Source organism: Carcharhinus amblyrhynchos, chromosome 24, assembly GCF_965287045.1.
Source record: "Carcharhinus amblyrhynchos chromosome 24, sCarAmb.v2.hapA, whole genome shotgun sequence".
NCBI lineage: Eukaryota > Metazoa > Chordata > Chondrichthyes > Carcharhiniformes > Carcharhinidae > Carcharhinus > Carcharhinus amblyrhynchos.
Window position 1 is genome coordinate 36,054,628 of NC_137347.1, and position 127,680 is coordinate 36,182,307.

Below are 127,680 nucleotides of genomic sequence, written 5' to 3' on the forward strand. Positions count from 1 at the left end.
GCAGAGAGCAAACTAAGACTGTGTTAATCTGTTCACCTCAGTAAATCAGACCATGTTAAGTCCAGCAAACCAATTCAAACAAAACAAACTTGGAATAAACAACCTACCTATCTTCCTCAGGCACCTTATAAACAATCTCAGAATTGTCACAATGCAGGAGGCCATTCAGCCCATTGTGTCAGCACTGGCTCTTCAAATGAGCATTATGACTTTGTGCCATTCCCCTGCCTTTTCCCCATTGCCCTGCACATTTATTCTATTCAAATAATCATCTAACGTCCTCTTAAATGCCCCAATTGAACCTGCCTTCACCATAGTTCCAGGCAGAGCATTTGCAGGCCTTAGCCACTTGTGTGAGAAAGCTTTTCCTCACATCACATTTGCTTCTTTCGCAAGTAACTTGAAATTTGTGCCCTTTCATTCCTGATCCTTTTACAAGTGGGGAGTTTCTTCTAATCTACACTGTACAGTCCCCTTAATGATTTTGAACATCTGTATCAAAACTCTTCTCAGCTAGCTTCTCTCCAAGGAGAACAGTCCCAACCTCTCCAATCTATCCTCAGAGTTTCCCATCCCTGGAACCATCTTTGTGAACCTCATCTGTAGTCTTTATCCTACACAGTGCCTAGAACTGTACACTTCAGCTGAGGTCTAACTAATGTCTTGTACAAGCTCATTGCACAAGTTCCACAAAACCTCCTTGCTCTCGTACTCTACACCCCTTTTAGTAAATCCCAGGATTCTGTATGCACGATGACAGTGTTTAGCAATGCTGCCTCACATCGCCAGGGACCCACCTTCAATTCCCAACTTGGATCAGTGTGTGGAGTCTGCACATTCTCCCCGTGGGTTTCCTACAGGTGTCCAAACGATGTGCTGGTTAGGTGCATTGGCGATGCTAAATTCTCCCTCAGCGTACCCAAACAGGCGCCGGAGTTTGGCAACTAGGGGATTTTCACAGTAACTTCATTGCAGTGTTAATGTAAGCCTAGTTGTGACACTAGTAAAATAAACTTGCTTATTAACTGCTCTCTCCACCTTTCCTGCTACCTTCAATGATTTATACACATATACACCCAGGTTCCTCTGTCCTGCACACCTTTACGAGGCAATAAAGAGGCAATACGGTGGAGACTCTTCCCACTCAGAAAGGACAGTAGGACTAGGGGGCACAGCCTCAAAATAAAGGGGGGGCGGTTTAGAATGGAGTTGAGGAGGAACTTCTTCACTCAAAGGGTGGTGAATCTCTGGAATTCTCTGCCCGTTGAAGTGGTGGAGGCTGCCTCGCTAAATATTTTTAAGACGCGGGTTGATGGGTTTTTGATGAGAGGGGATTAAGGGTTATGGGAAGAGGGCGGGAATGTGGAGCTGAGCCACAACAGATCAGCCATGATCTTATTGAATGGCGGGGCAGGCTTGAGGGGCCAGATGGCCTACTCCTGCTCCTATTTCTTATGTTCTTATGTTCAATACTAAGCAGAAACAGGACAATACTCCCCCCAACTGAAGAACATACTGTTCCTCCCAAACTGCATCGCCTCATACTTCTCTGCATTGAACTTCATCTGTCGCCTATCTGCCCACTCCACCAACTTTTCTACGTCCTTTTGAAGTACTACACGCTCCTCTTCAATACTTACAGATCTTGTGTCATCTACAGACTTTGCACACCAAGGTCTAGCTCATTCGTATAAAAGCAAGGATCCCAATGCCGACCCCTGGAGAACTCCACTACAAACCTTCCTCCAGCCTGAAAAGTATCCATTGACCATTTCTGTTTTTCAGCCAATTTTGTATCCATGTTGCAACTGTGCCTGTTAGTCCATGAACCATAACTTTACTCTCTAGTCTGTTGTGTGGCACTGTATTGAATGCCTTCTGAAAGTTCTTGTACACCACATCACCTGCATTGCCCTCATTGACCCTAACTCCTCAAAGAACTCCAACAAGTTAGTTACTTCCCCTTTAAAAACCCATGCTGGCTCTTCTTCATCAACCCACATTTTTCCATGTGACTACTAATTCACAGAATCATAGAAACCCTACAGTGCAGAAAGAGGCCATTTGGCCCATCGAGTCTGCACCAACCATAGTCCCAGCCAGACCTTACCCCCATTTCCCTACATATTTACCCGCTAATCCCTCTAACCTACACATCCCAGGACACTAAGGGGCAATCTTAGCATGGCCAATCAACCTAACCTGCACATCTTTGGACTGTGGGAGGAAAGCAGAGCACCCGCAGGAAACCCACGCAAACACAGGGAAAATGTGCAAACTCCACACAGACAGTAACCCAAGCCGGGAATCGAACCTGGGTCCCTAGAGCTATGAAGCAGCAGTGCTAACTACTGTGCTACCATGCCGCCCCCAATCCTGAATGATTGTTTCTAGAAACTTGCCTACCACTGACATTAAACTGACTGCCCTGTAATTGGTGGGGCTTTATTTGCAACTTTTTCCCGAACAAAACACCAAATGGTTCATTTTCCAAAAAAAATCATGACGCAAGAACTCATATCTTCGACTTTTTATTTAAAATATATTTGTGGCGTTACACAAGGTGTAATCGTAGCACACCGATGACAAAAAGTGCAAAATCTTCTAGAATTTAGCAAATAAGGTGCCTTTTTTTTAAAAAGCACCTTTCTTTGCATGCCAAAATATAAATCTGACAAGCCAATAAAAATTACACTGCTTTTCCACTGCTTAATTTGTGTATAAAATGAAAAGTCCAATTGGTATTTCATGCATCTGTGGACTAGCTGTTAGTTCTAATGGAAAGTCAATCAGTGTACTTCCAATTCAGAAACTATCCTTGTAATTCAATCAATCTACACCATCATTTTCACAACCAATAAAAAGCGTAACATAATTTGCTTTGACTGTAGACACTAGGGTTGACAACATTAAATTCACAGTAAAAATCTTGGCACGCTAAAGAGGTACAATAAAAGAAACCATTGGAGGAGTGGTTAAAATGAAAGCTCTAGGTACTAACGTGAACTAATCTCCACCTACGTTACCAAGTGTGGCGCAGTGCACCACCGCCTCAGGGAATAAGGACTTGCACAATTACATAGCACCTTTCACAACCATAGGAAGTCCCAAAGCATTTTACAGCCAATGAAGTACTTTTGAAGTGTAATCTTTGGATGCACATTACTAAAACCATCACAATTAAGAGTCTTTAGACTCTTGAGAGAATGGGAATGCAGGGAAATTATTTTCAAAAACCTAGAGGATACAGCGTAATGAATTTAGTGATTGATTTGCCAGTTGCTTAAACTATCCTTGAAATCAGTGCAGATGTGCCCTTGCTGCTTTAGAAAACTGCTCAATCTCACCTCCCCGTGCACTGCTCATGATTTTAGCACTCTTAATGGTGGTGGTCCATTCACTTGTATTCTCATTATTCATTCATGGAATACGAGCTTCGCTGAGGGGGGAACATTTATTGCCCATCCCCAACTGCCCTTGGCAGCAGTTAAGAGCCACATTGCGGCAGGGCTGAAGGTCTTTATGGCAATCGATGACAGTTTCATGATCACCATTACGAAGGCCAGCTTTCAATTCTAGATTTTGTTTAAATCGACTTCATTAATTAACTGAATTTAAATGTGATGGGATTTGAACCCAGGTACCCAGAGCACTAGTTCGGTGAAATTACCACCATGACAATGTCTCCCCAATTCATTTTCGGTCCAAAGGCACTCCATGTGAGACTTTATTCGACTTGTAGTTGCATGAGCATTGCAAGTGCTGTACTAGACTAGCAATGATGTAGAGATGCCAGAGTTGGACTGGGGTAAACCCTGGTGTTGAGACTTCTTACTAGACTAGCAACCCAGAGGTCGAGTTCAAATACCAACTGAGCAATAAATCTGAAGAAAAAATGCAGGAATAAGTGGGTCAGGTAGTATCTGACATTATGAGTATTTCCAAGCATCTTCAGTTTATTTTTCAAATTTCCAGCATTTTGCATTGTCTCTAAGTTAAAGCAGCAAAGCTGGTAACTTTAACTACGAAATTTGCTGGATTGTTGTATGAAACTAACTGTTTCATTAATGTCCTTTGGCCCTACTCAGCTTGGCTTATGCTGGATTCTAGTCTAATGCTATGCAGACAGTTGTAACTGACCTCTGAGGTGGCCTAATAACTAACTCAGTTATAAAAACGATCGCTGGGAGATTTAACATCACTTTCCGAGGAGCAATAGATGTGGTTTTTCTGATGTTGCTCACATTCCGAAAACAAAGCAAAGAGCATTGGCTTTGGACAGAAAACAGTTGGAATGAAAAGAGGGGTGAACATTAAGAGTGCCAAGATCACAAGCTGTGTAAAACATCACATCAGCTCTAATTCATCTGTTCATCATTGAGCATCCCAGTAAAGACTTGATCAAAACCAATGGAAAATCCTGCAAGTTCACAGGAATGGGTTCGGCAAGTTCTATTTGCTCATTTCATCCACAAGATCACCACAAGTGCTGATCGTTAGAAGTGGATGTCACTGAATAGTGTGTGAAAAGATCTGTTGGTAAGGTTGAAGGTGAGAAGGAAACAGATGTCCCCTTTGAGGGGCAAGAATTAAGTAGAAGGACAACAGGAGTTTGTAACAAAACCTTTTGTCCAGACGGCCAGTTGGAACTCAGGTCCCCCTCCCTTCCTTGTGGCATCACTGAGGGATCCTACGTTCCACTACACTTCTACATGTGTTGCAGCATTCCTTAAGTCAGACACTGGTGGGGATTCTGGCCCTTTACAGATAGCTTGATGCTACTCCATAGCATGTGGGCACTAAATGTCAGTTGGACGCAGTAGGCAATTTTTAATACGCTCCAAGTAATACCTTTATCATTTTTAACCACATTTCTAGGTAGCATTTAAGACAACAAGATGGCAGTTGTGACACATGCAAAGATCATTTGACATTTCCAATACTTGAGTGCAAAGTAACCAGAGTTAATTAGGGAACGTGGTTACAGTGAAATTCATCAAAACAAGTAAGAATGGTCCAAAAGAATCTCCCCTCAAACCTAGATATTGCAGTGTAAGCATTTTTAAAATGATACGATTTGAACTAACTTCAATTTGAGTTACCTTGTTCCATTAATAGCCCTAGTGTTTACAGTAACTACGCATTAAAACAAATGCCAATTTTATGAAAAAGTTTGACCATTACATCAAAAAGTTTTATTTCTGTAAATTCACTCAAAATGTCCTAAAGCACATACTAGTATGGCTGGGGGAAAAAAAAACACTATCAATAATACAATCACTCACACTCTTGCTCTCTCAAACAAAATGTCTGATGCATTTACACAGGAGTTAATGCTACAGAGCACCCAAGGCATTAGATTGGGCTGTCACATAATTTGGTCAGAAGTACCCCCTCCCTCCCCAAAGTGAGTTGCTCCACTTGGCTCAGTCTCATGGTCAATGGTGCCCCAAAAACTTGGCAGTAATGGGGTGGAAAAAATAAAGGAGGTTTGAAATCAGTGCGTCAAGTCTACACAGTAAACCTACTGTAGGGCTGCAGTAGCTTTTTGTTCTTTCTTTTTTAAACCCCACCCCCGGATGAAATCTAAAAATGACAATTTCCAGCAATATGAACCTTTCTCTCTTATAAATTACATGCTACTGGGTTGCTGGGTCGGGATGCCAGGCGTTCCCTGTCGTTGAAGAGTGTACATTGCACCCAGAAATTGATCAGCGATTCGACCGGCCTCCCTTAATCCACTCAATAAAGCGCCATGAACTGTGGCAGGATAGTTGCGAATAGTGTGTTCCCCAGCAAAAAAGAGGCGAGGAACTGGCTGCAATGAAAGAAATAAAATGATATCAGTTTTGTAGACAGCATATCAAAATAGAAACACTAACGTCAGTGGTTTATATTTAATAGGGTTACAGCAATCCATGATTCAAAGATTAAACAAAAACTTCAATTAAGCAGTAACTTTATCTCTTCCTCTGGAGGTGCAAAGGCTTGTTAGGAAATAATTGTACCTGCATTACACAACACCAGGGTTTACCCCAGTCCAACGCCAGCATCTCTACATCATTGCTAGTCTAGTACAGCACTTGCAATGCTCATACAACTACAGGTCGAATAAAGTCTCACATGGAGTGCCTTTGGACTGAAAATGAATTGGGGAGACGTCGTCATGGTGATAATCTTTCATATTCTGTACTACCAGCTATAAAAGCCAGCTTTTTGAATGGAACTTTATCATATTCCTTCTGGAAATCTCAACATGCTGCAGGGTTTATCCACTTTTGGGGGTTAAAATTGAGGAAGCTGGTCAGAAAGGGAGTTATATTGACTGATATTTACTCTGCCATTGTTGTGTAAATAATCAAATTAACAATCGTTTACATTATTTTAGTCAGGATTGATGCAAGACTGGTAGGTATATAGTCACCAATGTAATATTTATTTTAAACACCATGTTTACCTGTTGTCAAATTTAGTGGCACTTCACCATAGTCCAAAGTTTCTCTAATTAATGCTGTCAATGCCTCCTTCCATTAATGTCCTTCTTAGTGGGACATGTGGATTATTGGTTGATGGAAACAGCTGCCTTGACTAATTCAGCACTGGTTGGGAATCAAACCTGGTATTTTCTGCACTTTACAGCCAAAGAAATGAAGGCTTTCATTTATGTAGCATGAGCCACAACTTCCCAGTGCCACAGAGCACTTTTTAGCCAGTGAATTATTTTTAAAATGTAGTCACTAGTGTAATATCGGAAACGTGGAAGCTGACAAATGCCCAGATAATCTGTTTCTGTGATGGCGCCTGATACCAAGGGAAAGTTGCTATAACGAAGGGCGATAGCGAGAAGCACCTCTATCACAAAACCATCCGATGTACTGACCTGCAGTTAACCTTAAATCCAGTGAATTTACTAACTATATTAGGAGTCCAGTTGCTTGCACTTAAGCTTCTACGCGCACTACAACATATCAGAGCAAAGTCCTCAAACAGAGTTATGAATCTGCCCAGGGCAAGAACTGGTACGCAATTTAATCTTTTAATCTTGTGCAATCCAGTTCTCTTTATTTCATTCCAGATACATCAAAAGATTTGCCAGGTGAAAGCATTGGACAGAATCAGTCAGGATGGTTGATTCATGGACTTATATAACCATCACTCTCATAATCCAACAAAAGTCTGCTAGGGCATGTGTGTTTAATCAGTGTTTTGCAACTGAGGAAAGTTTATAGCTAATCAGTCATAATGTGCCTCTTCCAGCCCCATATCCCGCCTGCCACATGTCCTCATGCCAATTTCCAACTTTACTCAAGTAGCCAGGACTCCATATTTCCTGCAGTCTCCTCACACAGCTGAGCAAATGCAACATGCAAAAAGAGGAAACATGTTGTAGAGAGGGAAAAACAGGAGAACGAGGAGGGAAAGACGGTCAAAGTAAGTAGAGACAGGAAGGAAAAAAACATATATAAAAATAATAGAAGTGACAGAAGGTGAGGAAGAATGAGAGTGGAAGTAAAAAGAGCGTGTGGGAGACAAGACAATTAGTGCATGCAGCACTGCTACGGACAGAAGAGAGGCAGTGATCATAATGCAGATTTTGCAAACATTTGTGTTATTGTGAAGAAAAACATTAAATATATTTCTCTTGCTTCTTAGTAAGATCTGGAGAGCTGTCATAAATTTTCTTAAACTATCACTGATGGGGTCAGACACCTGTAACAATTTTTGAGAATACCCCTAACATTAAATCATTCTTTCTGCGCTGTTCGCACCAACTGGACAGTCAGGATGTGACCGGAGGGGGGCTGACAGCTCCCCAACAAAAATAATACAAGGTTGTGGATTCTGACAAAAAAAAATTCCAATTGTACGAAATGGCTTTTCATTTGGAATACCAGCACACACATTTCATTAATTCCACCCCGATTTCCAAGAATGGCTTTCATTTAAAAAAGTGAACTATATTTAAAAATAGAAAAGCTCAAGATAAATGGCAGATTCCTAATATAGAAAGGAATGAAACAGCAAGAGAAGGTGCAGAGAACTGAGAAAGGAAATAAGATAGGAAGGCAAAGAGAGCATGAGAAAACATTAATGGATATCTTAAGAGGGATCATTAAAATATTTTATAAAACTATAAACACTAAAAGTGGGGTCAAGAAATGAGGTGGGGAATAAAGACCAAAGGAGATCTTCTTGTAGAGACAGAGGACATGACTGAGGTATTAAACCTTGTACTTTGCTGGCAAGACCAATATCTCTTACATAGAATCCTACAGTGCAGAAAGAGGCCGTTCAGCCCATCGCGTCTGCACCACCCAGGTCCTAACCCCATATCCCTACATATTTTACCCACTAATCCCTCTAACCTATGCATCTCAGGACACTGAGGGCAATTTTAGTACAGCCAATCAACCTAACCCGCACATCTTTGGACTGTGGGAAGAAACCCACGCAGACAGGAGGAGAATGTGCAAACTCCACACAGACAGTGACCCAACCAGGAATCAAACCCAGATCCCTGGAGCTGTGAAGCAGCAGCGCTAACCACCGTGCTGCTAATCCCTAATTGCTCTGGAGAAGGTGACGATTTGACATTTTTTTTGAACCATCTGGTACAGGTTCACTCAAACTGCCTGAAAGGCGGTTCCAAGTCATTTGACCCTGTGACAGTGAAAGAACAGTGATATAGTTCAAAGTCAGGATGATTTGTGCAATGGAGAGGAACTTGCAAATGGTGCTGTTCCCATGCATCTGCTGCCCTTGCCCTTCTAGGTATTGGAGGTCACAGGATTGGAAGGTGATGTTGGAGTATCCTTGATCAATTGTTGCAGTGCCACTGTGGACCAGCGATGCAGGGGCTAAAAATTTAAGGTGGTAGATGAGTGTTGATCAAATGAGCTGCTTTGTCCTGGAGTACTGAATTTCTTGATTGTTTTTGAAACCACACAGATAGAGGAAAGTAGAGAGTATTGCATCACACTCCTGATTGTGCCTTGTAGATGATGAACAGCCTTTGGGGAGTCAGCAGGCAAGTTACTCACCACACAAGTCCCAGTCTTTGATCTGCTCTTGTAACTCTTGTGGGAATTCAGGCTTGAATTCTACCACAGCAGATGGTGAAATGTGAATTCAAGAAAAATCTAGAATTAAAAGGTCTAATGCTGATCATAAAACCATTGTTGTAGAAACCCACCTGGTTCACTAATGTCCTTTAGGGAAGGCAATCTGCCATCCTTATCTGGTCTACATGTGACTCCAGATTCACAACATTGTGGTTGACTCCAGACAAATGTGAGCTAATGCATTTTGGAAGGTCTAATACAGATGGAAAGTATACAATAAATGGCAGAACCCTCTAGAGTACTGATATGCAGAGGGATCTGGGTTAACAGATATGTAGATCACTGAAAGTGGCAATGCAGGTGGAGAAGGTAGTCAAGGCGGCATACGGCAATCTTGCCTTCATCGGCCAGGCACTGAGGTTAAAAACTGGCAAGTCATGTTGCAACCTTATAGAACCTTAGTTAGGCCGCACTTGGAACAGTGTTCAATTCTGGCCACCACACTACTAGAAGGATGTGGAGGCTTTGGAGAGGGTACAGAAAAGATTTACCACGATGTTGCCTGGTATGGAGGGCATTAGCTATGAGGAGAGGTTGGAGAAACTTGGTTTGATCTCACTGGAACGATGGAGGTTGATAGAAAGACCTGATAGAAGTCTGCAAGACAGGAGAACCTGATAAAAGTCTACAAGATTACGAGGGGCTTGGAGAGAATGGACAGTCAGAAGCTTTTTCCCTAGGGTGGAAGAGTCAATTACTAGAGGGCATAGATTTAAGGTGAGAGGGGCAAGGTTTAAAGTATGAGGAAAGCTTTTTTTTTTACACAGAAGGTGGTGGGTGCCTGTAACTTGCTGCCGGGGGAGGTAGTGGAAGTGGATACGGTAGTGACTTTTAAGGGATGTCTTGACAAATACATGAATAGGATGGGAATAGAGGAATATGGTCCCCGGAAGGGTAGGGGGTTTTAGTTCAGTCAGGTAGCATGGCCGATGCAGGCTTGGAGGGCCAAAGGGCCTGTTCCTGTGCTGTAATTTTCTTTGTTCTATGTTCTAACTACAGGCCAGTTAGCTAAACATATACATTCTTTATATATATCTAATTTTGACTGGATTCTTTACCTGACATCAGTCATAACCCTCTTTCTCTACTTAATTTTAATCTCTATTTTCTTAATTATCCAAGTAGCTCCTGGTACAGATTTTGTTAGCACAATTGAAGCCCAAGGGATTAAAAGGTGAAGACAGAAATTGGTTAAGAGACAGAAATTGGTTAAGAGACAGAAATTGGTTAAGAGACAGAAATTGGTTAAGAGACAGAAATTGGTTAAGAGACAGAAATTGGTTAAGAGACAGAAATTGGTTAAGAGACAGAAAGCAACGGCAAATAGCTGCTTTTGCAGACTGGTGCGATGGACACGTTGTGCCAGTGATGTCCCCCAGGGTCAACATTAGGATTAAGTTCTTTTTGTTATATAGAGCATAATCTCAAACTGTGCCAAAGACACAAAACTCAGAAATCAGTAAACAATGAGGAAGATGGTGACAGACTACTACAAGAGGACATAAACCAACATGGCAGATGAATTTTAATGCAGAGAAGTGTGAAGCGATGAACTTTAAAAAGAACAATGAAGAGGGGAAATATAAACTAAATGGCATAATTTTGCAGCAGGTTAGCATAATATGCAAATTCTTGACAAAACATTATGTGGAGTTGCCTGCGTTGGACTGGGGTAGGCATAACAAGTAATCTCACAATACCAGGTTAATGTCCAACAGGTTTATTTGGTAGCACGAGCATTTGGAGCACTGCCCCTCCACCAGACTCACCTGATGAAGGCGCAGCGTCCCAAAAGCTTGTGCTACCTAATAAACCTGTTGGATTTCAACCTGATGTCTTGACAAAGCACACCTCCATCTCTTGTCAAAATAATATAAAAGCAAATTACTGCAGATGCTGAAATCTGAAACAAGAAAAGAAAATGCTAGAAAATCTCAGCAGGTCTGGCAGCATCTGTAAGGAGAGAAAAGAGCTGACGGTTTGAGTTCAAATGGCCCTTTGTCAAAGCTCTCATTTCCTTTTTAACTTGCTTCAGCCCTTTAAGCATGCAGGCGCAACAGGCAGTAAAGAAGTCATGCCTTGTTGCAATTATACAGGGCATTGGTGAGGCCACACATTGGTGAGGTCTGACAAATTTACTGGAGTTCTATGAGGATGTGTCTAGGGCAGTGGATAGAGGAGAGCCGGTGGATGTGGTCTTTCTGGATTTTCAGAAGGCGTTTGACAAGGTACCTCACAAGAGGTTATTGCAGAAGGTCAGGGGACATGGAGTTGGGGGTAGGGTGTTAGCGTGGATAGAGGATTGGTTGTCAAATAGGAGGCAGAGAGTGGGGGTCAATGGGTGCTATTCGGATTGGCGGTTGGTGACTAGTGGGGTGCCCCAGGGGTCGGTGCTGGGGCCTCAGCTATTTACCATTTATATAGATGATCTGGAGGAGGGAACCGAGTGCAGGGTGTCGAAATTTGCTGATGACACCAAGATTGGGGGAAAGGCAAATTGTGCGGAGGGTGTGGAGAGTCTGCAGAAGGATCTAGATAGGCTGGGCGAATGGGCCAGGAAATGGCAAATGGAATTTAATGTTGGCAAGTGTAAGGTGGTCCACTTTGGTAGGAAGAATGGTAGGAAGGACTATTACTTACGTGGCGAAAAACTGCAGCAGGCGACGGTGCAGAGGGACCTCGGGGTCCTTGTGCATGAGTCGCAAAAACCCAGCTTGCAGGTGCAGCAGGTGGTCAGGAAGGCAAATGGGATGCTGGCCTTCATAGCGAGGGGGATTGAATATAAAAGTAGGGAGGTCTTGCTGCAGCTGTATAGGGCATTGGTGAGGCCGCAGCTGGAGTACTGTGTGCAGTTTTGGGCGCCGCACCTGCGCAAGGATATTTTGGCCCTGGAGGGAGTGCAGAGGAGGTTTACTAGGCTGATACCGGAGTTGAGGGGGTTGAGCTATAAGGAGAGGCTGAATAAACTAGGCTTGTACTCGTTAGAGTTTAGAAGAATGAGGGGAGATCTCATTGAGACGTATAAGATGATGAATGGGATGGATAGGATAGAGGTGGAGAGACTCTTCCCGCTCAAAAAAGACAGTAGGACTAGGGGGCACAGCCTCAAGATAAAGGGGAGGCGGTTTAGAACGGAGTTGAGGAGGAACTTCTTCACTCAAAGGGTGGTGAATCTCTGGAATTCTCTGCCCGTTGAAGTGGCGGAGGCTACCTCGCTAAATATTTTTAAGAAGCGGGTTGATGGGTTGTTGATAAGAGAGGGGATTAAGGGTTATGGGGAGAGGGTGGGAAAGTGGAACTGAGCCACAACAGATCAGCCATGATCTTATTGAATGGCGGGGCAGGCTCGAAGGGCTAGATGGCCTACTCCTGCTCCTATTTCTTATGTTCTTATGTTCACACCTAGAATAGTGCATGCAGTTTTAGTCTCCTTATCTAAGGAAGGATTTTCTTGCTCTAAAGGAGCACACAGGTTTACCAGACTGATTCCTGGATTGCCAGGACTGGCATATGAGGAGAGATTGAGTCGATTAGGATTACATTCGCTGGAGTTTAAAAGAACAAGGGGGGATTTCATAGAAACCTATAAAATTCTAACTAGACGGGTAGATGCAAGAAGGGGGTTCTCGATGCTAGGGGTGTTCAGAGACAGGGGTTACAGTCTAAGGATACGGGATAATCCTTTCAGGACTGAGAAGAGCAGAAACTTCTTCACCCAGAGACAGGCAAGTGTGTGGAATTTGCTACTACAGACAGCAGTTGAGGACAAAACATTCTATGTTTTCAAGGAGGAGTTAGATATAGCCCGTAGGATCAAAGGATATGGGGAAAAGGAGGATCAGGCTATTGAATTGGAGGATCAGCCATGATCAGAATGAATGGTGGAGCAGGCTCAAATGGCCGAATGGCCTACATCTGCTCCTATTTTCTATGCTTCATAGCCACTCGGTTCCATACTATCCTCCTACTCGTCAGGGCTCATGTATGCAGATGTTAAAGTGACACATTGGTATGACTGAAAAAAGCATGTGGGGCCCCTGGTTTTATAAACAGATGTAATACATAAGACAAGGAAGATAGAACCACTTGTTTTTATGCAATGAGCCATCAATGAATTAAAATGCACTGCTTGAAAGGGTGGTGGAAGCAGGTTTATAAGCAACTTTCAAAACTCTGCAGGACTATGGGGAGATTTCAGGGAAGTGGGACCACTGAATAGCTCTTTCCAAAGCGCAATGGATCAAATGGCCCCCTTCCGAGCTCAATGATTTAGATTAAGCACTCACAGCATATCCTTCGACGTTTGCCTGCTCACTGAATATTCCTTCTGAAATAGCTGTACACCTCGACATTAGTGCTTTCCTGGACACATGTGCAGCATATTTATCAATTCAGCTGCAAACTCTTGACAAAACACATTTCCATCTCTTGGTGGTTTTCTTTTCAACTTGCCTCACCCCTTTCATAAGCACTCAGTTCCACACCAGCCTCCTACTTGTCAAAGAAGTAGGTCACAAACAGCTCTCCACAGCTTCTGCCATAAACTATGCTTGTTCTAGCATCAAACTGGCATTACTGCTTTCCATAGTACATGATGCAAGAGCTGAATACAAGTTGGATCTCATCACAAACTGAAAAACACTGTCACAACTGACTGAAGTCATACACTTTGTAGTTGACTGCAGAAATTAACTTTCCATTTATTGTAATAAATTATATTTTCTAACTTAAAATAGGGTCTGGGTTCACTAGGTTGATCCTGAGAATGGACTGATTTCCTTATGAGGTTGAGTGGGTTGGCAGAATCTGAGCAAGTGATCACCATTTAAGACAGAGACGAGGAGGTTAGTTCTTCTCTCAAAGGGTAGTGAATCTGTGGAGATCTTTACCACGGAGGGCTGTAGAGGCTGGATCATCAAATATGTTCAAGGCTGAGATAGATTTTTAATTAGTAAGGGAATCGAGGGTTATGGGGTTAAGATGGGAAAGTGGAGTTGAGGGTTATCATGCTAGTCATGATTTCATTAAATGGCAGATCAGGCATGATAGGCCAAATGGCCTACTTCTGCTTCTATGTCTAATGCGTTTCATTTAAGAGTTCTTACAGAAGCAGATTTGAGTTAGGCCAATATATTTGACTTGTGTCAGAAATATCATCATAACATTGTATGTCAACATGTCCAGTATTGCAAACTGCAAAATATGCTACAACAAACCTAAGTTTTGTCAAGTGCACACTCCCAAGGCTTTAATTCACAGACCCAAATATGCTTCCCTATCAACAGTGATAAACTTGGTACTTCTCCAGTTATGTTTTTATTGTGGATGGACATTTATAAGTAGACCACTGACAGCTTTCCATTGGAAAGAACAATGACAATTTCATTCCTCCATCCAATATTCTTTACTGAAATTCTATTAACATTGAGATACTACAATAGATGCAGTAAGTTCATGTCTCTGATTCTGATACTTGGCAAATAAAAAAGTCTACAATATTATGAGCAAAAATTGAATACCTCCAGTAATCAAAAAGCACATCTCTTCTCGAGCTAATTACTTCACAGTAAAACTGAAGATTTTTACCTGAGGAGCCCCAGGGATGCTGGGGCCTGGGGTCACTGGTTGTGCCATTAAGTCATAGTCATTCCCAGAAGAACCAGCAGCTACGTAGGAATAGGAGCCACGTGCCCATGGGTCAGCACGCCAGCGAGTGACAACAGTTTCCTTCGGCTGCAAGGATAAAGAAAAGTATTCAATTGATAATGTGACAAACCACCTTTCTACCTCAGAGCGAAGGATTATTCAGTCGCTGAGTCCTATGGATATTGCTTAGGTACAATAATTGAAGCTTTCTTCAGAAATTCAGTCTTCAAAAACTCCCGACCGATGAAAGAGATGAAAGAGAAGTCAACTTCTTGCAAACACAATAAATATGTACTGGGAAAAAAAGGTTTTATTTCTTTGGGACTTCATCTTGTATATTTTTGTCCCCCCTTTGGGACAGGTTTGCCCCACCAAAATGGCAGCCTCATATATTTAAGGCTCAATCTTGTCTTCCAAATATTGCCAATCACGATCCCACCAGCCCACGCCACACTGTCAAGGATCACAAAAGGAGAGAGAATTTTTCCACATGCTTGCACAAAGTTTGTTTAATTATAAACCAGGCTAAAGCAGACTGAGTGTGGCCCAGCAAATACTTGCCGCTGTACATCTGTTATTAAGGTCAGTAAGTGTGTAGGGCAGCTCAAGGTCAGGTATTCACATGTAATGAGCTGTCCGCATGAATCCGGTGGCACAGTGATTAGCATTGCTGCCTCTCAGCAATAGGGACCTGGGTTCAATTCCAGCCTCATTTGTGTGGAGTTTGCACATTCTCCCCAAGGATTTCCTCCGGGTGTTCCGGTTTCCTCCCACAGTCCAAAGATGCGTGGGGCAGGCTGATTGGCCATGCTAAATTGACCCTAGTATCAGGGGATTAGTAGAGTAAATATGTGGAGTTACAAGAATAGGGCCTGGGTGGGATTGTGGTCGGTGTTGACTCGATGGACCAAATGGCCTCCTTCTACACTGTAGGGGTTCTACAGATTCTATGAATCAGTCAATACATCAGGTTGATCTGGTTACAGGAATCAGAGGATAACGGCAACATATGCTACAAAATGATAACCATGGATAAATCCTATTTCTAATATTCAGGACTGTGGAGGGTGAATTTCACTGAGTAATTCAGAAAGCAGAAAAAAAATCAGCCAGGGAATTTCTTACAGAAGTTTAATTGAAAGCTTTAAAAATAACACTCATAAATATCAATAAGTGGTGCCATGATGACATTATTCTAAAACACTTTTAAATAAAACTTAAAACTACAATTTAAGAATGACATGTTTTACACACTATTCAAAGTCCCAGTGAAGTGCTTTTCATACACATCATTAAGATGTTTTCTGTATTGCTTCAACACAGCTGAAAATGTTAGGATGGGGAGAAAAATGCTCTACTTAAAGTTTATTTATTAGTCACAAGTAAGGTTTACATTAACACTGCAACAAAGTTACTGTGAAATTCCCCTAATCATCACACTCCAGCGGCTATTTGGGTCAATGCACCTAGCCAGCATGTCTTTCAGACTGTGGGTGGAAACCGTAGCACTCAAAGGAAACCCACGCAGACACTGGCTAGCATCAGTGCTAACCATTTGTATTAGTCTAGAGAATTAAATATTGTGTGAAAAGATCCATGGTTGTATAACTATTGGGAGGTGGATGAGAGGAGATTAACTGAATAGGTCATTCCTGAGATCTGCAAGGAGAGTTGTGTTCGACAGCAGGAGATAAGGACATTGGCTATCTTTCCCAACGGATGTTGATGGTCAGTGGATGTGACAATACTGTAATGAAAGGATGGTCTCAGGGGAACAGGGTCCCATGCTACAGTTGCACTACATCAACCATGTCTCAGCACTCTCAGCCCAGTCAAAAAGATTACTGATTCAGGCATAGCACTGCAACCTCACATCACCAGGGACTCAGGTTCAATTCTCGGCATGGGTCACTGTCTGTGTGGAGTCTGCACATTCTCCCACGTCTGCATGGGTTCCTCCAGGTGCTCCGGTTTCCTCCCTCAATCCAAAGATGTGCGGGTTAGGTGGATTGGCCATGCTAAATTCTCCCACAGTGTACCCAAACAGGCACCAGAGTGTGGCAACTAGGGGATTTTCACAGTAACTTCATTGCAGTGTTAAAGTAAGCCTACTCTTGACACTATAAATGAAGTTGAAAGTTAATTGTGGAGTCATTTTAAAAAAATGAATGACTGGAAACAGAAAAGGAAGTCAATGCAAAACCTGCAGAATGTAGTAAATGCAAAATTGTTAGGAGATATAGAACATAGAACATTACAGCGCAGAACAGGCCCTTCGGCCCACGATGTTGCGCCGACCAATTAAAAAGCAATGACCTTCTAACCTAAACCAATCCCTTTCCATCCATAAACCTATCCACGGATCTCTTAAACGCCCCCAAACTAGGCGCATCTACAACTGCAGCAGGCAGGGCATTCCAATCCCTCACCACCCTCTGAGTAAAGAACCTACCTCTGACATCCGTCCTATAACTACCACCCCTTAATTTAAAGCTATGCCCCCTCATGCTAGCTTTCTCCATCCGAGGAAAAAGGCTATCACTGTCCACCCTATCTAAACCTCTAATCATCTTATATGTTTCAATAAGGTCCCCCCTTAGCCGCCTTCTTTCTAACGAAAACAACCTCAAATCCCTCAGTCTCTCCTCATAGGACCTCCCCTCCATACCAGGCAACATCCTCATAAACCTCCTCTGCACCCTCTCCAAAACCTCCACATCCTTCCTATAATGTGGGGACCAGAACTGCACACAATACTCCAAGTGCGGCCGCACCAGAGTTTTGTACAATTGCAACATGACGCTGCAGCTCCTAAATTCAATCCCCCTACCAATAAACGCCAAGACACCATATGCCTTCCTAACAACCTTATCCACTTGATTCCCAACTTTCAGGGATCTATGTACATATACACCTAGACCCCTCTGTTCATCCACACTATTCAGAGTCCTACCGTTAGCCCTATACTCTACACATCAGTGTCACTATGTGCACCCATTATCAACCAAATTCTGCTTTTGTATGTCATGCACACTTTTGTATCGTCAATCTTGTCCGCAATTGTGTATTATATGCGTGGCTGTACATTTTGCATATTTTTTTAACTTCACGTTAACGGGACCTAGTCAGTTCTCCACATTCTACGTAGGGCATTTCTATGAAACATAAATCAGTCTTTGCAGAACTTCTGGAACTGGGCAGCAAAAAACTTACTCCTTGAAAAACATACAGCCCTAATTACAAACAGCAACTTCTGAAATGAGGACGACCCCCTTACAGAAAAGCTGTTCGAATATTGCTTGATTTAAACAAAAGCAAAATTATTCTAGATGCTGGAATCTGAAATATAAACAAAATGCTGGAAAATCTCAGCAGGTCGGCCAGCATCCGTGGAGAGAGAAACACAGCCAACGTTCTGAGTTTGGGTGACCTTTGTCAGAGCTCTGACAAAGATGTTGTCAGATCTGCTGAGATTTTCTAGCATTTGTTGTTTTTGTTGGTTGATTTAAATCTTAAACAACCAGGAGTAATACATATTGTTTCTGAAAGAAGACATACACCCTAATGCACGAGAGATGTCACTAATTGTAACACCCCACACCAATGAATAACTTGGTTCAGAAGTGCTGACATTTTGCGATAATGATAGACCACATTCTTTTCACATAAGTTCAAAGAGCAGTAAAATTTTGACGTACATGGATTAACAGAAACAATTAATCTAATTACTAGGGTGTGGGTAAATTTTAACCCGGTTTAACCAGTGATTACGAAATCATAACATGGTCGATTTACCCGAATTTCATGTCAAAGGCTGAATTTAATGCTGGTTAGCACAATGACAATTAATTGGTTTTACCATTGCAACGGAAACATGGTACAGGGAGCAAATCATGCATCAGTATAAAGAACTTCAAACATGCTTCAAATGTACGTAATGCCCCCACTCACATTAAAACGAGCATATTATTCTAAAAGATACAAAGTAGCAGCATTAACACAATCTTCTCTGTAAGCTGTGTAGCAACCCAAAAGTCCCCCATACAGGCTAGTTATAAGTTATTGTACATATGCACAATAAAAGGAAAGAAGCTCCACAGTTAAATAATGAATTATAAACACACACAAGAAAAAATGCGAAGGAAGGTTGGGTGGCACAATGGTAGCACTGCTGCCTCACAGTGTCAGGGACCCAGGTTCAATTCCCAGCTTGGGTCAATGTCTGTGTGGAGTTTGCACATTCTCCCCGTATCCGCGTGGGTTTCCTCCAGGTGTGCCAGTTTCCTCTCTCAGTCCAAAGAAGTGCAGGTTAGGTTGATTGACCACGCTAAATTGACCCTTAGTGTCAGGGGAACTAGCTAGGTTAAATGCATGGAGTTATAGGGATACAGCCTGGGTGGGACTGTGGTGATGCAGACTCGATGGCTTCCATCTGCACTGTGGGATTCAATGATATGCAGGAGGGCAGGTGGAATTAAAGCATTAATTGCAGTTCCACCTGAATAGGGCAAGAAGCCACCAATGGGCGGGGACAGAGGCGGGGGTTGGTGCATTAATTGCAGTTCCACCCAATTAGGAATAGATATAGGCAACATTGCAGACACAGCGAGAATATATGTTTCTTCTTGTGACTTGAAATAAGTGACAAAATACTTTACAGTACAGTAAATAATAATTAGTCCATAATCCAGGGCATTGTCATTGCAATATGTCAACGGTACACAACATCTAAATGTGCTTTGGTGCAGTGTTTACCATCATGTTTATTAAACAAAAGCAAAGTTAATCAGAGTACCTGTAATAACTCTGCTTTAATGGTAGAGGATGCTGGCAGGCATGAAACCATGATCAGGAGGTGGGGTTAGCTCATTACGCTGGGGGTGCGCTGACACCTGCTATGGTGGTTTGCCCAGGCTCGGGTAAAGTAAATGATCAGGATAGCCAATGAGGTTAAACCAAGGCTTTACCTGCTGTAATTTTTCAAAGCCCTCTCGGCCTTTTGGCAAAGATGAAGCGTTAGATCAAGCCTGGGAGGGGGTGCAATGCCTCATCCTGTCAGCTTGGATTGTGTTTGATCGAGTCCAAGACGGGATGCAATATCCTTGTCTTGTCAGCTTGGATCTGGTTTGTCCCTAGTGTGGGGATCATGATTGGACTTAATTTGAATTGTATTTTTTAATTAGAAGTAGAACTCCGAAAGGCACCAATAAAAATTAAAAAAATGGCCTTTAGGGAAAGTGACCCTTCTTTGGTTTAAGAAAAAGTGGCAACAAAGCCTGGGAGGAGCCACCTTACAAATGATAATCTAGAGGGTGGAACCTGGAAGTGGGAAGAGGGGAGAAAGAGCTAACCTAGTGACAGATCTTTACCCTACACGCTGTACGAACATTTTCAGTTCAGAAATTCCCACATTGGTGAAGAGCGAGTTGCTGAACGTTTGAGGGGTATCCTTACAGTTAGACATTGGAGTATCTGACAATAAGCAATGGATCTTTATGTCACTGTTCAGCGTACTTTGAAATCCCACTCCTGAACAGGAGTTTTTTTTCCTTGAGTTGAAACAACGAAGGAATTCCTCACCGCGTGATAGATTTTCTATCTTGTCCAAAATGTTGATAACTTCCACAGTGGGAGACAGCAATAGACCTGATGATAAAAATATATATTATGCTGTGAAAAGGCATACAGACGGAATTTTAACAGAATTATCAAAGTGGATGTAACAGTTAACTACTATACAGAGAGCTATTTATAAATTTATGTCCACTCACCAGTGATCTGGACCCTGAGGTAGATGTGAGAGCTTCAGGAATCTTTTCCAATCTGTTCCTCCTGTCATAATTGATTCATCTTCATGCCAAAATGAAATGTTTTAGCCAAAACATTTTGCTTTATTTTGGCTTGCCCTATAACCGTGTGTGGTTTGATAAGCTTGAACACTTCACTTGTGCATCGTAAGTTATCCATGCATTTGTCCTTCTTTCCGGCAGCGATGCAGCTATTGCCAACAAAGAAACTTAATGCCTTGCTGAATGGTTGACACGATGCAGGAACTTTGTTTATTCTAATGCATGACAACCAAACACAAAGAACCTTATTGGAACTGCTAGGTTTAAATACAGCAACCAGCTTTTAATGGGGCGACTTAGGGCACCATGTGCTGACATGTCTCAGGATGCAGATTATTGCTAAAGAGTTCTTAACAATTGCAACTGGAATTATCAGCCCAGCTCATTTACTTAATCCTTCCACAAAAATCAGCTTTCATACATTTCCTCGGAAATTACCACCGGAATTAATAAACCACTAAAATACTTACACTGCAGTATGTTTGTAACAAAGTCTGAAATTACGTTTAAAAACAGTGAACATTTCAAAGCATTAGCCTTCTCACCCTCCTTTCCATTTTTGCAGCTGCCCACCATTTTCCCACCAAGAAAGACATAGATTATAATCAAGCAATCTTAACATTCTCATACCTGTGGTACTGCACTGCTGCCAAATATTCCTTTTAAGATGGCTAGACAGCGACCGACAATGACATCATCACTAATGTTCTCCATTATTCCGGCAGCCTCTCCAGCCACTAGAGCCAAAAGGATTGGAGCTGGTAATGGACAAATCAAGAGTGAATGGAATTGCAACCACATGCTTATGATTACCCAAAGCAAGTTCCATATTTTGTGCAACTACAGAGCAACCGCAGCATTTGTGGATTTAAAAGGTGTCCAAATATTTTAGATACTTTACTCGAACTAACTATATACATTTCCATGAAAAGGAAACCTGAAGGCAAAATATAGCCAGAAAGCATAAGATGGACCCAAATGTGTCGAAAAATGTTGAACATTCAGAAAAGCACATTTTATTACAAATGGTGTTGATTTAGAATGTAAATAAGCTCAGACAATGTGTCACTTTGGGATATGAAGCCCTTACTGCTGTTGGAACTGTAGCTACAGCTGTTTAACATTTGCAAGCTTTCTTTTATATTAATTCAAGCTCTGCCACAACACACTATGTTGAACATGAATCACAAAACCATTTATAAAATCCAGCATCTAGTTGGATATTCAGAGAACTATAGAAGTATTGAACCACATATTTCAATAGCATCGCATTGAAACGATCGCTGCACTGTATCAAAAGAAACAACTAAAGGGTGCAGTTGCTTAATAATTCCTAAAGTCTAAATTAGAGCCCAGATCAAGCAAAATTAGGTACTGTGACAAACACATCATAGAGTAAATAATTACTGGGAGGGTATGAAGAATGAAAATTGTGACTACAAAGTGCAGGCATGTCTTATCTTGATCAGCGGAACATAACCTTTATCAGCAAATTTGAGCATGGATCCCATTCTCTGTGGGGCCACCTTTGAAGTTTTACATTAATCGTTCCTGCAACAGCCTAACCCCGTTGCACACCCTCCCCACACCAAAAGAAATCAGGAGTTGTGAAGTTATGCACAAGTTGTTTTGGATCAAAGAAAATGTTAAAACTCCTACTCATGAACTGAGATTGCTCAATAGAAATAAAATGACTGCACAGTATCAAAGAAGGATAACTGCGGTCAAGAAAAGACATTAAAAGATCAACAATTATTTCAAATTAAACATCAGCAAAGGGAGCTGATTTTAATCGGCTCACCCCTGGAACTGGTGTCTGATGTCCAGTTAGAACCATAGAACATTACAACACAGAAACAAGCCTTTGGCCCTTCTTGCCTGTGCCGAACCATTTTTCTACCTAATCCCACTGACCCGCAACCTGGACCATAGCCCTCCACACCCCTCTCATCCATGTACCTGTCCAAGTTTTTCTTAAATGTTAAAAGTGAGCCCGCATTTACCACTTCATCTGGCAGCTCATTCCACACTGCCACCACTCTCTGTGTGAAGAATCCCCCTCTAATATTCCCTTTAAACTTTTCCCCCTTCACCTTTAACCCATGTCCTCTGGTTTTTTTTCTTCCCCTAGCCTCAGTGGAAAAAGCCTGCTTGCAATCACTATCTATACCCACCATAATTTTATACACCTCTATCAAATCTCCCCTCATTCTCTTATGGTCCAGGGAATAAAGTCCTAACCTATTCCATTTTTCTCTGTAACTCAATTTCTCAAGTCCTGGCAACATCCTTGTAAACCTTCTCTGCACTCTTTCAATCTTATTAATATCCTTCTTGTAATTACATAAGAACATAAGAAATAGGAGCAGGAGTAGGCCATCCAGCCCTTCGAGCCTGCCCCGCCATTCAGTAAGATCATGGCTGATCTGTCGTGGCCCCCCCCTTTATCTTGAGGCTGTGCCCCCTAGTCCTACTGTCCTTTCTGAGCGGGAAGAGCCTCTCCACCTCTATCCTATCCATCCCATTCATCATCATATACGTCTCAATGAGATCTCCCCTCATTCTTCTAAACTCTAACGAGTACAAGCCTAGTTTATTCAGCCTCTCCTCATAGCTTAACCCCCTCAACTCCGGTATCAGCCTAGTAAACCTCCTCTGCACGCCCTCCAAGGCCAAAATATCCTTGCGTAAGTAGGGCGCCCAAAACTGCACACAGTACTCCAGCTGTGGCCTCACCAATGCCTATACAGCTGCAGCAAGACCTCCCTACTTTTATATTCAATCCCCCTCGCTATGAAGGCCAGCATCCCATTAGCCTTCCTGACCACCTGCTGCACCTGCAGGCTGGGTTTTTGCGACTCATGCACAAGGACCCCGAGGTCCCTCTGCACCGTCGCCTGCTGCAGTTTTTCGCCCCGTAAGTAATAGTCCTTCCTACCATTATTCCTAACAAAGTGGACCACCTCGCACTTGCCAACATTAAATTCCATTTGCCATTTCCTGGCCCATTCAACCAAAACTGCACACAATACTCTAAATTTGGCCTCACCAATGTCTTATACAACCTCACCATAACATTTCAACTCTTATACTGTACCAAACGTACCAAAAGCACTCTTTACGACCCTATCTGCCTGTGATGCCACTTTTAGGGAACTATATATCTGTATTTCCAGATCCCTCTGTTCTACTGCACTCGTCAGCGTCCTGAATTGACTAAAGACAATCAAAGTCTGCTAAAACTGTGATTCCATTCATTTTTACTGTGCATGAAGTGCAAGAACCAGAAATATACAGAAAGATCATTTTTTAAAAATACTTCACATCACCGCATAGAAGATTCTTTTATGTCTGAGGGGGAAAAAAAGTAGCAAAACAAAAGCTTTTATCAGTCTTAACTGGACATTTGGCCAATTTGCTTTTGAGATTCAAATCATTTTGTGATTCTTAAATGAAAATAAATTACCAAAGGTCGGACTGAATTTTTACCCCTTGAGAACATTTAACGATACAAAATACTTATACCAAAAAAAATTTAAAAGACTCTTGCACTTGCCTAGATTACTTAGAGGAGGTACATGCCATACACTAATTGTTATTTAACTTGTTGCAGGAAAAATCATAGAAACCCTACAGTGTACCAGGAGGCCACTCGACCCATTGAGCCAGCACCAACAACAATCACACCCAGGCCTTATCCTCGTAACCCCACATATTTACCCTGCTAACCCCTCTAATCTATGCATCCCGGGACACTAAGGGGCAATTTAGCATGGCCAATGCACCTAATCTGCTCACATCTTTGCACTGGAAATCTAGAATCCAAAAGTCTACTTTGACAGCAAATACAGCAAACTCTAGGTGCAATAATACATTTATTACAGCTTCAATTAAGGTTTGGCGGTTTGATTTAATTTAAACAGGAGATTGGTGCTAACTGGCTGCTAACATGCAGACCAGTACCTTGTCGTGCAAAAGGTACTTATAACAGAGGCTCTGTGTAATGAGAAACATAAAATTTATGTAATTTGATCTCACAGTTGAGAACATTTTTACTGACTCTACCTCTGTCCAGCATTGGCAGAAGCATTATTTTGGATCACGACTTCAAACAACAAGCATTTGACACGGAGCTGCACGAACCCTATCCCCTAAAAATATTTATTCACAATGATGCTTAAAATGGATATAGCTGGTGGGTGAATTGCCATGGGGTGAACATTTCAATAATTCTTTTAAATAGGCTGCAGGTCTGTTGGGTATGAAACCTTAAGGACTGAGCTATAAATGTCAGATTTTGCAATCCTCAATGTTTAATTTAGACAGCAAAGCTCTACACAGATTCTCAGGCACAAAAAAAACAAGGTTAACTCAGAAAATACGTGCATAATGCAACACATCATCCAAATTACAATTTTGACAGTTCCGCAAATGCCTACGGTCTGTATGCTGACTGCAGCCTAAGGTTTGCGTAGTTATCTGAATGAAAAAGAGATGACAAAGATTACAACTGTTCAAGTGCAAAATAAATTTTCATCCTCACCAGGAAGTAAATTAGTACTGCTAAAGTTATATCATGTTTAATTGTTCTTTCTTCCTTGTCAAAAGAAGTGTCATTGCTTTAGTCCACAGAAAGCCATTTCTGGTGTAGATACCTTTGTATAGATTCCAAAAAAGGAATAATTCTCCCCTACTGGCAGTAGTGCTTCCAACATGACCAAAGAGATTTACACTGGGGTCCCAGAATACACGATCAAAACATAATACAACCTGCAGGGAATACAAAGTGAGCATTAGCAGATGCTAAATTATTTATTCTATACATGTTTCAGTCAATTATGGTACATCAGCAGTTATCCAACTTTCACACTCATGGAGTAATTGGATTCACTGCAATTTTCCACGGAAATGCATCAGTGAGACAAAATAACTCAGAAAGGATAACCAAGCAGCAACGCTGTCACTCCACACGGACAAGTCTAAAACCCTTCCTACTCGCATTTTCGATTATTCGATTCACGGGTTCGATTCCCAGCTCGCGACACTGTTATGTGGAGTCTGCACGTTCTCCCCATGTCTGTTTGGGTTTCCTCTGGGTGCTCCACTTTCCTCCCACAGTCCAAAGATGTGCAGGTTAGGTGCACTGGCCACGCTAAAATTCTCCCTCAGTGTACCCAAACAGACGCCGGAGTGTGGTGACTAGGGGATTTTCACAGTAACTTCATTGCTGTGTTAATGTAAGCCTACTTGTGACACTAATAAATAAACTAATAACTAAATAAATAAAGCTTTTACAAGGACCGTGGCTGGTCTCACGATTCCAAAAGGGCCAGCTTAGCAGGGTCTCTCTCACCTTGTTTAGGTTTCCGAAGCCCATACGCTGAATAGCAGAAGTTTTCCACTCAGGAAGGGGAGGCACAAACTGCACCGCTGGCGGCTGCTGTTTTAACACTCCCAGTGGGAGGGTGCATAAAACTGCATCACACTTGTAAATGAACGTCTGGCTGTTTGAACGAGTATTCTGAGCAATGACTTCACATCCTGAAAAATATTTATGCAATAAATAGCTGTGAAGAACTTGGGGAGCAACAAAACCAGAAAGGTTAATAGAAATAATTCCGCTCAGGTTAATCACAACGGCAGTCAGAAGTGGAATAAATCTTCTAAAACTAATACCACAACTTTATTTCTGCGTGCAGTCAACTGCAAAACATCCCACTGTACGCTTGAGGCACAGAAACTGCGATGTCCCTGCTCTTGTCACAAAAGTTTATTTTACCTCAGTTCACAGAAGGACTTCCATTTGCTTTCAATGAATAATTTACTTCAGAGCACTAGCCCAAGAATGGGGTTATAGTAAATTAGAAAGCTACAAGTAAAACAAAAATAGAACTTTTGATTTTTAAAAAATTAACTTTTTAAAGCAAGAAACGACAGTAAATTAAGTTAACAACATTACAGGCTAATGGCTTTCAATTCAGTGAATAAAATTTCAAATCCAGTTTTAGTGACTTCTCTCCGTGATCAACATGCTGGAGACATTGGTCGGAATTTTCCCATCCCGTCTGCCATGGGAATTGTGGGACATGGGCTATGCAAAGGTCCACTGACCTCAGGCGGGATTTTCCTGCTCTGGGGTGAGCGTGCTAAGAAAATCCTGCCCATCAAGTCTGCTTTCCATTTGACCCTTCAGTCTGAAAAAGGTGCAGAAATATGAAAAGTTTCTTTCCTCAAGCACAAATATATAAAGTGATTCTGACGCCATTAAAATAACACATGGCTACACAAGTTTTAGATTTTTTTTGGAAGATGGACATGAAGATAACTGGAAAAGCTGATCCAACCGTAAAGCAGAAATCTGGCCTGTTTCAAATGGTAAAAGACTACATATTTTCATGATTTACTTGTGAAATTCTGACAGCTAGCCAGCTTGGCACTGCAGAATTGGTTACTGCTTGCAGAAAGCAGAACAGATTTTCATGCAATCTATTGTGAAAGGTAGATTAAAGTTATCTTTCTAGATGCACTACTTCACCTGTGCTAACCTTAATGAACAGTCAGGTATTATGAACAATTTCATGGGTACAGACATCACCGGAAAAGTCTGGCAGGTCAACTGTGCACCTGCGGGATGATGGCACAGTGGTTAGCCTCAGAGCGCCAGGGACCCAGGTTCAATTCCCGGCTTGGGTCACTGTCTATGTGGAGTTTGCACGTTCTTCCCATGTCTGCGTGGGTTTCCTCCCACAGTCCAAAAAGATGTGGTTAGGTGAATTGGCCATGCTAAATTCTCCCTCAGTGTTCCCGAACAGGCGCCGGCGTGTGAGACTACAGGATTTTCACAGTAACTTCAATGTAAGCCTATTTGTGACTAATAAATAAACTTTAACTCTACCTTTAGAACACTCTAGGTGTTGGCAGAATAAATTTTGAAAGATACCCTTTTAATTCTCCCTCGTCTAGGCTTACATTTCAAATTAAGAGGAAGAGAGGAACATAGCTGAATCTGATGACATCGATTCTTCAGCTCCCATTTTGTGCTTCTGAGGAGGAGGGGGAGGAGGAGGAAACTTAAGAATTGAGCTTTCCAATTAAAGTATTTCACGAAGGACACAAATCTATTTAAAGTACTACAAGACTCCGAACTTTCATGCTTTGACTAGATTACACTACCTGTTAACACCTGCGCTGTTTGATCTGATCCTTGTTTAATTTAATAATAAGTATGATTCTTAATTTGTAGCCTGAAGCACAAGATCTATTTCATCTGCCTTCAGTCACACCAATTCAGGATTACAGTGCAAGTCTTTTTACTTCTCGTAGGTAATCATCATTAATTCTGCAGCACAGCAACCGAGATTGATTCCTTTCTAAAGGTTACATTTCAGTTTTTAGTTTGTACAAACTATAAGGAACGTCTAAAAAGAAATATTATAGTACAAGGTATTCCTAAAATATTTTAACTACCAGCAGAAGCTTCAGATTTAGTTTTTTCTTCTTAATGACACAGACTAAGCTCTCCATGAGGAGTACATACAGCCCTGACTGTTGCCTAGTCTCAAGGGTGTTGACTTTGAGGAGAGATTGAATAAACTAGGATTGTTTTCACTGGAAAGACAGAGGCTAAGGGGAGACCTGATAAAGGTTTACAAAATTATGAGAGGCACAGACAGGGTGGAAGTGTCAATTACAAGGAGTCACAGGTTCAAGGTGAGAGGAGGAAAGTTTGAGATGTGCGGGTAAGTTTTTCCACGCTGAGAGTGCTGGGTGCCTGGAACGCATTGCCAGAGGAGGTGGTGGAAGCAGGCACATTAGCAACATTTAAGAGGCATCTGGATGGGTACATAAATAGGACTATTCCTGTGCTGTACTTTTCTTTGTTCTCTTCTTTACAGTAGCAATCAGCTGCAGATTGCCACTCCATAACAACTTAGCTGCGCTTAAATTCTTAAGCGCTGTCTCACTCGACCTTCCTGACTCAGGTGGGGGAAGACTCAAGCGATGAAACTCATTTCTGGCTCCAGTGCCAAAACGCAAAAGAAGCAGTGCAAATGAGGACACCTCTCCCCTTTTTACAGCATTCACTGCCACAAAGCAAGTGAGTTCAAAAGTCCCACTGAAAATAATAAGCCAGGGCGAAACGTCTAAAGTAAGTGAATAGGGTGTGGGGTCTGAGTCTTTAAAATAGTTAAGCTGAAGGTTGAAATACTTGAGTAATTAGGAGTATAAAACTGACAGAACCATCCAAAGTTAGCAACTTAAGTCACTCAGTCAAATGGTTCCCAATGCAGTGTAATCGTCTGAGGAAATTAGCATTTCTGGACAATTGCCAGGTAAACCCTTACCTGGGAACTTCCAAGAGGGATTCCCCAGCCCATCTTTGGGGTATCCCCCAAATCCAATACTGGTCAGTCAAGAAGTAACGGGCCACAGTATACACAGCACATAGAGAGGTGATTTGACCCAAAAAAGTTATAAACTAAGATTGTTTATGCCCCAATCAAGCTTCCTTATTTCATCTCATCCCAACAATTCAGAATCTAAATATTTTGGATCACACATTGTGTACCATCTATCCAACGTAAGCAAATAAAAGCAAGAGTAATCCCAGGAATTAAGTATAACGTGCAACACAACTTATTCAATATAGTTTCGGTCTCATTGACTTCACCAGTTTCAAAAGTTTCACAATAAATCCACAGGATGCTAATTTTTCAACACTAGAATTTGTATCACTAATTAACTGACACAGAATTCACACCAACTGACCTGAGGCAGTATAGCGGACTTGTCGAACAGCTGTATTTAATTTAATGTCAAGACCTTCTGCAAGTGCTACAGGAACACAAGAATAACCATTTCGTACTGTTAGGTGGCTTCCTGTGAATTCAAAGTCGTCATCCTGAAGAGAAAACAAATGGGAAACAATACCATAAGATATAATGAGCATAAGAGCTGTAACATTTAATTTTATTTGCTTCAATCGATTCACAAGTAACAGCAAATCAAAATTTCAAGCCTACCAATTGTTGCTCTTCATCATCCATTCAAAATTTTCACTTGCAATTGTACAGTAATAACACAGCACACTAGTATACAAATTCGAAATAGAAAGCAACAAATGGCCTCCTTCTGAACTGTAGGGATTCTATGATTCTGGAATTATACAATGCCTTAAATATAGAAAATGTTTCTCAACACTCCACTGAAAAATAATCAGCTCAAAACTGCCACGGTTACCATTTACTTATCACATTTTATTGGAAAATATAGGCAAAGGGCAGTTGAAATAGAGGAAGAGAGTGTTAAGCTGGGATTATATAGAAATTGGCAAGCGGTACTTTGCTTAATGATTGCAAAAGAAGACTTGCAAAATTAGGTCCTTTTTTTTGGAAGAGTTTCTGTAGTGATTTGATAGAGGTGTTCAAAATCCTGAAGGGGTCAGGCAGAGGAGGTAGAAACAGATGGTTCTTAGTGGTTGAGGAGTCAATGTAAAGGGAACAGTTCAGAAATTTTTTTTTAAAATCCCTACAGTGTAGGAGGCTGCCATTTGGCCCATCGAATGGAGCATCTTATTCAAGCCCTACCCCCAAAACTCCACCAATTAACGCCATTAATCTAAACATCGTGGGGACACTAAGAGGCAATTTAGTGTGGCCAATCAACCTAACCTGCATATCTTTGGAGTGTGGGAGGAAACCAGAGCACCCAGAGAAAACCCACACAGACACAGGGAGAATGTACAAACTCCACACAGACAGTCACCCAAGGCCAGAATCAAACCCGGATCCTTGGTGCTGTGAGGCAGCAGTGCTAACCACTGTGCCACCCATTGATGCAAGATTATTTACAAGACAGTCAAAATAAAATGGGAATTTACTTATATATAAACACAGAAGGTGAAGAGAACACGTTAACATGTAAGGCTGGACTTTACAGGCGGATGAAGAAAGGGGAAACAGTGCTCACATGGAGAACAAACATCAACATAAACTGATCATTTCTATTTAACCTGCCTGTTGAGGAGTTTGCAAAATATTGCGTACATTATTCAAGGAGTTCTCCCAGCCTCCTGGGCAATGTTCTTCCCTAAAGTTATAAACTGTTCAGCTGCAGCACAGACACTGAGCAGCCACGTACTCCCCTGAAGGTCTTCAATTAATTCCAATGCAGCCAGTGACTTCAGGCCAGCTCTGAAATCATCTGACTCAGGGAAACACGACTGATTCAATATGTAGTTACTGCAAATGGACAAAGATTATATGGCATGTATACACAAATCACACTCTGGAGATAACATTCATACATCAACAGATTCGTACACAGTCCACGATGCATTGGTCATAGTTAATGCCTGACATGCAGTGTATATTAATTAGCTATTCACCTGGTCCCAATGCTTCAATGAAAGTGTGGAGAGAGGTGTAGCATTAGCAAATTCCAAGTTGGCAAAATGCCAATCCAGGATCTGTCGGTCCCTCGATGACAGGTAAACATCACTGAAACATGCAAAACACATACTTCAAAAATAATTCAAGACCTTTGTCTTCATGTTCTCCAGAGTATTACAAGTTATAGGACACCAGACCAGAGATTCTACAAATGTGGGCCACGAGAGCCCTTCAAGTAGTCCGAGGCATGGTCAAAAATGCAAGTTACTGCTGCACAATGGCACGGCTGAGCCCATACAAGAGGACAGGCCAGAACCCTCAACCTCATGAAAAAGTAGCGAGATATTTAGTTTCCATAAATCTTCATTAATTCTCATGTTTTGTTCAGTGGTAAGTGAAAGTGGTTAGGGTAGGACCAGTAGGTAGTCTGCGAGGTTTTTTTGCTCTGCCTTAGTAGTCTGAAGGTGAATAAATCTGAGAACTCCTGCACTGGGCCATCAGTACTTTACAGTGTTTACAACTTGCAATTTCAGATTCATCCTCCAAAAAAAAAGGGTATGTCGTGCATTGTTAACAGCTGTGTACAAAATACAATTCCCCAAATGCAGCAGAATGATAAAAGCTACCGGATCAGACTGTGAAACAATCTGAGCAACAATCAACATGACGCTGGTAGGTTACTAGCATTTAATTTTAAATAAATAAAGTGTGCTCATGAATAGGCGAGTTACCTGGGTGGGTTAGCTTCTAATTCCTGCAGCTTCTCCTCAAGCTTCACTTGAGCTTCTGCAAGCTCATCATACTCCTGTTAGAATTGAAATCAAATGAATTTGTCAAGTGATGATCTCGTAAAAAATAATCATTATAAAATTCTATCTCTTCACCTTTGGAACTGGGTTGGAATCAGGTCAGGATGGACTTTGCTGACAGTCGGGATTGAACTTTTTCAATCTCGAATCTATTAGCTACAAATAACATGAAGCTCTGTCCAGGCAGCTGGTCACCAATCAGTGAAATAGGCCTCAGTTCACCGGTGGTAATTTCATTTTCCATGCCAGAGACCAACACAGCAATGTGTGTGTGGAGCCAGAGGAGGTTTTAAATGAGTACCATGCATCTGCATTCATGATAGAGAGAAAGATGATACAGGTATAGAAATAAGGGAGGGGTATTGTCATTTACTTGAACAACTCAGCATTGAGAGGCAGGTGGCATTAACTGTTTTAATGGGCCTAAAAGTGGATAAACCCTCTGGCCCATGTGAGATATATGCCAGGCTGCTGTGAGAAGCAAGGTAGGAGATTGCAGCAGCTCTGATGGTAATTGTCAAAGCTTGATATGGCTCCTGCTGTGCCTAAGACCGCAAGAAACTACAAAAGGTCGTGAATGTAGCCCAATCCATCACACAAACCAGCCTCCCATCCATTAACTCTATCTATACTTCCTGCTGCTTCGGCAAAGCAGCCGGCATAATTAAGGACCCTACGCATCCCGGACATTCTCTCTTCCACCTTCTTCCGTCAGCAAACAAACACAAAAAAGTCTGAGGTCATGTACCAACTGACACAAGAAGAACTTCTTTCCTGCTGCCATCAGACTTGAATGGACCTACCTCGCATTAAATTGATTTTTCTCTACATCCTAGCTATAACTCTGACACTACATTCTGCACCCTTTCCTTTCCTTCTCTATAAACAGTATGCTTTGTCTGTATAGGGCACAAGAAACAAAACTTTTTACTCCAAACTAATACATGTGACAATAATAAATCAAATCAAAATTAAATCTTCTCTGGCCACAGGAAGCAGCAGAGGATTGAAGGACAGCTAATGCGGTACCATTATTCAAGAAGGGAATAGGGAAAAAAAAACAAGAAATTACAGACAAGTTGGTCTCACTTCAGTGTTAGGGAAAGGGATTGAATTAATCTCCATTCGGGGAGGCAAGGATTAATCAAGGATAGTCTGCATGGTTATGTCGAAGGGAGATCATGTCTCACAAATTGGATTGAATTTTTTTGAGGAGGTGACTAGGTCTGTAGAGGAGGGTATTGCAGTTGATGTAGTTTACATGGACTTCAGTAAGGCTTTTGACAAGGTTCCACATGGGAGGCTGATGAAGCAGTTAAGAGCCCGCAGTCCAAAGACGTCGGGTTGGGTGGATTAGCCATGCTAAATTGCCCCTCAGCGTCAGGGGGATTAGCTCGGGTAAATGCACGGGGTTATGGGGATAGGGCCTGGACGGGATTGTGGTTGGTGCAGACCCAATGGGCCGAATGGCCTCCTTCAGCACTGTAGGATTTTATTATATGATATGCAAACAGTCACCAACAAATGTTTAATACAGTATAAAACTATGCTTCTGCCATCACCTTCTCACAGCTTTCTATACAGCATGGGGTGAAAAAAATCATTTTAAAAATAGTATAACATTCAAGCCCGATTATTACACCTCCTCTTCACATTACACCAAATTCTAGGCTTTTACAGCCTTCAAGAGAAGAGGTGTAAACAAAACGGATGCTTCCAGATTCTCTCCCCTCCGCCCCAAGTATGTACGAAAGGAATCAAAATCCCCGCACAGTAAAAACAAAACTCACCTTGCATAATGCAGTCAGATCTCTCAATTTACTTTTCACCAAAAATTCTGCGGTAATGTCACGAGGGGGCTTCACCTCAGAGGCTTCTTTATACTGCTGATGCAACTCTTTTATTTTTTCTTTTAGCGATACCATCTGAGTATTAAAAAAGACAAAAATAGACAAACAGGTACCGACGAGTACAAGGTAACCTAGCGGCACATCCTTTCAAATGTCACTGCTATAAACAACCTTAAACTGATGAAGACAAAAACAAAATACTGTTAGCAATCAGGCAGTGTTTGTGGAGAGAACAGAACTAACATTCCTGGGTGATATTAGAGAAATTTCAATTCTTTTCTGCACACTTCATCGTCCACAGAGGATTTAGAATTATGCATTTTGTGATTTGGAAAAACTTAAGATCATAAGATATAGGAGCAAAATTAGGCCATTTGGCCCATCGCGTCTGTTCCGCTAGTCAATCGTGGCTGATATTTTTCTCATCCCCATAACCCTTGATCCCCTTATTAATCAAGAACCTATCTATCTCTGTCTTAAATACACTCAACGTCTTGGCGTCCACAGCCTTCTCTGGCAATGAGTTCCACAGATTCACCACTCTCTGGCTGAAGAAATTTCTCATCTCAGTTTTAAAGAATTGTCCATTCTCTCTGAGGTTGTGCCCGCAAGTTCTAGTCTCTCTCACTAGTGGAAACATCCTCTCCATGCCACTCGATCTAAGCTGCACTGTAGGGATTCTATGATTCTAAATTACAAAACAAGTTTGAAATGGCACAACATTCCACAAATCTAAAACAGAAAATGTATCAGCACCTGATAAAAAAAGACAGGAATATCTGATGCAGACCTTTACTCAGGGTAACCTATATTGAAAAGTGGACTACATTCAAAGTATTAACATTTTCTCGTTACAAACGTCAAAAAAGGATCTGCCGTGGATTCCTTATTTTGTTTGCATTTTATATATCCTGAAATGGGGTTACAAATGATAGTGACTGAAAGTCAATCAATTTTAACAATGACATATCCAAGTGTTCTAGCTGCAATGGTTGCTTGTATGTACTGTGTGAAATGTTATTGTCCTCTGCAGTTAAAATATAATCAAAAAACAGTCTCCAACCGATTTTCTGAACAATACACTTCAAAACTTGTCCCATTACAGTTCACAAATCACAAGAAACTTGGCAGGCTAAATATAGGACAAAGTATTTATACACTGCAGTAATTTACAATCAGAACATCAGGTCTGTAATACTAATGACCATCAGCAGCACCATCACATGGTAGGAGATGGTACTGCAGCCTAACAAAATGTAACCACAAAGTCAAAGTATGTGCAAAGACCGGGACTGACTTCTCTCTCAACGTGATAAGATTTTTTAAGAATATTTAAATTTCTACACTCAGTACAGAGCATATCTGCAGTGTGTTACAATCATGGATGAGAATAAATAGCATTTTTTTACTTAGATTACAGATTGGGGGTGGAATTCTCCCAAATAAATCCTAAGTGCTGAACTTGCATGAAAACTGGAGTAATTCACACTAGTTTTTTTTCAGCAGGTGTTCAGAGCAGCATGAATATCATTAAGTTTCAGGGGCAGAGCCTATTTCCACTGGAAAAGCTGAAATCAGTGTGCTGAGCAGGCCACTGCGCGTGCTGAGATCTGTCAGTGCCAAGAGCAGTGCATGCACATTTGCCCGCACTGCGGTCTCCCAATTGCTGGCCAGCAGCCAGCTCAATCACTGGCCCTATGACCATTCTCAGTCCCTGCCCTGCCCACCTGTCCCAAGCCCACCGCAATTTCCAGCTCCATCTCCCCCTCCCTTCCCCATAGTGCCAACACCCTCTCCCACACCACCAGGTTGGCAAACCTGACACCCCCTCCCCCCATCAAAGATCGCTGGCCTCTCTTCTTCCCCTACCGTTCCAAACTGTAGAATAGCAGCAGGACCCCCTACCAATTGTCCTCCAAGTCCCACCCCCATGCACTGCCCCACGGGCATTGGAACTTTGCCCCATAGACAGTGCCAGGGGGCACAGGCTGGCTGCCAGCATGCCAATGTCCAAGGGGCACCATCTCTCTTGCCACCTGACCACCTGTAGGGAACTGATTATCCCATCTTCACTCCAGCGGGGTTGGGCCGCTAGCCCCCTGAAATTGGGAGCTAGTGAAATCCCCGCAGGAGTGAAATACTCTGGCAGAATGGGAGACGCTAATGGGTCTGGAGACTTAAGGCCCAGGCCCACTTATTACATTCAAATAATATTGAAATGACCATTTAAATTGTCTGTGTGTCCCTCCGCCAATATCTGATGTGAGACAAACACTGCTGGGTGACTCAAGCAGGGTGCAAATGCTCGCGCAAACCCACAAATCGGCCACCACGGGATTCTCTCAGCCCACTGCAGTGAGCTGGGAGACTCACAGCTTGGATTTAAAGGAGGACTTTTCATCAAGGTCAAGCGGTACAGACATCTGCAGTGGTTCAGTTTGTAGGACTGTCACCAAAATCTAAATGTTGAGGGTCCAAATCTCACTCCAAAACTTGGATCAACATGCCACAGCCTTCGATTAAATCACAGAATCATGGACACCCCTACAATTCAGAGGGAGGCCATCTGGCCCATCGACTCTGTACTGACCACAATCCCACCCAGGCCCTACCCCACCGTATCCCTACATATTTACCCGCTAATCCCTCTAACCTACGCATCTCAGGACACTAAGGGGCAATTTTAGCATGGCCAATCAACCTACCCACATATCTTTGGACTGTGGGAGGAAACTGGAGCACCTGGAGGAAACCCATGCAGACACGATGAGAACGTGCAAACTGCACACAGACAGTGACCCAAGCCAGGTATCGAACCCAGGTCCCTGGAGCTGTGAAGCAGCAGTGCTAACCACTGTGCTGCCCTTACATTGCTAGATTGCTACATTGTTGGAGATTCCAGTTTTCAACGAGATATTTGAGGCCCAAGAACTCACTCAAACAGAAGGACAAGGTTCCTCAACACAATTTTGCAGAAAAGCAGGCGTTCTCCTCACCACCCTAGCCAATATTTATCCCTCAATCAACACCATCATCTTGCTTCTTGCTGCTCATAGACATTATTGTATACAAATTACTTGTTGTGTTTCCAACAGCCCAACAGTGATTACACTGTGGTTAGCACTGTCGCGTCACAGTGCCAGGGAACAGGATTCAATTCCTGGCTTGGGTCATGGTCTGTGCAGAGCCTGCACATGCACCCGTGTCTCCACATGGGTTTCCTCCGAAGGACGTGGTGCACTGACCGTACAAAATTCTTCCTCAGAATACCCACACAGGTGCCAGCGTGTGGCGACTAGGGGATTTTTACAGTAACTTCATTGCAATGTTAATGTAAGCCTTCTTGTGACACAAATAAATAAGCTTTAAATCTTATTTAACTGGTTGCAAAGTGCTGAGAACAACGTGAGGCTGTGAAGCATGCTATATAAATATGATAACTCCTTCAATCTTTAAAATAATTTTTCAACATATTCAATGTTGAATATCCAAACAGATATTTTCTGGTTAAGGTCACAATACTAATAACAATACTGAAAATAACATCACAGGACCAACTAACTCCTAAAAAACAAATCCGCTGCAAAGGGGAACAGTTAAGTGGATTTTGGGTCGAGTGCATTTTTATTTGCAGATCTTTGGTCTGTTAGCTCAGCTGGCTGGACAACTGGTTCACAATGCATAGCGACACCAACAGTTCCTGTACTGGCTGAAGTTTTCCACAAAGACCCCGCCTCCAACCTCACCCTGAGGTGCGATGACCCTAAGGTTAAATCACCACCAGTCAGTTCTCTCTTTCTCTGAAAGGGGAAAGTAGCCTCTGGTCCTCTGGGACTAGAGTGACATTTACATTTTTATTCATTCTGAAGCCAGCATGTTAAATTTAAACAAAGGAAATCATGTAGGTATGAGAGATGGATTGGTAAAAGGCACTAAAAGGTGCGATGGCACACAGGCAATGGACAATCTTTAAAGAATTTTTACACAGTTTACAGCAATTCTACATTCCAGTCAAACCTTGGCTAACAAAGGCAGTTAAAAATTGTATAACATTAAAAGGAAACTTTCGTTATTCGTGTCACAATTAGGCTTACCTTAATACTGCTTACTGCGAAAATCTCCTAATTGCCACACTCCGGTGCCTGTTTGGGTACACTGAGGGAAAATTTAGCAAGGCCAATGTACCTAACCAGCACGTCTTTCGAACTGTGGGAGAAAACTGGAGCACCCGGAGGAAACCCAAGCAGACAGAGGGAAAACATGCAGACTCCGCAGACAGTAACCCAGGCCAGGAATTGAACCCAGGTCCCTGACACTGTGAGGCAGCAGCGCTAACCTGTGTGCCACCACAGGATACTTGGATTTTTGGAAGGTTTTTGATAAAATCCCCCATTTAGTTAGCAAAATTAAGGCATATCGGATAGGAGGTAATATCCTTGCATGGATTGGTTAATCTGATGGAAAACTGAGCAGGAATAAACCTGCAAACTTGCATTGGCAGGCTGTGACTAGTGGGGTACTGCTAGGATCTATACTTGGGTCCAAGCAGTTCACAATGTATATCAATGATTTGAGTGTGGAGACCAAATGCAGCATTTCCATGTTCGCAGGTGACAAAGCTAGGTGGGAATGTGTTGCGAGGAAGATGCAAAGTGGCTTCAAGGAGATTTAGACAGTATTAGTGTATAGACAAAAACATAGCCTGGAAAAATGAGAGATTATCCACTTTGGTAGGAGGAACAGATGTGCAGAGTATTTCCTAAATGGTGAGAGATTAGAAAGTGTAGATGTACAAAGGGACCTGAATGTTCTTATCATAAGGCACTGAAAGCTAACAATGCAGGCACAGCAAGCAATTAGGAAGGCAAATGGTACATTAATCTTTATTGCAAGAGGATTTGAGTACAGGAATAGTTAAGTCTTGCATCATTTGTACAGAACCTCAATTAGACAGCACCTGGAGTACTGTGTGTATTTTTCGGTCCCCTAACATTAGGGAGGGTATTATTGCCATAGAAGGGAGTGCAAGAAAGGTTCACCAGACTCGTTCCCAACATGGTGGGACTGTCCTTTGAAGAGAGTTTGGGAAACTGGGGCTGTATTCGCTGGAGTTTCAAAGAAGAAGAGGGATCTCATTGCAAAGTGCAAAATACTTAAAAGGGATAGATAGGGTAGATGCAGGTAAGACGTTCCTCCTAGCTGGGGAATTCAGAACCAGGGGACACAATTTCAAAATAAGGGGGAAGCCACTTTGGGCCGAGATGAGGTGAATCTTTGGAATTTGTTACTCCAGAGGGCTGCGAAAGCTCAGTCATTGAGTAAGTACAAAGCAGAGATTGACAGATTTCTAAATACCAATGACATAATGGGATATAGGATTGTGCGGGGAAAAATGGTGGATGATCAGCCATGATCAAATTGAATGGTACAGCAGGCTAGATGGACTGAATGGCCTACTCCTGCTCCTATGTTCCTCTCAATCGCCCTTTCACAGCAAGATATAAAATATTTGCGGGTGGTGTGGGGATGCATTAAAGTTGTATATCTGAGGAAGTCCAACCTTCTCATCTAGAGCAGACATGAAGTATCTTCAAACTTTAGACAAATCAAAATACAAGACAAGGCTACAACCACTCATTGTTTATCAAGTGCAAGTTTCTGAAAGATGAAATTTAATGGTAAAATGTCAAAGAAAAAACAATTTATTTTCCCTATTCCTAGATTCTATATAAAATTTAAACCAAGTTCAAATTACCTTATTAAGCAACTCTTTCAGGTCCTCTTGCGTTTTCACAATTTTCTTCCAGTGTTCAATCTGTTCATCCTTCACGTGTTTCTCTTGCAGTCTGACAAGGTTTCCAATTATTGTTATAATACAAATAATGCTTTGGGGATTATTGCTGTTACAAATTCTATATTACCTTAATAATTACAACAATGACATACTTCAAAATTACTTCATTGGCTATAAAGCCAATTGAGACATCCAGGCATTGTGAAAGAGGCTGTATAAAACACTTTCTTTAATAACTAGTGTGTTATGTTTAATATCTATTATGTTTCTTTGCATCTTGACAAATATCTGAATAGGATGGGAATAGAGGGATATAGTCCCTGGAAATTTAGGGGGTTTTAGTTCAATCGGACAGCATGGTCGGTACAGGCTTGGAGGGCCGAACGGCCTGTTCCTGTGCTGTAATTTTCTTTGTTCTTTGTTAGCCTCACCACATTGAATGCCGTACAATTAGTGAAAAGTACTTGGGGCAAAAAGCAGGCTCTAGAAGTCTAGATGTTTTTAAGAACATCTTTTTCTTGGCGCAAAAACATGTCAACAAAATAAGATGCACATTATAAATGAAGCCTTGCTTGCTGAAGAAACCAATAAATAGTGATGACTTGAAAATACAGTTGACAAAAATTAGACTGGTGACTGACTTGTGGTAATGCATGCAAGAGTGTTAAATTTATCAAAAGACCAAATACTCACTGTATGACAACTTCCAACGCCTGTCCTAATGATACAGGTTTGTTGTTCAGGTAGTTGAAGTCTAGCTGATGACTGAGGTAAGATGTAGCCTCTAGCAACCGATTGAATTCCTGCTCTACCATCTCATCTTTCTCTTTGGGGACCTGAAAAGCAGGAGAAACATAGTTGTTGCCTAAAACACAGACAGGATCATATATTCTTGCAAAAATACACAACAGCCGCATCAGTGTCACCAATATCTCTATTCAGATTAGGGTTTAGCCGTGCTTTGTGCTTAGGGGGTGTCACACCAGGAAAAAAAAGGGGCTACAAATGTAGTATGTGTTAGCAGAGATCCAGGATTTCACAACCAATTCCACCCTAAGCAAAGACTTTTTAAAGTCCCTGAAACATCAAAGGAAGATCTTCACATACCTGAGTGGGTGGTGATCAGTAAGTAGTGAAGGTGAAACAATAAATACGAAGCCCAGCAACATACATTGGCAGTGCTTGTGTTTTGGATGTATTTTGGAGTATTGCGAGTGGTTTCAGGCCCCGTATCGAGGGAAGGATGTGTTGGCCTTGGAAAGGATCCAGAGGAGGTTCACAAGAATGATCCCTGGAATGAAGAGCTTGTCGCATGAGGTTCGGTTGAGGACTCTGGGTCTGTATTCGTTGGAGTTTAGAAGGATGAGGGGGGCACCTTATTGAAACTTACAGGACACTGCAGGGCCTGGATAGAGCGGAGAGGATGTTTCCATAGTAGGAAAAATTGGATCCAGAGGGCACAACTTTAAACTAAAGGGACGATTCTTTAAAACAGAGATGAAAAGGAATTTCTTCAGCCATAGAGTGATGAATCTGTGGAACTCTTTGCCACAGAAGGTTGTGGAGGCCACATCATTGAGTGTCTTTAAGACAGAGGTAGATAGGTTCTTGATTAATAAGCAGGTCAGGGATTAAGAGGAAAAGTCAGGAGAATGGGGATGAGAAAAAAAATCAGCCACGATTAAATGGTGGAGAAGGGCTGAGAGGCCTAATTCTGCTCCTATGCCTTACGATGTTTTATCATTGTCTTTTGCTTGGCCACTTTCATGGCATCTTAAAAGAGACTTACTTGTATGTAGCCTGCACTTGGACTTGTGTTGTTCTGCAACCAGAGGGAACACTGGTCCTCACCGCTTACAGTGGGTGTTTTGGTATCAACATAATTTGCCCCCACACAGATGATGTATATTACCATCAAATTCATTGGTTTCATTGAATTTGCCACACATGGAAGTTGAACCGTTAACCATGCGAGAATGTCAAAGCCACTGTCCTTAAGCCAGTGCGCATATCTCATCGAAAGGAAAGATCCAGGAATGTGCTGAACTTGTTGTTGTTCTATTTTTGTCTGGGCACAGAAAAAAATCTTCAGCCGCTATTTAAGTTTACCACAAAGTTTATGTCAATGGCAAATGATTAGCACAATTCCTAGCTTATAAAGCATCTAGGGTTTTTGCCTCCACTATCCTAACCCAGAAGAGATGTGCTCATCAGTTTGTCTAAGGTGCACGTTAGACATTAAAGCCTGAAATAAAAGCAAAACCAATTCACACTAAGAATAACACTAGCCACCTTATGCTTGATGCATTCCACGTTAGTTTGTTGAGCTTGATTCCTAGCAATTAATGTGCATCAGGCTAAATCTTTGAGGGACAGTAAAATATTGCAAATGGATAATCTTAATTCAAAATTATAAAAGGGTTCTGGCAGAATAGACGGTGACAAACCGTTTTCACCAACAGGAAATTCAGTAACCAGAGGACGCAGATAGAAGGTCGCCAGCAAAAGAACCAATGATGGCAAATGAGGAGATTTATTTATGTAGTGAGCTGATGTGATCTGGGATATATTCCTTTCAGATACAACAGGGAACCTGATAAATACATTAAAAGGAAAGATTTTCAGGGTTCTGGGGAAGCAGCAGTGAGATTAATTAAATAATTCTTTAACAGGAACACCGGGCTGAATAGTCTCCTTTTGTACTGTATGCAACTATGAGAATTTCTGTGTTTGCATAAATTTGCTAAGCTGCAATTCCCTCCTCCTTCCACTTGTGACAGCATAGTTCGTTAGCCACGTCTTCCCTAGCTCATAGCGAAACCATTGAGATTACAGCTACATTCAAAATCAAAACTAAATATGACCTTCAGTCACAAGTTCTGATATTTAGCTAAATCATGCAAGTAAAAATAAGGACAGAATGCATGGCCCTAATCACATTATAACTTGCTTCACCTCAAGACGACAGCTGGCCTTCAACCCTTCATGTACCATTCAACAGGAGATTGCGGTAAGCATGTTGTTAATGTTGGTAAATGAGAAGAGGTTGCTGCAATCTGAGGATTGTGATGCCGCAAACCGTATTTACACTGATGGGTCTGTGGAGCTGGCAGCTGCTACGTGACCAGCAAACGCTGGTTCAAAAGGAGCAACTGAGCATTTCCAAAAATTACAGTAATAAAACAAGTTAATCAGAACAAGTCATCGGGGAGGCAGACCTAAAACACGAGAGAGAGAGAGGGGACATGTCCCCTTTCCTTTGTGCTCTGCCACTTTTCTTTCCACTCACATCCAACTCTTGTTGCTCCGTGGTGCCTTGCCTTTATCTTGTGGCTTGTTGTCTTCTTGCCACCTGGGCGTTTTTCTTCTTATATGTTATTATCCGTGTTAGTTTTGTCCTTGTGTGAGATGGTGCTTGCGGGGTACCGCAGTGTGGCAGAAGAAAAGGGGACATGGATGGAGGGGGAAGAATGAACAAAGGAAAACAGGCTGATGGTCTGCTTCTGTCGTACTTTAGGTAGTTGGGGGGTTGCTGAGCTGGTGTGTGGTAGGAGGAGGGGGCTGCCAGGTAGATGTTTAAGTGAGGGGGGTACAAGCCCACAAGGCACTGTGTGCCTTTGTGGGCAGTACAGTGACACAGTGGTTAGCACTGCTGCCTCACAGTGCCAGAGACCCGGATTCAACACCGGCATGGGTCATTGTTTATGTGGAGTTTGCACATTCTCCCATGTCAGCGAGGGTTTCCTCCCAAAGACGTGTGGGTTAGGTGCACTGGCCATACTAAATTGCAAGTATTTCGGAACGCGTAGATGAGAGGGATTAGTAGGGTAAACGTGTGGGATTATGGGGATGGGGCCTGGATGCGGACTCGATGGGCTGAATGGCCTCCTTCTCCACTGTAGGGATTCTATGGTTTCTATACATAGATATGGCTAGAAAAAAACTTGCTTGCATTTGATTTTTGTGTTCGAAATTTCGCAGCAAAACAAAAAGTGTCAACATGATGAAAATACTTGCTGTTCCCCAATATTCTTGGGTGGTCACAAGGAGTTGCGTGACTTAAAATGTTTGGAAACCCCACGTTAACATTTTTCAAACGACTGAACTGATTTTTCTTCCCCAGCACCCCCCACCCCGCAACACAATCACTGCCTCTTTGCAATGAGATTTCATAACATATGCCCAAAAGCAGAAGTAAAAATACGTACATTGGTGCATCTTTCTCCCTGCATTAGGATCAGATTCCAAGCATTAGGAAACGACATAGAAAAAAAAGAGGAGAAAAGTTATTAACACCTTGACCCAGTGACCACAATTTTGAAGTGTTCAACTTTTAAAGAAACAAACTTGCAGTAATACAATGCCTTCTTGTGACTCTCAAAGTGTCTCAAAACACTTTGCATACAATGAATTACTCGGAATCGAAGAACAGCACAGCACAGGAAACAGGCCCTTCGGCCCTACAAGCCCACGCCGCCCATTTTAACACTCAGTGAGTGCCTTATTCAAGTCTTTCGTTGATCGTCAACGTTTTTGTCTACTTCTAGTAGAACTCCACAATAAAGGGGGAGCAAATTTAGGGAATTATATGTGCGCCAGATTAAGGGAGATCCAATTCAGGGACAATTTATTGACACCAATCAGCCTAAAAAGCACGTTTTTGGGATGTGGGAGGAAACAGAAGCATCCGGAGAAAACCCACGCAAGCACGGGGAGAATGTGCAAACTCCCACAGACATCGACCCAAGCCAGAGATCCGACCCGGGTCCCTGCAACTGTACAGCTGACAGTGATAGTCACTGAGCTGATGTGTTGCCCATCAATTAGTCCAGATTAAGCGTACACTAACGGACATGAAGCATGAGGCAACTCTCGAAGCAACATCCAAGAGCAACCCTCGCATGACCCACCGCGTGTATGCACCTTGTTGGCCAACAAGGCGGACCGAATCGCCTGTGGATGTAAAGGGAAACATCAATAAACATAAACAGGCTATACAGACAGTAATGGAAGATCCCCAGTAGCTCCAACATAAGTGACAAGGTGAGTTTTGAAATTTGTTGGATGACTGATAGGAATTTATTAATTCCCAGCAACGTCCTGAGGCTCTTGATCTTCAACTAGAACATTCTTTTGTATGCCTCCATCTCCAGTCTGCTCATGTGCCTATCCAGGTAAGTCTTAAACAACCCTAGCGTGTCTGCCTCCTCCACCCTACTTGGCAGTGCATTCCAGGCCCCCACCACTCTCTGTGTAAAAACGTCCCTCTGACATCTGAGTTATACCTCGCACCTCTCACCTTGAGCCTGTGACCCCTCATGATCGCCGCCTCCAACCTGGGAAAAAGCTTCCCACTGTTCACCATATCTGTACACTTCATAATCTTATACACCTCTACTCCACTGGAAGCAGTACTCTAAATGTGGTCTAACCAACGTTCTATACAACTGCAACATGAGATTCCAGCTTTTATACTCTATACCCCTTCCTATAAAGGCAAGCATACCATATGCCTTCTTCACCACCTTCTCCACCTGTGCCGCCACCTTCAAGGACTTGTGAACTTGCACACCTAGGTCCCTCTGTGTTTCTATACACTTAATGGTCCTACCATTTATTGTATAACCCCCCCCTACATTAGTTCTTCCAAAATGCATCACCTCGCATTTATCTGGATTAAATTCCATCTGCCATTTCTCTGCCCAATTTACCAGCCTATCCATATCCTGCTGTATTGTCCAACACTGTTCATCACTATCAGCAATTCCAGCCACCTTCATGTCATCCGCAAACTTGCTGATCTAACCAGTTACTCCTTCTCCCAAATCATTTATATATATCACAAATAGCAGAGGTCCCAGTACGGAGCCCTGCGGAACACCACTAGTCACAGACCTCCAGCTAGAAAAAGACCCTTCCACTGCTACCCTCTGTCTCCTGTGACCAAGCCAGTTCTCAACCCATCTAGTCACCTGTCCTTGTATCCCATGAGCCTTAACCTTTTTCACCAACTTGTCATGAGGGACTTTGTCAAATGCCTTACTGAAATCCATATAGACTACATCCACAGCCCTTCCTTCGTCAACCGTTTTTGTCACCTCCTCAAAAAATTCCACCAGATTTGTAAGGCACGACCTCCCTCTTACAAAACCATGCTGTCACTAATAACATTGTTCCATTCTAAATGTGCATACATCCTTTCTCTAAGAATCCTCTCCAACAACTTCCCTACCATAAACGTCAAGCTCACCAGCCTGTAATTACCCAGGTTATCCCTGCTACCCTTTTTAAACAACGGTACCACATTTGCTATCCTCCAATCCTCTGGGACCTCACCTGCGTCCAAAAAAGAGACAAAGATTTCCGTCAGAGGCCCAGCAATTTCATCTCTTGTCTCCCTGAGCAGTCTAGGATAAATGCCATCAGGCCCCGGGGATTTGTCAGTTTTAATGTTCCCTAAAAAACCTAACACTTCCTCCCTTGTAATGGAGGTTTTCTCCAACAGGTCAACAACTCCCTCTCAGACACTCCCAGACAACAAGTCCCTCTCCTTTGTGAATACTGACATGAAGTATTCATTCAGGATCTCCCCAATTCCCTTGGGCTCTAAACATAATTCCCCTCCTTTGTCCCTAAGAGGTCCGATTTTTTCCCTAACAACTCTTTTGTTCCTAACTCGTCAGTAAATGAAGTAGCCACTTTGCTTACAAAACAGTGATGAAAAATAATGAGCAGTTGATCTATTTTTAGTGACCTCCATTGAGAGAAGAACGCTCAGCAAACACATTGGAAGAACTCATTGCTCTTCCTTGAATCATGCTAGTGGATTTTTTACGTCAACATGAACATCTAAAAGATGGCATCCCTAACAAAGTAACAATCCTTCAGCACTGCACCAAAATATCAACCTACAGAGTTCTGGGCCTGGTTAAAATCCACCACCTTATGATTCAGAGGTAAGAGTGGTACTGAATGAGCCATGATCAAAGTCCATTTATAAGATAAAGAGTTCTCATTCTTTCAAAGACTATGCACAGTGCACTGCAAGCCAGGAGAAGCAGCACAAGATTAACATGTTGTTTTCTGTCCAAGTCAGATATTATAGTAACTCTGAAGAAATCTAGAACTCTCCAATGTCCATTGCAACTGCACTATCAAAAGAACACTAGCTATACCAAAATTAGGACATATTTGCTCAAAAATATCAATCCCTCTGGCTCTAAGCAAATGTTTTGACAATGAATCAATGTATACTAAAGAGATATAGTATAGAACTCAGTGTTACAGAAATTCCAGTTGTTATTGTCTTTGATCAATTCATTATCCTGAAAGATTTTGCTCACTGTTCCACCTCAGGGCCCTAGATTCCTTCCCAAAATTCAGAGCAAACCCAATGCAGAAATTCTTGAGGTAGTTTAAACATTTTTTATAATCAAATATCAGAAAGTCCAAAGCTTTTAATACAATGCATAGCAAGTAGTCTCACAACACCAGGTTAAAATCCATCAGGTTTATTTGGTAGCACAAGCTTTCAGAGCGCTGCTCCTTCATCAGGTGAGTGTTCCAAAACCTCGTCCTACCAAATAAACCTGTTGGACTTTAACCTGGTGTTGTGAGACTACTTACTGTGTCTACCCCAGTCCAACGCCAGCAACTCCACAATATAATGCATGTTAGGTTTTCTATCCAGACAACCTGAATATAGTTTCTGGCTGCCATATCAGCAAGCCCGAAAACACCCTGTGGAAAATAAAAAAGCAGCAGAATGTTTCAACCTACATGGAATATTGCTTCTTAGATTCTGCTAAATCGAGGCAAATACATTCTGCCAGACACACTCAAATTTTAGGTCTACAAATTGTACAACATAAACGACAATACAGCAATAGAATTAGCCAATGGGCAGGAATAGCTTCATTTCAATGCTATTAACTTGACCTACACTAGCAAACACAAATTTAAACTTTGATCTTACTTGCTTTACTTCCCAGAAGTAAAATGAAAACAAATAGAATGGGAAAAGTGAGCAATGGTAAAATTTAAATTTATTTAAAATTGATGTTTTCTGTTGTAGACTTAACCAAATCTTTTCCTACACAAAAACTAATCTACTTCACCTACTAGTCAGCCTCTACCACCCTCTAAGGTAAAGCAGCCCACCTGATTGGCATCACATTCACTAGTTCAAACATTTGTTCTCTCCAACATCCATGCGGAGTGGGAGCACAACGCACCATCTAAAAGATGCATTGCAGCAACTCACCAAGGCTTCTCTGACAGCACTTCCCAAACACACAATCTCTTCCACCTAAAAGAACAAGGGCAGCAGACACATGGCAACATCACCACCTGCAAGTATCCCTTCAAGCCACACACTATCCTGACTTTGAGTTATATCACCATTCATCCACTGCTACTGGGTCAAAAACCTTGCACTCCAAACAGCGCGGTGGGTGTACTACACTACTGACTACAGCAGTTCGAGGAGGCAGTTTCCTACCACCTTCTCAAGGGCTAGGAATAGCCAATATATGCTTGCATACCTAGCGATGCCCAAATCCTGTGAACAAATAAAAACTCCCACATCACATTGTGGATTAACAATTTTTAACATTTGGTAATAAAGGCCAGAATTCTCCCATCCTGCCCGCCACTGGAATTTTCACGGATAGGTCGCGTCCAACGTGAAATGCCATCAACACTTGGGTGGGAATTTCCAGTTTTTAGGCCAGCACGGCTGGAGAATTCTGCCCAAAATGTTTCATTAACCGATCAAATGGCAAAAACTGACATTTACAAACACAACCAGGTCAACCTCAAGTGAAAACGCATACACTGAAGATGAATAAAATAATTTATAAATTTAGTCACCTTGCTAAAGGAAAATGATAGGAATTACAAGATTTCATACAGGAAATAGTATGTTTACTTTTTAAACTAAGAATACAAATATGCAAAAAAAACTCAAAAGCAACTATGCAAGTGAGGTTTAAATAAAGTTCAAGAGCCTGCATACTCATCGTTTTATTTTCATAAGTGTTAATTTGGGGCATTTTGAATGTCAGGCTGATATTTGAGGAGCATGAGCTGTATCATTGCCTGCCTCAACAAATGGACAAACCACATGAACACCAGTATTCCTGCTATAAATGGTGGAGACTGGACACTCATTCCATCAACATAACAACAACTCTGAATTACAGAAAAAGTAGAGCACTCTGGATCCAGGCATATGCTAAAATGTGAATGTTCTTTAAAGTAGAAGACTACAACTTGAGTTATTTGAAGCCATATGTACCAAAATCATCCCTCATTCTTTCCCTACAACATCACATAATTCAGATGACAGATAGGATCCACTTCTTTTGACCTATCAACTTGACTCTTTACCCAAATCACCACGAAATGTGTGATTGTGGTCCGAAGTACCTAGCTGCCAACTTTCCCAATTCCCACTAGGGAAGCAATTGTCATTATTCAAATTCTTCGCCAGTAGCATGGTTGGGATTTGGAACTCTTTGGATAAACAAACATCCTATCACTCCTCAGTGTATTGTTCACAAGATCATTAATCTTTTCCTCTGGCGTGTAGGAGGCTGAGGGGTGATCTTATAGAGGTCTATAAAATAACGAGGGGCACAGATCAGCTAGATAGTCAATATCTTTTCCCAAACGTAGGGACGTCTAAAATTAGAGGGCATAGGTTTAAGGTGAGAGGGGAGAGATACAAAAGTGTCCAGAGGGGCAATTTTTTCACACAGAGGCTGGTGAGTGCCTGGAACGAGCTGCCAGAAGTAGTAGTAGAGGCAGGTACAACTTTGTCTTTTAAAAAGCATTTAGATAGTTACATAGGTACAATGGGTATAGAGGGATATGGGCCAAATGCGGGCAACTGGGATTAAATTACGGGTTTTAAAAAAGAAAGTGCGGCATGGACAAGTTGGGCCAAAGGGCCTGTTTCCATGCTGTAAATATCTATGACTCTAATCAAGGAGACATTCACTGTAGCTACATGGAGTGAAGCCTAACTATTACATTAACTGCAACCTATTATGGTAAGACTTACAGCCTGCCCATTTGCTTCATATAGGGGACACTTTTGTTTGATTTTGGCCAGCTCCATGTTCACTTGCTTGCTGACCACTGCCATTGGGTTTCCACCTGCAGAATAAAAGGATGAATAGTTATAAAGCCTAGGTATTTGCCAAAAACATTGCACTGAAACAGAGAAAAATAAAAACACCCTACAACATTTCCAACATAAACTTTACACAAATGATAAAGTTTAAGCTTTATTTATTAGTCACAAGTAAGACTTACATTAACACTGCAATGAAGTTACTGTGAAATTCCTCTAGTTGCCGCACCCCGGCACCTGTTCGGGTCAATGTACCTAACCAGCACATCTTTCAAGCTGTGGGAGGAAACCGAAACACCCAGAGGAAACCCACGTAGACATGGGGAGAACGTGCAGACTCCACACTACAGTGACTCAAGCCATGAATGAACCAGCTGGCGCTGTGAGGCAACAGTGCTAACCACTGAGTCATTGTGCCACCCATACCATGCCGATGTGGCTAAGTGTCCAAAACTCTCCCTTCTAAAATAACCAATTCAGTCAAGGTTCTCATTCAAAATGATGATCTTGTCACCCCTACTCAAAAGCACGCATGGGCCCACCAGGACCAAATAAGATAGTAGCATTCAAACATGAAGAATGATCACACAGAGAAAGTATTGGAAATATCCATGGTTCACCAAGAGACAACATCTTTGTATTAGCTATTTTCACAGGGTGGGAGAAAGAGGGAGTAAGAGAAGAGCAAAGTAGAGACAAACAAAAGTGTGTGAGATTTTCTTTGGCTGGATTCCGTTTGGAGTACTGTGTCTATTTTATGTCACTGTTGCTCAAGAAGGATATGCTGGTCACGGGAAAGGTACAGTGCAGATTCAGCAGAAAACACCAAAGCTAAAAGGGTCAAATTTGGAGGGCAAATTGTATAAGTTTGGTTGTTATTCCCATAAATTGAGAATGTTGAAGGGAGATTATTATAGAGATATTTAAGATGATGAAAGTTGATTCAATACAGAGAAAGTTATTTCCTGCAATGGGGAAAACCAGCAAAAATAATTGAGAGATTACTGCTAGGCCATTTCAAATGAGATCAGAAAGCTTGCTCTACCTCACAGAAAATATCATTGGAATCTGGAATTACCTCTCCCAAAAGGCTATGACTCTGTGAATTGATTTTTCTAAGATTAATACAGGGATGTGGAACAATAGGGATATGGAACAAAGGCAAGGGAACGGATTGAGGCATATGTCAGTCAGGTTCTAAGGGAATCTGATGGTAAAGCCGCAACCAAATTTCTGAAAAGCTAATTTCTTTCCCATTTCTTCTCTCTTTGTCTCCTCCCAAAAATAAAAAACAATAATTTTGAAGCTATGCAAAACTTACCAAGTCCTGTCACAACCATGGCCCCCAAGTCAGCTACATAGTTTCCCTTTCGGAATGTTGCTACTCTTCCTCCAACACGGTCCTGCAATATAAGTGATTATGAAGTGATAGCATAGTTATATGTATGAAACATAGTAAAACTGTTGGTTACAGCTAACACTCTTAATTTGGGTTTATCATTGTGAGCATTTTTTTGGAATTCTCTACCCCAGAAGGCTGTTGAAGCTCAGTTATCAAGTCAGAGATTGATAAATTTCTATATACTAATAATGTCATAGGGATTATATGGGAAATGATCAGCCTTAGCCTAGCTGAGAGGCAGAGCAGGCTCAAGGGGCTGAAGGCTTACCCCTACTTCCACATTCCTATGTGTCACACCTGCACATTATCACCACTGGAGAGAGAGATCCATAAACTCCATCTCATCCTGCAACATTACTAATACATGCAGGGTTAGCTTTGTCCACATTTTCCATGGCCAAAAGAGCAGGAAATTTCTGGAATCATTGGGTGAAATTTACAATGACAGAGGCCTTGATGGGAGGAGCTCCACGTCATGTCCGTTCGGAAAGGCTGCCGATATCCTGCCTCCAAAAACTGCCAGTCAGAGGCCAGCAGCTTTCCACTGTCATCAGTGCTGTTGGGCTCCTAACAATGCACTCATCAGAAACTCAGGATCAACAAGGGTGATTAAGGACTGGTGGGGGTCAAAGCATAGGGAGCCACAGAAGGGCCAAGGGCAACTTTCAGCAAGTTTCTCCCTTCCCATTGCTGGGTCCCTCAAATCAGGCATTTAAGTGCCTTTGAATTAGGAACTCCTCCAGAACTAACAAGCAAGGTTTGCTTTTGATTTGATTTATTATTGTCACATGTATTGGTATACAGTGAAAAGTACTGTTTCTTGCGCAATGTACAGGCAAAGCATATCGCTCATCGAGAAGGAGAGTGCAGAACGTAGTGTTACAGTCATAGCTACAGTGTAGAGAAAGATCAACTTAGTGCGAGATAGGTCCATTCAAAAATCTGATGGCAACAGGGAAGAGGCTTTTCAGACTTCCCACGTGGTGACTTCTCTGCTGTCATTGGTTGAACAGCATTAGTGGTGGGATGAGGCCCTCAAGTGGCTTCCAATTAGAAAAGCTGCCTACAAGCTTTCCCATCCCAGAGTTAACCTGGCAGAGAAAGAAAGTAGCAGGGGTCCTCACTCTGCACCTTCTCGCCCAATTAAATGCCCCCCACTTTCATTCTCACTTCAAGGAGGGGCATTATATTCCACCCATTAATTCCATTTCTGTCTCCACAGATGATATTTGACCTGAATGTTTCTAATATTTCTCACCTTTATTTCAGATTTCCAGCAAATCACAGTATTTTGCTTTTCTTTTATGTATTAAACATCAAAGAATTGTCTGGTGAACACCAGACATTTAGGTTTCAGGTCTTCAATATCTTGGGTAGATTAATTCCAAAGGCTAGCCAAGTAGACATATTCACTTGTTTTATTTACAAGTCTGCCAGCTAAAATATGGACAGAAGTCCCACCTGCAGCACACCTCCACCAGTGACTGATTCATTAAATAATTGTCCACCTTGCAGATAAAAAAACAGCTATTCAAAGAATACTATAGGCTCACTGGCACCCAGGTGATTTTGTCCTTAGTAATTAAATGTGAGTAAACAAATTTTAAAATATCTTCTTTGAAAGTTATGAATTTCATTTTGCTACATAAATTGTTGGTGTTGTTTCATCTGTCGCATACGCTGCTTTGATTTCACAAACATTTCTTGCTAGGTTTTCTGCATTAGCGAACAAAAATTGGACTTACTCTTGCCTCCAGGACTGTGACATCCATTCCAAAGCTCTGTAATTGGCGAGCTGCTGCCAGACCTGACACTCCTGCACCAATGATTATCACTTTGCCCGTTTTCTTTGCTGTGAATCATAATTTGTCTCCAGTTACTGGATAAACGATCAACAGAATGGCCTCAAAATCATTCAAATTAGAATCACAGAATCTCTACAGTGCAGAGGAGGCCATTCGGCCCCTCGAGTCGGCACCAACCACAGTCCCCTCCAGGCCCCATCCTCTTAACCCTATGCATTTACCCTGCTAATCCCCCTGATTCTCGGGTCAATTTAGCATGGCCAATCCAACTGGCCTGCACATCTTTGGACAATGGGAGGAAACCAGAGCACCCGGAGGAAACGCCACACAGACACAAGGAGAATGTGCAAACTGCAAACAGTCAATGACCCGAGCCAGGAATCGAATCCAGGTCCTTGGCATCGTGAGGCAGCAGTGCTTACTGCTGTGCCACCAAGCCATTCTACTATGTGCCCGAATTTTATTTAGATATTCAAAATAATTTGAAGGTCACAGGTATAGGTTGAGAGGCGATAGATTAGAAACTAAGGAGGAATTACTACTTGCTGAGGGTGGTGAATTTGTGGAACTCGCTGCCCAATAGTGCAGCAGAGTCTGAATCATTGACTGGTTTCAAGGAGGAGATAGATATATTTCTAATTAAAAAAGGGATAAAGGGATATGGGGAACAAGGGGGAGGGGGATGGATTTGAGACCAGGAGAGATCAGCCATGATCTGATCAAGCTTTCTCTGCAATCAAAGGGTTGAATTTGCTTCCTTCTGCTCCTAATTTCTGTTTCTCACATCTCTCCACAGTCTTCCCCTCCATTCCTATAACCTCTGCCAGCTCTACAACCAAAAAGCAATCTACATCAATGCTGTTCATCCAGCTGAAGGGAGTCTTCAGTTGCAAGCAATAAAACAAAGCAAAAACTTACTTCAACAAAAAAAAAGTTTAATAAAGAAATTTCATTATTCCAACACATTAGGCCACACCCTGGGCATCCAAGCTCCCCACAATTCCAAACTGCTACTTATTTATATTGAGTCAGCTATACATCACATTATTTTGTCACTGGCGAAATAATATACCCCGTTGTTATATGTTACCATTGGTCACATTATAACAAGTCCAATGCTATCTTTGGTTACATTCCAACAAACGTAATTAGGATTATTTTCAGAATAAACATACATATTGCAAAAATTGTTATGGCATTAGGCAATTGCTTACTTGGAAGTGGTTTCACCCGTTTGTAGATACCAAAGTTAATTAGCCCATGGCGCTCTAAGTAGCTGTGAATCCGGTGAACTAGTACTGGGTCACCTAAGACAAAGAGGAATTAACAGTGTGTAGCTGGACAAACTGGATTATTGAAATATATCACACACACACAAACTAATATGGTTTTTCCATAAAGAAAACTGTACACATGCTTTAAAAATAATCCAGGAAAGCACTTTATATCTGTTTCACCTGAGTTTATTACTTTTCGGGAAATTTTCAGCTCTAATTGTGCCCTACACAATCCCACACACTATTGAAAATAATCTGAAAAATAAATTATTTTACTTCCGTACTTGAATTTTGTAATAAAGTACTCCCACATCATCTTATATTGTAAATGAGCAATGCATTTCCATTATTCACAGACTGATACCCATTTGGATATCACTCTAAATTCAGGAAAAGCTTTGTATGCAACCACTTGTAAACTCGCTTCCAGTAACTCCACTTACTGTTGTATGGAGACTCCAGTTGCTGATGAGTTACCTCAAAGGTCAACTGCACTTTAGGGTTGTCCAGCCAGGCCTGCAACTGTTTAAATAGGGAAAAACAGATGATGAATAATTGCACTTCAAATTAACTTATGGATATGTATGCTAGGTTGTCGAGGGGACATTGCCAACAGCTGCCGACAAGAGTTTTTGTAGGTTTCTATATGGAGCTGCTGTGAGTGGGCTTCTGATGCTCTGTAGAGGGCAACATGCTGTATCTTTTGTGTCTGCAAGTAGGGCAAGCAACAGGGGGCCTCCGCAACCAGTCAGACCGAAGAATCCTTGCAGACACACTGTCTAAGCCAGAAAGTGCAAATTAGATTTAAATCATGGACTGAAAGTGAAATAGAGGGGTGGGGATGAAAAATGGGATTGAGAAAAATAAAAGGGGCAAAAAAAGTAAATTATAAAATTGAGTAACCGTTGTAGATTTTAAAGGAATATGATTCCACACTTGTAAAATTATATTTTCAGAGATAGAGGTTGTTTGATAGTACAGTGGCACAGTGGTTAGCACTGCTGCCTCGCAGCGCCAGGGACCTGGGTTCGATTCCCAGCTTGGGTCACTGTCTGTGTGGAATTTGCACATTCTCCCCATGTCTGTGTGGCTTTCCTCCCACAGTCCAAAGATGTGCAAGTTAGGTGCATTGGCCATGCTAAATTGGCCTTTAATGTCAGGGGGGCTAGCTAGGGTAAGTGCACGGGGTTATGGCCTAGGTGGGATTGTGGTCAGTGCAGAATTGATGGGCTGAATGGCCTCCTTCTGCACTGTAGGATTCTATGATTCCAAAAACTTAGCATGCAGTTTAAAATTAATTTACATTTGAATGGCCCAACTCTAACTTTTCCTGCTGTATTTAATTTGTAACTATTGAGAAAGCACCACAAAGTCACTTTGATTGCAACGTTGAGTCTATTGGCAAGATTCCAATACAGCTTAGACCGTGAAAGAATGGGGTAACTCTAAACACAAAATGTCCAGATTTTAGCATTTAACTGTGCGGGTCCATACTCCAGGAACTGCTGTCCACTGTACTCCATAACAATGGTGAGCTTCATTGTCAATACAGAAACACATCATTAATACATTCAGCCTGACGAAGGGACTAACCCGAAAGCTTGTGCGTTTACTATCAAATAAATCGGTTGGACTAAAACCTGGTGTTGTCAGACTTTTTACTGTGTAATCCATTTTCCTACCATTAATTGTATTAAGGGTGACAAATTTCAATGGCAATCGGATTTACGAAAGCAAGGGTTGAAAAGCAGCGTGCCAGAATTGTATTAATTGGAAATGAAAATGAATTTTTTTTTACAAAGATCAATAAAATGTTATAAGCTACCTATGGACTGGAAATTATTCAGTGTAAATTCATGAATTCAGTTCCTTCTATTCTATTGAAAACTTTTCACATAAATAAAGAATAAAGTGTCGCTAAGAATTACTCATTCCATAAATTACTGTTAACAAATCTGCATTCACTGGAATTCAACAACCCATGGACGCTGTGTTTTCCAGGTTTAGGGAGGAAATGAATGGACATATTTATGGTACATGGAGAAGACTATAATGAGTGGGAATCAATGGCCCGGAGTAATATAAAAATAGAGAATTAACAACACTAGGCATTATTGGTTCCTACAGATTTAGCTATTTGTGATGAAAAGATACAACATTCAATTTTCCAAAAACTGATCAATTTGTGCCACTTCATCATTAGCCTCGATGAAACCAAAAGAAATACAAGCCTGCCATGAGTGTTCCGACTGAAAAGTCAACAAAATGCTGAATTTACTCTGTAAATGCAAATCAATCCTATTACAGCCATTTAAGGCTGGTAACTCATGTTGCGAAGAACCTGTTAATGACCTAATGTATTGGCCAGTCATGACACTCGCCTCAGAGACCCAGAAATCGAATAATGAAATTCTGGAATAGAAACAAAAAAGCTGAAGAAAAGTCACACGGACTCAAAAGGTTAACTTTTTTTCTCTTTTCATGGATGCTTTTATCCAGCATTTTATGTTTTTATTTCAGATTTCTAGCATCCACAGTAGTTTGCTTTTACTTTAACGAAACTGTGGAGTTGCACTCCAGCAGGTTGTGAATTGTTCCTAGAAATTTTATATGTTTTTAAAATCTGTCTTAGCTGTAAACAAAATGGTGATTTTGGGCCAATGGTTCCCAAGGTTCTTGTCCATTAGAGGTTTTTCCCCATTTCCATCTGTTGTAGACCAATTGATGGAGATTGATTGCTCTGATTGGTTAGCACAATTATCGTAAACTACACATCTTGGTCTTCATGCATTGAAATGATTCCTAAGTTCTAGGAAAACAGTTCCATGATAGACAGACATCAAATCATAGTCTTTGGTAGAGATTAAGATCATCGCAATAAGCATTTTTCACTTTATTCTTTCATGAGATGTGAACATTACTGACAATTGCTACCAGCCCCGATCAGCCTTGAACCGAGATCAGTTAACAGTCAGCCACATTGTGTAGGTTTTGGAGTCACATGTTGGCCAGGCTACGCAAGGATGGGAGATTTCCTTCCCCAGAGGTTATGACTGAACTAAGTGGATTTTTACAGCAATTGCTGACAGTTGTCAAAGTCACCAACACTGAGACTAGCTTACATATCCCAGATTTATTAACTGAATTTAAATTCCACCATCTGGCAGGGTAGGATTTAAACCCATGTCCCGAAGAGCACAGTCTGGCCCTCTGGATTACTACTCCAGTGTCAACCGAACAACAGAATGGCAACTCCCTTTAGGAGACACCATAAAATGATTTTGTGGGCAGTCACACCAAGACATTGCAAGATACTCAGGAGTAGATTGCTGCTGAGCTGCCCTTTCTCCTTCCTTCTTCACCCTACCAAGGCAGATACTTATACAATGACAGACGGGAGATAAATGCAGTGGCAACACAAAGTTAACCTTTGCTTTGGTAGCAAGAAGTCTGTGCAAATATATTTTGAATCGTCAAGTATCACCTGCAACACCCTTTTATTCTCTCCACCTGTCAATCATCATCCTCTGATAAGGCCAGATTAATCAAACACAACATACGTATGCTGCAGTGTATACCACATCTCAAAATATTGTTTAGGATGAATTTTAAAGTTAAATGATCTGTTGTGAAGCCTAAAATCTAAATTAATTATTTGACTAATATGTCCCATTATGTTGCTCGTGTTCATGTTTGGGGAGTTGGCATTGTTGTAAACCATGTGCTAGTACTTTGGGTTACACCTGTTGAGATGACACCAGTACTCTTAATTATTTAAAACGTGCAACAATGATAAATTTTATGACTTATACAAACCATATAGGCAGAGTGTACAGTTACCTATTGACAGTTTCTGCACTGTATAAAAGGTTACTGCAATTGCTGATGGGGAGGTTACTGATATGTCATTCAGTAGAGTTACTCACATAGATGCACCCAAGTTACGATGGACAATGGGTACACCTGAGCTGACAGGAAATTCGTTGCAGCAAAAGTCAGTCTAAGTGGTTGCCATTTGCTGCAGGCGAATTCACAAGGAACAGATGGAATGGTTAACCCTCAACAGAGCAGCAATGAGCTGAGAAATTCAGTCTGTCACAGCTCCAGTCTGAAATGCATGCAATGGCAGAACGTGGGTGGTCATCCGCCCTCACTGAAACTTTAAGCCGGTTTGCAGTTTTTCAAATAGGTCTTGCAACATATGATTCAGAATCAATCCCTTCAGATGTTGCCTTCTGTTGAAGATGAATAACAAATGATCCCAACCGACCTGTTTATGTGAGAACATGAAAAAAAGGAACGGAAGACCAAATGGCCCTCTAGCGTTTGAGCTGACTGGTCTGTATCTGTGCTACAAGTACTTGGTAAGAATCTCAAGAATCAAACCAGTATGAGGAGTTATTTGTTGTGTGTCATTAAATACAACTGAAAACAATATGTTAACAGAATGAGTGATTGACCATCAATACCTCATAATTGATCACAATCCAATTTTTCTTCCAACAATCTACCAAACTCTGCTCACAGCATCAATTCAGTGTCCATAACTATACCTGCACTTTCAGTAAACCTAATCTTCAGTGGGGTGAATAAGTTAAAGTGCCATCAGTTAACAACTACATTTTCTAACCACAACTGAAGTGCTCTAGGATAGCCACTGCATTTTCCTGACCTCTTTGATGGGCAAGGTAACAATGTGCTGCGAGACTATATTATACAGACAAGGCTTAAAATTAGAGGTCTACAAGATTATGAGAGGCATAGAAAGGGTACACAATCAGAAACGTTTTCTCGGGGTGGAAGAGTCAATTACAAGCAGGCACAGGTTTAAGGTACAAGGGACAAGGTTTAAAGGAAATGTACGATGCAAGTTTTTTTTTACACAGAGGGTGGTGGGAGCCTGGAACTCGTTGCCAGAGGAGGTAGTGGAAGTGGGCACATTAGTGACTTTCAAGGGGTGTCTTGACAAATACATGAATAGGTTGGGAAGAGGGGGATATGGTCCCCTGAAGGGTAGAGGGTTCTAGTTGAGTCGGGTAGCATGGTCGTTGCAGGCCTGAAGGGCCGAAGTCAATCCAACTTGGGGCTGACTGGTTAGTCAATTTAAATGGCAATTTTTTTGCTGGCTGCTATAACAGAACTCCTCCTATTCCTGTGTTGTAATTTTCTTTGTAGAAGTCAGGTTTATTATAAGAATAAAATTATGTGCAATACTTTTTGCTTCTAAATAAATGTTTAAATTGTTAATTTTTTTAGCAAACATTTTGATGGTTTATATGCAGAACACATTCTCGCTACATAAAATATAAACTTGAGTAAATTGAGTATACAAGACATACTGCTCAGATTTGCCCTATACTTAATTTAAAGAAATCAGCTCCTTCAAAGGTCAGTTCTTGATCAAATTTATTGATTTGGGTGACATGCATTCACTAATGGGAGTACTTTCCCAAAGAGGTTACCACTGAAGAGTCACCCATTAGTGATCATTCAGGGGCCAACTTGGACCACATTTTCATTTCAGAAGTACTAACTGTTTTGAAGTACCAATAGAAAAATTTAGCAGAAAAGTCACAAAGATGGATAGAATTGTCTTTTAACACAACTGATTACTTGGCAATTAGTAGCAGCTAATGGAGTTACATAGGAATTAGGAGCAGGAGGCAAATTCAGCCCTTCAAGCCTGCTCTGCCATTCAATCAGATCATGGCTAACCTCTCCCTAGGGTTAATAATCACAAGTCTAAAAAAATCACATAAGCTGCAGGGAGGAAAAAAGGTCTTAAGTCTTCACAGATAAGCAACAAGACATTTATTCTGAGGGACTGCATTAAATTAGACATCTGGAACCAAAAGAAGGGGGTGATGTCCACAGACAGACACACTCTTGGATATCCATGACAACTGTAACACTGATGAAGTAGGTCAGCTAACATGATTAAGTCTTCATGCTGACTGGATATTATAACGAAGCAAGCATGAGGTAATTGTGATTGGTTTTAATATATGTACCTCATGAATGATGTAACCTTACTCAATAACTGAGTGGATAGAAATAACTCCTATACCATGATTGGTATATGCTAATTACTTGTAATCAAATTTGAAACTACAATTACTTGCGTATTCCTGAATTCTGGGCTCTGGCTAGTTGCCGGCACTGACTATGACTTTCCAGGGACCTTGCTACATAGCTTGCATTAAAACAGCTGTTTAAGAGAACTCCATTACTTGAAGGGTAAAGTTGTGATCAACTGAAAGGCTGAATATCAAAGCCTACAACAATACTCAAGACACAATATTATGATCTGAAAATAAAAACCCAGAGGATTCTGATTCCCTTCAGCAAAGAAAAATGACTATTATACCCATCTTAAATCTTTATTTTAAATGATTTAAGAAATTATGTTTCTAATATATAAACTTACTGTGCGGTTTCTGATGTATAGAAACACCTTCTGGGTCTGTGCAGGACCACTGATAATGTCTGGGAAACAGGCTGCTTCCTGTGAGGTCATGCGATCGTGAGGTAGACGACTCTGGAAAGCAGCACCCTCAACACCTGATAAGAATGAACTCACAAAATTAGTGCAATAAAACTTTTAACCTAGGGTTGTGAAGAAACACGAGATGAACCACGATAGCCTCCAATTAAAAACAAAATGTCATCTGCCAGGTAGCACCATGTCAGGGTCAATAACTCCTCCCATGAATGTGACTGCTGACCCTAACCAAACTCGTCCAAGAACCCCCTCCATGCGCTGTTCCCCACCTCTGCCCCTGGACAGCATCCTAAACAATCGCAAAAGATTGAACCCTGATCACCAGGACCCCACCCACAGATCAAATCTTAGCTGGAGATGCTTCAGATCCCACACCCCAATAGCCGCTCACCACCTTCCTTCCTCACAAATACCTGCGACATAAAAAAAATTAAACACAAAATTAAAACTAAACCAGCGCACAGAATAAAAAATAAAAAAAAAGTAATTTTAAAAAAATACATACCTGCGATCGACCCTGCCAGATTGATGTTGCTCCAATGCACTGCGGGAACGAACGTAAAAACATTCACACGCATGCGCACACTACTAGTTTCCCTAATTTCCGCGGTCTTGTATTAAAACAATATCTTAAATTTAACATTAATATATTTTCTTATAGATATTTAACGTCTGGCAGATATATACAACATTAAAAGCATTGAAAGGGTTGCCAGGGCAGTTACCTCAAACAACTATTGACTATTACGAGCAACGTTTCCACCCACTGGGACTATTGTATGATAACTGCCCCAGTAACTCTTCCAGTACACTAATTATATTACTGTATCTTTAAATTTTTAGTCCCTTTTTCTACAAATAGCGCCTTCCACTGCCCCCCAAAAGTCAACATAGACTATTTAAATTACTGGAGACCAATGAATTGTCAGATTCAATCCAACTTGGGGTTGACTGTCTGGTTAGTCAATCTAAATCACAATTTTTTTGCTGACTGCTATAACAAAACTCCTATGTTGACGTAAGAAAAGAACTCGATAATTTAGAATTTAAATCCAGTGTGAAATTTTAGCACAATATTTAGTGAAACGGATTACAGAATAGGATTGCTTACTTGAAACTAATATTTTTTATACGAATATGTACATACAGTTAGAAAAATTTTTTAGATTGATTTAAAATTAACAAATTAGAATAGCTTACACATTAATAGATATTTAAACATCACAATAAAGTAGGATGTCTCAATTCTACAGTATGTAATATCAGGAGACATCAGAAAGATTCAATGGGTCTGCCCTCCCCAAATGTAGTTGACCTCAACTGAAGTAACAGTAAGGGTACTAGAATAGGCCTCAGCATTCCCCAGGCTAGGAAATAGTCAAACGGGAGTGCAAAAGTCAACCGTAATTTCCCCTGCTAAACAATATTCAATGATCCCCAAAAGAAAGCAGGCACATGTAAACATCAGGTGATGCTTACATCAGGTTAAGGCACAATAATTATACCCCTTACATTCAAACAATCTGCTAGTGCTCACCATCTATCTAAGCTCATAAAGAATGGCTGATTGGCCAAGTTACACACTGGTGACTGTTAAACTGTACACCAACAAGAAGCAGTATTAGCAAAGAAATATGCAGGGGGAAATTAAACCCTATGAAAACAAAATGGCAAATGGTCCAAATGTGGTTCAAATCAGGACCACATTACATCAATGCATACTTCTGAAGTTTGACTGAGTCTTTCATTATATCGAAGAAATTAGTATCATATATTATGGACATTTCAAATGCTTCCTAATATACACAATTTTTTTTTAAGAACTCCCTCATTAGCAAGTTTCACAATCTGTGTACATGTTCTTTCCCCATCTTGAGCACCAACAGATTTCTTTTTATTGTCAAGGTTTAAAATCTGCACTACTCCACCTTCTTCTCGAATCCCAAATGACATTCCCACATCCTAATTTCTATGGTGCCTCAAAGGTATCTATGTTCATAAATCACAAAGTCGGTATGCATGTGATTAAAGAAGGCAGATGGGATGTTGGTATTTATTGCAAAAGGACTGGAGTTTCAAAGTAGAGAAGTGTTGTTGCAATTTTATAGAATATTGTGAGATAGCTCCAGTTGTAGTCCCCTTATTCAAGGAAGGATGTAGTGGCACTGGAGGCAGTTCAGAGGACATTCACCAGATTGATCCTGGGAATGAAGGAGTTGACGTGCGAGGAGAGGTTAAACTGTTTGGGCTTGTACTTGCTGGAGTTTAGAATAAGCGAGGAAATCTGATTGAGGTATATAAAATTTTAAAAGGGATTGATAAAGTAAGTGCAGACCAAATGTTTCCTCTTATGGGGAAATCTAAAACAAGGGATCACAAGTACAGATTGAGAGTTGGTAGATTTAAAACTGAGATGAGAAGGAACTACTTCTCATAGAGGGTGATGAATTTATGGAAATCGCTGCCCTATAGTGCAGTGGAGTCTGAATATTTTGAGTGTTTCAAGAAGGAGATGGATATATTTCTAAGATAAAGGGATATGGGAAATAGGCAGGTTTGAGACCAAGAAAAGATCAGCCATGATCTGGTTGAATAGCAGAGCAGGCTCGAAAGGCTGAATTTGCCTACTTCTGATGTCTCTAAGCTTGCTTTTCTTTTCATGCCAATTTTCCCTCTATCATTGTTACCACTTCTCAACAAACCCTCACCGCCACCCCCCCACCTCCCAACTTCCACAAACCCAAGCCAAAGCATCTCTAGCAGAATGATCACAATCCTGAACAGGAAGCTATATCTGCAATTCTTCACTTGCTTTCTAACCTTTATCATGTTAATGCATATCCACACTCATTCTTCTGATCGACCTGCTTCCTCCTAAATGCCAAAAAGTGTTGTGCCAAATGGTTTTTCTACTCCCAAAATTTCTTGTTGAAATCAAGATTCATTACACCAGATTCTACTCTTGCTTTCCCAGTACCTCAAAGCTTTTTACCATTTTACCATATTCAATCCTCCCTTCTTCCAACAATTTTACCTGTTGCACATAACATGACACCCAAATGTAAAACAGTGGTTAAATCAAGATACTGTGAAGAACAACAATGCTCGAGCAAGATTAACATCATCATCTTAATCTCAAGATTGGACAACAGAATGAAATCAAAACCAAGTACTTCTTTTTTCTCTCTTCTATATTCTGGTTACATAGTTTAGAAGCAACCAACAGTTAATAGTGGCAGTCAATTTTAATCCTTCACTGTGGACATCAAACTTCAATAGAAGGAAATTCAATGGTGACCTGCCAGTAAAGCTGATGCTGGCAAAACCAAGAAGCCAGAGGAAGCAGATACACTGGGATCATTTGAAGGTTGTGAAGAGAAGAATCATTGGAAAACTATAGATTGCTTAGTGATTCAAGCAGAAATCGAAGGAAATGGCTTCTGGCATAAGCAACTTCCAAACAGAGTCAACTACCCAATTTTGTTTGAATTGTAGGTTTGCCAATCAGACTGATGGGGGTCTTAGCAACTCAGAGACATTCTCAGATACCAGAGGCAAAAATTCCCCAAAAAAATAGCAGCTGGAACTTCAACAAGCCTTGCTTCCAAAACATTCTGGACATCTGTTGCAAATCAATTTTAAACAGACAGAAACCCTCAAGAAAGACACTGTTGTGAGGAGAAATCAGGTGCTGGATAGGTGCTTCAGAAAAGATCAATCCAAGATAACTATATTTCTTGGATACCTTGAAAGAACCAAGTCTGACCAATGGCTTTGTTGGGCGAGGGGGAGCAGGGGCTTACACTACAGAACAGGAGCGTCATACAGCCCAGTTTGTGTTCAGCGGATACACTGCTGAACCTTGCAAGGAGCAAGGTGGGAAACTGAATGTCACATAACTTGACATTGGATGAACAGACCACTGGAGATAGATCCTTGTGTTTTCATTAACTTTAACCATCACTGAATTGTTCCGTAATCACTGATGACTAATACACATTTTAATTTGCAACTCAATTTATCCAACATTCCAATTTAGAGCAAAAAATGGACAGTTATTAGGTAATAGAAATCAGCTCACATAAATTATACTCTTATTTGAGTCTAAAAACAAAATTCAGAATTTATTATTTCTTGCTAGTTTGGGGATATTTGACATCCAGTGCATATTGAAGGCCTTTAGCTTGTTGGGAGTTTCCTTGCTGCTCCCCCACCCCATTATAAACTCCCTACTCTTAGTAAATGTCACTTACCAGATGGTTCTTCTGGGTCACTTTCAATCTCCTCCTCAGGTGGAGGTGGCAGTGGTGGCGGCACCTGCTTTTTTTCTTTTTCAGCCTTTGCATTGCGTTCCTCTTCCGAATAATATTCATCTTCTGATAGGTTTGCCAGGCTCTCATCCATCTCTCTATACTCAACCTACAAAGAGTATTGCAGAGGTCAATCTCCCACACTGTGGCAGTGACCATTTAAAAATACAAACTAGATATTTAATGCCAGCATTAGTTCTATGAACACAGATCTCTCTTTGGTAGTAGAATCATAGAAACCCCTACAGTGCAGAAAGAGGCTATTTGGCCCATCGAGTCTGCACCGACCACAATCCCACCCAGGCCCTACCCCCATATCCCTACATATTTACCTGCTAACCCCTCTAATTAATGCATCTCAGGACACTAAGGGGCAATTTTAGTATGACCAATCAACCTAACCTGCACATCTTTGGACTAATGAGGCTTAAGCCTTCTTTATAACAATACTTAACAAAATATTTTGACTTGTGTAAGTGATCCACAATAATGAGTCATTTTGCTGCACACCAGAAGCATAGAATTAGAATTAGAATTATAAAGTGCAGTCGGAGACCATTTTACCCATTGTGCTATCAGCTCTTTGAAAGAACCTTCAAATAATTGCACTCTTCTGCTCTTTCCCCACACCCCACCTCAATTCCAGTAATCATTCAATTCCCTTTTGAAAATTGCCATTAAATTTACTTCCACATCCTTTTCAGGCAGTGCCTGCCAGATCATAACAACTCACAAAAAAAAATGCTGGCAACGAATTCAATGATATCAGAAGCATCTATAAAGGCAACATACTTTAATGTTGCACCAATATGGTCCTCATGGACTACTCAAAGTTTATTAGTATCACAGTGGACTTATATTAACACTGCAATGAAGTGAATGTGAAAATCCCCTGGTCGCCACACTCCGGCACCTATTCGGGTACACCAGGGAGAATTTAGTATGGTCAATCTGCCTAACCAACACATTTTTTGGACTGTGGGAGAAAACCAAAGCACCTGGAGGAAACCCACACAGACACGGGGGAACATGCCCCCACAGACAATGACCCAAGCTGGGAATTGAACCCGGGTCCCTGACGCTGTGAGGCAGCAGTACTAAACACTGTGCCACCCTAATGCTCAGACTGACAATTGCTGGGATCTCACTTGAAACAAAAAAGCTGTAATCACCCTGAGCAATTATGATTGTGCAAGGCAACCAGCAATTTGAGGAAGTAACAACTACACCTTGAGTTGAAAATCTCAAGAATCTGATTGATTGCTGCCACACACCATTTGTCTTTTGTTGAAACTCACTGGATTTTCAAATTAACTGCCTAGTAAACTCACCAAGAACAAAGAAAATTACAGCACAGGAAAAGGCCTTTCGGCCCTCGAAGCCTGTACTGACCATGCTGCCCAACTGAACTAAAACCCCCTACCCTTCCGGGGACCATATCTCTCCATTCCCATCCTATTCATGTATTTGTCAAGACACCCCTTAAAAGTTACTATTGTATCTGCTTCCACTATCTCCCCTGGCAGCGAGTTCCAGGCACCCACCACCCTCTCTGTAAAAAACTTCCCTCATACATCTCCTTTAAACCTTGCCCCTCGCACCTTAAACCTGTGCCCCCTAGTAAATGACTCTTCCACCCTGGGAAAAAGCTTCTGACCGTCCACTCTGTCCATGACCCTCAATCTTTTTGATTTTATAAAGTCGCCCCTCAATCACTGTCATTCTAGCGAGAACAAACCAAGTTTCTCCAATCTCCCCTCATGGCTAATGCCCTCCATACCAGTCATCATCCTGGTAAATCTTTTCTGTATCCTCTCCAAAGCCTCCACATCCTTCTGGTAGTGTAGCGACTAGAATTGAGCACTATATTCCAAGTGTGGTCTACTTAAGGTTCTATAAAGCTGCAATATGACTTGTAAAGCTGCAATATGATGTGCCAATTTTTAAACTCAGTACCCTGGCCAATGAAGGCAAGCATGCTATATGCCTTCCTGACTACCTTCCCCATCTGTGTTGCCACTTTCAGGGACCTGTGTACCTGTACACCCAGATCTCTCTGCCTATCAATACGCTTAAGGATTCTGCAATTTACTGTATATTTCCTAACTGTATTAGACCTTCCAAAATGCACAAAAGGTTTGGGTTGGAATGCAATGATACAAGTATCTTTTCAATGACATGCTAAGAGTTAATGCAATCAATCAATTGGGCACTAAAAATGAACAATTTATATTGATCAATCTCATTCTTGCACATAATAAATAATTGTTGGAAATCTAAAAAGTCCATTTTTAATCTCGCTCCTAAGTTTTCCTCCTTCCATCATCTTGATTTCTGTACCAGGTTTAACCCTAATTTGTCCTTCTCCTTCCATTATTTCTTTCTCAGTTCTTAAATCTCATTGGTTATGGGGATCCACTTGTTGGTTCCACTATTCATAAAGATCACAGATGCCCTATTTTCTGAGCCACAATACCAGCCTGCAGTTCCAACAAGGTATTACAAAAAAAATTGTGCTGAAGGGCGCAAGAAAAAAATCTCCTGCAAGACGCCCACTTAAAACCAGTGATAAAACTTATCACCACCATTACTTCACCCTCGCATTAAATAGCCATAAATGTCTTTTTCAGAGACAATCAAATTTGGAAAAGTAATAGATTCCTGAGCATTAACAATTTCAATGAACACAGACATGTGACTGTTTCTGTAGTAACATTTATGCTTTTTAGAATAGAATCCCTACAGTGCAGAAGGGGGCCAGAAGGAGACAACAATCCCCATAACCTTACTAACCCCCTGACACTAAGGGGCAATTTATCATGACCAATCAACCTAATCTGCACATCTCTGTGCTGTGGGAGGAAACCAGAGCACCCAGAGGAAACACACGCAGACATGGGGAGAACGTGCAAACTCTACACAGACATCACCTGAGATCAGAATTGAACCCAGGTCCTAGGTGCTGTGAAGCAGCAGTGCTAACCACTGTGCCATTTCTAAAGTCTGAGCAACAATAGCTGCGATGCCAGTGTTGTTTCATTTGCCACTGTCAAGCAGCCCCTTGTCTTTTGATTTTGAAGCAATGGTCTTTTATCATGAAGTGAAAAGGGTTTTTTTGCTGCTATTGAAACCAAATGATCCTCTATAACGCATCAGTTGAGAAGTATGAAACTATGTATATAGGATGACTGAATCATCACTTTGCAGCATTGTAATTCTGGATACATTGTACAACGCACAATTTAGTACACTGCCTGCACTGGTTCAAAATTGTATCGCTACAGGCCTCATGTTATACTGGCGAGACTCCTGAAACTGCGCCCATAGAAAGTCAGGACAAAGCAAATTTACTTCAGATGCACTTTCGATAAGGAAATCCAGTTTCTGGACTTGGATAGTTCCAGTAACAGCACTGGTGGAGGACAGCCAGAGGAAATGGTGTGGATCATCCATGCCAAAGGCACAGAACGTGCAGCACCCATAACAAATTATAAATATTGAAATCTTTTTGTATTTTAGGTCATGCAACAAGAATTCATTTTCATTCTATTTATGCACACCAACCTCAAAGTATCAGCAGATCTTTTTTAAAAATGAAAATCAGGATGGAGGGTACGTTGTATAACGCAAACAGCCAGAGAATCATCAATGACAAAAGATACTTTCCAAAAACAACCTGTGCACTAATAGAGATCTAATCCATAGCTACTGTTTCATATGCTGGGGAGAAACAGAATGCTGTAACATTTACCCTGCTATCCATTATGATTCACAAATATTCTGAAGTCATCTTTAAAAGTCACATTTGTGAGTAAACTCAGGAATCCCATTAGACATTTCATAAACAGTGTTCAAATGCATTTTGGAGGTAACTCAATTAATGCAAAATGAGATCTCACGAAAGTCCTAAAAACAGCCCTGCGCAAATATTTACAAAATAGTGTAAAATTTGCAAGAGTCTAGGTCCACATATACTTACCAGAACCAAAATAGGCAAATGCACTATATTGGATTTATATCAGATGCATGTAAGAGGTCTGGATAAGTTTATTTGAAATAATGCTAGCATAAACTACTAAAAAAGAACTGTAATGATCTGAACATGGAAGACCAAAGGGCAGTCACTATTCTTCACCTAATTTTAATATTAAGTAATCGTCCATTCTCTAAATATGGTAATACTGTCAATTCTTAACACAGAACAAAGACTCCTGTCATAAACATCATTTTCAAACATCTTTGTGAAGCTACCGCCCCACAATCTAATTAAAGAATATAAATAGCTACAAATCACGTATGAATCATGTATTCACCCTTGCCACTAAAAAAAATGCTCGTGAGTTTTTTTAAGTACGTGTCTTTTGTATTGCTTTCAATTTTCACTAAAAAGTGTTCAAGGTCTGCAGGGAAATAAAAAAGGCAGCTAGCCCCCATGTAGAAATCTATTTAAAAGGAAGCAATCCACCAATCCTGTACCTCTTCCTCTTTTCCCAAAAAAGTAAGGGGAATCCCTAAAATTGTTTCTGTTGCAATGTTGTTTCAATCCCTTCTTTTTTTGTTTAAAATAGGCAGAGCAGGGGAACAAAAGCCTTAACCAAAGACACCCTTGAAGTGCCAGCTTCAGACGTGAAAGCTAAAACAAAGGAGTGTGTGTGCATGTGTGTGGCATGTCCCTGAGCTCTCAATTCCTACTTGCCAACCCCCCACAAAATGCCTTCCAACAATAGAAAGGAGACATTCTACAGCAAAATAATGGAGGGGGGGGTCCTAAATGCCTTCCAAAAATTAAAAAAAAGAGACATTCAACAGTAAAATAATAGGGGAGGAAAGAGATTGTAATAATAGAATAATGCAAAATTGCAATTAACCATGTGGAGAGGAAGAGGAACAAACCAGACACAAAAGAAAGATGATGCATGCTCCTCCTGCACCCACAAAAATTACACTGGGGAGACACCCAAGCTTTTCTGTGTCCCTGAGTCACTTGTTGGGGGGGGGGGGTGTCATCCCAGGCCATTGTATTCATGGGGGGGATCCCTGGGCCATTGTACTGGGGAGGGGATCCCTGGGACATTAGATTTGGTGGTGGTGGTGGTGGTGGGGGGTGGGGGGTGGGGGGTGGGGGGAAAAGAGTCCTTGGACCATTGTACTGGGTGGGTGGGGAATCCTTGGACAATTGTATTGGGGGGGAAATCCTTGGACCATTGTATTGGGGGGGGAATCCTTGGACCATTGTATTGGGGGGGGAATCCTTGGACCATTGTATTGGGGGGGGAATCCTTGGACCATTGTATTGGGGGGGGAATCCTTGGACCATTGTATTGGGGGGGGGAATCCTTGGACCATTGTATTGGGGGGGGAATCCTTGGACCATTGTATTGGGGGGGGAATCCTTGGACCATTGTATCGGGGGGGGAATCCTTGGACCATTGTATTGGGGGGTGAAATCCTTGGACCATTGTATTGGGGGGTGAAATCCTTGGGCCATTATATTGGGGGGGGGTCCCTGGGCCATTGTATTGGGGGGGTCCCTGGGCCATTGTATTGGGGGGGGGTCCCTGGGCCATTGTATTGGGGGGGGGTCCCTGGGCCATTGTATTGGGGGGGGGGTCCCTGGGCCATTGTATTGGGGGGGGGGTCCCTGGGCCATTGTATTGGGGGGGGGTCCCTGGGCCATTGTATTGGGGGGGGTCCCTGGGCCATTGTATTGGGGGGGGGTCCCTGGGCCATTGTATTGGGGGGGGGTCCCTGGGCCATTGTATTGGGGGGGGGTCCCTGGGCCATTGTATTGGGGGGGGTCCCTGGGCCATTGTATTGGGGGGGGGGTCCCTGGGCCATTGTATTGGGGGGGGTCCCTGGGCCATTGTATTGGGGGGGGGGTCCCTGGGCCATTGTATGGGGTCTCACTCCCTCCCTCCCCGCTATCTCTTTCTCTCTCCCCCCCTTTCAGAGCCTTACTTTAGCTCGCTTGCGTTTGCTGGTTCTCCGGCCGTCCGGGGTTTCTGCCGTGCCTCCCTCCATGGTGCCCTCGTTGCTGCTGCTGCTGTGGGGCGACGCTCGCTCCTTCTTCTTGGGGGTCCGCTCGTTGCCGGCGGCCGAGGCCAAGGCCAGGCCCCCATCGGCCGGCGCCTCCAGGCCCTCGGGGCCGCCCGCCGGCCTCTCCTCGCTCTTCTTCGCCGTCGCCGCTGCCGCCGACAACATCATCGCCGCCGCTTTCGGCCTGTGGCTCTCCCTCTGTGTGTGCGTGTGTGTGAGAGTGTGTGTGTGTGTGTGTGTGTCTCCCCCTCTCTCCCTCCTTCCCCACCCCCGGGGAGGGCCTGAGCCTCTCACTCACAACAACAACAACCCTCACCCCCCCCTCACAACACAAACCCCCCCCCCCAAAATCAAATCAAACCCACCGCTCCCCCACTCTTTACAAAACAAAAAACACCAAGTACATGTGTGCTGGGGGGGGGGGGAAGAGGGTAAAGGTGGCGAGGGGGGGTAAATTATTTAATAGATAAATAAACACAAACCCCAATACAATCGATAGAACGCCGAACCAAAACCTAGCTTGATGGGCGGAAGCGCCCGCCCTCCTGGGTACCCCGGTTCGGCTCCCGATTGGTCCAGACGGCTGTCCATCATGTTGATTGACGGCGAGCCTCAGCAGGTTAGGTTGAGGGCTGGGCGAGGGACAAAAGGGAGGAAGAAAGATGGCCGCCACGCACGGAGGACGCAGCCCTACGTCAGCGCGTCCGCCGGCACGCACAGGTTATGGCAAGAGACCCCCCCGGTTCCAGGTTAAAGTCCAACAGGTTTATTGAGTAGCGCAAGCCACTAGCTTTCGGAGCGCTGGATCAAATCAAATCAAACCAATCACCCCCGAGCAAAAACTTATATTTGACATACATTAAGATGTAGGACACAGGATGAGCCTTTCCCAACTGTGGTCAGCAACTCCAGCAATGGCCAGGGAGCTGAGACCCCACAGAGGAAAGACAGTTTGGACTAGTGTTCAGTTTTAAAATATACAAGATCAGTTCAGAGCAATGCTCCATTTCCCCATTTTACTGGTGTTCCATTTCAAAGGATACAAGACCAGTTCAAACCAGCATTCTTACTTCCCTGTTTCACTAATTTATTCCTTCTGGGACTGAGTGCAAACAGCTGAAGGCCTCTCCAAATCCTGGTGTTTCTTTTCTCAATGGTGGTTGCGGGCCTGAGTTATCTATCTTTCAGACCTAATGCCAGAGAGCCTCATCCCATCGCATTCCGCGCAGCAGGAGTCATGGTGCCAGCACTGATCTCTGTGCCACTACACTACTTTACAGTAAGCCAACCTAAAAGGTGACCCCCTAGTCCTGTTAGTTAGTCAATCTTCTATCCCTGTTGAAGTATTAGCCCAATACAATGAGTTGTTATCTTGTGTAGTTTGGAAAACCAAATGCACTACGTCAACTGTACCATTTTATCCTCCCTGCTTGTTACATCCTCAAAGGACACAAAAAATGTTCTGAACTCAGTGTCTCTTTCACAAACTATGTTCACACTGCCTGATTGTTTATTGATTTTCTAAATGATTTGAATAACACTGCATTAATAATGGATTCCAGCATTTTCCCAATGAGAGATATTAGACTGACTGGTATATGGTTTCGTGCTTTCTGTCTCCACCTTTTCTTGAACACTGTTGTTATATTTTGGGCTTTCCCATCTGCTAGGGTCTTTCCAGAACCTGGGGAGTAAGGATGGCACGGTGGCACGGTGACACGGTGGTTAGCAGTGCTGCCTCAGAGGCACCTGGGTTTTATTCCTGGGTTGGGTCACTTTGTGTGGAGTTTGCACATTCTCCCTGTGTCTGCATGGGTTTCCTCAGGGTGCCCCGTTTTCCTCACACAATCCAAAGATGTGTAGGTTAGGTGAATTGGTCATATTGAATTCTTCCTCAGTGTACCTGAACAGGTGCCAGAGTATGGCAACTCAGGGAGTTTTACAGTAACTTCATTGCAGTAAGCCTACTTTGTGACTAATAAATAAACTTTAGTCAATAGGCCATGGAAATAGGCCTGCTCCACCAGTCAATATGATCATGGCTGATGGACTTACAGACTGGACTCCACTTTCCTGCCATGCCCCCCCTTTTTCAACCCTTCCGCCCCCGGCCCCCAATATCTCTTGACACCTCACTACCAAAAATCTATCTAACTCTACCTTGAATAAGTTCAGTGACTACATTCATTTTGATGAATCAGCAGTTGCAAATTACTTCATAAAGATATTTACTTCCAGGAACCAGAAAGTGGTGCAAGCAAACCAGTGTGTATTGGTGCTTGTCCCCAGTCTGGATAAATGGGAGAGTTCATAGAATTTTAGAATCCCTACAATGCAGAAGGAGGCCATTTGGTCCATCGAGTCCGCACCGACACAATCCCACCCAGGCCCTATTCGCATAACCTCACACATCTACCCTGCCATTCCCGCTGACACTAGGGTCAATTTAGCATGGCCAATCAACCTAACCCGCACATCTTTGGATGTTGGCAACAGGAAGGGCATCCAACTGCAAAATCAGCCATCAAATTCAAATATCCTGGTTAACGTAAATGAAATAAGGTGATCAATCAGGATTATGGTATACCCATGTAACTTGAGAATAGCCAAAAGGGAGAAGGGAGAAGAAGCATCGACTTCCAGAAACAGAGTGAATGGTCTGAGTCCAATATGACTCTACTTTAGAATATATTGAGCTCAAAATGTTAATTCTGTTCTTCTTCCCAGCGATGCAGCCAACCTGCTGAGTTTTTTTGACACTCTTTTTAGTTCATATCTCCAGTCACTGAGGTTTTTTTTATATTAGTCTGGGTGGTGCTTCTTTGGGCTGGCATGGGCATAATGGGCCAAATGGTCTCTTTCTGGGCCGTAAATCAATGTTTCTCTGGTTTTCAGCTTCCCTGTAAATGTATCAGTGCTATTCACCCCAGCTAATCCCGGTGGCAGTAATTTCCACATTCCAACCATTCTCTGGGTAAAGACATTGCTTCTAAATTCCCAATTGGATTGAATGGTGATTAGTCCATATTCACTGCCTTTAGTTCTTGTTTCATCTGCCAATGGAGCAGCGCAGTAGCACAGTGGTTAGCACTGCTGCCTCACAGCGCCAAGGACCCAGTCACTGTCTCTGAGGAGTTTGCATGTTCTCCCTGTGTCTGCGTGGGTTTCCTCTGGTTGCCTCCCACAGTCCAAAAGATGTGCTGGTTAGATGCATTGGCCTTGCTAAATTCTCCCTCAGTGTATCCAAATAGTGCCAGCCAGAGTGTGGTGACTCAGGGATTAATGTAAACCTACTTGTAATGCTAATAAATAAACTTTGTAAACAATGGTGTTGTAGGTAAAATAATACCACAGACTGTTAGTGAGTCAAAATACAGTGGTTTTTATTTCAAAACTCTGGGGTTTATTCCAGAATTTTGGGAGAAGTAGGACTACCAGACTTCTCATAGAACGCAAACACAAGTGGGTATTTATACATTTTGAGCTCCAGCAGGAATCACGATTCAAAGTTCCAATTCCTGCCAGACCTCCAGTTCTTCCTTCCTGGGTCGTGAGGCAGCCGCAGAGTTAATCAGGAATTACAGTCCTGCAGACAGGACATAGGAAACCCCTTCTGCAGCAATACCAGTATCCTTGCCTTTGAAGTTACTTGTGTGATCGTGGCTGTTCCAGCAGGACTCTTCCTGTTAACAGCTGGTATTGTGATCTGCCATCAGCAGCTGTTCAAAGCCGGTATCATAAACTACCATCTGTGTAATGATGTCCAATGTCCAACTAATACAATTAGGTAAAATTTGTAAAGTCTACAAAATAACTGTCACATTAAACTCTCTGTCTTTATAAAAATGAGAGTTAAAGCATGTAATACATGAACAAATAATTTATGTTAATGCCAGGAGCAGTATAAGCTAAAGGAGGTCAGCCATGAGGAAGGGTTATGTTTGTCACATATTCTAGGTACAAAATCCATTAGCCCTTTCCCTTCAGGTACAAAATGCATTCACCTTTCCCCTACTTCAATTGAAACAAAATAAACTCAACCATCTACAATATGTGTGTTTACATCTGACACACAATTTTCACATGCTCTATAATTCTGACCTTTTTGACCAAGTTTCAGGCCATACACATCCTAAAATGCCTAATGTGACTCAATATCAAATGTTGCTTCCACAGAATCCCTTAGAATGCTTTGCTATGTTAAAGGTTATATATAAATATAAATTGTTTATTCTTTTCACCTACATGTTCTTTTCCAGCTTCCCCTTCAATATATCTCAGATAGTTGCCTTACCTTGTGGAAGAGAGTTTCACATTTCAACCACTCTCTCGGTAGAGAACTTTCTTTTGAGCTCCCTATTGAATTTCTTAGTGGCCATCTTATATTTGTGGCCCAGTTCGAGTCTAACCCACAGTAGGAAAAAATAACACCGCCAGCTAAACACAACAGTTTTAAATTATCTTTTAAGCCTCTCTCAGCAGTGGGATTTCCAATTTGTTGGCTTTATTGGCAGTTCCAAAAGCCACTAGAGATCATATTGACTTTAAATATGATCCGTAAAACATTGGAGATTTTATGTAAAAGTCCTTGCAGGATTTCCTGATCTTGGGATTTAAAACAGATTTCTAGACTTAAATTTTTGGGAAGAGGGAGTGTGGGGTTATCACTGATGTATTAGAATTACGCCAGTGATGTAACTGAGGATGGCACAGTGGTTAGCACCAGTGCCTCACAGCACCAGGGGCCCGGGTTCAGTACTGCCCTCAGGTCGCTGTCTGTTCTTCCCGTGTCATAGAAGCCTACAGTGCAGAAGAAGGCCATTTGGCCCATCGGGTCTGCACTGACCACAATCCCACCCAGGATCTACCTACATAACCCCATGCATTTACCCTAGCTAATCCCCTGACACTAGAAGGAAATTTAGCACCACCCATGCACCTAACCTGCACATCTTTGGACTTGGGAGGAAACCCACACAGACACAGGAAGAATGTGCAAACTCCACACTGACAGTGACCCAAGTTGGGAATCGAACCCAGATCCCTAGTGCTGTGAGACAGCAGTGCTAACCACTGTGCCACTGTGACACACCATCATGTCTGCGTGGGTTTCTTCCGGGTGCTCTGGTTTCCTCCCACAGTCCAAAAACATGCAGGTTATGTGGATTGGCTATGCTAAATTGTGCCCTTAGTGTCAGGGTGATTAGCAGTGTAAATATGTGGGGTTACAGGGAGACAGCCTAGGTGGAATTGTTGTTGGTGGAGGCTCAATGGGCTGAATGGCCTCTTTTTGCACTGTAGTGATTCTATGATATTAGGTGCATTAGGCATGCTAAATTCTCTCTGTGTACCCAAACGGTTACAGCAACCAGGGAATTTTTACAGTAATCATGGAAATGTTAATGTAAGCCTACTTGTGACACTAATAAATAAACTTTTGAAATTTTAAACTATGAAATAAGTTCAGTTACAAGAACAATTTTAAATGTCTGGAATAAGCCTTTTCAAGATTAATTTCAATTGTAACTGGCGATGGGTTTTCTCCCACAGTGGGAAAGATGTGCAAGTTAGGTGCATTGGCCATGCTAAATTCTCTCTCATTGTATCCAAACAGGTGCTGGAGTGCGGCGACTGGGGGGTTTTCACAGTACCTTCATTGCAGTGTTAATATAAGCCTACTTGTGACACTAATAAATAAAATTTAAACAAACAAAACGAACATGGGCAGGCAAGCAATAGCTGTACTGATCTTTGATGGTGGAGACGGTAGAACCGGTTTGATAAATGATAACCATGTGACGCTGTCTGAACTGGGTGGAGAACTATCTCTGACAGGGAGCGATCAAAGGACAATTGGGATTGGAGTTTATTTCCTCGTTCTCCAGCAGCTCTGCTTGGTGAGTGTGGAAGCGGTAACTTCTCCCCAAACCTGTTGATATATTTTTTTAAAAACCCAGGCTGGGTGATGTCCCGGGGTTTAACTTTTTTTCTTTACCCCAGGAATTGGCTGGGGAAGCAGCGCTGGAGATGTCGCGGCTCCCGGGACCGTCGCGGTTGGGAGACGGGGCCGCTTCCAAGAACAAGCCTGATAACACCGCTTTCACCCAGCAGAGACTACCGGCTTGGCAGCCCCTCCTCTCCGCGGGTTATGTCCTTCCCACGTTCTTCCTGCTGGGTTTGATATTTATTGCCATCGGCCTGGGATTGTACTTTACCTCCAACAGTGTCATTGAGATCGAGGTAAGTGAATGGCCCTATCTCTTCCCCCCTCCTGGCTCATTCCAAACTTTCTTGTGAACTGTGTACTGGGCTCTCCATTTCCTTCCTGACAGGTTGTCCAACTAGTTATTAGAGTCATTGTTGTATCAACTCCGTGTAATATAGCCAGCATATGTTCCAGCACTTTTAATTCTTACTTACTATGCTTTAAAGTTTATTTATTAGTGTCACAAATAGGCTGAGGATTCGGAATAGATCATTAAGGAAGGAGATGAGGAGACCTTTCTTCACCCAAAGAGTGGTGAGCCTGTGGAATTCAAAACAGACGGCTGGATATAGCACCTTGTGGAGAATGGGATGAAAGGTTATGGGGAGAAAGCAGGATTAGGCTATTGAATCGGACGATCAGCCGTGACCGTAATGAATGATGGAGCAGACTCAAAGGGCCAAATGGCCTCCTCCTGTTCCTATCTCCCATGTTTCTATGCTTACGTTAACATTGCAATGAAGTTACCGTGAAAATCCCCTGGTTGCCACACTCTGGCGCCAGTTTGTGTACACTGAGGAGAATTTAGCATGGCCAATGCAGCTGACCAGCACGTCTTTCGGACACACAAGTCTGCGTGGGTTTCCTCCGGGTGCTCTGGTTTCATCCCACAGTCCAAAGATGTGCGGGTTAGGTCGATTGACCATGCTAAAAATTACCCCTTAGTGTCAGAACAGCGTAGGTTAGAGGGATTAGCCGGTAAATATTTAGGGATATGGGGGTAGGGCCTGGGTGGGATTGTGATCGGTGCAGACTTGATGGGCCAGATGCCCTCTTTCTGCACTGTAGGGTTTCTATGATTCTATGAACGTACAGACTCTACATAGACAGTGACCCAAACCGGGCATCAAACCCAGGTTCCTGGTGCTGTGAGGCAGCAGTGCTAACCACTACTGCTTAGTTACTGATAGAGGGTTGTTGAGAGTGTGAAAAGCTTCAATCAATGTTCCTTCTCCAGCATGGACCCCAGTGCTATACAGAATGTTCCATCAGACCTGAATAATAAGGTTCTATGTAGGCTATCATTGCCTCATGGATTTGGTTACAATCTCCATAGAGATTATTAACAATTAAAGAGGAATTTGAACACCAGTGATTAACTGAAAGAGCTACAGTGCAATATTTCACATTCCAAACAAACTTTATTTTCTATGTATAAAAATAGTTAAAGCAAGCACTATTCACTTAACAATAATGTGGAAATGTTGGCATTGGACTGGGGTAAGCACAGTAATAAGTCTCACAACACCAGGTTAAACTCCAACAGGTTTATTTGGTAGCACAAGCCAAAAGCTTTCAGAGCGCTGCTCCTTCATCAGGTGGGTGGGAGTTCTGTTCACAAACAGGGCACATAAAGACACAAACTCAATTTACAAAATAATGGTTGGAATGCGAGTCTTTGTTGCTTGGCCAGTTTTTGTGATGTGTAGTGATAATGCAAATGGTGATTTTTTTTTCCCCTTGCTAATGAGCCAATCCTGACTTTATAATCAGCACAGGATTTCTAACTCCTGACTTATTTCCCTTTGCCTGATCTCTTAATTCTGATCTGACTTTAAACTTTCTTGCAATAATTTGGCTGCCTTTCCAGTGACACTCTGGGTATATACTGTGTAACGCAGTAGTGAATGATGCAGAGCAGAAAAGCCCCTGTTTTGACATTTGGTCTGTATTGAATTAATAAGTCTCACCAGGGCAGTAGTTGCAGTGTTGCAATTATCCTCCCATTTCTCTGGATTGTGGAATGAGATAGCGGGAGACAAAAAAATAAGTTATGGTTCCCACTCCAAATTGTTATCCAGTGTTTTGTGGAAACAAAATGAACTCAATTTCAGTGCACCCCCTGAATTAATAGCCTATCAAAATTTATTGATTTCCAACCTCCATAAATCAGAGCTTATCAAAAATTCTACTGTCCAAGTCCTAACCTCTGCCAAGTTCCAATCGTCTATCATCGCAGTTCTCTCTGATGTATATTAGCTCCTGGACCACCAATATCTTGGCATATCAAAAAAAAATCCTTGTGTCCAGATACCTCCATGGTCCCTCACCCTCTCTGTCTCTGCAAACCTCCTCCAAACCACCTCAGTCCTGTGTTTGATTCTGATCTCTTGTGCACCCCTGTTTCCTTCACCACCTTCCTGTAAGCTTCTTCATCCCTTATTCCTTTTAAGACACTTCTTAATGTCTATCTCTTTAATAAAAATTTTAGTCACCTGTCCAATATCTCTTCCTTTGGCTTGTTGTCAGTTTTAATCTAACTATGCTCCTGAGAATTATATTGAGGCATTTTATTGCTTCCATTGGGGCTGTTGATGTTGTGGCTAGGAGGGAGAAATGCAAAGCAGTCTCTAAGGCTCCAGATTGAGGGAAGGCTGACTTCGGTGTAAACTGGGAAATATTTTACTGGGTAAATGGAAGGAAGATCAGTTGGAAGTGTTGAGAAAAAGCATTTGTGACACCAGAACCCGTCAGGCAAGAGTTCTCCTTCCCAAAAAAAGTCATGAACTATTGAAGAGGTGGCAGGCAACATTAAACTAAAAAGGTAAACAGGAGTGTGGGGGATGGGGGGAGGGAAAAAAAGAATAAATCATGGCAAATGGGAAGGAAAGCCAACAGCAGGGGATGAAAAAGTAGATGGTATAAGTTATGAAAGAGAGGGTGGCATGGTGGCACAGTGGTTAGCACTGCTGCTTCACAGTGCCAGGGACCTGGATTCACTTCCTGGCTTGGGTTACTGTGGAGTTTGCACATTCTCCCCATGTCTGCGTGGGTTTCCTCCAGGTGCTCCGGTTTCCTCCCACAGTCCAAAGATGTGCGGGTTAGGTTGATTGGCCTTGCTAAAATTGCCCCTTAGTGTCCTGGGATGTGTAGGTTAGAGGGATTAGCGGGTAAATGTGTAGGGATATGGGGATAGGGCCTGGGTGGGATTGTGGTCAGTGCAGACTCAATGGGCTGAAGGGCCTGTTTCTGCACTGTAGGGTTCTATATTCTATGTTCTATTTGGCCTGGGCTTGCAAAATTTTACTAACTTCTGGCTTGAGACAATTCACACCTCTTTGATTATCCCCCTGTCTCCACTTGCACTGTCTGTGCCTGTAAAGGCTTGATTACCTGTAAAGATTAGCATTGCAATTGTCTTTGCCTATCTATGCTGTGTTTGTGAAACCTACTCATCTGAGGAAGGAGCAGTACTCTAAAAGCTCATGATTCCAAATAAACCAGTTGGACTTTAACCTGGCGTTGTGAGACTTCTTACTGAACTCGTATGAGGACTACACATGCGTAAGGAATAAGGAAATTCCTTCAGATTCACATCAGAACACTAAACTAAAGCTGGACTCTCAAGTAGAACATTTTTGACAGAAGTCCTTTATTCAGTGTAAGCAAATCTGATAAACAGCCAGGATTGGCATGAAATGTTTGTGGCTGGTCTAAAAGTTTTACGTGAGGTTTTATTTCTTTCCAGCTTGACTATACAGGCATCAATTCAAACAGTACATGCCACCACTGCGCCAAGAACGGTACCAAGAACTGCAAGTGCAAACTATATTTCGAGGTGGACAAGGCATTGCCGGTAAGAACAGTAGGAGTTCTGGCCAACAAAAGTTCAATATTTGGCTCAGATTGAACATTGTATTTTTTTAAACTTTTTTTGGTGTTTTTGAAGTATCTCTAAGTTCATAGTATTTCCAAAATTCAATAAAATGGGAACTGTGTGGAACTAGTGTATGTTATTAAAACCAAGATGGATTAGCCATGGTAAATGTACTGGGTTAGGGCAGGGGTATGGCTTTGGGTAAGATACTTTTTCAGAGAGTCAGTGCAGACTTGATGGACTGAATGGCCTCCCTCTGCACTTCTTGGGATTCTATGATTTAACCCATCTGGGGAAATCTTACCAAAAAAATGTCAATTTCCAGTCAGTAAATCAATCGGCTTTCTCTCCAGATCTTAAATAGTGCCAAAAAAAATCACACAATCATACAAAGGAGTAGAGCTTCAACACACCAGCAAAATCCTGCCATCTTTAAAGGGTGCCCTGATCAGAACCTGAGTAACCTAACTTGCACATCTTTGGGACTGTGGAAGGAAACCCATGCAGACATGGGGAGAACGTGCAAACTCCATACAGGCAGTCACCCAAGCTGGGAAACAAACCAGGGTCCCTGGCACTGAGGCAGCAGTGCTAATCGCTGTGCCATCATCTTTAAGATGGACACGTGTTAAACCTCAAACTGCCAATTGGTGGAGGGAGATTTACAGAAATCAATCTTTATTCAGTTTAGGTTTATTCACAAAATGTGCACTATTGACCACCCCAGTGTCAGTAAGTGCATCCTCATGTGAGCTCAAATAATGAATGCCCTTCCACCTGTTTATCCTTTCCCTTTATTAATAATGAACAGCCTGATCCTGAGTTAGCTGATCTAAACTGAATGGATATTAGAGGCGGTGATATTAGGTCTGATGATTTGGTAGAATTAGTCAGGATCTGAAAGTGGAAGATTTATACATCGGTAAGGGTGATATTTGTCTCAATTATTATGTTCTCTCTCACTTCTCTACTACAAATGCCTTGGGGACATGGAGTCAAATCCTGCTATGGCATCTGGTAGAATTTAAATTTGATGAATAAAAGCTAGTTTCAATAATGGTGAGCCTAAAGCTATCATTGGCTATTGTGAAAAACCTATCTGGTTCATTAATGTCCTTTTGTAGGATCCCTGTGGTGCAGAAGGAGGCCATTCGGCCCATGGATCTGCACCAACAACACTCCCACCCAGGCCCTATCCCCATCATCCCACTTATCCCCCTAGCCTACACATTCCAGGGCACTAAGGGGCAATTCAGTGTGGCGAATCAATCTATCATGCACATCTTTGGAACATGGGAAGAAACTGGAGCATCTGGAAGAAACCCACACAGACATGGGGAGAATGTGCAAACTCCGCACAGACAGTGACCCAGGCTGGGAATTGAACCCAGGTCCTTGAACCTGTGAGGCAGCAGTGCTAACCACAGTGCTGGCCCTTTAGGGAAGGAAATCTGCTGCCCTTACCTGGTCTTGCCTACATGCGTGTAGACCCACGGCAATGTGGCTGAATTTTAATCACCGTCTGATATGGCCCAGCGAGTTCAGGAGCAATGATCAGACTGGCAACAAACGTCACTCTTACCTGTGACACTCTGACATGTCATGGAAGAATAAGGACAAACAAAATCCTCCAAATGGGGATTGGATAAATCCTTTGAAAGATGAAATTAGATATGCAGAAAGAGTGCCAAGAGGGACTAACTGCTCTCCAAAAGAGCTGGTACAGACTTGATGGGTCGAGTGGCCTCCCTCTCCGCTGTCCTGTTCTGATTCTCTGCTGAGTCTCATGAATGAGAAATAATGTCCTGGATGAGATATCAGTGCTTGTTTCAGCCTTTGGGGCTAGAGCCTAGCGTAAGATGTTGCCTGGAGGAGAAAACTGAGATGAATAGACTAATTATCTTATTTTTAACAAAAGGGAGAACGACCATTCCACACACACTGGAGAATTTTGCATCACTTTTCCCTTTGCCCTTTAATGAATCATTCAAATGTAGAGTTGATGCATTTTTTTTAAAAAACTGAAATTATTGAAAAACATCTATATTTCTTTTAAAATTGTTGATCAGAGTCAAGTAGATTTTATACTTCCTATTCTGTTCCATAATCCTGGATTCAATCCGGCTCACCTCACTGGGGAAGGTCTCCTCTTCTACTGGTTCCCAGTGTTGCTGAATAACATGAGTTTGAGATGCCGTGCCCACCTCCTGTTGGGAGAGAAAAAGAGCCCACAAAGTGAGAGTATCCATAATCTGGCATCTGAATTAGAGAAAGTATGTAGAAGAACTATAAGAAAAGGTCATCTTAAACTGGGAGCTGAGAAGCTGTGATTTAGGAAATTTGGAGCAATGATGGATGGCATAGTGGTCAGCACTGCTGCCTCATGGCGGCAGGGATCAGTGTTCGATTCCGGCCCTTGGGGGACTGTGCAAACTCCATTCTTCATGTATCTGCATGGGTTTCCTCCAGATGATCTCTCAGTCCAAAGATGAGCAGGTTAGGTGGATTGGCCATGCTAAATTTCCCCACCTTTTGTCCCAAGATATGTAAGTTAGACGGATTAGCTGTAGTAAATGTATGGGGTTATGGGGATAGGGCAGGGGAGAGGACCTGGGTAAGACACTCAGAATCAGTGCAGACTCACTGGCCTCCTTCTGCACTGTGAGGATTCTATGATTTTTCATGGCTGCTATATTCATGACTCCTGGAACTATAGATTTATACCAAGAGGACCCCCAATTGTAACTTCCAAAATAAAATGTCAGTTGGACAAAGAAAAATGTTGTTAGATAAATATACGTGGTAATGGAAATTATATCTACATCAAAGTTCTGCATCCATAATATTGTACACAATACAAAATATGTTCAGCTTGAGGTGGACATTGTGGATAATGTGGCCTACAGATCCAATAACTCCATTTTGAAAGCCCATTATAGATAGAACATCTGCTGAGAGAGTACCTGGGAACATTACAAACCAGCATGGGGTGGTAGTCCCCCTGTTATATGGTGCCATTCCTCCCAATTGGTGAGAGTATCAAGAAGAAGTCATCCGACAGTTCAGAGAAGGTTCACTTGATCCATTCCTGGGATTAAGGGCTTATCTCTTGAAGGAAGATTGAACAGGTTGGACCTTTCCAATTGAAGTTTAGAAGAATGAGAGGTGATCGCGGAAAAATATAAGGGGCTTGCCAGTTACTGGTATGTTCCCACTTGTCGGGGAGACGAGATCTAGGGAGCACAGAAGTCTCCTTTTTAAGGTGGAAATGTGCATGATGATTTTTCTGAGGGTCTTTAACATGTTCAGTTCTCTTCCCCAGAAAGGGAGGTTGGGTGATTGAATATATTCAAGGCTGAGTTAGATAGATTTTCGACACTCGAGGGTTAGGTGTGGCAGATGGAAATGAGTTCTGACCACAACCAGATCAGCCATAATCTTTTCAAATGGTGGAACTGGCTCGAAGGGCTGAATGGCCTTCTCCCTACTCGGGAAGGATTGTGTAAGAGTTTGATGCTGGATCTAACAAATGGAACATGTTGTGTTTCTGTTTAGGGCCCTGTTTTCATGTACTACGAGTTATCAAACTTCTTTCAGAATAATAGGAAATATGGAGTCTCTCGAGACGACGATCAGCTGAATGGAGATTCACACTATTTAAAGGTAAAACGTTAACCCGATAAATGGCTGAAGAGATTCATAGTGCTTTCGGTATCCTTCGATAATTGTCTTGCATTCTATTCGTCAAAGGTGAGCTCAACCTTTTGGACTCCAGCCAGACCCACCCAAGTCAGGCTAGAACACATTGTTCTCAAAAATACAAATACTGGAAATCCACGACAGATAAGTCAGCGCTGATTAAAGAGAAAGATTGGTTAAAATATCTCGGGTACGTGGCCTTCGTTAGAAGTTAAGGTTGGCATGGTGGTTAGCACTGCTACCTCACAGTGCCAGGAACCCGGGTTCAGTTCCCGGCTTGTCTGTGTGAAGTTTGCACGTTCTCCCTGTGTCTGCGTGGGTTTTCCGGGTGCTCCGGTTTCCTCCCACAGTCCAAAGATCTGCAGTTTAGGTGGATTGGCCATGCTAAATTGCCCCTAGTTAAATTGATCCAGCTGTCAAGGGATTAACAGGGCAAATATGTGGGGTTAAGGGAACAGGGCTTGGGTGGGATTGTGGTCAGTGCAGGCTCGATGGGCCAAATGGCCTCCTCTTGCACTGTAGGGATCCTATGATTCTGTAATTAACTGTTACAACTGTCTTTTCTCATAGCGGATCCTGACTTGAGCTGTTTTCCATTTCAAGTACTTGTTTTACTCCAAATAATCCTGTACCTAACTTTTACAAAATTGTAATCTTGCTCAGAATATTGAGTAATAAATGCCTAAAGAATAAGGGATATGTATTAAATATACATATATTAATGTCAAATGCAGGTTTGTATAGAGCCAAAGTTCACCTCAATAATCAGGCAGAATATCAAGGGAAAGAAGATTTTTTTTTTAAACACAAGAACTACGATGATCTGGAATGCCTGCCCTGAAATGCTGATGGAGACAGATCCAATAGTAACATCCAAAAGAGAAACAGGCCAGAAAATCAGTGGGATTAATTGAATAACTCTAGCAAAGAGCTAGCACTAGCTCAATGGCCTGAATAGTCTCCTTCAGTGCTGTACAAATCTGTCGTTTTTGCCTCTGTACAATTTGTATATCTAAACTTAATTACTCCAAGAGGAACATTCTAAACCTGTGGCGGTCGACCTATGACTCTGGAGTCTACGTGCAGCCCACCTGGGTTTTAAGTGCAGGCTATGAGACGGTTGCCCATGTTCACGGCTGCCACATTCTGCTGTTTCCCATCTGCAGAGGTATTTTCCTACTGGTACGTTCAAAAAGCAAGGGCAAGTGAAGTGAGGTGCTTGCTGATTGCTCACAACATTGACTGTGAGAGCTGTGCGCTCCCTCTGCGTCCAAAGTGTCAATATTTCTTTTGTTTTCACCATTTGAAGCTGATACTTCTATTAAACATTTTCTAGGAACATAGAACACTATAGCGTAGTACAAGCCCTTCGGCCCTTGATGTTGCGCCGACCTGTGAAACTGATCTAAAGCCCATCTAACCTGCACTATTCCAATATCATCCATATGTTTATCCAATGACCATTTAAATGCTCTTAATGTTGGCGAGTCCACTACTGTTGCAGGCAGGGCATTCCACGCCCTTGCTGAGTAAAGAACCTACCTCTGACATCTGTCCTATATCTATCACCCCTCATTTTAAAACTATGTCCCCTCGTGCCAGCCATTGTGAAATATTTGGTGTGTATTAAATGTATTTAATTTTATTCACGGAGTCATGGTTAGCGAACAGGTCAAATTTTAATCTAACGCCCCACTGAGACAAAGGACAGCCACTCGTGCAGTCCACTGAGGTTGTCCATTACTGTTCTAGACACTTGCTGAGGTTTCCACCATTTCCATTTTTAGAATTTCTTTTCAACCTAGGCACACAAATGTTACATGTAATGCAGTGCAAAGTCAAGAGTCCTATTGTCCAAAGGTACTCATAAAATAAACTTTTAATTTCCATCTCTTTTCATTTAAAGGTCTGGTTTCTATTGGCTGCCACACGTGCACACATGGGGGAGACAATAGCCTAGTGGTATTATCGCTAGATGATTAATCCAGCAACTCAGCTAACATTCTGGGAACCCAGGTTCAAATCCCGCCGCAGCAGATGGAGGAATTTGAATTCAATAACAAATATCTGGAATTAAGAATCTACTGATGACCATGGAACCATTGTCAGAAAAATCCATCTGGTTCACGAATGTACTCTTGGGAAGGAAATCTGCTGCCCTTAACTGGTCTGGCCCACAGGTGACTCCAGAGCCACAGCAATGTGGTTGACTCTCAACTGTGGGAGATCCATGTCCCACAAATGAATAAAAACACAAGCGGATATTATCTTTAAAAGCCTAGAATGAGTGTCTGCAACCTGGGGAGGGATGTAGTCCCTTGATATCCACATCCATGCTCATCCCAGTAACAAATCAGGAGCAGAATCCTGAATGAGTTTGGGGTGGCGGAGTGGCCTCAATTCCAGCCTTGGGTCACTCACTGTCTGTGTGGAGTTTGCACATTCCTCCAGATGCTCTGGTTTCCTCCTACACTCCAAAGATGTGCAGGTTAGGTGGATTGGTCATTGCTAAATGCGAGGCGTTATGGTGAGAGGGTTTGGGTAAGATGCTCAGTCAGACCGTCAGTGCGGAATAGATGGGCCAAATGGCCTTCTGCACTGTCAGGATTCTATGATTCTCATACTGAACCCTGAAAAACAGTTTAGTGGTATTGATGTGAGGCAATCTGTGTGCACTATAACTGTAGCTGTGTGCACAATGGCAATGTATTCCGTTCTCCTTTATAGCTTGCTGCCTGTTACACTGCCATTCTATTTACTTCTGATTGTCGAGAGCAATCTGAGGAAGGTAGTGGCTGGATTTGGTCACAATATGAATTTCAAGTCTGTGTGTGTCTGGAGTTCTTTATCCCTTCACCTAGAAAGCAGCCAATACAAACTCCCAACCCTGATAAGCTACTTCAATTCATACCAGGCCATCTCTCACCGACAGCTCATTACAGTGTATAAAGAGCGCTCAACAATGCCCCAAAAACCCTCAGGGCCCCAGGAGCAGAAGTCAAGGTGTTGGTCTTGCATAAGCGCACTAAGAACAAAACATGAAAGCTGGCGCGTATTAGTAACTTGCAATGACCCCAACTAGGGGCCATTGACTCTGTTTCCCTGCTGATAGCTGCTGCCGGACCTGCTGAGTTCTTCCCCAGCATCCTCTGTTCTTGTTTCAGATTCCAGCACCCGCGGTATTTTGCTCATCGTAATAAACCTCACGTTGAGACAGTGAAACTCTGCCACGTTGACCTTGTTAATATTCTCTCGTTGCATGCACACCGTTTTCCCAGAACCCTTCGGAATACTGTTTCCCATTTCAGCGGGACCAAGACAAACCTATCGCTCCGTGTGGAGCCATTGCAAACAGTTTGTTTAACGGTGAGTTCCTATAGATGAGAGTCCCGATGCAATTGAATTGACATTGACACGTATTTGGGGGTGAATGTGTACAACCACAGGAGGGGGGACGCTGGAAATTGCAGCAAGTGGTTCAAACATTCATCGACTTTGGAGGGTTGTATAATCCGGTTGATGGGAGGGGCTGTAAAACCCTGCATCAGGTGCTGACTGCTTGAACTTTGCGTGGTCGGATGCACCGGGTCAGGGACCTGGGTTCGATTCCCGGCTTGGTTCACTGTCTGAGTGGAGTTTGCACGTTCTCCCCGTGTCTGTGTGGGTTTCCTCCAGGTGCTCCGGTTTCCTCCCAACTCCAAAGATGTGCGGGTTAGGTGGATAGGCCATGCTAAATTGACTCTTGGTGTCAGTGGGACTAGCAAGGGTAAATACATGGGGCTATGGGAATAGGGCAGGAGTGGGATTGTGGTTGGTGCAGACTTGATGGGCTGAATGGCCACCTTCTGCACTCTAAGATTCCACCGTTCAACACCACCACCTTGGCATCTGGGAGGTACTGGATCACTTTGCCTCTATACTTTTGTAAAACCTTAAGACTTAACGTAGAAACTAGAAGCAGGAGTAGGCCATTCGGCCCTTTGAGTCTGTACCGCCATTCATTTTGATCATGGCTTATTTCCATACCTCCCCCACCCCCAAATCCCATGATCCCTTTAGCTCCAAAAGCAATATCAAATTTCTTCTTGAAATTTGACAACGTTTTGGCCTCAACTACTTCCTGTAGTAGTGAATTCTACACATTCATCACCAGAAATTTCTCCTCGCCTCAGTTCTAAAAGGTTGACCCCTTATCCTCAAACTATGACCCTTAGTTCTGGACTCTCCCTCCCGCCATTGGAAACATTCTTTGAATCTACCCTGTCTAACCCCATTAGAATTTTATAAGTTTCTATGAGATCCCCTCTCACTCTGCTAAATTCCAGACTTCTGTAAAACCTTAAGCAGTAGCAGCATTTACAAAATTAGAATTGTCGAATTTTGCAGCCGACAAGAGGCCATTTGGCCTACCTGTTCCATGCTAGCTCTCAGATACTTGTACCCACTTTGCCCTGTCCTTCTTTCAAGATCTTTTTCTATTAAATCATGTATTTATTCACAGCTCTTTTGTTAGTAAAGCTATCATGGACTTTCCCTCAGTGTTTCTGATAAGATTTTTTGACTCTTTCTGATAAGATATTCCTTTAAGTCAAATATTTATTCATCCTCCTTTTCTAAACTATTATGAATTCTGCTTCACTGTTTCTGATGATATTCTTCATTTTCTCATAACATATGTTATATCCAAATCTCTCTCTCTCTCTTTATGGAATACACTAGAATGGATATTTGACCAAACTTGGTAATTTCAGATTGAATAGTGGCCCAGTGGTTAGCACTGCTGCCTCACAGTGCCAAGGACCTGAGTTCGATCCCAACTTGGGTCACTGTCTGTGTGGAGTTTGTACATTCTTCCCATGCCTGCGTGGGTTTTCCTCTGGGTGCTCCAGTTTCCTCCCACAGTCCGAAGATGTGCAGTTTAAGTGGATTCACCATGCTAAATTGCCCCTTAATGCCACAAGATGTGTAGGTTGGGGGGATTAACGGGGTAAATGGGATTACAAGGATAGGGTGGGGTGTGGGCCTAGGTTAGGTGTTCTGTCAGAGAGTCCTAGGAACATAGGAGCAGAAGTGGGCAAATTTAGCCCTTCGAGCCTGCTCCACCATTCAATCAGATCATGGCTGATCTCTCCCTGGTCTCAAATCCACCTGTTCCCCATATCCCTTTATCCATTTTTAATTAGAAATATATCTACCTCCTTCTTGAAACCATTCAATGATTCAGATTTCACCTATGGGGCAGTGAGTTCCACAAATTCACTATCCTCTGCGAGAAGTAGTTCCTCCTCATCTCAATTTTCAATCTATCGCCTCTCAACCTGTACCTGTGACCTCTTGATTGCCCCATAAGCAGAAACATTTGGTCTACATTTACTTTATCAATCCCTTTTAAAATTTTTATATACCTCGATCAGATCCCCCCCCCCCCCCCCCCATCCTTCTAAACTCAAACAGTTTAATCTCAAACAGTTTAATCTCTCCTCATATGTCGACCCTTTCATTCCTGGAATCAATCTGGTGAACCTCCTGAACTGCCTCCAATGCCACCACATCCATGCTCAAATAAGGAGACCAAAACTGGACAAACTACTCCAGATGTGGTCTCAATAACACTTCTCTGCTTTTATACTCCAGTTCCTTTGCAATACGGAACTCCTGGGGAGAAGCGTGGCCTAGTGGTACTTTCGCTAGCCTATTAATCCAGAAACTCAGCTAATGTCCTGGGAACCCAGGCTCGAATCCCGCCATGGCAGATGGTGGAATTTGGATTCAATAAAAAAAATCTGTAATTAGGAATCTACTGATGACCATGAAACTATTGTCGATTGTCAGAAAAACCCATGTGGTTCGCTAATGTCCTTTAGGGAAGGAAATCTGCTGTCCTTACCTGGTCTGGTCTACATATGATTCCAGAGCCACAGCAACGTGGTTGACTCTCAACGGTCCTCGGGCAACTAGGGATGGACAATAAATGCTGGCCAGCCAGCAACGCCCATGTCCGACGAATGAATAAAAAAAAGCCAACATCCCATTTGCCTTTTTTTATTACGTGCTGCACCTGCATACTGACTTTCTGTTATTCATGAACACAGACACCCAGGTCCCTCTGCCTGGACACATCTTGAATCTGCTTTCCGTTTAGGTAATAATTTGCCTTTCTGTTTTTTTTGCCAAAATGGACAACCTCACACTTATTCACATTAAACTTCACCTGCCAAATTTTGGCCCATTCTAGCCTATCTATATCCATCCACAGAGTCTTTATCCCCTCTTCACTGCCTGTTTTTCCATCTATTTTAGTATTATCGGCAATTTTGCCATGTTACATCTGTCCCTACGTACAGATCATTTAGATTGTAAACAGTTGAAGTCTGAGGACTGACCCCTGTGTTACCCCACTAGTTGTGTTTCACAACGTAAAAGGACTCATATTTCCTGACCCTCTGCTTTCTGTCAGTCAGACAATCCTCAGTCCAATCCACTACTCTACCTCCAACCCCCTGCAATCTTACCTTCTGGACCAGTCTCTAATGTGGCACCTTGTCAAACGCCTTCTGGAAGTCCAAATATATCACATCCACAGGTTCCCCCTATACACCTTGCTGGTTATGTCCTCAAAGAACTGGAGCAAGTTTGTCAAGCATGACTTGCCCTTTGTAAAACCATGCTGATGATGCTGGATTGACCTTATGATTCATGAACGCCAACATAATCAGTGCAGACTCAATGGATCGATTGGCCTCCTTCTGTACAGTAGGGATTCTATGTTCACAAAATGCTCTGATGGTGTTTTCCAAGAGGGAATAATATCCAGAACAGGATGCAGCGGTTGGTGGGAGGGAGAGAGTGAGTGCACACTCTAGGCAGCAGGTTCTGAGGAGGCTTTCAAAGGTGGAAGAATAACCTGAAGACCTCTCCCAAGACGTGGCAAAGTCATGAAAGCATTTGTGAAGACTGATTCCGTTCAATATTTCCAGTGAACCCCTGTGTTGAACAAATTGCCCTAGAAGGAGGTCACGTTAGCACAGTTGGATGGATGGCTGATTCAGTGATGCCAACAGCATGGGTTCAAGGGATAGAAATAGTCTGAGTGGGCGAGGGTCTGGCAGATGGAATACAATGTTGGTAAATGTGAGATCATCCATTTTGGTAGGAATAACAGCAAAATGGACTATTATTTAAATGGTAAAAAATTGCAGCTTGCTGCTGTGCAGAGGGACCTGGGTGTCCTTGTGCATGAATCTCAAAATGTTGGTTTGCAGGTGCAGTAGGTAATTAAGAAGGCAAATGGAATTTTGTCCTTCATTGCTGGAGGGATGGCGTTTAAAAACAGGGAGGTTATGTTGCAGCTGTAGAAGGTGCTGGTGAGGCTACACCTAAAGTATGATGTACAGTTTTGGCCTTACTGAGAAGAAGTATACTGGCACTGGAGGGGACACAGAGGAGACTCACTAGGTTGATTCTGGAGTTGACGGGGTTGGCTTATGAGGAGAGACTGAGTAGACTGGGACTATACTCATTGGAATTAAGAAGAATGAGGGGAGATCTTGTCGAAACATATAAGATTATGAAGGGAATAGATAAGATAGAAGCAGGGAAGTTGTTTCCACTGGCAGGTGAAATTAGAACACGGGACAGGACCTCAGAATAAGGGGGAACAGATTTAGGACTGAGTTGAGGAAGAATTTCTTCACACAAAGGGTTGTGAATCTGTGGAATTCCCTGCTTAGTGAAGCAGTTGAGGCTACCTCATTGAATGTTTTTAAGGCAAGTGTTGGAAAAAACTCGAAATTAAAAGATATAAGATGGTTACCTGGCACGAAATGGCTCTGTGAAAAACATTCAGATGTGCTGACTTAGGCACAGACATTGCACAACGAGTTAAATCCTGTTAGTGTCTAATTACTGCAGGAAATAAATCAGAACTTGAAGCCCAGATGATCACCTTAGTTTGAGATAAGGCAAAACCAAAACAATGAGTCTTGTTAACAAGATCAGTCGTTGAAAGAAGGACATAAATGTACTCAGACTATCTCTATCCCTTGAACCCATGCTGTTGGCATCACTGAATCAGCCATCCATCCAACTGTGCTGATGTGACCTCCCTCTGGGGCAATGTGTTCAACACAGGGGTTCACTGGAAATATTGAACGGAATCAGTCTTCACAAATGCTTTCATGACTTTGCCACGTCTTGGGAGAGGTCTTCAGGTTATTCTGTATAACGATGTGCTAACTGCTAATGTCTATACTTGTCCACTATTTGAAACTGTATAAAAGAAGCTCAGCTGCCATTTTAAAGTTGAGAAGGTGACTCTGAGCACTGCAGAGAGCCCAGCACTTCTCCCAAAGCTTTGTCTGATAAACTGCATGTTGAATCTTTAAATCTGACTCCGAGTGGTGATTTTCCCACAACAGCAAAAATAGATAAATTTTTGAACAGTAAAGGAATTAAGGATTATGGTGAGTGGGCGGGTGAGTGGAGCTGAGTCCACAAAAAGATCAGTCATGCTCTTAGTGAATGGCGGAGCAGGCTCGAGGGATCAGATGACTCTTTGTTCCTGTGTTCAATTCCCGTACCAGCTGAGGTTATTCATGAAGGCCCCACCTCCTCAACCTTGCTCCTCACCTGAGGTGTGGTGATCCTCAGGTTAAAATCACCACCAGTCAACTACCCCCCCCCCCCACAACCCCCCAGAGGGGAGAGCATCCTCTGATCATCTGGGTCTATGGTGAATTTACATTTTTGCTCTCTCTCTCTTTGCCCCCATTACAAAGTGACACACAAATTCTGCTAAGTTGTAAAATAAACTTGACGATGCATTTGTATCTTTCAGATTCCTTTGTGGTTTATAAGGTAAACAGCAGTGGAAACTCCAAGGTGCCTCTAAATAGCAAAGGAATATCTTGGTGGACGGACTACAATGTCAAATTCAAAAATCCTAAATTAGAGAATGGAACTGATCTCAAACAGGCATTTGCGGGTAAATTAACCTGTTTTCACTGAACGTTTCTAACAATTTTCATTTTTATAAAATCCTTTTTGAGGGATTAGAAGTAGAAAGTAGTGCAGAAAGAGGCCATTTGGCCCACTAAGTCTGCACCAACAACAATCCCACCTGGACCCTATCCCCATAGCCCTACGTATTTACCCTGCAAATCCCCTGACACTAAGGGGGCAATTTTAGCATGGCCAATCAACCTAACCCACACATCATTGGACTGTGGGAGGAAACCAGAGCACCAGGGGGAAACCCACGCAGACACGGGGAGAACATGCAGACTCTGCACAGACAGTGCCTCAAGGCCGGAATTGAACCCAGGTTCTTGGTGCTGTGAGGCAGAACCACTGTGCCACCGTGCTGCTCATAATTAATAATGGTGATTGGAAGTTTTTGGATCAGGCAGCACTCATTGGATTCTCCCTGTGAGCTTTAGAACCCCCTGCCTGACACCAATGCGGATCAGCAATCTGCACTGTAGAGAGAACAGTATCTCGCTGTGATTTTCTTTCCCCTGATTTGTGCAATTAATGATCAATGGGTCATTCCTCATCTAATCCACTCCCTCGCTGCCCACTTAATGATAATGGGTAATTTCTGGAGACCCCTGCCCAGCACTGACTTACAGATGAGTGAGGAAGGACACCTCAAAATGGAGATGCCTTCTCCCCAACTTCTTCACATTTTAACATTGCGACGGTGTGGTGGTTAGCACTGCTGCCTCACAGCGCCAGGGACTTGGCTTCGATTTCTGGCCTTGGGTCATGTGGAGTCTGCACATTTTCCCCATGTCTGCATGGGTTACCTCCGGCTGCTCTGGTTTCCTCCCACAGTCTGAAAGACGTGCTGGTTGGTGCATAGACCATGTTAAATTCTCCCTCAATGTACCTGAATAGGCGCTGAAGGGTGGTGACTAGGGGATTTTCACAGTAACTTCATTGCAGTGTTAATGTAAGTCTATTTGTGACACTAATAAAATAAACTTTAAAAATAGCCTCTGAAGCTGGGCCCCCTCGGTCTTGAGGTCGGCCTGGAACGCTAGCTTCCTGATCTGTCCCCGGGAGGCCATCTCCAGAGGTTGACTGAAAAACCCATTGGTCTTCACTGGCCTGAGTTGGCTGCTTACCAGTTGCAGGCTGGTAGCCCTGCTATGCTCTACCCATTCTTCTGCTGGGAGGATGGGCTGGAATATAATTAGGGGAACCTGAAATTCTGTGCCCACCCATCTCTGTTCCTGCCCCAGCGTCCTTCTGCTGAAAATCAAGTTGAACCCTTCAAGTCCATTCTAACAAAGAAAGGAAGAATAGTCATGTTGTCCAGCTGCTAAGGTTTTTGTGCTTTGATCTTTAACTAAAGTTTTTAAAAGTTTATTTCGTGTCACAAGTAGGCTTACATTAACATTGCAATGAAGTTATTGTGAAAATCCCCTCGTCGCCACACTCCGGTGCCTGTTCGGGTACACTGAGGCAGAATTTAACAGGGCCATTGAGCTTAACCAGCACATTTTTCAGACTGTGGGAACACCCAGAGGAAACCCATGCAGACACAGGGAGAATGTGCAAACTCCACACACAGTGACCCAAGCTGGGAATCGAACCCGGTTCCCTGGAGCTTCTAACCACTGCGCCCCATGTATAATCAGTGCAAAGGCTTGTCCATACAAATCAGCAAGGATTTTGTACCTGAGTGAATCTATAGTTGATTGCTCGCTCTGTGTAGTACAATAACTCACGATGTAACCAATTGGCTCATGGTTGCATCCATCACAAAAGCATTTCAGTCATACTTCATTGGCTGTAAAGAGCTTGAGATATCTGATGGTCGTGAAAAGTGCTATCTCTTCTTCCTCTCCTACTGGGGATTAAGTTTTGTTTTTGCAATATCATTGAGTAAAATTCTCATTAAAGTCATGGCCACAATTATTGCCCTGTAAAATTGAGACAATGATATTGCTGCACAATAACTAGACTGGTCAGAAAGCGATTCCACTTAATTGCGAATAATTAATGTCATTTGCTTTTATCACTTTATTGGTGTTGGGTGACCTTTCTCTTCACTGTATTTTCTTTTCGGGCACCAAATCCTATACACTGAATTCCAGGCACAGTGAAGCCTCGCAATTGGCCCAGACCTGCCTACGAGCTGGACACAAACCCAGCAAACAATGGCTTCGTCAACGAGGACTTCATTGTGTGGATGAGGACTGCAGCCTTGCCGACATTTCGCAAACTTTATCGCCGTATTGATGACGGCCTCCAGCCAGGAAATTATTTCGTGGAAATAAGTTACAGTATCCTTGCATTTTTCATCAGGCAATGGTGGCAGGATTAGCATGACCAATATATTTAATACAATAAGCCTCCTTCTGCACTGTAGGGATTCTTTGTGACCCATTGAGCCTGCACTGACAACAATCCCACCCAGGCCCTATCCCTGTAACCCCACAGATTTAAAGTTTTATTTATTGGAACATAGAACATTACAGCGCAGTACAGGCCCTTCGGCCCTCGACGTTGTGCCAACCAGTGGAACCAATCTAATGACCCTCTAACCTAAACTGTTCCAGTGTTATCCATATGCCTATCCACTGACCATTTGAATGCCCTTAAAGTTGGTGTCACAAGTAGGTTTTACATTAACACTGCAATGAAGTTACTGTGAAAATCCCCTAGTCACCACACTCTGGCGCCTGTTCGGGTACGCTGAGGGAGAATTTAGCATGACCAATGCACCTAACCAGCGCTTCTTTTGGAATGTGGGAGGAAACCCATGCAGACACTGGGACAACGGCAAAGCATCAATGACTAAGCAAGGAAGTTAAAGATAAAACTAAAACAATAATGCAAAGGCCAGCAGCAGGCTAGAAGATTGGAAAATTTTGAAAGACAAAAATTAATAAGAATAAAGATAAATTGTGGAATAAAACTAATGCAATATATAAAAAAGGATAGCAGAAGTTTATTAAAGGGAAACAAGTTGCTAAAATGAATACTGTCCCTTGGAGGATAAAACTAGGATGTTAATAATTGGGAACACAGAAATGGTGGAGACACCATTGTTTTCACGATGGAGGACACTAGAACCATCTCAATTAATAATAGGTATTACCATCATCGCTATGGGGAGTAGGCGGGTAAGCGGAGCTGAGTCCACAAAAAGATCAGCCACGATCTTATTGAATGGCGGAGCAGGCTTGAGGCGCCAGACGGCCTACTCCTGCTCCAAGTTCTTGTGTTCTAAGGAAAAAGTGCTGAGAAAACTATTGTGATTGAAGGCAGTCCAATCCCTAGGGCCTGGTGGTCTACATCCTAGGATCTTAAAGGAAGTGTCACCAGAGATAGTTGATCCATTGGTTATAATATTCCAAATATCCCCGAATGCTAAAATAATGCCTTGTTCAAAAAGGAAGGGAGGCAGAGAGAAGGAAACTATAGATTAGTTAGTTTAACATTTGTCATTAGGAAGTTGGAATCCATTATTGAGGAAGTAATAACAGGACATTTAGAAAGTATAAACGCAATCCATCAGCATGGTTTTGTGAAAGGTGAATCATGTTTGACTAATTTTCTAGAGATGTAACAAGTAAAGTTGATAATGGAGATCCTGTAGATGTAGTACAGCTGGACTTGGGCATTTAATAAGGTGCCACACAAAAGGTTAATACACAAGGTAAGATCACATGGGGGTAAGGGATAGTTTATTAGCTTGAATTGGAGACTGGTTAGCCAACAGAAAGCAGAGAATTGGAATAAATGGGTCTTTTCTGGTTGGCAAGATGTAACTAGTGGGATTCCACAGGTTCTAGTCCTTGAGCCCCAATTGTTTGAATCTAAATCATTCATATCGATTGTAGCGATAAAAAGTATCATAGCCAGATTTGCAGACAACACTAAAATAGGAGGGATAGTAAGTTGCAATGAGGAAATAAATAGGCCAAAAATTTGGCAGATGGAAGTTAACATGTTTGAGGTTATCCATTTTGGTCGGGAAAACAGGCAGCTTATTATCTAACTGGAGAAAAACGTCAGAATGCTTCAATGCAGAGGGATTTGGGTGTCCTCGTGCAGAAATCTGGTGTGCAGGTGCAGCAGGTAGTAAGGAAGGCAAATGGAATTTTGGTATTTATTGTTAAAGGAATAGAATATAAAAGCAGGGAAGTGTTGCTGTAACTGTACAGGACACTAGTCAGACCCCAGCTAGAGTATTGAGATCACACCTGGAGTACTGTGTACAGTTTTGGTCCCTTGAGGAGGGGTGTTGTTACATTGGAGGCAGTTTAGAGGAGGTTCACTAGATTGATTCCAGAGAATCCCATCATGGTAAACTGTGACATTGATTTCAATTTGTCAGCTGGCACCAGAAAACTCTAACGATTAAATCTGCCGATTTTCTTGTGTTCTAAGAAGAAATATTTGAGTGAGAATCTGTCATCCTTTTCTAATCTAGTTTATAAATGACTTCAGTCTTACCCAACAAGGCTGATTTTTTTAGTGCACTTTGAAGAAGCTTAGCCACTAAGATCTGCATTTATTGCCCATCTCCTGTTGCCTATCAGTATCCCTTGCGTCTTAAGAGCGAATATATATTAAAGTAATTAACTTTGAAAGGTTCCTCCTCCATCAGCTCCAAGTTCCTCACAGGGCTACACCCTTTTCTGACTTGGTTGTGTTTAACTGTTCCTTCATTGTTGCTGAGTTAAAATTATGGAACTTCCTACATTACAGCAACGAGAGTACCTTCACTATACGGTCTATGGTGTAGGCCATCATTAATCAAGGGCAATTGGGGATGGGCCATTGGTGCCCACATCTTATGACTGTCTCTCTCTCTCTTTCACTCACTCACACTCACTCACTCACAATCTGGTATTGCCAAAGCCATCGTTCTGTTCCTCCTTAACTCACTCTTTTCAGATTATCCAGTGCGGAGTTTCAATGGAAAGAAAGGAATAACTTTCAGCACCATATCCTGGATGGGTGGAAGGAACCCATTCTTGGGGATTGCTTATCTTGTATGTGGTAGCGCCTGCATTGTTACAGGATTTGTAATGTTCATCGTTTACATCAAGTACCAAGGACGGCATGTCTTCAGAGAAGACTAAGCCCGACATGCAATACTTGCTCCTTTCAACATGTGATTCTCACTGGGTCATTTGTTTCAGAAACCGTCACTAGAAGTTAACGGTACATTTACCACCTTAATCTTGGACCAAGCGCAGAATTTTACCCTTGCACTTGATTTTATTTATCTATTGCACATCTCTCTAAGTACAGCTCCAATGAAGTGTACACTTTTTTTGAAATTCTTTTAATCTCTCAGATTTATTTCCACTTTGTAATTGTGACAGTCAGGTGATTTAGTCTCTGGTTAGTGAGACCGATTATTACAATTATAATCAGTCAGGTATCGATGGTCCCAATACTCCTGCTTCTTTTGAAACCATTTCCCCCATTTGGTGTTTTGTTTGGTTGCCACTGTGGAATGCTAGTGTACAGTGTTTTTTCCTAGTCTCATCTTTCAATAGTCATAAAAAAGATGAATGGGTCTATCATTTAATGGTTAATTTGATGCATGTGTGTTATGTTTTGTGCTAACACTATGCCAGTCCCTTGTATCAGATTGTTATTGGAGATCCTCATTACAAACACCAAAACCAACTCTCTCACCCTGTTGGAATTTTTATTTGGAGAATTCCAGTGATAAAAGTTTAAAGTCCTTCATGTTTTTCTAGAAAATTGGAAGCCAATATGCCGAGACTTTATTTATCTGGGCTTGGCTTCATCACCAGAGTCTTTCCAACAGATTGAAGTCCAACTAAGTCATTCCACCAGCTACATATCCCCAACACTGTACAAATTCTGCTCCCTGACCCTTGCCTTGTAGGCCGGATCAAAATGTTGTTGAATAAACAGTAAAATTCTGGAAACACTCGGCTGCCCAGACAGTATGGGTGGAGCGAGAAGCTGGCTTGTTTCAGGCTTATGAACTTTTTCCTCAGAACTGAGGAAAGTTCGAAATGGAGGAGGAAGGGAAAACTGAAGGAAACGTCTGCGATCGGGGGGGGAGCAGGGGAGATTAAAAGGTTTCATGGCAAGTAAAAGATGCCTCTGGGTCTCACCTACCGGAATGCAAAGCAAAGGACTAAAGAAAGAAACGAAGGGAAAAACACAACTGAGGCAGCCATTACAATTTGAAATCATTGCACTCATAGTGTCAGATGGAAAGCTGGTGTGACCTTCCTTGAACTTGTGTTGAGCTTCATTGGAACACTGCAGCAGGCCAGGAACAGAACGGTCAGAGTGACAGCAAAGTGGAGAATTGAAAATGCCTGGTGTCAAGAAACTCGGGGTCCTGTTTACCAAAAGGTAATCATTCCGTCTACATTCGGTCTTCCCCAAAGAAGAGGAGACCACATCGTGAGCAGCGAATACAGTAAACTAAATTGAAAGACATACAAGTAAATTGTTCTTTTGCTTAGGTGAAGAACCTTAGATGGTGCGTTATTTATGTGTTTAATTGTTTACAAGAGGCGGACATTAATTGGCTTATCGCTTGAGCGCACATTTAAAAGAAAGACACTTGCTGAAAGTTTGGAGTGGTTGAGTCGGGAGGTATATACATGTAATTCTTCTCTCTGTAAATAAATATTAGTGTAAACATTGGCTCTAGTATTATCCTTTCAGAAGGAAGCAATCCTGTTGCTGGATCAAAAACGCAAAATTAGGTATGCAACCAATTTGACACCAGACAGGGAATCTTCCTGCTCCGCCTGCCACAGGAGTTGTATAAGGTGGGGGGACGGACCATGCAAAGGTCTATTGACCTGGGGTGGAGTTTTACTGATTCTGGGCAAGTGCCAGTCCCACCCTTGGTTAATCCCAGTGCACTTTTCAACAGCTAGCTATCTAATCTGAAAGGCAGATATTTGAATGTGCCTCGGGTCTGAGGCTGACATCTTGGTTCATCATCATTGTTTTCCATGTAGTTAGCACAACCACAGTTGGTGGCGCTCTTGTCGGAGTCAGAAGGCTGTGGAGTCAAGTCCAGGACTGTAGAAACTTGAGCACGATGTCTAGGGTGATGTTCCAGTGCAGCACTGCGGTGCTGAGGGAGTGCCATGTTTTGGATCAATGCTGTCTTCCCCCTGAGTGAATATGAAAGACCCTATGGCACTATTCAAAGAGAGGAAGGGGCATTTTCCCCCACCTCCACACAGGCTGATGGCCCAACAAGAGAATGTTCAGCTGCCTGCTATGTTCCAAGAGGGTGGTGGAGGTGATTGTCAGAATGGGGCAGGTTGGGGAAGCACTGTGGGTCCCTGAAGGCACATGAGCCAGGCCAACCAGACACCTGCCCATTCATCAGCGACAAATCTTACCGGGATCAATTAATAGGTTAGACCTCGTAACACACACTGCACCATTTCATAGAAGCAGGAGTAGGCCTTTTGGCCCTTTAAGCCTGTTTCACCATTCATTTAGATCATAGCCGAATTCAATACCCTGATGATCTCCCCACCACTCCCCCCCCACCCCCCGTAACCCTTTAGCCCCAAGAGCTAGATCAAATTTCTTCTTGAAATCAGACAATGTTTTGATCTCGTCTACTTTCTGTGGTAGTAAATTCCATACATTCACCATTCTGTGGGTGAAGAAATTTTTCCTCACCTCAGTTCTAAAAGGTTTACCCCTTATCCTCAAACTATCATCCCAGTTCTGGACTCCCCCACCATTGGGAACATTCTTTCTGAATCTACCCTGTCTAACCATGTTAGAATTTTATAAGTTTCTGTGAAATCCCCATTTCACCTTGTAAACCCTTCTGTTTTGGGGATGGAAATTCTGATTGTAAGTTTTTGGCATCTGATCATTGGCTGTTTTGTTACATATTCAGACTCCATTCCTTGGAGAAATGTGTGAAATAATGGAAGAACTCAGGCTGAGCGGTGCGATCCATGACTGTAGCTGTAATACCAGCCAATAGGGTGGTTAGGCCAATATGGTGGAATGGTTTTATGGATACCCACAATCCATATTAGGGAAAGACGGAGGGTTGGGGGAGTACCCGCTCCCACTGGACACCCAATATCCTCTCCGAATATTAAACTAAAACCTTCCGCAGTTCACTAGGCCTATACAGGATTTGAATCCTTCACCGTTTGACACAGATAAAGTAAAGTTTATTTATAGTCAGAAGTAAGGCTTACATTAACACTGCAATGAAGTTACTGTGAAATTCCCCTAGTCACCACAGCCCGGGTCAATACACCTAACCAGCACGTCTTTCAGAATGTGGGAGGAAACTGGAGCACACAGAGGAAACCCATGTAGATATGAGGACAATGTGCAAACTCCACACAGACTGACCCAAGCTGGGAATCAAACCCAGGTCCCTGGTACTGTGCCACCATACCGATGGAAGTGCTACCAGTTTTCCAAAAGATTCAGTCCAGTCACTAATGGTGTGGAAGGCAGAGTTATATACTGGGGTCACAGTTTTGTTTCGCCACCAGATTTTCATAACTCTGAATAATTGGAAACTGACCCCTTGAAAGGAACATTAAACAATTTATGCTTTTTCAGTCTTTGGGGCTGAGACGGTTGGTAGTTTTATTTATTCTCTGCTTCCAACTGGAATTGAGACACTGGCTCATGCGGATTTATTGTGCATCCTGAAGGGATTGAGTGAGTCTTGGCTGAACTAAATCTTGGAAGCTTATTGCAAAATTCCAGTGTACCCGCAGTACAGAAATAGCAGGAGCTATGTCGGTGTCTGAGTGCGATCTCTACAATCCAGAACATCCATTTCAGAGCAACTCCAGACCAGATTTGCAGCACACGGCAGACTCTTGGGGTGAAAAATGTCGGAAATCCTTAGACTTCCCCCTGAACACGACATTTCCTTTATTTATTTTAGCAGACACGGGCATGGAGTGGCACCAGGGCTTATACATACACTTTTTACAAAGGAAGCTAGCCATTTAAATCATTAGCCACCTCTATTAAAGTGGGATTTTAGTAGTCCAGTAGTGGCGTGAGCAGGTGCGGCCAGGTAAGAGCTAGCCTGAACATGGTGGGTTTGTTTTGATAGTCCGTGTATACGTTTTGGTTACCCCTTTGAATATGGCCCCAGAGCACCTTTGGGAGAGGTAAGGCATCCTTGGAGATTGTTAAAAGTAAACATGATTGTGCGTAATAAACTCAGGAATTGTCAAAGCTGTCAATGAATTTAACTCTGCTGGGCTTTAAATGTAAAAAAAGTTTAAAAAAAAGACCAGGGCTTGATATTTCATTCTGTTTGTTGACATATGCCTGAGGGTCATCATTATAGGATTTGTGTTGAAATGACTGATTTTACAAACTTGTGTTCGTCACCTCCGACCTGGGAAAAAGCTTCCCACTGTTCACCCTATCTATGCCCTTCATAATTTTATACACCTCTATTAGGTCGCCCCTCATCCGATGTCTTTCCAGGGAGAACAACCCCAGTTTGCCCAATCTCTCCTCATAGCTAAGACCCTCCGTACCAGGCAACATCCTGGTAAACCTTTTCTGTACTCTCTCCAAAGCCTCCACGTCCTTCTGGTAGTGTGGCAACCAGAACTGGACGCAGTATTCCAAACGTGGCCTAACCAACGTTCTATATAGCTGCAATATCATACACCAACTTTTATACTCTATGCTCCATACAATAAAGGCATCTTCTTAATATCCCAAATGTTTTTCTCCAGCACTGTGTGGCCCTGAAGATTGATCCTGAATTCCTGGAAATTCTAGGTCAATTCTGGAGGGTTGGTGACCCTAGTGGCCACCCAAGATGCCTGAAGAGGATGGCACAGTGATTAGCACTGCTGCCTCACAGCGCCAGGAACCCAGGTTTGATTTCTGGCTTGGGTCACTCTCTGTGTGAAATCTGCACATCCTCTCCATGTCTGTGTGGGTTTCCTCCAGATGCTCCAGTTTCCCCCCAGCAGTCCAAAGATGTGCGGTAGGTTGGCCATGCCAAATTGCCTCTTAATGTCCCAAGATGTGTACATTAGTGGGATTAGCCATAGTAAATGTGTGGGGTTACAGTGGGGGAAAGGGCCTGGGGTTAGGTACTCTACAGAGAGTTGGTGCAGACCCAATGAGCCGAATGGCCTCCTTCTGCACTGTAGGGACTGTATGAATATTGTGCAAGGCCCTGAATACAGCGTTAGATATTTGTCAGCGATCTTGTGGAATTGGCCATTTCTGCGCTTGTTTTAAAAGCAGCAACAGGGGAAGTTTCTCAGCCACATTCCGCTAAAGTCTGTGTCTGACTGTTTCAAACTGTCATGGGCAAAGGTTTGTGACATCAGAAGACTGATTGATTGTGACACTTTTAAGAAGGTAATGTCGCTCCGTCTTCCCATCTTCAATACAAAGTCCTCCAGAGTTCCTATGTTCAGGCAGTAAAGGAGAGGCTAGTGCTCACTGACTGGTAAGGACAGCTCATGGCCTATCGTGGGGGTTCCCGTTTAGAAGTGTTACCATCTACTTTTTCAGTGGCGAAACCTGATTAACTCAGGTGGGAGAAATACAAATATAGTCCAACATTGTCAAATGTAAAAATCAAGGGTTTAATCTGTGTTTGATGCATAATTACGAGATAACGCCCAGAAATTCCCATCTCCTCACCTCAATGGGAGTCAGCTGATCACAGCCAGGATGGGCCTTGGGAATGAACGCCGAGGGAAGGGTAACAAAAGCCAGCCGAGCCTGACTGACCCCTGTAGGAACGTGAATGTACACAGACAGGGTCAGAAAATGATGTATTCCCTGTTTGACCTGGCCTGCTTCAATCTCAACAGGTTCAATGAATACCGTGTGGACTCGCAGCAATTAAGTAACGAGCGTTTGGAACTATGCATTGAAGTATTCTGACAGGGCTGGGCAGACTGGATGTAGGGATGATGTTTCCTGTGACTAGGGGTAGGGGAAGGATTTAGAACAGTCTTCCATTCTTGCAATCAGTATGGCTTCGAAACGTTATGGTAAATGGAGTGGAGTTAAGGCCGAGATGAGATCAATCCTGATCATACTGGGTGACACAGCAGGCTCAGGGGGCTGCTCTCTACCTTTCGCAGGACAGGTTGGAACTCAATAGAAGAGAGCAGAGCGAGCCGGTGGGGGACAAAGCTGCCCAGTGGCACAGTGGTTAGCACTGGTCCCTCACAGCGCCAGGGACTCAGGTTCAATTCTGACCTCAGGTCACTGTCTGTGTGGAGTTTGTACATTCTCCCTGTGTCTGTGTGGCTTTCCTCTGGGTGTGCCGGTTTCCTCCCACAGTCCAAAGATGTGCGGGTAAGGTTGATTGGCCATGCTAAAATTGCCCCATAGCGTCAAGGGGATTTGGAGGGTAGTCACTGTGGCACAGTGGTTTGCACTGCTGCCTCACAGCATCAGGGACCCGGATTCGATTCCTGGCTTGGGGGCACTGTCTGTGTGGAGCATGCACATTCTCCCCATGTCTGTGTGGGTTTCCTCTGGGTGTGCCGGTTTCCTCCCACAGTCCAAAGACGTGCTGTTAGGTGAATCAGCCATGCTAAATTCTCCCTCAGTGAACCCGAGCAGGCGCACTAAATATGGTTAAGAAGGAAGTAGCTAGATTTTTGGACTCTAGATGGGTCCAGGGGTATGGGGAGAGTGTGGCGTTGAATTAGAGGATCGTACTGAATGGCAGAAAAAGCTTGAGGGGCCAAATGGCCTCCTATTCCTTCTGTTATACACATAAGAAAAAGTGTCTAAGGTCGGGATTTATCCAAAATGAAACATCCAGTTTTTGGATCAAAGGAGAGTTTGTTAAAGAATTCTAATGAAAATAATCCTAAACTGTAACAAATGCAAAAGCAGCTCCAGAAGTTTCCACAATTATCAAAAATAATTTGCATCTTAAACATGCCTTCTGTCAAGAGTAGTGAATGGACGAGGAGTAAGCGATGATAATTTAATTCCGGTATTATAAGCAAGATTGCTGTTTATAAACCATCCAATTTTGGATTAAATGTCTTTTTACTCACAGCCACTGATTTATTTTAACACCACAGACGGCTTGTTTAAAAAAGTTAAAAAACATTTCAGTGTTTAAATTATACTGAGATCGAGACTTTCCCCCTGGATTTCCTCTGTAGAATGAGGAACATCCTTCAGCTGTCATTATTTATTCAATGTTGGGTTTAATTTATTTTAGTTTCTGTGTGGGGAAAATACTGTGACGTCACAATGCAATCAGTGGTCTGAGACAGGGACCATTTTGCAAATTGAAGATTATGAAGACCATATGTTTTATCTTAAATAGAGAGCTCGACAGAGAAACTGGCCATTTGGCCCAACTGGTCTATGCCAGTGTTTCTACTTCACATAAACATCCTCCCAATCCCCTTCATTTAAATCTCTTACTGTTGTCTTCTATTCCTTTCTTCCTCTTGTGACAATCTAACTTCCTCTCTACGACCACCCAAACTAGGTTGCATCATCATAGAGACTCCTACAGTGCAGAAGGAGGCTATTCGGCCTATCAAGTCTGCACTGACCACAATCCCACCCAAGCCCTATCGCTAACCCTACTTACCTACCCTACAAAACCTCCTGACACTAAGAGGCAATTTTGGCATGGCCAGTCAACCTAACCCGCACATCTTTGGAGTGTGGGAGGAATCGGAGCACCCGGACAAAACCCATGCAGATACGGGGAGAATGTGCAAACTCCATACAGACAGTAACCTGAGGCCAGAATTGAATCCAGATCCCTGGCGCTGTGAGGCAGCAGTGCTAATCACTGTGCCACCGGGCATCTTTGTCTCCCCACCGGCTCACTCTGCTCTCTTCTATTGAGTTCCAACCTCTCCAGCAAAAGGTAGAGAGCAGAATGTCAGTGATGGATTTGAGTTTGGATGACGTGCTATTTTGGGTAGTGGAGGCACCAAGGTGGATATGCGACCAGCAACACTGGAAGGTGTGTAAAGGTGAGGTGGAGTATTTAGATGTTAGGCCTGACTGCCAAGGAGTGCTGCTGTGTGAGTGATGGGGGGGGTGGCACATAGAGCGGTGTGAGGTTGATGTTATGATAGGTAGGAGATGGCACGGGAGATTTTATTCGCTGACCTGTGTGAGATCATTATGCTTCTTACTACTGCGCCCTGATCCCTGGGTCCAGACTCTGGGAGTTGATCTACCCGTCCACCTGCTCTCACTCACTTCTGGGGATGGTCTTTCAGAATCTCCTGGCCCCACATGGGACCATGGCATTGCTCCACATAACCATCTCTGCCACTCCATCCGCCATCCTGGAAATCTCTTTACCCTGGTGTTCACTTGACGTCACATACATTAGCAAGGACGGCTGCCTTTAGCAAGGACTGCCCGCCTTTAACAAGGACTTCCCACCTTTAACAAGGACTGCCCGCCTTTAACAAGGACTTCCCACCGTTAGCAAGGACTGCCCGCCGTTAGCAAGGACTGCCAGCCGTTAGCAAGGACTGCCCCGCCTTTAGCAAAGAGTGCCCACCTTTAGCAAGGACTGCCAGCCGTTAGCAAGGACTGCCCGCCTTTAGCAAGGACTGCCAGCCGTTAGCAAGGACTGCCAGCCATTAGCAAGGACTGCCCCGCCGTTAGCAAGGACTGCCCGCCGTTAGCAAGGACTGCCAGCCGTTAGCAAGGACTGCCCCGCCGTTAGCGAGGACTGCCCGCCTTTAGCGAGGACTGCCCGCCTTTAGCGAGGACTGCCCCGCCTTTAGCAAGGACTGCCCCGCCTTTAGCAAGGACTGCCCCGCCTTTAGCAAGGACTGCCTGCCGTTAGCAAGGACTGCCAGCCATTAGCAAGGACTGCCCCGCCGTTAGCAAGGACTGCCCGCCGTTAGCAAGGACTGCCAGCCGTTAGCAAGGACTGCCCCGCCGTTAGCGAGGACTGCCCGCCTTTAGCGAGGACTGCCCGCCTTTAGCGAGGACTGCCCCGCCTTTAGCAAGGACTGCCCCGCCTTTAGCAAGGACTGCCCCGCCTTTAGCAAGGACTGCCTGCCGTTAGCAAGGACTGCCAGCCATTAGCAAGGACTGCCCCGCCGTTAGCAAGGGCTGCCAGCCGTTAGCAAGGACTGCCCCGCCGTTAGCAAGGACTGCCCGCCTTTAGCAAGGACTGCCCCACGGTTAGCAAGGACTGCCCCGCCTTTAGCAAGGACTGCCCCAGCTTTAGCAAGGACTGCCCGCCGTTAGCAAGGACTGCCAGCCGTTAGCAAGGACTGCCCCGCCGTTAGCAAGGACTGCCCGCCTTTAGCGAGGACTGCCCGCCTTTAGCAAGGACTGCCCCGCCTTTAGCAAGGACTGCCTGCCGTTAGCAAGGACTGCCCCGCCGTTAGCAAGGACTGCCCGCCTTTAGCGAGGACTGCCCGCCTTTAGCAAGGACTGCCCCGCCTTTAGCAAGGACTGCCTGCCATTAGCAAGGACTGCCCCGCCTTTAGCAAGGACTGCCCGCCTTTAGCGAGGACTGCCCGCCTTTAGCAAGGACTGCCCCGCCTTTAGCAAGGACTGCCTGCCGTTAGCAAGGACTGCCCCGCCTTTAGCAAGGACTGCCTGCCGTTAGCAAGGACTGCCAGCCGTTAGCAAGGACTGCCCAGCCGTTAGCAAGGACTGCCCGCCTTTAGCAAGGACTGCCAACCGTTAGCAAGGACTGCCCGCCGTTAGCAAGGACTGCCCCGCGTTTAGCTAGGACTGCCCGCCTTTAGCAAGGACTGCCCCGCCTTTAGCAAGGACTGCCTGCCGTTAGCAAGGACTGCCAGCCGTTAGCAAGGACTGCCCCGCCGTTAGCAAGGGCTGCCAGCCGTTAGCAAGGACTGCCCCGCCGTTAGCAAGGACTGCCCGCCTTTAGCAAGGACTGCCCCACTGTTAGCAAGGACTGCCCCGCCTTTAGCAAGGACTGCCCCGCCTTTAACAAGGACTGCCCGCCGTTAGCAAGGACTGCCCCACCTTTAGCAAGGACTGCCCGCCTTTAACAAGGACTTCCCACCTTTAACAAGGACTGCCCACCTTTAGCAAGGACTGCCCACCGTTAGCAAGGACTGCCCCGCCTTTAACAAGGACTGCCCGCCTTTAACAAGGACTGCCCACCGTTAGCAAGGACTGCCCCGCCTTTAACAAGGACTGCCCGCCTTTAGCAAGGACTGCCCACCGTTAGCAAGGACTGCCCACCGTTAGCAAGGACTGCCCCGCCTTTAACAAGGACTGCCCACCTTTAACAAGGACTGCCCACCGTTAGCAAGGACTGCCCGCCTTTAACAAGGACTTCCCACCTTTAACAAGGACTGCCCGCCGTTAGCAAGGACTGCCCGCCGTTAGCAAGGACTGCCCCGCCTTTAGCAAGGACTGCCAGCCGTTAGCAAGGACTGCCCCGCCATTAGCAAAGAGTGCCCACCTTTAGCAAGGACTGCCAGCCGTTAGCAAGGACTGCCCGCCTTTAGCAAGGACTGCCAGCTGTTAGCAAGGCCTGCCAGCCATTAGCAAGGACTGCCCCGCCGTTAGCAAGGACTGCCCGCCGTTAGCAAGGACTGCCAGCCGTTAGCAAGGACTGCCCCGCCGTTAGCAAGGACTGCCCGCCTTTAGCGAGGACTGCCCGCCTTTAGCAAGGACTGCCCCGCCTTTAGCAAGGACTGCCAGCCGTTAGCAAGGACTGCCCCGCCTTTAGCAAGGACTGCCAGCCGTTAGCAAGGACTGCCAGCCGTTAGCAAGGACTGCCCGCCTTTAGCAAGGACTGCCAGCCGTTAGCAAGGACTGCCAGCCATTAGCAAGGACTGCCCCGCCTTTAGCAAGGACTGCCAGCCGTTAGCAAGGACTGCCCCGCCTTTAGCAAGGACTGCCAGCCGTTAGCAAGGACTGCCAGCCGTTAGCAAGGACTGCCCGCCTTTAGCAAGGACTGCCAGCCGTTAGCAAGGACTGCCAGCCATTAGCAAGGACTGCCCCGCCGTTAGCAAGGACTGCCCCGCCGTTAGCAAGGACTGCCCGCCGGTAGCAAGGACTGCCAGCCGTTAGCAAGGACTGCCCCGCCGTTAGCAAGGACTGCCCGCCTTTAGCAAGGACTGCCCCGCCTTTAGCAAGGACTGCCTGCCGTTAGCAAGGACTGCCCCGCCGTTAGCAAGGACTGCCCCGCCGTTAGCAAGGACTGCCCGCCTTTAGCAAGGACTGCCCCGCCGTTAGCAAGGACTGCCAGCCGTTAGCAAGGACTGCCCCGCCGTTAGCAAGGACTGCCCGCCTTTAGCAAGGACTGCCAACCGTTAGCAAGGACTGCCCGCCGTTAGCAAGGACTGCCCCGCGTTTAGCTAGGACTGCCCGCCTTTAGCAAGGACTGCCCCGCCTTTAGCAAGGACTGCCTGCCGTTAGCAAGGACTGCCCCGCCTTTAGCAAGGACTGCCTGCCGTTAGCAAGGACTGCCAGCCGTTAGCAAGGACTGCCCCGCCGTTAGCAAGGGCTGCCAGCCGTTAGCAAGGACTGCCCCGCCGTTAGCAAGGACTGCCCGCCTTTAGCAAGGACTGCCCCACGGTTAGCAAGGACTGCCCCGCCTGTAGCAAGGACTGCCCCGCCTTTAACAAGGACTGCCCGCCGTTAGCAAGGACTGCCCCACCTTTAGCAAGGACTGCCCGCCTTTAACAAGGACTTCCCACCTTTAACAAGGACTGCCCACCTTTAGCAAGGACTGCCCACCGTTAGCAAGGACTGCCCCGCCTTTAACAAGGACTGCCCGCCTTTAACAAGGACTGCCCACCGTTAGCAAGGACTGCCCCGCCTTTAACAAGGACTGCCCGCCTTTAGCAAGGACTGCCCACCGTTAGCAAGGACTGCCCACCGTTAGCAAGGACTGCCCCGCCTTTAACAAGGACTGCCCACCTTTAACAAGGACTGCCCACCGTTAGCAAGGACTGCCCGCCTTTAACAAGGACTTCCCACCTTTAACAAGGACTGCCCGCCGTTAGCAAGGACTGCCCGCCGTTAGCAAGGACTGCCCCGCCTTTAGCAAGGACTGCCAGCCGTTAGCAAGGACTGCCCCGCCATTAGCAAAGAGTGCCCACCTTTAGCAAGGACTGCCAGCAGTTAGCAAGGACTGGCCGCCTTTAGCAAGGACTGCCAGCTGTTAGCAAGGACTGCCAGCCATTAGCAAGGACTGCCCCGCCGTTAGCAAGGACTGCCCGCCGTTAGCAAGGACTGCCAGCCGTTAGCAAGGACTGCCCCGCCGTTAGCAAGGACTGCCCGCCTTTAGCGAGGACTGCCCGCATTTAGCAAGGACTGCCCCGCCTTTAGCAAGGACTGCCTGCCGTTAGCAAGGACTGCCCCGCCTTTAGCAAGGACTGCCAGCCGTTAGCAAGGACTGCCAGCCGTTAGCAAGGACTGCCCGCCTTTAGCAAGGACTGCCAGCCGTTAGCAAGGACTGCCAGCCATTAGCAAGGACTGCCCCGCCGTTAGCAAGGACTGCCCGCCGTTAGCAAGGACTGCCAGCCGTTAGCAAGGACTGCCCCGCCGTTAGCAAGGACTGCCCGCCTTTAGCGAGGACTGCCCGCCTTTAGCAAGGACTGCCCCGCCTTTAGCAAGGACTGCCTGCCGTTAGCAAGGACTGCCCCGCCTTTAGCAAGGACTGCCTGCCGTTAGCAATGACTGCCCTGCCGTTAGCAAGGACTGCCCCGCCTTTAGCAAGGACTGCCAGCCGTTAGCAAGGACTGCCAGCCATTAGCAAGGACTGCCCCGCCGTTAGCAAGGACTGCCCGCCGTTAGCAAGGACTGCCAGCCGTTAGCAAGGACTGCCCCGCCGTTAGCAAGGACTGCCCGCCTTTAGCGAGGACTGCCCGCCTTTAGCAAGGACTGCCTGCCGTTAGCAAGGACTGCCCCGCCTTTAGCAAGGACTGCCCGCCTTTAGCAAGGACTGCCCCGCCGTTAGCAAGGACTGCCCCGCCGTTAGCAAGGACTGCCCCGCCGTTAGCAAGGACTGCCCCGCCTTTAGCAAGGACTGCCCGCCGTTAGCAAGGACTGCCCGCCGTTAGCAAGGACGGCTGCCTTTAGCAAGGACTGCCCGCCATTAGCAAGGACTGCCCCGCCTTTAACAAGGACTGCCCGCCTTTAACAAGGACTGCCCGCCTTTAACAAGGACTGCCCACCGTTAGCAAGGACTGCCCCGCCTTTAGCAAGGACTGCCCGCCTTTAACAAGGACTGCCCACCGTTAGCAAGGACTACCTGCCGTTAGCAAGGACTGCCCTGCCTTTAGCAAGGACTGCCCCGCCTTTAGCAAGGACTGCCCCGCCTTTAGCAAGGACTGCCCCGCCTTTAGCAAGGACTGCCCACCGTTAGCAAGGACAGCTGCCTTTAGCAAGGACTGCCCGCCGTTAGCAAGGACTGCCCCGCCTTTAGCAAGGACTGCCCACTGTTGGCAAGGACTGCCCGCCGTTAGCAAGGACTGCCCCGCCGTTAGCAAGGACTGCCCACCTTTAGCAAGGACTGCCCACCGTTAGCAAGGACGGCTGCCTTTAGCAAGGACTGCCTGCCGTTAGCAAGGACTGCCCCGCCGTTAGCAAGGACTGCCCACCTTTAGCAAGGACTGCCCACCGTTAGCAAGGACGGCTGCCTTTAGCAAGGACTGCCCGCCGTTAGCAAGCACTGCCCACCTTTAGCAAGGTCTGCCCGCCTTTAGCAAGGACTGCCCACCGTTAGGAAGGACTGCCCACCTTTAGCAAGGACTGCCCGCCTTTAGCAAGGACTGCCAGCCGTTAGCAAGGACTGCCAGCCGTTAGCAAGGACTGCCCCGCCGTAGCAAGGACTGCCCGCCGTTAGCAAGGACTGCCCCGCCTTTAGCAAGGACTGCCCGCCTTTAGCGAGGACTGCCCGCCTTTAGCAAGGACTGCCCCGCCTTTAGCAAGGACTGCCTGCCGTTAGCAAGGACTGCCCCGCCTTTAGCAAGGACTGTCCCGCCTTTAGCAAGGGCTGCCCGCCGTTAGCAAGGACTGCCTGCCGTTAGCAAGGACTGCCCCACCGTTAGCAAGGACTGCCCACCTTTAGCAAGGACTGCCCACCGTTAGCAAGGACGGCTGCCTTTAGCAAGGACTGCCCGCCGTTAGCAAGGACTGCCCACCTTTAGCAAGGACTGCCCGCCTTTAGCAAGGACTGCCCACCGTTAGCAAGGACTGCCCACCTTTAGCAAGGACTGCCCACCGTTAGCAAGGACTGCCCACCGTTAGCAAGGACTGCCCCGCCGTTAGCAAGGACTGCCCACCTTTAGCAAGGACTGCCCGCCGTTAGCAAGGACTGCCCACCGTTAGCAAGGACTGCCCACCTTTAGCAAGGACTGCCCGCCTTTAGCAAGGACTGCCAGCCGTTAGCAAGGACTGCCAGCCGTTAGCAAGGACTGCCCACTGTTAGCAAGGACGGCTCGCCTTTAAGAAGAGCAGGCTAGCTGCATCTTCTGGTTTGTGAGCAATGCCACTGGACTCCGCTGCTGACATGGGCAACTGGCAGCAATAAGAAGGGGGCAGCATTGTGAGACACACTTGGCCAATCTCTACAATCATTCAGAGCAGCTGGGGGCACTAAATCAATGCATTGTGCATCTTGATCTGGGGTCTTTATAAATCACAGCTTCTGGAGACCCAGATTGGGATAATCCAATTTCTAGCTCTGTAATTCCATCTTTCACAACACAAACCAAATGGATTGAAGATTAACATTCAACCAAAATGTTTATCTTTAAACTTTAACCATTTATTTCGGGTAACTGAAAACACCGCAGGCTTTGGTGTTGGGGGAAATTATAGGGATCTATTCTTTCCCCCTTCTCAGAAGCGTGCTGACTGATCTTCCTGTATCTCACACAAGTGACATCCTTATGTCAGAGTCGAGGGTAAATATCAGAACAGGCAAAGTCTGAACTTGTACTTCCCTAACATCCACAAGTCAACCTTTCAGAACGAGCCAGCAGCTACACATTAGCTTGGGCTGATTTCCTCCTCCCTTCATAACCCAGCAATGTTGAGGTTCTGCTCCATCTGTGATCTGTATTTCACAGCTGTGCCTGGGATCCGGGTTCAACTCCGGCCTCGGGTCACTGGGTGCAATTTGCACGTTCCCCCCGTGTCTGCGTGGGTTTCCTCCGGGTGCTCCAGTTTCCTCCCACAGTCCAAAGACGTGCTGGTTAAGTACACTGACCCGAACAGGCACCGGAGTGTTGTGACTGCAGTATTTTCGCAGTAACTTCATTGCAGTGTTAATGTAAGCCTTACTTGGGACTAACAAATAAACTTTAATGTTAGCTGAGAGTTGGATTTGGTACAGATAATTCAATAAATTTAAAACATTTTAAAATAATGAAGAGGCTGGATAGACTGGGACTTTTATCTCTGGAGCATAGAAGGCCAAAGGGTGATCTTATAAAGGTCTATAAAATAGTGAGGGGCATAGATCAGCTAGATAGTTAATATCTTTTCCCAAAGGTCAGGGAGTCTAAAACTAGAGGTTTAAGCTGAGAGGGGAGAGATATAAAAGGGTCCAGAGGGGCAATTTTTTCACATAGAGGCTGGTGAGTGTCTGGAACAAGCTGCCAGGGGTAGCAGTAGAGGCAGGTACAATTTTGTCTTTTACAAAGCATTTGGACAGTTACATGGGTAAGATGGGTATAGAGGGAAATGGGCCAAATGCGGGCAATTAGGACTAGCTTAGGGGTTTAAAAAGAGAGGGTGGCATGGACAAGTTGGGCAGAAGGGCCTGTTTCCGAGATGTAAACCTCTATGACTCAATGACTTTAATACCGTTGTTGTTTGTGTATTATTGAAAAAGGGAGGTGATGGCCTCATGGTATCTTCACTAGACTGTTAATCCACAAACTCAGCTACCGTTCTGGGAACACAGGTTCGAATCCCGTCATAGCAGATGGTGGAATTTGAGTTCAATGTAAAAAGAAATCTGGAATTAAAAATCTACTGATGACCACGAAATCGTTGTCGGAAAAACCCATCTGGTTCACTAATGTCCTTTAGGGAAGGAAATCTACTGTCCTTACCTGGTCTGGCCTGGGTTTGACTCCAGAGCCACAGCAATGTGGTTGACTCTCAACTGTGCTCGGGCAACTAGGGATGGACAATAAATACTGGCCAGCCAGCGATGCCCATATCCCACCAATGAATAAAACTCCAAAGGATTATTCATGTAATGATGCATCAATACTGTTGTCCACTGGATGTAGGAATGTTTTAAGTCAGAAATGGGGGTATTACCTCTGCTGGTAAATGGTGACGATATCACACTTTAACATAATGGATGAATTATTGTGTTATGTGCAGTCCTGTGCTAGGCTCCAGTGAGTCAGGAATAACCTAACTAGATTCATATTCACATCTACATTGTCCGTCACTTTGTACAGTCACCGAGGAGGATCCTTTGACAGCATTTTCTCAAATCCATGGCCTTTACAACCTAGAACATACCCGCAAGTTCCTCCCCGAGTCACGAATCATCCTGACTTGGAAATATATTGCCATAAGGGCGGCACAGTAGCACAGTGGTCAGTACTGCTGCTTCACAGCTTCAGGGTCCTGGGTTCAGTTCTCGGCTCGGGTCACTGTCTGTGTGGAGTTTGCACGTTCTCCTCGTGTCAGTGTGGGTTTCCTCCTGGTTCTCTGGTTTCCTCCCACAGTCCAAAGATGTGCGGGTTAGGTTGATTGGCCATGCTAAGAAATTGTCCCTTAGTGTCTAGGGATGTGTAGGTTAGAGGGATTAGTGGGTATAATATGTAGGGATATGGGGGTAGGGCCTGGGTGGGATTGTGTTCGGTGCAGACTCGATGGGCCGAAGGGCCTCTTTCTGCACTGTAGGGTTCTGTGATTGTACGATCTTCTATGATCTATTCCTTAACTGTCGCTGGGTCAGTAACTTGGAGCTCCCTCCCTAACAGCACTGTGGGTGCACCTACACCACATGGTGGCCAACTTCTTGAGGGCAATTCGGGGTGGGTGACAAATTCAGCCCTGGCCAGCGATGTTCACCTCCCAAGAACAATTTGTTAAAAAGTATGTGCCCCAAAGCAGTACCACAACAAACAGATGAGGCCAAAACAGATTTGGAACAGACCTTAAGCAGTGTAATGATATGAATCTGGAGCTGTCCATCATTCCGTCAGACTAACTGTTGGCCTTATATTAGATACATTGTGAAATATGTTATTGTTGTGTGTGGGGCATCTGTAAGGCTCCATTTTGGACGGGGATCTCCTACGACTGGAAGTCATCCTATTGCAAAGTACTCAGGGCTTAAATAATTAGGTAAGGAGGAATATACTCTCCGTAATCAGACGTAGAGCAACTGTTAACATTTGTTTCTCTGCTATTCACAAATGTATGTGTGATGATGGATTTACTGCGTGCTATCAAAAAATAAGCTGACAAAAAATAAAGTGAGTTTTAAACGTTACTTTACATTATTGCATGGCTCCCCCATAGAAAGGCCTCCATTACTATCACCCCTTGTCCTAATGTCTTGCTGGGAGCCGGGAGGGAGGTCGATGGGGGTTGGTATTCTGGACAAGTCCTCCGATACCTCAGCCAAGCAGCCATTCTTCCTGTAAGAGCCTTTGTTGTGACTTTTCTTGGTGTGTACCGATCTCATAGAATCGCTGGAGGCCATTTGGCCCATTGATGTTGTACCCACAACAATCCCAGCCAGACCCTGTCCCCATAACCCCACATATTTACCCTGCTAATCCCCCTGACACTAAGGGGCAATTCAGCATGGCCAGTCAGCCTAACCCGCACATCTTTGGACTGTGGCAGGAAACTGGAGCACCCGGAGGAAACCCACACAGACACGGGGAGAATGTGCAGACTCCACGCAGTCACCCAAAGCCAAATTGAACCCGGGTCCCTGGCACAATGAGGTGGCAGTGCTAACCATTGTGCCACCGTGCCACCCTGATGTCCATATCTGTTTGCCTATCTGATATTCAGAAGTTAACACCCTCACAAATGCCAGGGGTGATTCTCCCCAAAAACATCCTGAGTGTCGAATTTGCATAAAAACTAGAGTAATTCACACAGGTGGAGTTCAGAGAAGAATCTCCCACGCTCTTGGCACTGCAGAGTGCACTAGTGTAAATCGTACTTAAAACCTCTGAGCGGAGCCTATTCCCACCCTTGAGGTCGGCAGTATAGCACTGACTGGGTCACTGCGCACGTGCTGATCTGTCAGTGCCGAGATCAGCGCACGCGCAGTGGCACCATCCGCTGCCCTCCTGATTGCTGGCCGACTCAATCACTGGCCAACCCCGTGATCCTGCAACGCCAGCCGTGCGACCGCCCCAAGACCCAATTGCTGGGCCCTCAGACATGCCCGGGGATCTGGCAGCCCGTCCCCACTGGAGTGAAGGGAGGACAATCGAGGCCCCCCCCCTCCCCCAGAGAATTGGGCACCAGGGCTGGGTGTCCCCTTGGCATTAGCACCCTGGCATTGCCAGCCTGGGACACTGGTACTGCCTCAAGGGGCAAAGTGTCAAAGGAGCAGGGCCTCTGGGCGGCGATCTGTGGGGGTGGGGAGGCCTGCTGCCATTCTGTAGTTGACTCCCCCACCCCCGGCAGCTCCAATATTACCCCCCCCACAAATTCCACTGCACACCCCCCTACAGTGCTGCATCCCCATCTGGAGCCTTACTGCCCTCTTCAACAGACTGTTTCCCCCCCACCGCGATGGCCAGCCCTAATCACTGACCCCCCTCATCCCCCCCACTAATCCCGACTACAGAGTGGCAGCAGGCCTCCCCACCCCCACAGATCGCCACCCAGAGGTCCTGCTCCTTTGGCACTTTGCCCCTTGGGGCAGTGCCAGGGTGCCAAGGGGACACCCAGCCTCAGTGCCCGATTCTCTGGGAGAGGGGGGCCTCGATTGTCCCCCCTTCACTCCGGCAGGGTCAGGCTGCCAGATCCCTGCAAGTGGAGAACTATAGTAACCCTCACTGGAGTGAACCATTCCCGGGCCTGGTAGGCCTGGAGGCTTCAATCCCGGGCCCACTAACACCGGTTAAATTATGATTAAATACAAATTACCATAATTACTGACTTTCGGCAGAGAGCTGACGGCTTTGGAAATCTGGCGTTGGCAGACGCACGGAGGCCTGGGTGCCTGTGAAACAACCCCAGCTAGAAAAGCAGCACCGTGGGGTGAAAGAAAGGCCCCGCCATGTCCAAACATAGAATCAAGCAGCAGAGAAGATGCTCATTTGGCCCATCATGCCTGTTCTGTAGCAAACGTCCCCTTGTCTCTAAATGAGGAAAACAGAGCCATAGAATCTCTATAGTGTAGAAGGAGGCCATTCAGCCCATTGAGTGTGTACTGATCACAATCCCACCCAGGCCCTATCCCCATAATCTCATACATTTACCCTGGCTGGTCCCCCTGACACTAAGGGACAATTTAACGCGGCCAATCCACCTAACCCATGTCATGACTGATTGGGATTGAGGTTTGATTCTTCCTACTCTAGACGTTCACCTTCTTCCAGCACTTAACATGGCGCCTTTCCTAAAGAACTGAGCTGCAGTCATCCAGGCTCTGAAAAATTTCAAGCATCTTTTTTTCCACACCGTTCCCCTCCCTACCCCCTCCCCAGAGCCCAACTACCCACCCCCACCCAACCCCCTTTTTTGTTACAGGAGCTCAAAGCATCAAGTGTGAGAATGGAGATGATTCCGGAAGACTTTAACCTATGGGTGACCAACAAAGCTGCACCACCACAAACCACGCTGCTTGGGCAGATTGTGATGGATGTTGTTCTGTTCCTCTGCTTTGCCGTATTCACCGTCCACTTGATCAACTTTGCAATGAGGCATTTCTTCCGTCGCCCTTCGAAGGTTAGTGACTGCAGCCCGTGTGAGGCTCCCTGGGAATTATGGCCTTAGGTGAAACGTGACAGCTTAATCAGTAAAACCGTTTCGGTTTTGTCAGAAAGGAAAGAAAGATCGCGATATTCTTCTACAAAGAGAATTCTTGCAAAGAGTCAAAGGATTTGAAATTATTTTTATATTAGTGGGAGATGGGCATCGCTGGCTGGCCAGCATCTATTGCCCACCCCTAGTTGCCCTAAACCGAGGTGCTTGCTGGACTATTTCAGAGGGCAGTTGAGTGTCATCCACATTGCTGTGGCTCTGGAGACACGATTATTCCAGACCAGGTAAGGGCAGCAGATTTCCTTCCCTAAAGGACATTAGTGAACCAGATGGGTTCTTCCGACAATGGTTTCATGGTCGTCCCAATATTTTTGATTGAATTCCAGTATTTGCCACAATGGGATTTGAACCCAGGTCCCCAGAACATTAGCTGAGTCCTCTGGATTAATAGTCTAGCAATAATACCATTAGACCACCACCTCCCCGATATATAACTGTGTTTCTCTCCTGACGGATGCTGCCAGACCTGTTGGGTTTTTTGGCACCTTCTGTTCTTGTTTTAGATTCCAGCATTCCAGAAACAATTAAGATTTCGGTTTCTTTTAAATTTAGCAGAAATGGGGCGTAAAGGAGCTGGGCTTACTGGTCCCAGTTTAAATTTAATCAGCTGAAATCAGATATTTGTGAATGCAGGGTGAGGATCCAGTGTTAATGTCACCACCCCACCCAATCACCACCACCCTACCCCTCCCCTCCCCACCCTGGATAACCAATCAACTCTCAACCTGACAGCCCATTGACTAGTCAGTAAGCGGTTGGTACTGAAGGAATTGTATCCTCGCAGGATAAAGGTAAATTATTGCGGGTGCTGGAATCTGAAACCAAAAGGGAAAATGCTGGAAAACCTCAGCAGGCCTGGCAGCATCTGTATGGAGAGAAAAGAGCTGACGTTTCGAGCCCAGATAACCCTTTGTCAAAGTTAAAAGGCGCAGAAAGTGGGAGATATTTATACTGCAGGGGGAGGGAATGAAACTTGAGTTGTAGCCACAGAAACCAGGGGAAAAGATTGCTCATGGCAGCCCAGAGAGAGAATAAAGGGTGTGAATGGGCCAAATGGCAGAGAAGCTGTAAGTTGTGCAGATAAAGGTGTTTGGGGTGGTGGGGGTGGAGGGCGGTGAATGGGACACAGGTAGGATGTAGAAAAGGGGAAGTGGGGGAGGAAAGGTAAGGGAATGGGGATGAAGTGGGGGGAAAAAGTCATGGGGGAAGAAAAACGAAGGAAGTCAATAAAGAAATAAAAGACAGAACAGTAAAAGAATAAGTAAAACAGAATGAAAATTAAGAGGTCGTGGTGGAGTAGAGCGAATCATTCTGAAATTATTGAATTCAATGTTGAGACTGGAAAGCTGTAGCTGGAAGATGAGATGCTGTTCCTCCAGTTTGCGTTGAGAAAGCAGGAACCTTAGCAACAGCCTGTGTCTTTAGGAGTGGAGAGCAAGTTATAAAATGAGGATAGGGCTTGGGTGGGATTGTGAACAGCGCAGACTTGATGGGCCAAATGGCCTCCTTCTGCACTGTAGGGATTCAATGATAACAAAAGTTCTCTCTCAAAAAATGTTCTTGCAACTTTACATATCAAACGTCAAGAAACGTAGCTAGTATTTACCCATAGAAGCATAGAAAATTACAGCTCAGAAACAGGCCTTTTGGCCCTTCTTTGTCTGTGCCAAACCATTTTTTGCCTAGTCCCACTGACCTGCACCTGGACCATATCCCTCCACACCGCTCTCATCCATGAACCCGTCCAAGGTTTTCTTAAATGTTAAAAGTGACCCCACATTTACCACTTTATCCGGCAGCTCATTCCACACTCTAGTTACCAACTTTGTAGAGTGTCAATAATAGCAATAACATATTTATACAGAATCTTTAATAAAATGTCCCAAGATATGTCATAGAAAGATTACACAATAGGACACCAGACCACATAAGGAGAGGAGATATTAGATCAGAGGAACAAAATCTTGGATAAAAGAAGTAGACTTCAAAAGAGAAAATGCTGGAAAATCTCAGCAGATCTGGAAGCTGTGTCCACTTTGACAAAAGGTCGTCTGGACTCGAAATGTCAGCTCTTTTCTCTCCTCACAGATGCTGCCAGACCTGCTGAGATTTTCCAGCATTTTCCCTTCTCAATTCAGATTCCAGCACCCTCAGTAATTTGCTTTTCTCCGGATTTTGACGAAAGTCTTAAAGAAGGACAGTGAAGTAGAGCGAGGCAGGAAGTCTCAGGGAGTGAATTCCATAACTCAAGCCCTGGCAGCCGATGGCCCAGTCACCTATGTTAGAGGCAGTAAAACAAAGGATGCTCAAGATACCAGAATTAGAGCAGCAAAGAAAAAGCACAGAAATCTTTTATAAGTTAAAAACCATTCTGAACATGTTTTTTAAATGGACTATTATTTCATAGAATCTCTGCAGGGCAGAGGAGGCCATTCAGCCCATCGAGCCTGCACTGACAACAATCCCACCCAGGCTCTATCCCATAACCCCACATATTTACTCTACTAATACCTCTGACACTAAGGGAGAACTTAACATGGCCAATCCACCTAACCTGCACATCTTTGGGCTGTGGGAGGTAACCGAGGTACTCAGAGGAAACCCGCACAGACACGGGGAGAATGTGCAAACTCCACGCAGACAGTGACCCAGGGCAGGAAGTGAACCCGGATTCCTGTGGGCTGCGAGGCAGCAGTGCTTAACCACTGTGCCACCCACGGGTTTACACGTATCTCGTTACTGAAAAATGCTACATAATGTCAAGTACAGGAGACAGGATTTATGTTTTTAAAAGTGGCTTTTCCCTTTGGTACGTTGGTTTGCGCTGACTGTTTTACCTCCTCCGACACAGGAAAAGCATTACAAGCTCAATCCTCTGACACCAGACGAAACAAGGAGGTTGCATTATGGAATCACCATCCAGAAGGTTATTCTGAAAAAGATGCAGCTGGTTGAGTTAAAAATAGGCTTACTGAAAGCCATTCTCAGCTCCCTGAAGAAAAAGAGGAAAGTGAAGCATATTCGCAACAGGAACATCTGTTGTGCGTGTTCCTATTGTAACAATGCCAGTACTGGTACAGCTGGCACAGACATCAGTGTGGCTGGATCAGACCAATGAAACACTGCACAAAAATGTACCACAAACTTGAACAAACTTGAAAATATCTAATAATGATTAAAATAATCTACTGTAATCTCAACACATCTGAATTGTATCTGTCAACATTTATATTTAAGTTGAAGAGGGCCAGATTTCTTCAAAGGGGAAACTTTTGTTCTCAGAACATGGAAAAAGAACTTGCATTTATATAGCACCTTCCATGACTACAGGGCATCCCAATGCATTTTTCAATGAGTTGAAGGATTTTGGAGAGAAGGCAGAAATCATAGAATCCCTCCAGTGCAGAAGGAGGCCATTCAGCCCATCGAGTATGCACCAAGCACAATCCCACCCAGGCCCTGTTCCTGTCACCTCACATATTTACCCTGCTATTCCCCCTGATACTAGGGTCAATTTAGCATGGCCAATCCACCTAACCCACACTTCTTTGGAGTTTGGGAGGAAACCAGAGCACCCGGAGGAAATCCACGCAGACACGGAGAGAATGTGCAAACTCCACACAGACCAAGCATTGAACCTGGGTCCCTGGCACTGTGAGGCAGCAGCACTAACCACTGTGCCACCGTGCTGCCCCACGGATTAAGTTTGGAAAAATGGGAATAAGGAGAATATCAGCCATGATCGAATGGCAGAGCAGATTCTATGGGTTTAATGGCCTAATTCTGCTCCCATATCTTATGAACTTATGAACAATTGTGTAATGTGGGGAATGTAGCACCCACTTTGAGCACACTCATCTCCCAGAAAAAAGTACTGAGATTACCCTTCCTTGTGATGTTGATTGAGAGATAAATATTGACCAAAACACAAGATAACTCCCCTACCCCTTCTTCAAAATCGTGCTGTGGAATATTCTGCATCCACCCGGGAGAATATGCATGGCCTCTGTGGTAACATCTCATCCAAAAGACAACACCTCCAACAGTGCAGGGCTCCCTCAGTACTGCATGTGGTGTCAGTCATGGGCACAGTAAAAAGTCTCACATCAGGTTAAAGTCCAACAGGTTTATTTGGAATCACGAGCTTTCAGAGCGCTGCTCCTTCATCGGGTGAGTGACGTTTGGATGTAGGAAGTTCCAGATTTATGCAAAGCTTTGCAAGAACTTGGCGTGACGGGGGTTGGGGGGGTGTTGCAATTTTGTTCGTATTAACTGTTTTAACAGTGGTATTCAGAGTCAGCTGTACAATGTGAGAGTGGAGTACAGGACAGACCAGGTACGGTCCATTCACACATTATTATTGAATTCAATATCTCAGTGGGATTTCTTCATCAAGTGTCACAACCATTACACTACCATATTACTTTTGGTATCCCACTACCCAAAAACACAAAGGGTTTTCCATTCTCCTAGATTTGGCTAACAACATATAAAATACCAAATACAGTCAACAATTTCCCATTTATGTTAAAATTAAACATGACTCTTTACAAATTAAGCTTAGTTTACCTTGGCATAGCTAATGAAAATTCATAAGCAAGATTCCCTTCCTGAGGCCGGTGCCACTGAGACATGGGCGTTATGGTAAAAAAATTGCAGCATGCTGCTGTGCAGAGGGACCTGGGTGTCCTTGTGCAGGAATCTCAAAGAGTTGATTTGCAGGTGCAGCAGGTAATTAAGGAGGCAAATGGAATTTTGTCCTTCATTGCTGGAGGGATGGAGTTTAACAACAGGGAGATTATTTTGCAGCTGTATAAGGTGCTGGTGAGGCCACACCTGGAGTACTGTGTACAGTTTTGGTCTACTTATTTGAGAAAGGATATACTGGCACTGGAGGGGGTGCAGCAGAGACTCACTAGGTTGATTCTGGAGTTGAGAGGGTTGGCTTATGAAGAGAGACTGAGTAGACTGGGACTATACTCATTGGAATTCAGAAGAATGAGGGGAGATCTTATAGAAACATATAAGATTATGAAAGGAATAGATAAGATAGAAGCAGGGAAATTATTTCCACTGGTGAGTAAAAATAGAACTAAGGGGCATAGCCTCAAAATAAGGGGAAGCAGATTTACCACTGAGTTGAGGAGGAACTTCTTCACACAAAGGGTTGTGAATCTGTGGAATTCCCTGCGCAGTGAGGCAGTTGAGGCTACCTCATTGAATATCTTTAGGGCAAGGATAGATACATTTCTGAACAGTAAAGGAAGTAAGGGTTATGGGGAGCAGGCGGGTAAGTGGAGCTGAGTCCACAAAAAGATCAACCATGATCTTATTGAATGGCAGAGCAGGCTCAAGGGGCCAGATGGCCTACTCCTGCTCCTAGTTCTTATGTTATAAAGGGGAGGTCAGTTCCCTCTCTGAGAGCTAACACCTAACCAATCAAAGAGGAATACCCTGCCTCTGTTAAAAGTGAGAAGTAGTACAATCATCTCTCTGACAACATTTTGTGGTTAAATCAAAATAACTACCTGAGACTCACTCTGTAAAATCAACAAGTAACACTTCATTTATCTAACTAACTGTAGATGTTGTCCCACATCCTTTAATATCTTTGATTAACAAAAATTTACCAATCACAGATTTAAATTTAACAATTGATCCAGCATCAATTTCCATTAGCTGGTGAGAGTTCTGAACTGTGACAATTCCCCAACTCCATGTCTGTGTGGAGTTTGCATGTTCTCCCCGTGTCTGCGTGGGTTTCCTCCCTCAGTCCATAAGACGTGCACATTAGGTTGATTGGCTATGCTAAATTGCCCCTTATTTACAGCGGTTTAACAACGTAAATAAGTGGGGTTAGGGCCTGGAGGAATTGTGATTGGTGCAGATTCAATGGGCCAAATGGCCTCTTTCTACACTGTAGGGATTCAATGATTCCATGATTCATTTCTGAAAGATTTGGCTCTATTGTTTGGACAGTACCCTCTAGTTCCCAACCAGCGTGAGTAGTTTCCCTCTATCTGCTCTACCCGTTCCCCTGTCCTCATTGACACAAATATACATTTTCCACTAAGGGCGATTAGACGTTTAACTGCATGAGTGGGAGGGGGCACAAAAGAGGTAAAGAAAGAACTTTCATTGAATTCCTACAGTGTAGAAGGAGGCTATTCAGCCCACCGAGCCTGCACTGACAACAATCCCATCCAGGCCCTATCCCTATAACGCCACATATTTACCCTCTTAATCCCCCTGATGCTAAGCAGCAATTTGCCAATCTACCTAACCTGCACATCTTTGGACTGTGGGAGGAAACCAGAGCGCCCAGAGGAAACCCATGCAGACACAGGGAGAACGTGTAAGCTCCACGCAGATAGTGACCCGAGGTCAGAATCAAACCCAGGTCTCTCGCACTGCAAGGCTGCAGTGTTAACCTCTGTGCTACTGTGACTGATTGATTTTCCATGCAAGAGTTAAAATAGTAACAATGATAGTAAACTGAACACTGATTAAGTGATAGTTTAAAAGTATTGTGCGCAATTTGGGCACCAATTATAGAAAGAACATTTAAGCCATAGAGAATGTAGATTCATAGGTATTATACCTGCATCAGGAACAATTATAAGGAGAGACTTGAGATACTTAGATTGTTTGTGCCAGAACAGAGAAGCCGAGAAGGAAGTTTTATTTAAAATCATGAAGGTTATGATAAGGTGATGAGGAAAAAATGATGCACTGTGTTTAGAAATTCAATGTCAAAACAATATCAAATTATAATTCTTGAAGAGTAAGGAAATGTTAGGCGAAATTTGCATAGAAGGTTGTGGATAGGATGGAATGCTTTTCTATGAGGAGATGTCGAGACAATTTTTTAGGACCATTGTAAGAGTAATTTGAAGCAAAGTGGATAGTGTGAGGTTGGATAATGGGATTAGTTTGTGATTGCTCTGGTAAAAGAGCTAACACTTACACAAAGGGCCAAATATCTTCCTTGTGATGTACATTTCAATTCTCCCTCCCCTATCCAGCTACATGGGGAGTCAGTGGTATAATGGCATTATCACTAGGCTTGTAAACCAGAGACCCAAGGACTCGTGGAACCCGGGGTCAAATCCCACCATGGCAGATGGTGAAATTTGAGTTTAATGAAAAAAAAATTCAGCAAAATGTCTGAAATTAATGATGACCATGTTGCCAATTTCCATAAAACCCATTTGGTTCATTAATGCCCTTTCAGGAAGGAAATCTGCTGTGTTTATCTGGTCTGGTCTAAATATGACTCCAGGCCCACAGCAATGTGGTCGAGGCACAAAGATATACAATTTAGACTTTTAATTGCCCCTGAAATGGCCAAACCATTCTGTTCAAGGGATAGGCAATAAATACCAACAACACCCACAATCCTGAAAGAATAAAAAAAATACTGTGACTGGTTCACCACTTCCATCTGCTACACCTACAGATTGAACCTGGTATTCCCTGCCAGTATGGCTTAGTCTTGCAACAGGTAGTATATTTACCAGAGAGACATCGGGTGATGTATCTCGGCCTGGATTGATCTTTGGGAAGTTTATAAGAGGCAAATTGAGTTAAGAAGAAGGGTAGTATTGCTGGTGAGAAAGTTCAGCCATTTCTCAAACTAACTTAATAAGTTATAAAGTTATAAAACAAATTCTACAGGTCAGTGTGATGGTTCTTCTGTAGTAGAAATTATTGTGGGAGTCACCTCCAGAGTTGCACATTCTTTTTGCAAACTATTTAAAACTTCCAATCCCAAAATCTTTTGCCCTTTTTGGCTGATGATGGATCTCTGTGAAACCTGAAATATTTCCAGGTTTGCTAAAATAACTTACTGAGCTCCCCAGCTTCCTTAGCAAGTTTACAGAGTGAAAAATGAGCAAATGTGGGCATAATTAAAACAGGTTCTAGATCCCAATTTGCTGTTTGGTTAGTAGACCTCTTTAGCATAGAGGTAGAAGCAAACTCAGTGTCCATGGTGAAGGAGGAGGAGGGAACAAAAAGACAAGATGTGCACTCCCAATCACTATTTGGCAACCAACCCCCACAGCTCATCCTAATATCAGCCCCCACCTCCCAGACTGGATGTACTCGCATGGAGATCAGCTGAGGGCAGGACTGGATCTGGTTGCCCTCATTGCTCTGACCACCACACTCCTTTACAGTCAAGCCTCACATATGAATAATGGCTACTTTGTTGTGGTACTAGAGCTCAAGGAAAAAATATCCCAGCAATCAGTGCATTTAAAAGTGGAAATATGAAGTTATCTCATTGCTCCACACGGACCTGCTCTCTGTAGGTTGCCAGAGAATAATCTTTGCAACATCTCCCACCACCAACCCCACTCCCCATCCCCACAGTTATCATTGTTGAAATCCCGTAAATAATCTAGCCCACATAAATGTCAAATTAGAAGCCATTCTCCAATTTCTGGTACCCATTTCTGACTTTGTGCTAATCTTGGTCCACACAGTAAAAAGTCTGACAACACCTGGTTTAAGTCCAACCGATTTATTAATAATAATTAATATTAATAAATAAATCAGCTGGACTTAAACCTGGTGTTGTCAGACTTCTTACTGTGTTTACCCCAGTCCAACGCCAGCATCTCCACATCAATCTTGGTCCATCCAGAGACAGCAATGATGAGCACACTGCAATGGTTCAGATGACTCCATGCAAAATGAACAGGCTAGATGATGCACTTGTGCATAGGACTGAGAACAAACTTGATTACTGAAGCTCTGTCATTAGTTAGTAAGCCTGCAACCAAGGAAAATGATGAGCAAAGAATGTAGATGAAGAGGATGCAAAACCTCTCTCTGACACGTTGTACCCAAGTCAACTTGTCTGTTACACAACAGCAAGTTACCTTCATCTGTGGCATAGGAAAAGTTAAAAGTGACATGTGTGTGCGCATGTGGTGGGGGGTGGGGTCTATCCAGAGAGAGAAAAGGAGCAATAGTTAAAAAGGGAAAAACCACGTAATTTAGTTTCAAAATTCTCTTCTGGAAATCATTAAATTGATTTTTCTCTGCACCCTAACTATGACTGTAACATTACATTCTGCACTTTCTCTTTCCTTTAGATTCCCTACAGTACAGAAGGAGGCCATTTGGCCCATCGAGTCTATACACATCACAATCCTGCCCAGGCCCTATTCCCATAACCCTCAATTTACCCTACTAATTCCCCTGACATT

The 127,680-nt window shown here is 43.7% G+C and overlaps 2 protein-coding genes across 3 annotated transcripts; one reads left to right on the forward strand and one right to left on the reverse strand.

The window, feature by feature from the left end:
- Positions 1–2,518: 2,518 nt before the first annotated feature.
- On the reverse strand, positions 2,519–71,468 carry kdm1a (lysine (K)-specific demethylase 1a). Of its 2 annotated transcripts, none has more exons than XM_080211243.1 (21): positions 71,414–71,468; positions 64,839–65,004; positions 61,091–61,129; positions 60,511–60,644; positions 54,527–54,605; positions 54,021–54,113; positions 52,747–52,853; positions 50,921–51,002; positions 49,528–49,622; positions 43,670–43,687; positions 40,155–40,297; positions 39,423–39,513; positions 33,608–33,742; positions 31,740–31,813; positions 31,005–31,116; positions 29,387–29,519; positions 25,971–26,158; positions 25,273–25,387; positions 21,248–21,375; positions 14,709–14,855; positions 2,519–5,818 (listed from the first exon to the last, which is right to left on the reverse strand). In XM_080211243.1, exons 2-21 carry the CDS (start codon positions 64,987–64,989, stop codon positions 5,633–5,635), a joined length of 2,250 nt encoding a protein of 749 aa, XP_080067369.1. In that variant the 5' UTR covers positions 64,990–65,004; positions 71,414–71,468; the 3' UTR covers positions 2,519–5,632. The 2 variants fall into 2 exon arrangements, with proteins under 2 accessions (XP_080067369.1, XP_080067368.1); XM_080211242.1 differs by lacking the exon at positions 71,414–71,468 and adding an exon at positions 70,854–71,398.
- Positions 71,469–76,746: 5,278 nt separating this feature from the next.
- On the forward strand, positions 76,747–99,151 carry tmem30b (transmembrane protein 30B). Its single transcript, XM_080211252.1, has 8 exons — positions 76,747–76,828; positions 76,932–77,171; positions 80,666–80,773; positions 84,350–84,457; positions 87,772–87,859; positions 93,330–93,476; positions 95,596–95,784; positions 98,408–99,151. The coding sequence occupies exons 2-8, from the start codon at positions 76,959–76,961 to the stop codon at positions 98,593–98,595; spliced, it is 1,041 nt and encodes a 346-aa protein (XP_080067378.1). The 5' UTR covers positions 76,747–76,828; positions 76,932–76,958; the 3' UTR covers positions 98,596–99,151.
- Positions 99,152–127,680: the final 28,529 nt, after the last annotated feature.

Coding starts and splice junctions, on each gene's coding strand:
- kdm1a (XM_080211242.1), bottom strand. CDS start 71,099: ATGATGTTGTCGGCGGCAGCGGCGACGGCGAAGAAGAGCGAGGAGAGG. Junction 54,114..54,526: donor ACTGGAGTCTCCATACAACA/GTAAGTGGAGTT, acceptor TCTTTGTCTTAG/GTGACCCAGTACTAGTTCAC. Junction 31,117..31,739: donor TTAGAAGCTAACCCACCCAG/GTAACTCGCCTA, acceptor TGCATGTTTCAG/TGATGTTTACCTGTCATCGA.
- tmem30b (XM_080211252.1), top strand. CDS start 76,959: ATGTCGCGGCTCCCGGGACCGTCGCGGTTGGGAGACGGGGCCGCTTCC. Junction 84,458..87,771: donor GAGATTCACACTATTTAAAG/GTAAAACGTTAA, acceptor CCGTTTTCCCAG/AACCCTTCGGAATACTGTTT. Junction 95,785..98,407: donor TTTCGTGGAAATAAGTTACA/GTATCCTTGCAT, acceptor CACTCTTTTCAG/ATTATCCAGTGCGGAGTTTC.